Below are 144,179 nucleotides of genomic sequence, written 5' to 3'. Positions count from 1 at the left end.
TTAAATAATACCTTCCGACTAATCTTTAGATGAAGTATTGACTTGTTACAAATAATATTAGAGCCAACCCAGTCTATGATCTATAATGGACTAACAAATACTAAAGCACGGCTTCATTATACTGGTCATGGATCAACTATGGTATTTATGAATAGATGTATGAATTTGAATTCTTTGTCCGATTTTATGAATAGATGTATGATTTGGACTCTTGGTTCGATGATGACCATGCTGAAACTTACATAGAGAGAGTATTTAAGGATTCGTGCAAATGTGTATTTAATTTTACATCAGTTATTCGTTAGAAAAATCTTAAGTATTTATACAAGATCAAAAAAATTAAAAAATATTTTTCAACTATTTTTTTTTAGATGAGATTTTGAGCCGTTATATTAAGTTAATATATCCATGTAGCATTTCTTGTCGATCAGTATGGGATTACGACACAATCATGGAGTTTGAGGTCGTCAAAGAAAGAGTAAGGTGGTTGAGCTGCACGAGAGAGGAAACTCCTTGCATCCATGACATTTTTGTGATTCCTTCTATGCTTTTCCAAATTGAATAAAGAATAAGAATAATATGAAGATGTTCATAGCTTATCTGTGCATTATCCCTTGACAAAAGCAGTAGTGGAGGAAAGAGTGAGAGCAGGTCATGTTACATGGGCGGACGCTGTTTGTGTGTGTGTGTGTTGGGCCGGGGGCGCACGAATTTAGATGCAAAGAAATTCAACAGAAAATATGTTATTGATCAAAATAATTAATTTTTGATGAAAATCCAGCAGCATAACTACTATAATTTGATCTAAAATTCAATTCATAGAAGCATAAACAAAATATATCTTAAAAAAATATACAAAAAATATATATCATTAACATCTATATGTCTAATCGTAAAATCCAGAGAAATTCAGGGGTCATGGATTCACAGTCCCAAATTATGGGCCAGAAATCAAGTGAAATTGATAATTTGTAAAGATAAGATTGAGCTTTCTGCTGCTTTCTTTGATAAGGAAGTAATTTGTTGTGATAAATTCATGGAAGGTTGAAGTGGCAATTCATGGAAGTGGAGTAAAGTTTTTTCTTCTTTTTTACTTTTCTTTTATCTTAAGCAAATGAGGTACCGAAGTTGTGACGATCGTTTACACTCTAATTTCCATATATCATTTTTAATAGTCTTATTGAAAAAGTCAAGATGATCCAGTCAAAACTTTGCCCTGTTTGAGTTACTTTCAAAATTTATAAAAATTAGTGGGGCAAAAAATGCTTCAATCCACCAATAATTACGAAAGTATATGAAACCACTATATTATGATATGAATATATATTTTTTGCAATTAGACTTTGAATGCTACGATTACCATATCAATGTACATGCCTCTTTACACGTGATCCAGTCTGGTTGATGTCGAGCTATTTAGCTGCATTTCAATAATTACTCAAGTTGCATTAAGGTCAAATAGTTTTTTGGGATCTAATCTTATAACGAAATCAAATCTACAATTTAGACCCACCGGATCCAACTGGACAAATGAATAGGCTTATTGCTATTTTTAGTTGTTGATGAGACATGGGAGTGATCCAATATATTTCTTGCCTTATTAAAACAGACTTGGACACCTAATGCTTCTTTGCACAAAGCGTCGTGCTCATAGCCCAAAAGTTTAAGCTATTAGGAGGACTGGCCTAGGTTAATAAAGCAATATATCATCTTTTTTATTAGTTAATATAGGACTATAACAATCTTCCTCATCTAATCTTGGGACACATTTATCATAGTTGGCTCCTACTCAAGAGAAAAAGCCACTATGGCTCAAGTCCTAGTCCATCTTACTAGATCCTCCTCAATCTAGTATCTCTAAGTGAGGGGCCCATATAACTAGTGAAGGTGGTGATATATATTGAGTATGGTTTTGATACCACTTATCACAAATTCACAACTTAAAAACTTGAAGTCTTATTTTACATAGCTTTTGGGAGGTAGAAAGCATTTTCCTAACCCTCCAAAAAATACTTTTGGATACTATAGTAATTTTTGATAAAAAATTTTGAAATTATTTTAGCATTGCTAGAAAGCTGAATGGTGTAGTTGGAAGAAGCACCACTTCTACCAAAAAAATGCTCGTTCACAGATGTCAGGAAGATATTTTGATTCCAGTGCAATTGTCATGATAACCAAAATGCCCACATACAAATACCATAAAAAATATTAATATATAGTAATAATAATTACAATACTTTATATTAGACTATTATATTAACCGATATTAGTTATGCTGTGTTATCATATTGTATTGTCAATACTATATTTTATTATTTATTATTATATTATATTATATTATATTATTATAATAATATATTGACACATTATCATATCCTATCATATTTTATGATATTACATTATATTATACTATAATATAATATCATACTATGCAATAATACATTACTATACTATATTATATTATCTTATATCATATCATATCATATTATTATATATTATACTATATAATAATATTTTAATATATAATAATATATAATATTATACTTAGCTAAATAATATTTTTTTTTATTATCATTTTATCATATCAAAAATATTTTTTTACTTTAGTAAAAAATGTAGCTACGAAATAATAAATAATTTTTTATAAAAACTCTACCTTCAAAAACTTTATTTTCTGGAAGCTCTATTTCTAAGAGCTCTAAAAGCTCTACTACTAGCATCAATTTCAAATAGGGCTTAAAAGCTATTGAGAGGAGAATTGGTTTGGCTCATAAATCCATATGCCATCTCTTTTATTAGTGATTCGGAAAAATTATTATACAAGAGTCCTGCAACCTTTGAAGGAAACCTTCAACTAAACCCTTTCAATTCTCAAAGAATCCACACTATCATCACTCCCAACTAGGAGCTTTGCAATATGCAGTGGAGTAATAGCAATGATATTGATGTAGTTGCGTATTGCAATGCGCCTCCTTATGAATTGCATTCATTTTAACCTTATCTTTGATTTCTACACATTCACCCTAACATTAATAAAGAGGAGATGTTATATGGATTATAAATCAGTTATTGGCTCTTGACTTCTTCTTAAAATAATAATAATAACAAAATTCTACACCCCCAACATTCCAAAATGCAAACACTGACCCTGTAGCCCATCTTTGTTTGTAATTGATAATCCTTCTCCACAGCGGATGCAAGAAAGAAAAAAAATGCTTCTGAAACCAGCTGATGTATTATTGATGAAGAAAGTGTGTATAGTCAATTGCTATACATTTTTAGATTCCTGAAAATAGTTTTAATAACAATAAGCCAAAAAGAATTATGTTTTGGATACCTAGGGGAAATATCATTACAGGCTTCTCATGAGTGATCTTGTAACAATTTGGGATCTTATCGAAACAATCTATCCAGAAAGTGTTATTTGGATTCATTGGCTTTATATAAGTATCCAAAATCTTTTAAGTGAATAATCAATATGGAATTAAATACACATTTGTACGGATCCTCACATACTTTTCCATTTAAGCTCTAGCATCCTCACTAAGCTAATAGTCTAAATCCATATATCTATTCATAAACACTACGATCAATCCATAGTCAGCTTAAAAAATCTGTGCTACAGTATCTCCTAGTCTACATAGACTATAGGTTATGTTGGTTTTGATATCATTTGTAACAATCTAGGACCTCACATAAAAAGATTAGTCAGAAGATGTTATTTGAATTTCTTATGCCCACATGGGCCCTCATAGATCCAACCTTCAATTGTGGTGAAGAAGATAACTCTTTCAAGTTTGTGAGACCATTGGTTCCAAGGCGGGAATAAAAAATGTGCAGACAACAAAAGGTGCATGGCAAGAATTTACATGGGTGATAAGCCAGCTCTTTGGACCTAGAGTTTTCATTATGAGTTGGAGGAATTGGCTAGACTAGGCACTAAGGTTCCACATCCAAAGTAGGAATGTAGGAGTCCAAGTTGGTCAAAAGAAGAGGGATAGTTTACCTAGGAATTTCTTTTGCATCCAGAGGCATCTTAATTTATGATCCTATTTAACCTATCTTGCACAAAGAATAAGAAGAATATAGAGCTCCTCTTTGGATGTTTGATAGCTTATTATGTGATATCTCCGGAGGAAAGCAGGTTTTATGGAGGAGATAGCTAAAGAGAGCCACATTGAATAGAAAACTGAGGGATCATGGGATTGGCAGTAGTCCTACACAATTGTTATGCTAAATAGAATAAGAGAGGAAAAAGAGAAAATAATTGAGGAGTAGCAAAGATCAAAAGAAAACACTTTATTTACTTTTTGGTGATGATTTTGAATACAACCATAGGGGTTATTTATAAGCCCCAATAATTTGCTGCCTAAGTAAATTACTTCCAAAGTAGAAAATAAATGAAACAAAGGTAGGTTTTTACCAAATCAAGAGAATCTTTTTACACGAGGGAATTATTAAACCAAGATAATTTTCTATCAAATCAAGAGGAGAATAATACTATAGTATTTCTCCTACAAAAGAAAATTATGTTATCATGAATTAATTCCTAACACTCCCCCATAATGCTGACATCCTTGACTCTGAGCTTTTCTTGATAAAATAAGAACTTCTCTAGTAACAGTTTGGTAAAAATATCTACAAGCTGCTCCCCCATAGTACAATAAATCATTTTAATGGTACCATTGCCAATCTGCTCTATGATGAAATTGTGTCATAGTTCGATATACTTCGTGCGGCTATGATGGACTGGATTCTTTGCAATAATAATTGTTGATTGATTGTCACAAAAAATTATAGTTGGCTTCTTCAGGTCATGCTTTAAATCTGTTAGGATACGCCTCATCCAAATAGCTTGACAAGCTGCTGCAGTCACCGCCACGTACTCAACTTTTGAAGATGAAAGTGCCATCGAGTGTTGCTTTTTAGAAGATAAGTATATCGCTCTCGAACTGATATTAAAGACAAAACTTGTAGTACTTTTTTGATCATCAACTGAACCTGTCCGATCACTATTCAAATAATCAAAAAATAAAGGATCATTAGTGTTAGTGTACCACGATCTATGGTCAATGGTGCCCTTTAGTTATCTTAGAATTTTTTTTATCATACTCAAATGTACTTTGCTTAGACTTTGCATGAATCTTGATAACAATGATATTGCAAAAGATTTATCAGACCGAGTATGCCCAACATAAAGCAAACTTCCTATCAAGCTTTTGTAATAATTGCTTTCAACTTTTTCTTCTCCATCATTTATGAAAAATTTCATATTTGTGGTCATTAGATTTTGTACTTGTTTGTAATTTTTTATATTGAATTTTTGAAGCATATCACAAATATATTTTTTCTGACAGATAAAAATTTTACGGTCAACTTGTTTCACCTTAATATCAAGAAAATAACTGATCAGATAAAGATCAGTCGTCTCCAATTTTCCAATCATATTTTTTCTAAAATTATCAATTAACTGATTACTATTTCCAACATAATCAAGTCCCCAATATCAAAGTAGACTATTAGAATTTGGGTATGTTTGGTCTTCACATAAAATGTGAGTTCGTTCTAACTTCTTTGAAATTCATTTTGTATGAAGTGAGACAATTCTGCCGTACTATGCTCGAGGTGCCTACTTAAGTCCATATAGAGTGCCTTCCTTAGCTTATACACTTTTTTTTTCTTGGGTATCGTCCTCTACCCTCTCAACCACCCGACGACGGTCAATCTCGATGCCGTCTCGACACTCTTCTCCATCATCGTCAAGGATGGTCGGACTAGCATCGTCGAGGATGCCATAGCGGTGATACCCAGGTGATGGGGTGCTACGAGAGTGTCGACGCCTTCCAAAAGGTGGCCGGGGTTAGGGTTCTAGTGGATCTGGTGGACGTCGGCACGGAAGCAAGCGCGCGGGCTAGGGAGGATGCGGCATCGGTGCTGCTGAAACTGGTGATGATTGGCGGAGAGAAGGCAGTGGCGGACGTGTGGGAGATTGAGATGTTGGAGGCTGCCGTTCGGGAGCTCGCCGACGACGGTGCGAGTGCGAGGGCGAAGAGCAAGGCCGAGTCGCTGCTTAGGGTTTTAGAGACTCAGACGGTGATGATTAATTAATTTTCATTCTTTTGGGGCTCTAATCATTTGTTTATAAAATGTGGCAATGGGCTTGTACTAGCTTTAATCTAAGGCTGTAGGACTTGCTAATCTTCGTCGGACGACGAAAATGTCTGTAAATAGACACATTGAGATGATAGGTTAGAAGAAAGTTAGGTCATTTTTGCTTATTTCTTTGATTAGATAAGTTTTGAATTGTTTATCAGTTTATGTGCGTCACGTTTGCATTCATAGCCGTACAGCCTTAGTTACTTTTTGTGCAAGATTTTTGAAATGGGTCATATCAGTCAACACGAAAAGGTGAAGAAATTTTTTTGAAAAAATAAAGATCATATCTTAGAAAGTTTACGATAAAATCTCTACAAAATATAACGACTCTGATTTCAGTAATTATATCTGACATTATTTTTAAAATTTATCAATTAAAAATTTATTTTAACAATCAAGAAAGTGACTGAAAAGTATCGATTGGTATATTTCTATGGGCTGGTAGTTTAGAATTCGGTGCATTGGTTTGACTGAGATGAAGATTTTGATTCTGTGAATTGTAGTGGCTTGAGATCTTTCCCTATCTTGGGCGGTGATGTAGTTGGATACTTCCGATCTTTCTTAAGGTTGTATGCAACGGAATGATTGGTTTCTTGTGCCTGTCTTTGTATACAAAGGACTTATTGGTTTCTTGCGCTTGTTTTTATATCTTGTCTATGGGGAGTTAATTGTAGTATGAAGAGGCACGTGAACGGACCTTTTTAAAATTTGATACTATTCCAGAAAACAAAAATTAATGGTGGATGACATCATTCACGGGCCATGGATCCGCCTTGGCTTGAGATTGGATGCCTTTGTTTAAGATTGGATGCCTTTGTTTCTTTGACATCCTTGTCCTCCCATAATTGGATTTTCCGGTGTGGCTTTCTTTAGTTCAGGTGTTGCACATGGGATACGGCTCCTTTATCGTATACTTACAATCTAAAAGTTTAAATTATTGGGAGAAAGACCACTCCAAATATGCAGATTTATATAGATACATATTTAATTTTATATTAATTATTTATTGAAGAGATCTTGAATATTTATGTAGAATTAAAAAACCTAAATAATATCTTTCAATTAATCTTTTTAGATAGAATATTGAATTATTACAAATAATATTAGAGTCAATCCAGTCTATGATCTATATAGATTAGAAAATACTGCAGTACGGATTCATTGTGCTATGGGTCAATGGTGGTGTTTATGAATAGATATATGAATATGGATCCTTAGTCTGACGAGGACGTTGGAACTTACATGGGAGAGTATGTCAGGATTTATACGGATATATATTTAGTCCCATACTAATTATTCACTAAAATTTTTTTGAGTATTTATATAGGATTAAAAATTTTAAATAACACATTTCGATTAATTTTTTTGGATAAGATCCTGAGTTATTACACTAGGTTAATAAATCCGTGTAGCATTTTTTTTGCCAATCAGTGTAGGATTATGACACAATGTAGTAATCGTGGACTTTAAGGCCGTCAAAGAAAAAAATAAGTAGTTGAGCTGCATGAGAGAGGAAACTCCTTGCATCTATGTCATTTTTGCGATTGCTTCTATGCTTTTCCAAATTGAATAAAGAATAAAAACAATATGAAGATGTTCGATAGCTTATCTGTGCATCTCTTGACAAAAGCAACAGTGGAGGAGAGAGCGAGATCAGCTCATGTAGATCGGAAAACTTAGCGCAGAAAATCAAGCGAAATTGATAATTTGTAAAGATGAGATCGAGTTATCTGCTGCTTTCTTTGATAAGGAGGTAATTTGTTGTGATAAATTCATGGAAGGTTGAGGTGGCAATTCACGGAAGTGGGGCAACATTTTTTTTTTTTTTCTTTCTTTCTTTTCTTTTCTCTTAAGCAAATGGGGTATGGAAGTTCTGACGATCGTTTACATCCTAATTTTCATATATCATGTTGAATAGTCTTAATGAAAAAGTCAAGATGATCCAGTCAAAACTTTGCCTGTTTGAGTTACTTTCATAATTTATAAAAATTAGTGGGGCAAAAAATGCTTCAATCCACCAAGAATTACTATGAAAGTATATGGAACCCACTATATTATGATACGAATACATATTTTATGCAATTAGACTTTGAATGCTACGACTACTATATTGATGTACAGGCCAATGTACATATGATCCAGTCTAGTTGATGTCGAGCTATTTAGCTGCATTTCAATAATTACCCAAGTTGCATTAAGGTCAAATAGTTTTTTGGGATCTAAACTTTTACGGAAATCAAATCTACAATTTAGATCCAATTAATCCAACAGGACAAACGAATAGGATTGCTTCTATTTTTAGCTGTAGATGAGACATGGGAGTGATGCAACGCATTTCTTGCCTCATTGAAAAAGGATCGAACAGCTAAAGCTTCTTTGCACAAAGTGTCATGCTCATGGCCCAAAAGTTTAAACTATCAGGAGGACTAGCCTAGATTAATAAAGCAGCATATCATTTTTTTTATTAGTTAATATGGGATCATAACAATCTTCCTCGTCTAATCTTGGGACACATTCATCATGGTTGGCTCCTACTCCAGAGAAAAGGCCACTATTGCTCAGATCCTAGTCCACCTTACTAGATCCTCCTCAATCTGATATCCCTAAGTGAGGGGCCTACATAACTAGCAAAGGTGGTGACATATATTAAGCATGGTTTCAATACCACTTATCACAAATTCCCAACTCAGAAACTTAAAGTCTTTTTTTGCAGAGCTTTAGGGAGGTAGAAAGTATTTTTCTAACCCTCCAAAAATACTTTTGAATAGTATGATGGTGTTTGATTAAAAATTTAGGAATTATTTTAGCCTCGTTGGAAAGCTGAATGGTCTAGTTGGAAGAAGCTCCACTTCTTCCAAAAATGCTTGTTGATAGATGTCAGGAAGATATTTTGATTTTAGTGCAATTGTCATAATAACCAAAATGCCCACATATAAATATTATATAACATATTAATATATAGTGATAATAATTATAATACTTTATATTGAAATATTATATTAACCGACATCAGTTATGTATGTTATCATATTGTATTGTCAATACTATATTTTATTATTTATTACATTATCATTATTATTATATTATATTATATTATATTATATTATATTATATTATTATAATAATATATTGATATATTATCATATCATTTCATATTTTATGATATTACGTTATACTACACTATAATATAAAATTATACTATACAACAATACATTACTACACTATATTATATTATCTTATATTATATCATATCATATTCATCTTATATTATTATGCTATAATATACGATATTATATTACACTATATTATAAGAATATTATATTACATTCTAATATTATATCGTATCATATTATATTACCATATATTATACTATATAATTATTTTTTAATATATAATAATATATAATATTATATTATATTATACTCAACTATACAATACTTTTTTTTATTATTATTTTTTCATACAAAAAATACTTTCTTAGTTTAGTCAAAAATATAGTTATCAAACAATAAACAACTTTTTATAGAAAACTCTAATTCCAAAAACTCTACTTTTTGGAAGCTCTACTTTTAAGAGCTTTAAAAGCTTTACTAATAATAGTCTACTTCTAAGAGCTCTAAAAGCTCTATTACTAACAATAATCTCAAATAGAGCTTAAAAGCTATTGAGAGGAGGATTGGTCTGGGTCATAAACTCATATGCCACCTCTTTTATTAGTGGTTCGAGATAATTATTACACAAGAGTCATGCACCTCTTGAAGGAAACCTTCCACTAAACCCTTTCAATTCTCAAGTAAGAATCCACACTATCATCACTCCAAACCAAGAGCTTTGCAATCTATAGTAGAGTAATGGCAATGATTTTGGTATGGTTGCATGTTGCAATGCACCTCCTTCTAAATCGCATTCATTCTAACCTTCCCTTTGATTTCTGCACATTCACCCTAACATTAATAAAGAGGAGATGTTATATGGACTATAAATCAATTATTGGTTATTTACTTCCTCTTCAAATAATAATAATAATGAAATTCTACATCCTCAGCATTCCAAAATGCAAACATTGACCCTATAGCCCATCTTTGTTCATATATAATTGGTAATTTTTCTCAACAACGCATGCAAGAAAGAAGGAAAATGTTTCTGAAACCAGCTGATGTATTACTAATGAAGAAAGTGTGTATAGTCAATTGTTATATATTTTTGGATTCTTGAAAATAGTTTTAATAACAGTAAGCCAGAAAGAACTACGTCCTGGATAGCCAGGGGATCATGTTATTACAAACTTCTCATAGGTAATCTTGTAACAACTTAGAATCTTATTAGAAAAAGCTAGCTAAAAGGTGTTATTTAGGTTCCTTAGCCCTATATAAGTATTTAAGATATTCTGAACGAATAATTAATGTGCGACTAAATACACGTCTGCATGGATCCTCACATATTCTGAATGAATAACCAATGTGAGACTAAATACACATTCACATGGATCCTCACATATTTTTCTTACTTAAGTCCTGGTGTCCTCATCAGACTAAGAGTTTAAATCTATGTATCCATTCATCAACACCATGAAGTTCAATGAAACCATGCTACAGTATCTCCTAGTCTACATAAACTATAGATTGAGTCAGCTCTGATACTATTTGTAACAACCTAGGACCTTATCCAAAAAAACTAATCAGAAGATATTATCCCATATAGGTCCTCACAGATCTAACCTTCAATGGTGGTGAAGAAGGTAGTTCTTTCAAGTTTGTGAGGCCATTGGTTCCAAGGTGGGAAAAAAAATGAGGACAACAAAAGGTGGTAGGAATTTATATGAGCAATAAGCCAGCTCTTTGGACCTAGAGTTTTCATTATGAGTTGGAGGAATTGGCTAGATTAGGCATCAAGGTTCCACATCCAAAGTAGGAAGGTAGGAATCCAAGTTGGTCAAAAGAAGAGGGATAGTTTACCTAGGAATAATTCTTTTGCATCCAGAGACACCTTAATTTATGATCCTATTTAAGCTAACTTGCACAAAGAATAATCAGAATATGGAGCTGCTCTTTGGATGTTTGATAGCTTATTATGTGATATCTCCAGAGGAAAGCAGGTCTTATGGAGGAGATAGCTAAAGAGAGTAATGTTGAATACAAAACTGAGGGATCATGGGATTGGCAGTAGTCCTACACAATAGGAATAATAGAATCCTCTTGCAAGGTGATGTATTGTATTCTTACAAGGTGATAGATTCTAAACAAGACTGAAATGTTATCCTTCGTTATTGGGCATGGAAACAATTATGCATAGAAGGGCAACCAAAGTTGACGTATTGTACAAAGAGAATCGAATGACTACCTACCTTCGTTTGATGATATAGTGATCTTTCCATGGTAAACTATGGAAGGTTAAAGTAGCGATTCATGATAGTAGATTATGATTTTTTTCATAAATAGCAAATGAAGGGGAGAAGTTGAGGTGGTCCCTTTTAGTCTAAGTTTTCATATATCATTTTGTCTTATAAGAAGTTGTGATGATCCTGTCCAAACCTTCTCTATTTGATTTCTTTCACCTAATATATAATTTAGTTGGGCCAAAATAATCTGCACTCCAACAAGAATTACTGAACATAAATATGCAATTAGACTTTGTAGTTCCATGACTACCATATCTGCAAGATGTCTCGGGTCTCTTTAGCTGCGGTCCAGTCTAGTTGATATTAAGCTATAATTCTACAATTAGCCAAGTTAGATGAAGGTCAAATATACATTATTTTTTGATCCAAACTCAATGGCATATATATAGAAATCAAATCTAGGATTTAGATTTAATCACATACGTCAAGTGATGAGACTCTTGTTTTCCAATATTGTGGTTGGTTACTTGTAAGAGCATTGACTTTTTCTTTCTTCTTGACATGGGTACTTGCTAAATACTGATAATGTCATAATATCTGATTTTGCTACATACCTCCGTATTCTGACATGATAGTTGATACAGATTTAATTATATTGTGAAACTACACCCCTGGCATCATGGTACACTATATCATAGCGAAGTGGACGATACGGCATATTGACATGGCACATGCTGAATCGGCCTCTATATTAGACTACCAACATAGTTATAGGATGGTATATATACAGAGTTTGATACTGAGATGGTACACCTTACTTTGCATCAAATGATTAATAATCTCTGTTCGAAATCCTCTTCGCCTGCACATGCATCTCATCTTGTTACGTAGCCAAGTCCTAAAAATTTGTTTGTAATATTTTAGCCTCAAATGTGTTGATAATTTGGAACACATTTGAGCTTGCATTGATCGAATGCATACTATAGTTTCAGAAACATTATTATAGAAGAATATAACATCTCTTATGGGAAGTTTTCTAACCCCTCCCAATTCTCAAGGAAGAATCAACATTATCATCATTCCCAACTGAGAGCTTTGCAATCTTCAGCTGAGTGTTGGCAAGGATCTCAGTTCGCTTCAAATCCATCTCTCCTTTCTTTACCTTTGCTTGAGCCCACATCTTCTCCACCTCCCTCATAGCTTCCATTCTCGCTTGCTCGACCCTCAATGCCATCTTGGCAAGCCATGGAATGCTCTCCATCACCTCCCAACTTTCTTCTTCTTCTCTCTTCCTCCTCTTATTCTTTACTTTTTGTTTATCATCACAACGATCATATGGTTGCATGTTGCAATGACCCTCCTTGTGAAGCTTATTAATATACTCCTTGCCTTTGTTTTCTTCACATTCACCCTGACACAGATAAGAGGATATATTATATTGGACCATGCACCAACTGCAAAATTAATTGGGCTGATATCTTTGCCCATAGTTAGAATCTTACTCCAAAGCCAATGCAAGAAAGAAAAAAAAAAAAAATGCTTGCGAGCTGCGGTGATGCAATCATGATAAAAAAGGTATGCTATGTTTTGTTTTGATTAGAAAAAATGTATGTTACATTTAAGCTACATTTTTGGATTCCTGAAACTAGTTTCTATAGCACACGCTAGGAAGATTTGGCCTTGGACAGGCAGGAGAACAGGTCATTTTAGGCTTCTCATGTGCGAGACAACCCTCTATTTGCAATTACTAAGGTAATTCTTTAGTTAATGTTGACCCTCTATTTGCAATTACCAAGGTAATTTTTTAAGGTAATTCTTTATTTAATGTTGCCGGTTGCTTAAGAAGCAACAAAAATGGATGCTACAGCTCTACTTTAATAGTTATCTCCACGAGTATATTTATGTCAAGAGAAATTATATTTATGCACAGTACATCTGCCATTAATCATAACTATTCATTTTTACAGTAGTGTATCAAGATGTTAACTTTATAAATAGATCTGTAGGAACGAGTGGTTGTGATTGATAGTATGCACAGCCATGCAGTGCGTATAATTTAAGAAATAATTTTTCATGTTAGGGCTTAATTTGGACCAAATTGGCATTCAGGCCATGTTGCCCCCAACCTTTATTTTTATTTTATTTTATTTTGTAAAGACGCTGTAACAAGACCCTTAATTTTATATAAAGTGCATCGATCCCACTCACTAGCTAAATTAATTGGACCTAGATGAAATAGTAGTTGATTTGTTGGTCCCAGGAGTGGAGCTCCAGGCAGCCTAGGTGGGCATCTCTTGCACACAATTGGAGCTACATGTGGAGAGTATTTTCGTGGAGGATGACTCTACCACAGTCATTGGCTGGATTCGGGATGAGATGAAGTGGATGGGAGCTCACCCGTTGCTCCATGTTATCTGGGATTTCTTTGGTCACTTTTGTGCAATGACTGTTTGACATATCTATCAGGAGATGAACAATACCGTGGATTGGATAGTATTATTTACTGTCGATTACACCAGAGATTGGTCATGGCACGATGGAGATGTGTGTCCAAGGACACTTTACAATATTTTGTATGCTGATTTTCTATATTGTACTCGTACTAGAGTGGCATGATCGTTCGTTTGTATCAAAAAAAAATATAGTTGATTGTATTATTATTTTTATCATGTGACGCACCTGCCCTACCACGGCTCCCCCTTTGGACTCCGATGAGTATGATGATGGACTTAGTCTCTTCGACGGTTGGTCCACCATCACCAAAGCCATGGTTGGGGCTCAGCATTGGACTAGCCGCTCGATTCGGGCGAAGAGCGGCCATCTAGACCCGCCCATGGCAGCCAACTCAGATCGATACCGCTTCTTCATGGACTCCACCTTATTCTTGCATTGGATCGATGTCTTGGCCGGTCAGGTCGAGCTGGCCCGCATCGAGACGTGCGGACCCACATCCTCCTAGTCCTGGCTCTGGAGCTTGGCCCTATTCTGGAGCACCCATTTGGCCTCATACGCATCCAAGAGAGTCGCCACCGCCCCCTTGATCCACTCATCTCTCTTAGATCATTCCAAACTCGGTCTGACTGCCCTTAGTTGCCCCTCCTCCTTGTCAGAATCATCAACACCTATGGCAACAAATGATGGATCGTTATCATTATTATTAACTTGCTGTAATCGATCTTCCATCTCTCTCCATTCTATATATATCTCTCTCTCTCTTGAACTTGGAAACTATAGAAAGAGAGATAGGAGAAGGTTTTCGAAATGGTGGAGGCTGTGGGGAGGTTTTTAGGGTGGTGGGGAGGGAGAAGGAAAGTGTTGCAGCCTATCTCCAGTGAAGTAGTTGGCTGGGAGTCAAACTGTTGCGCCTTGATATCGAATAGCAGGAAACCTGCAAAATAAGTCCACTTATTAGAAGTTGTCCGATGAGGGATCCTCCGATGTTCAAGTTAGTCAGAGAAAGAGAATAGCCAGAGAATCAAAATGAGAGTTCAAAAGCTTATCACTAGCCAAAGAGTGCCTACCTAGTCTCCCATGACTTACCCTCTTTTATAATCAAGTAGAGCTGTTACTGTGTAACTCCCATCCCTGAATACTCAAAACATGAGAGTTATAGCATTTAGTGGACGGTTACCTTATTAACTAACATTAAGATCGAGTAATGGGCCACTTGTGGGCGACTATTGCACTCCACATCCACATGTAGTTATTGCTCATGTCGAGTAACTAGGCATCATACTTCTGATGTCGATAATCAGGTCGGTCACTAACCAGAGTAAGATGCAAGAGATCGAAAGCAAATTGAGATGAGCGTTCTGCTTACTAGCAGTTCTGGATTAAGTCGATTAGCAGATAATACTGGAGAGACAGATCGGTCATGGGCCGATGTAATGTTTAACTTACATAATAATAATCTGCTACCACGTGTCTAAGTAATGATGAGGTCGGACTTATGATGAGGTTAGTCTTCTGATAACCTCAGCATTCTGATGAGCTTGCCTCTCGATGAGATCGACTTTCTGATGACTTCGACCTTCTGATGAGGTCGGCTTTCTGATGACCTTGGCCTTCTGATGATGTCGATGAGATTGATTTTCTGATGAGCTCCACAGTTGAGCTTTACATCGATATTTCAGCTGAGGTGGTATGACCCCTTAAGGTATCGAGAAAGTAATCGACTATATGTCAAATATCACCAGCTAGTCGTAGGTTGCATGTCGAACCAAATCGGTTGGACTCCGACTAGTTTAGGTTTGTTGCCCTGAGTCGGTGGTCAAGTCTCATAGATCTTAGTCGGTTGAATATCAATTAGGTTCAGATCTGTCGATCCAAATTGGGTTGAGCCATAGTAGATCGGTCGATGCAGAGATGAGAAAGAATTGACTATAGCACTCTTGGTTGGTTGGAAGGTGAGGAAGAAGGCTAGTCGGCTAAGCGATAAGGATCCACCCCAACACTTGTCCCCCAACTCCTGAGTCTGATTATATAACCTTAATTGAGCGAAAGGAGTTAACTAATGTGTAGATCCGAGTTGCTTTTTCTGACAAACTTCATCCTCGAAAGCCATATATAGCCATCTTGTCGTTTCGGGGAGTAAGTCATCATTTTGTAGAATATCTCATTGAATTTGAAGCATAGTCATCGAATCAGAGCATAGTCGTAGATCATTCCATCGAATTGAAACATAGTCGGAGATTATTACATAGAACGTCCCATCAAGCTAGGACATAGTCAATTTTAGAGAAAATTTCTTTAATTTATTCTGGACTAATTGATCCTCAGTCAGTCGGGAGCAAGCCGACTAACTACAACTTTGTTCGCTTGGGCCTGCACGCAAACCATAGCTTATACGCTTGCATCTCTTGGGCCGTAGCTGGTACGCTTGCGGTTGTTGGATTTTACGACTCCGTTAATCGAATAATATTTCATTGGATACTAACCGATGATGCAATTGTTTGGTCGGATGTCAAGCGATCAGTTTGTTCAGTAGATTACGGAGTACTGAAACTTATTCGGCACAGAATTGTAGAATTTTTTTTTATTTATAAGACATTCTTACTGATAGTACATCCATAGATTCTTGGCATTCTAGGTTCGAAAAATTTTCGTACCATCCAAGTTCTCGATTTTGTATACCCCTGGTCGTAGAATTGTCGAGACTTTGTAAGGGCCCTTTCAATTTGGAGATAACTTTCCTTGCTCGATTGGTTTGGAGATTTTGGCTCTTCTAAGAATTAGATCTCCTACTCGAAAGATCTTGAGTTTGACTCGAGAGTTATAGTACTGAGCTATCCTTTGTTGATAGGATGTCATCTTTAGTTGAGCTTATCTCCAAATTTCATCGAGCAAGTCTAGATCAGCTCGTTGCTTGTTCAAATTGATCAGTTTGTCGTAATGCTCTACTTGAGTTGAAGGTAGATCAATTTTAACTGAGATCATAACTTCCTCGAATGCCAATTTGAAGAGAGTTTCTCTAATCGAAATCTGAAGAGTGGTTCAATAAGACCATAGGACACTGTAGAGTTTGTCAGTCCAACTTCCTTTGGCTTGACCAATTCTTATTTTTAGGCTTTATAGAATTATCCTGTTGGTCACCTCAGCTTCTTCATTGGATTGTGAAAGTTTGATCGAAATAAGTTTGTAAATAATATAATATTTCGCATAGAACTCTTCAAACTTGATATTGTAGAGTTATCGATCGTTGTCGGTGATGATTACTCGGGATAGACCAAATTGATAGATAATAGATTTCTATAGGAAGTCGGTCATCTTTCTTTCTATTATTTGTGTCAATAGTTCAGCCTCCACCCATTTGATGAAGCAGTTGATGGCTACAACGATGAACCTTCTTTATCCACTGGCAGGCAGAAAAGGATCGAGTATGTCGATTCTGTTGGAATTCGAGGTTTGATGCATGCATATGTTTCTCAAAATTTTATTTTTTAAATATCACAGTGGAGAATAACATTAAATAATTTTAATCTTAATTTTGTATGCATAAAAATATAAAATCACATGATCTATTTCATATACCGAAATTGATATATACTAAAATTCAGATTGTGATCAAATCACATATTTGTTTCACAATCCCTTTCTTCAAAACTGGATCTGAAAGATAAGAGGCTCTCTCTTAGCCACACAAGTATCCGACCTCTACGAGTATCCACTCGAAATCAACCTGAAACAGTCCTCTTTAATTTGAATTTTGGTTCTCCAAAATTCAGCCTGCTGAATTTGAACGAAGCCTGGATCGTGATTAACACTTGATCTTTCTCCTTGATCTTCTTCTTCTCCTTTTCTCTAGAGTTTCTCCTTGCTATGTACTGCTATCAGATATTAGAAATCAGTAAAAAAGAGGTACCCAAACTCTTTTGGGTATGGAACTCCTTAGGACGCGCATCCCAAGGAAGGGGTGTATAAAACACCCAACAAGAGAGAAAGGGAGAGGAAGAGAGGGCATGGGGAGAGCCTTTGGGTGTGAGGGGCTGCTCATTTTTATGCTCTAGGGACTTTAGAGGAGGTCCCTTTAAATAGACATAAGGATCGAATCCTATTTAATCTCGTAATAAAAGTCCTACTTGCATTAGGATTTCTATTAACTTAAGTTATCCAACTTACATTAGGAAGCTCATTAAGTGCCAACAATTGGAGCCCTTGCACCCATAATTAGAGACCCTAAAACACACCCAAGAAATATCTCATATGAAAACAAAAGGCCCTCTAATCAATGGACACGTCCAAATTGATCAAATCAAGGTGATGCCCCATAATAACTATCAAGGAGATTCACAAGAGACTTGCACCCTTAATTTATGTGATCCATAACCTTAGACACCCAATAATTGAAATCTCATAAATTTTAATCATGTAGGTTATTAGTAGGTAATTAAGTTAGAATTAACTTATCAAATAAATAATCTTAATGAAAAGAGAAATTGGATCCAACCGTGTGCTAGTAAGGTTACCATGAACCCAATGGATTTCTCTAAACTCAATTGATACTTCATAAACTCAATTACTTATTTCAAACCTAATCCCTTTGTTGTATGATCTTATAGGTTTAATTCTATCTGGTAGTGAGACATACAATGATCTCTATCATCGTATCATTGAAACTCTTTTCAATGGATCAGAATAATTTCACTCTAACTCAACAAAGATTGTCGATCCAGAACAACCCTAGTGAGCTTTCACAATCCACTAGTGACACTTAGCAGTATGTAGTGGCAATCCAATAGAACTGAAATGAACCTCTAGGTGTAGTTAACGTATAATTCAGTTCCTCTATCATGAGTTTCGATCAGATGGTAGGTCATGGATAAATCGTCAAACCTCAATATCGGTGATATGATAGATTCAATCAGCTCAAGTGCACATATAACTCTATGAAAACTCTTTTCCATCAATCATACTGCTATGGCTATAGACTTAAGGACTCAACCTCTTAAATCTTATAGGACTACTCCCTTCTGTTAGGATCGATATATCCCATTTTGATGCACATCCCACTCCTACAGTGGATCAACTGTCACCAACATCCACTACAAGGGCTCTTTGAGATCCATGTTGATGTATCAGTTAAACTCCAGCAGTTTCACTGCGAGCAGTGTATCATCTCAGATCAAAAGATCAGTCATACAACTGCAGCATCGAAAAAGTCACTAACGAGTGAGCAGACATCCATGTGACTTCTCGTGTTTGTCACGCTCAGTGCTAGTTGTTCTCTAACAACCACCTGCACTCTCACTCCAGTATCTTTACACTGCAGACTCGAGACCCATCTGTCCGAAGAAAGCGATCCGTATACTGATCTATCCGGATCAATCACCATCTCCATGATGATCTTATGACCAGAAGCAATTTAGGAATCAACCATCAATAACATATACCTCAAATTCTCAACTCTTTGAGAATATATATCATCATCTTGTTAATCCCTTGGATGATTCACGGACACATAGATATGAATGGTAATATAACTATCCAATAAGTACAAAATCATATCTCAGAGATATAAAATGTGTTAGCCAAGATTGGCTTTTAGGGCATACATCCAACAATCTCTCACTTGCACTAAAGTCAATCTGTCATGTACTAAGTTCTATCTTCACAAGACATGCTATAGTCTTAGGCTAGCCAAGTGATTTACCAGTGGATCATCCACATCACATGTGGAGTTTGCTCTCTGCACCTCTATATATTTCTACTCGAGATAGTCGCGTGTTCTGCTGTTCTATGTGCTTGAATATCTGGTGAGACCTAGGCTCCTTAGCAAGGACTATGGTGCCATTGTCTTTGCAGTATAGTGTCACGATATCTGATGGTATGACAATTAATTCTGCAACTAATATTACAACCAGAATGCATCCTACACATCTACAGTGTACTCAGCTTCAATTGATCGATTATTTAGAATCCTTTCAAGATATCGATATGGGAATGCATCCATGATGTAGATTTCTACCATCAACATCAGATATAAAATCTGAATTGATATATTCTCCCACTCCTAGCTTTGATCCTTCTCTGAACATGTCTTTAGTTCTTCTTAAAAGTTTAAAGATATTTTTACAGTAATTTAGCACTCACAGCCTGGATACAACTGATATCTACTTGTGATAATCATAGTATAATCAGTTCAAGTACTTTATGGCATTTGACTATGCCCGAGAGGATAGCAGACCCCTCTCTGAGATTTCTATGTGGAACACTTTCAGCATCCGATCTCTGTACTTTATCTGTGAAAACACAAGCATCAATTGCATCTATCTCTATAGATCTTTAGGATGCTCCTTTATGTCTTTCATGGAAAAATCTATATTCAACTATATTTTAACCGATGTCAGTATTGGACACTCCCACTGATCCTTTTGAAACCCATAATTGTTCATATCTGATTAAACAATTTGACTATTCGAACTTCAAAATTTTTTATAGACTTGATGATCTCCTATCACAAGAAGTAAAATTCATAGGCTATTCCATACAGAAATCTTCAGAAGATCTCTACTCAAGAAAGCTATTTCATATCCCTTTCTTGGAGCCGATGTCGTACATCGCCTCATTATAAATTCTGAGATCATCTCTATGCTCTCCATCTTTCATGAGAAACGACTTTCTCTATATCCTCTATTAAGCATACTCAAGTACCTTTTGAGAGGATTGGAGATCGTACTATGTATACGAGGTGGAGAAGGAATACACGTCTACTGGCTCATAGGTTCTTAAGGTCTCAAGGCTCGATGCTCTTCAGAGACACTCTCTTTGAGCTTAAATTTTCTCTCATTGCTTCATCTTGGTTAAACAATTTTTTGAGAAGATAGCAATAGGTCATAATCACATTGTGATCTTTTCAGAAAGTAGTATCTCAAAATCTTTTAGGATGAGCTTTATAGACCTATCCTCTAACATATCCACCTACTGTGCTAAATACAGATTGGATATTCCTGAATCTCAGAATAATCAAGATTCAATTCCCACCATGCCATATCTTATACGGTGTAGTAGGAACAGGTTTAGAGAGAACCCAATTCCATAGAAATAAAGCATATCCCTAAAGAAATATAAATCAGTGATGTTCATCATGGACCAGCCCATATCTCATATAATTTCTTGACTCTTCTTATCTCACCAAGCTGAGATTTACTAAGAGGGATCCAATATGAAATAATATCATTTTATGAGATAATCGAGAAATTTCTTTCAATGGTATTGCATCCTCGATCCGATCGAAGTACTTTCAGAAATTTTTTAATTTGTTTCTCTACTTACATCAAAATTTTTTGAATCTTTCAAAAATTTTAGATTTGTATCTCATATACAAAGTAGAGACAACTCCTTGGTTAGCACATCACATGGGCTACACACATCAAATATGTACGAAGATAAGTATCTCAGTGGTCCTTTTTCTTTTGTCTCACAAGAGTAGCTTGATCATATTTTCTCAAAGAGATGATGCACAAACTAGATTTGACTCAGCAGTCAATGAGCCCAAGCTCATATTTTTTTTAGTTTGTTAATCATTTCTTGTTCAATATGACTTAGCTATAGATTCCACATATACTTTAAATTTTATCTCAATTTTGGATCTCTCGGATCCAATGGCATTCACTGATTGCTCAATTAAGTTCACATATACATCAACATGTAAATGATAGAGACTGTCTTTAAAAACTAAATTTAAACGATGATTGTGAAGGATAGATACCCATGACCGCAACAGCAACTGTTGCCCTATAGCCAATTCAAGGGTTACTTTCTCAGCCCTCTATCTTTCCTTCAACTCTACACTAGAGTCCATAACTCAACTGGGAGAAAAAAAAATCTTAAGGACAGTATTGAGCAATTTTGACATGCCTACTCTAGGCGTATCTTTGTTTCTTTAGGCTCTTCAGGTATTTACCTTTGAACTTTTTCAAGATTTCTTTATTAGCAACACTTTGATCAATTCAGATGAGGTGCCATGATAGTCTTTCATATGATAGTTTATCACAAACTACTCATATAAAGTAATCAGGGATCGCAGGATCAAATCCATAAGTAATTCCTTGTGCATGATCATGTCGAGCTTTTTCAGACTTCTTAATATCCTTAATCATTATCAAACAACGATTATAGACTGACTGCCCATTGTGCATCACATGCACTGTGCAACTTTGATCACCTCACAATACTTATGGATGAATCAATATGTCGTTGGCAGTATACATGTACTCATGCATAGCACCTATCTTTATTGTCATTGTCCATCCAGTCGTCAAGTATAGCTCATTGACTATGGATTAGACAGGTTGTTAATATTAAAATAATCTGATAGAGAATATTGCTTAATTTTTTAAAATTAAGAATAATTTTTAAGTTTGTAAGCCAGTCTATGTACTCGATTTCGGTTAATCGATTGATATCTAGGATTCAAGCTAGAGAGTTGGAAGCTGACACAATGAACAATAGAAAGCAAAGATTTTAATTAGGTATTTGTATTTATTTTATAATTTTGCTCTAAAAACTTTTAGATGCAAAAAGAGACTCTCACTATTTTATCAGAACTCCCACACTCTTTGGGTGGAGAAACGAAAATCCTAACGTGATAATTGAGTTTCTAGTGGGTGCTACGGTCCCACTGATATCGTGCACCTCACCTAACAGTTATTGGTAACACGAATAAACACCGATGCATCGATAACTTTTTATCCAGATGCTTTTCTAAGCATATTGCAGCCACTTTATCTCCGAGTCATGTGGACTCACCTAACAGTTATTGTCCGTACTTTTTAGTTAAGTCAGACACATCGTTCACAAGTAAGTGTAAAGCCATCATTGGATCCCTCACCTAATAGTTATTGGACTCAACTCCATCTTTATTTCACAGTAACTCTTTGCTAATAGAGTGGTTGCGTGTTCCTGATACAACTGAACCACTATGATCAGTCGAGAACAATCAACACCGGTAGCACGTCTGCATATCTACAATGGTGGAAGATCTTGAACTTAATATTTTGTGAAAAGATTTGGGTTTAGATCTCATTTAATCAATCATCATATGACTGATGTAATTGGCATAGGCTAAATAAAACCACCAAGCAACCATATTTGTGACTCCATCTTTCAAATTAGTCAGGTAAGTGAAGATTAGTGGGGGTCCCTCCGTTGCTTTCTTTAAACACCAATAAATTATTCAGATAAGCAAACGAAATTAATTAAATAACCACCTTTCAATTACTTATCTTAGATATCAATTGAACAATTAATCAGAATTGGTTAGCTCAAGTGAATCAGACTCAAAACAATAAGCCAAATTAGGTCCTTAGGTTAATCGATTCTACATATAAGACTCAATCGATTTGATCAACAATAATTGTATGATCATTAACTTAATTGATCTAACTCAATTCAATATTTGATTCGGTTTAACCAATTACTTAATCGAATTAGACCCATATGTCCCAAATTAAAAATCTTAGATGTAATCCTATTACATGACCTAATTTTTGATTTTTTCATGACCAAAACTCTCATGCACAAACATAAATTTTAGATTCTAAAATCATATTTCAGATCTAAATTTTTTACATAAAAGTAAGTATTAAAATATGAAAATAATTTTTAAGTTCTAACATACAATCATATATCACTTATATGCATGTAAAATCAGATCTAAACAAAATTTTATATCTAAATATGATATTATATATCTCAGATGCTAATCATAGATTAGATTAAAATTAAATTTATGATCTAAATATGTAATCATATATCATACATATGAATCAAAATTCAGATTATAAAAAAATATAGATTTCATGCATGTATTTATTTCACATGAACTAGAACTCTTTCTAGATCAATTTTCAGATCTATGCATGCATCAACATATCAACTATATATTCTAGAATTAAATTTAAAATTAAATTTTAGATTTGAAGATCAATTTATACATCTCATATATAAAAAAAATTAATTTTAAATTTTTTTTAAAAATATGTATATTAAAATTCAGCATATGAAAATTCATGGCTCTAATACCACTATTAGAATTCGGAATTTGATGCATGCATATGTGTTTCAAAAACTTTATGTTCTAAATACCACAGTGGAGAATAAGATTAAATAATTTTAATCTTAATTTTGTATGTATAAAAATATAAAATCACATGATCTATTTCATATGCTGAATTGATATATGCTGAAATTTAGATTGTGATCAAATCACTTACTTATTTCGCAATCTCTTTCTTCAAAATTGGATCTGAAAGAGAAGAGGCTCTCTCTTAGCTTCACAAGTATCCGACCTCTATGAATATTTACTCGAGAGCAGTCTGGAACAGTTCTCTTTAATCTAAATTTTGATTCTCTAAAATTTAGCCTGCTGAATCTGAACGAAACCTGGATCGCGATCAACACTTGATCTTTCTCCTTGATCTTCTTTTTCTCCTCTTCTTTAAATTTTTTCTTTGCTATGTGCTACTATCAGATGTTAGAAACCAGCAATGAAGAGGCACTCAAACTTCTTTAGGCATGAAACTCTTTGGGACGTGTGTCCCAAGGAAGAGGTGTATAGAACACCCAAGAGGAGAGAAAGGGAGAGGAAGAGAGGGCGTGGGGAGAGCCTTTAGGTGTGAGGGGCTGCTTATTTTTATGCTCTAGAGATCTTAGAGAAGGTCCTTTTAAATAGGCATAAGGATTAAATCATATTCAATCTCATAATACAAGTCCTACTTGCATTAGGATTCTTATTAACTTAAGTTATCCAACTTACATTAAGAAGCCCATTAGGCGTCAATAATTGGAGCCCTTGCACCTATAATTAAATATCCCAAAATACACCCAAGAGATGCTCCATATGAAAATAAAAGGCCCTCTAATCAATGGATACGTCCAAATTGATCAAATCAAGGTGGTGCCCCATAATAACTATCAAGGAGATTCATAAGGGACTTGCATCCTTAATTTATGTGATCCATAACCTTAGACACCTAATAATTAAAATCTCATGAATCTTATTCATATAGGTTATTAGTAGGTAATTAAGTTAAAATTAACTTATCAAATAAGTAATCCTAACTGAAAGAGGAATTGGGTCCAATCATGTGCCAGCAAGATTACCATGAACCCAATGAATTTTTCTAAACCTAATTGATACTTCATAAGCTCAATTACTTATTCCAGACCTAATCTCTTTATTGTGTGATCTCATAGGTTCGATTCTATCTAATAGTGAGACATACAATGATCTTTATCATCGTATTATTGAAACTTTTTTCAATGGATCGGAATAATTTTACTCTAACTCAACAAAGATTGTCGATCCAGAATAATCCTAGTGAGCTCTCCCAATTCACTAGTAATACCTAACAGTATGTAGTGGCAACCCAGTAGAACTGAAATCAACCTCTAGGTATAGTTAACATGTGATTCAGTCCCTCTATCGTGAGTCCCGATCAGATGGCAGATCATGGATAAATCATCAAACCTCAATATTGATGATATGATAGATTCAATCAGCTCAAGTCTATATGTGACTCTATGAAAATTTTTTTCATCAATCACACTGCTATGACCATAGACTTAAGGACTCAGCCTCTTAAATCTCACAGGACTACTTCTTTCTGCTAGGATCGATAGATCTCATCTTGATACACACCACACTCCTACAGTGGATCAACTATCGTCAACATCCACTACAAGGGCTCCTTGAGATCCATGTTGATATGTTAGTTAAACTCCAGCACCCTCACTGCGAGCAGTAGTGTCATGTCAGATCAAAAGATAAGTTGTACAACTGTAGCATCGAGAAAGTCACTAACGAGTGAGCAGACATTCATGTGACTTTTCATGTTGGTTACGTTCAGTGCTAGTTATTCTCTAACAACCATTTGCATTCTCACTTTAGTGTCTTTACACTACAGACTCGAGATTCATTTATCCAAAGAAAGCGATCTATGCACTGATCTATTCAGATCAATCATAATCTCCATGATGATTCTTTGATCAAAAATAATTTAGGAATCAACCATCAATGACATATGTCTCAAATTCTCAATTCTTTGAGAATATGTGTCATCATCTTGTTAATCTCTTGGATGATTCATGGACACATAGACATGAATGGTAATATAACTGCCCAATAAATACAAAATCATGTTCTAGAGATATGAAATGTATCAACCAAAATTGACTTCTAGGACATACATCCAACAGACTCCCTATTGATCAAATGGCCAAGGTGCCAAAATAGTGGTGAGATGACTAGACGGGAGTCTTTGAATATTGGCAAATCTTTGACATTGGTCGCACTTCTACACTAAGTCAGCAGCATCCTTCTGCATGGCGGTCAATAATATTCTTATCGAAGAATCTTGTAGGATAGTGACTCGCCCCCAAGTGGTTGCCACAAATGCCCACGTGCACCTTCCAAAGAGCATAGTTGGCATCGGAAGGTCGAAGACACTTAAGCAGGGGCAAAGATGTCAATCTTCGATAAAGTTGATCATCGATGATCGCATACTAAGCCGTCAGTCTCTTCATTCGACGTGCCTCAGAGGGATCTGCTGTCAAGATTTTGTTAGTCAAGAATTCAACAAACGAGTCAATCCAGCTTGATTCGTGATCGACCTGGACTGGATGCACTTCTTCTCTGGAGTCAATACTTAAATTTTCAAGATGCTCAATGAAGATTCTCTCCAACTCACCGTGGCCAGATGTAGTGAGTCGGGACAAGAAATCAGGTTGAATATTCTTCGAGTGAAAAATGCGGGGATCTCAAAGCAGTCAACATTTATTTACAGAGATCTAAGCTTCTTTAAGTACCTAAGAAGAGTCAGATCTCGGGCCTCATATTCTTCTCAGGATTGGCCGACAATTAGCTAAGAGTCGGCGAACACCTTTAGGTATTTTACACTGAAATCTTTGGTGATCTTCAGTCTGACTAACAGAGCTTCATACTCAGCTTGATTGTTTGAAGCATTGAAATCAAACTGAAGAGTATATTCAATCATCATCCTATCGATATTGGTTAAGATGAGACCCACACCGCATCCTTAGGCATTTGAAGCTCCATCCATATGTAGAATCTATGTTGGCTCCAAAATTTTCTCTTGGGGTTGATCCTTGACTTGACTATCATTGGTTGGTATGCATTCGATAATAAAATCGACAAGTATTTGAGCCTTCATCGAAGATCGAGAAATATAAGAAAGATCGAACTCACTGAGTTCAACTGCCCATTTGACCATTCTTCCCAAAGTATTTGATTGTTGAAGTAGAGTTCTTAGGGGGAGATTGGTCAAGATTTTTACTGAGTGGGCCTGAAAATAAGGTCGTAGTCATCGAATAGTTGATGATATTTTCGATCTGAGAATATCTTATTTCGATCTCGTGCAATACCCGACTTATGTACTAAATGAATTTTTGCACTTTATTTTCTTCTCGAACTAGCACCGAGTTGATAGCTTCAGAAGTTGTAGCCAAATACATGAATAGTTCATTGTCGGTATTTGACTTTGTCAGAAGTAGAGGAGAGTTTAAGTACTACTTTAGGTTGTCGAAAGCCTTCTGACACTCTTTCATTCAAGTGAAGTCTTTTATTTATCTGAAGATCTTGAAGAAGGAGAGGCACCGCTCTGCAGACTTGAAGATAAATCAGCTTAAGGATGCAACATATCCTGCCAATTTTTGAATATCCCATCGAGAAGTCAGAGGCTTCATGTCGAGAATAGCCTTGATCTTCTTGGGGTTAGCCTCAATGCCTCATCTTGTCATCATGAAATCGAAAATTTTTTTCAATATGTCACCAAAGGTGCATTTAGTCGGATTCAGTTTCATCTGATGTCTCTTTAAGATGTCGAAAGTTTCTGTCGGGTCATCGATATGAAGAGAAGCTTCGTTGTTCTTCATGAGTATGTCGTCGACGTAGATTTTCATATTACGATCAATCTAGTTCTTGAAAACTTTGTTGACCAACCTCTGATATGTAGCTTCGATATTTTTAAGACCGAAAGACGTGACTTTGTAGTAGTACAGACCTTATCAGTGATAAACATAGTCTTCTCCTCATCTTTGGATTCCATCCGAATTTAATTATAGCCAGAGAAGACGTCCATAAAGTTGAATAGTTGATGGCCTGATATAGCGTCGACTAGTTGATCGATCTGAAGAAGTTAAATGCTATCCTTTGGATGGGCGTTATTCAAATTGGTATAGTCGATGCATATCCATCATTTGTCATTAGCTTTCTTGACCATCATGATGTTCGCAAGCCAATCAGGGTAGGTTGCCTCATGAATGAAGTCGGCTGTCAGTAATTTATCAACTTCTTCGTCGATGGCCTTCTGTCACTTGGGAGTGAAACTTTGTTTATTTTATCTCACCAGCTTGTGCTTGGCATCATCATTTAGTCGATGGATAATCGCATCAGGAGGGATGCCCGACATATCTAAGGTAAACCAGGCGAAGACATCTATATTCTTCTTAAAAAAGGTGACAAGCTTCTCCTGCAGTTTGCATTCATTAAAGATCCGACCTGGATAGATTTAGTTGAATCTTCATCGATGAGGGGCACTGAGATAAGTCACTTTGCGGTTCTCTCCAACTTTCTTCTTCTCTTTGATCTAGTCCCTCGTCAATGGGAAGAGCTTCGGTTGGCTTCTTTCCTTTGATAACAGTTAAATAACATTCTCGGACTAACTGTTGATCTCCCCTCATTTTACTAGTTCCTTTTCTCATTGGGAAGCGCACGAGCAAGTGGTATGTTGAGATAATTGCTCGAAGCGTATTCAGTTCGGATCATCCCAAAATAACATTGTAAGTGGAAGGTACCCGAACCATAAGAAAATTTAGTTGCACGGTCGATTGTCGAGGTGGTTGTTCGATGATAACATGGAGTTCTCTCTCCTTCTACTTTGATCAAATCCCTAGTAAACCCAATTAGAGGAATGTTGATTGGTTTAAGTTGGTTAGTAGAAAATCACATTCGAGAGAAATAATCATAGAAAATCATGTTAGCAGAGCTTCCATTATTAATAAGACATCATTTTATTATAATTAGCTATTATCATTGATACAACAATTGCATCATTATAAAGAGTTTGGACTCCTCATAGATCTTCTTCGAGAAAATGATGTCGTCATTTGCTCGCTGATGTTTGGAGGAGTTTTTCGAGTCGTTTGCCCCCCGAAATTTTGGTTCTGTCAAGATCATATTGATCACACCTGTCGTAGGTTGAGCATGAGTTTCTTTCGTGGGATGTGGCTGTGGTTGAGGATCATCGGATAGCTGCACAGGTCGGTCCTGCACGTATTTTTTGAGACATCCTTGTCTTATGAGGGCCTCTATCTCGTTCTTCAACTGGATGCATTCTTCGATATCATGACTGTGATCATGATGAAACCGACAGTAGCGCTTTAGATTGTAAGATGTTGCCTTCGACTTCATCAGCTGGGGTCATTGAAGGTAGTTCTCTCCCTCTATCTCCATAAGAATCTGCATACAAAAAGTAGTTAGAGGGGTGTAAGAATCATATTTGCCCCCAAAATTTTAGACTTCAGACTTTATCAGAAAGGTGGAGCCTCCCTCTCAGTATGGGTTCAGTTGGGCCTCGCAGAGGTTCTTTCCTTCTTGATCTTTTTCTTCTGACCTTTGTCCTTGGATTGGCATCGGTCAGTTGCACCCTCCTCGATGTGGATGTACTTTTGCATGCGCTCAAGGAGTTTAATATAGGATCGGGGAAGCATCTTGTACAGAGAGTAAGTAAACCTCAAGCTTCGCAGTCTCTGCTTTATGGCCGCAATAGCCGTCGACTCATTGAGATTCCGGACCTCTAAGATGACGGCTTTGAAATGCACCACAAAGTCTCTTCAGGATTCTCTATCTTATTGTCTGATGGAGAAAAGGTTGTCGGACATTCGTGGCATCCTTTGGTTGGTGTCGAAGTATGCCACGAAGAGTTGTTCGAACTGCTCGAATAAGTGAATACTCCCGATTGAAACCCAGAGTATCATGTTCGGGCAATTTTTTAGAGTGTGATCGGAAAAGCAATGTAAGGAAGGGCATCGGATGCCTCTTGAAGAAGTATGAGAGCTTTGTAGCTCTCAAGATGGTCGAGTGGATTGATGGAGCCGTCATATGGCTTTATATACGGTATCTTGAACCGACTAAGAATCAGTTCATCGAGGATCTATCGAGAAAAGGGCAGATGAGTGCTGATGTCAAGCTTGCCGGTGGGATCCTGATTATTTATTTGGAATTGATCTAGGTGGCGATCAAGCTCCCTTAGCTTACCATTGTATTCGTCCAACCATCGCTAAGATTCATCAAGATATTTGGAATATCCTGGGATAGAACCTTCCTTAGAAGAACTTGATTGTGATCGTGGCCTCTTTCTCTTTTGTGAGGCTCGTCGAGAGGAAGGAGATCGACAATCATCAAAAGCGGCACATGGAGCGTGTCGAGAGTCAGGATGTAGTGACCATCGGATGGGTCGATGACTTGTCCAGTGGGAATATCGAGTCGAATGGTGGGATGGAGAATGGGGCCGATGAGTGTGCTAGAAAGATGCATCATACGGTGCCGACTCCTGTAGCAAGTTGTTGCTAGTTTGCTGTGACTACTGATCATGAAGCACTGGGCTCCCCGAGGGTCGCCGGAGGTGCATCATGCCGTGATGAGCATCGAGCAGAGCTTGTGGAAGTATTTTGAACTCTCATCTTGGCCATAGTGGTTATTGGAAGAATATTCTTTTCTTCTCTTTCCTGGCATGCCAAACTATTGCAGTCTGTCTCCGATGAAGTAGTCGGTCGGGAGCCAAACTGTTGCACCTTGGTGTCGAACAATAGGAAACCTGCAAAATAAATTCACTTGTCTGAAGTTGTCCGATGGAAGACTCTCCGATGCTTAAGTTAGCCAAAGAAAGAAAACAACTAGAGAGCCAAAATGAGAGCTCAAAAGCTTATCACTAGCCAAAGAGTGCCTACATGGTCCCCCTTGACTTACCCCTTTTTATAATATAAGGAGAGCCGTTACTGTGTAACGTCCATCCCTGAATACTCAAAACGTGAGAGTTATGGCATTTAGTGGGTGATTACCTCATTAACTAACGTTAGGATCGAGTAATGGGCCGTTCGTGGACGACTATTGCACTCCACATCTGTATGTAGTTAATGCTTACGTTGAGTAATTAGACATCATGCTTTTGATGTCGATAATCAGGTCGGCCGCTAACCGGAGTAAGATGAAGAAGATCGGAAGCAAGGTGATGTGAGTGTTTCGCTTACTAGTAGTTCTGAATTAAGTCGATTATCAGATAATATCGAAAAAGTAGATCGGTCATGGGCTGATGTAACGTTTAACTCAGATAATAATAATCTACTATCACGTGTTCAGGTGATGATGAGGTTGAACTAATGATGAGGTCGATCTTTTGGTGAGCTCGGCCTTCCAATGAGGTCGACTTTTTGATGACCTCGATCTTCTGATGAGATCAATTTTCTGATGAGATTGATCTTCTGATGAGCTTTATAGTCGAGTCTTACATTGGTATTCTTGTCAATCCGAGAACTCATGAGTCCTGAGGACATCAGTTGATGTAGTATGACTCCCTAAGGCATCGAAGAAGTAGTCAACTATATGCGGAATATCACCAGCTAGTCGTAGGTTACATGTCGATCCAAATTGGTTGGACTCTGACTAGTTTAGGTTCATTGCTCTGAGTCGGTGGTCAAGTCTCGTAGATCTTAGTCGATCAAATGTCGATTAGGTTCAGACTTATCGATCCCAATCAGGTTGAACTATAATAGATCGATTGGTATAAAGATGAGAAAAAATTGACCGTAGCATTTTTGATCGGTTGGGAGGTTAGAAAAAAAATTAGTCGACTAAGAAATGAAGACCTATCCCAACAGAAAGGGGTGGGACGTCAGAAGGTGTCATCTATGGTATCGGGCTTTTTCTTTTGGGTGCAATTGTTTTTATGGGCATAAAATATTGGGCTAGTTTTGAGTGGGTTAGTGGGTGGGAGGGGAACTTTCGGCCGTTAGCGTGGAGATGAGGCCACTTTGCTGATCTCCACCAGCACCGACGACCACGACTATTAGAGGTTCCATCACGCGTTGTTGTCACCCATTGAACGGCTACACGTAGTAGCCCACTAAGAACTCGGGAGGAAGCTCTAGCTGCTCAATCGTTAGCGTCCAGTTCGCAGGGGTTATAATATTAAATAGACTTCTGTTCTACTCTACAATGCAGACTCTCTGATGCCTCTATTTGTTCTCTTGTTTCTGATTATCAGATAGGCTTCAAATTTTTTGGCTCATATGGTGTGTGTATATATAAATAGATTTAGATAAGATCGGTCGAATTTAGATTTAGATCTGATCAAATCAAAATTAGACAATAGAGATCCTTTGATTGATGGTTCAAGCCATTAGATATGATTTACTACCTCAAAACTGTTTGTACACCATAAATCATATGATTTGAAGATACATAATCTATGCATCAAATAATTAAAAAATATATTTAATTCAATTTTTTTTGGACTATTCAATTTTTTGACTATTTGATGCATAAACTAAAGATTTTCAAATCATATAATTTTTTTTGTGTGCAAATAGTTTTAAGACAGTAGATTATATTTAACGGCTTAGATCACTAATATAAGATCCTTATTATAGAGTTTTGATCTGATCAGATTTGAGTTCAAATATGATCAATTTGATTCTAACCCTTCTCTCTCTGTGTATATATCCAGAACTTTAGATACAATATTAAACTGGGCTTGGCATGTTGATAGTGCACATGAGAAGAAAGTATGGTTGGCTGGATTTTGATGAGAGGCTACATGGTTCCGGTGGATATGCCTGGTTTCCATGCAAAGACATTTGCATGAAAATTTCTTACTATATATATTTGTCTATTAACTTGTGTTATGTTGTAGGAAATATTTGATACTAAAATATATATACCTATGCCATGAAATGTTGGACTAGTCCAGGGCTTTCACATTATATGCAACATACGCCAGATCTTGCTATTTTTGGTACATTTGGTATATACAATAATCAAGAGCATTTGGTAGATGGTGATGGTCTCAATAATTATAATATATCTGATAAATAGAATATTTGCTTTAAGATATACGTAAAAAGAGAGTATATTCATAAAGAGAGTATATTCATACTCGGTCACAATTGCCAAATTTTTAGAATTCTAAGATTTTTTTTTTGTTTCTTTTATTTGGTAAGAAAAAATATGGGAGGGGAGGGGCAACCAGCATAGCAACCCTCAGTCATTTAATCGAAGCTCCAATATTTATTGAGACTTGAACCTAGATCATTTGGTTGGAAATCAAGATCCATTCTGCATGAATATCCATCGAGACTTGAACCTAGATCACTTGTATCACTTGGTTAGAAACCAAGGTCCATTCCGCATGGGCCACCACTGCAGTGGTTGATTTTCTTGTTCATATGAGATTATGTTAGATACAAGGAATACATTCAATCTGGATGGATATATAGAAAAGCATTTTCAAATCTCTTTGAGTTTTACTGGTGCATCCTCAGAAATTTGGAGCAGGTAATTATAACAATAAATCGGGTTGATCACTTTTTATCTAAGAAACAATATTTTTCCTGTTTATCTTAATAAAATAGTTTTTGGAACCCAGATCTTCATAAATCCAAATACAATTTGCCTTTTTGGAATCTAATATTCTCCTGAGTGCAAGGACCGAGCTAAACGGCGTAAACCACTAGACCAAACTTTTTAATTGAATGTTAAAACTTTTCCAGGGGTATTAATATAAAATGGTATTATAGTTATTTTATATTTGAAACAAATACTTGTTAACATTGTCAGCGACAAAGCTAACAAGAGGGATATTGCTGCAAAAATATGATAAGTTTGGGAGTAATATGATGACAATAATGACTTTCAAGTAGTAAATATGCACTATCCTATATTGCAAGGGAATACATAACAAAAATCCAAAAAATGGGAAAAAAAAGGGGGAACCGTGAGTATTACTGCTTTAGTGCATCTTTTTATGGCACAATTAACGAAATTTTTAGAGCCATCAAAATGGGCCTTAGCCCGCGGGCCGGCCTATTTAGGTCCTTAAAATAGTAGGGCTGGACCAGTGTTTTAGCAGTCCGTTTAACAAAAGGGCTTTTTAGCCCGATCCGTTTATGGCCCGGCCCGTGAAGGGCTGGTCCGTCTAGCCCCCGGACCAGTCCGTTTTTTTTTTAAAATTATTTTAAAATAACTTAACCACTTAAAGTAATTAGTAAATAACCAATTATTTTTAAAATATCCTTTTTCTCATTTCTATGCCTCATTAGTCATTACTTCCATCATTAATGTCTAATAACTCAAATCACTTTTTCCAAGCCTTAGTCCCTGTTCATCTTCCCACTACCCATCTGATCATTATTACTCTCTCCTTTCTTCAAATATCTGTGGTGGTTCTGTATTTCTGCTTCTTTAAGCCCTCAAAGGTATGTCTTATTATCTTGTCAATCTTTTTTTTTTTAATTTATTGATGTTTATAATGATTTTATGGAATGAAGTCATGCGAAGGATGCAATTTTTTTTTAGACCACCATAGATGCACACGTAAATCACAGGAAGGATGTAATTTTTTTTTTCTGTCTTTATATTTTTTTCTGGACTCACTATGGATGCACATACGAATCACAGGAAGAATACGGTTTTTTTTTCTATCTTCATGTTTTTTTCAGATTCACCGTGGATGCACACACGAATGCGAACACTGGAGGAAAGGGAGGACGCGGATGCAAAAAAAAAAAAGAGAGCAGGGGAGAGAGAGGAGGACACGGATGCTAGGGGAGAGGGAGGACAAGACACAGGGGAGAGACTATTTTATTGCCAGAACTTTTTGCTTCCCATCTGTCTTTTTTTTTAGTTCCATTACTAAACAAACAAATAGATATAGCATCAAATCTAATGGAATGACCCACTGTTGCCTCTCACCCACAGTGCCACCCACCCATCGTTGTCAAAGTTTAAATTTTATTGCTAGCTCTTTCTGATTTCCGGAGAGAGGAGCATACGGATGCATCGTGGTTGGCTCCTAAGGATACATCTGGACATGGAATACAGTGGAAAGCAAAAAAAAATTGATGGATTATGTTCTTTTTATTTTTTATTTCATGATTGATAAGAATCTGACAGAAGAAATTATAAAACTGGACGTAAGATTTCACTTTTTATTCTTGTCATAGAGCTTATTATCTTAATGTTTCTTCACGACTACTTCATACATTTTCTACCAACTCAGAGAGGGAGTCAATACTTGTTTTATAAATTATAATATCCCTATGCTGATGATGCTATCTTATTTCAAGTTGCTCCTGTATACATTCACTATCTACTATTTTACCATACTCAGTACTATCTCCAAGCTATATGTTTTTATTTTTTCTTGATTTATTCAAAAATAAACATGCTAAAATATTGATGGGTTAATCATTGGATGATTGATTATATGATACTTTAATTTGATTTTGCAGTATGGATTCTGAAAATATTGATCATAGCAAAAATATTGATGATGATGAATTAGAAATGTTGGATGCACCTAAAATTTCTCCTAGTCAACAAGAAGGCACAAATAATAATTTTGAGAAGAAATCAAGTAAAAGAGCTAGATCTACCAGCTCACAAGTATGGAATTGTTTCACTAAAATAGGTGTGAAAAATGGTAAAGAAAAGGCAACATGTAATGGGTGTGGAAAAGAGTTTGTTGTGGGTGGTGCTAATGGGACTTCTCATCTATCTCGTCACATGTCGAGTTGTAAGCTTCTACCTAAATTTTTTGATGTGGGTAAGATGATATTAGATCATACTAGAAAGTTAAAATCTAGAAAACTTGATCATAAGCGTATACGTGAAGTCATATCTATGGCTATCATTGAGAATGATCTTCCATTTTCATTTGTTGAATATAAACGGATTAGAGAACTTTACTCTTTACTTAATCCAGATGCAAAACATTATAGTAGAAATACTGCTGTGTCTGATGTGATGAAATTTTATATGGCTCAGAAGGAGAAATTGAAACAAGTCATGCATAAGAGTCCTAGTAGAATATGTTTGACCTTTGATTGTTGGATTGCTTATAGTAGTGAGGGGTATATTTGTTTGACTGCATATTTTGTTGATGAAAATTGGAAGCTAAATAGTAAAATTTTATCTTTTTGTAAAATGGAGCCTTCGCACTCTGGGGTTGAATTGGCAAGAAAGGTATTTGATTGTTTGAAAGATTGGAAAATAGATAGAAAAGTATTCTCTCTTATTTTAGACAATGCCTCTGCTAATGATAATATGCAAGATATTTTGAAGGAATAACTTGCTTTGCAAAATAGCTTGCTATGTGATGGTCAATTCTTTCATGTGAGATGTTGTGCACATATTTTGAATCTTATAGTTCAAGAGGGTTTGAAAGTGACTAGTGTGGCTTTGCACAAAATTAGAGAGAGCATCAAATATGTAAAGGCATCGGAGGCAAGAAAAATATATTTTCAAGAATGTGTTCAACAAGTTGGTGGTATTGATACTTCAATTGGTTTGCGTCTGGATATGTCTACTAGATGGAATTCTACTTATACTATGCTTGAAAGTGCAATTAAGTATCGACGTGCTTTTGCTAGTCTTCAATTGAATGATAGAAATTTTAAGTTTTATCCATCAAATGAAGAGTGGAGAAGAGGAGAAAAAATATTTCAATTCTTGCGCCTATTCTATGTGATGACCAACTTGGTTTTCGGCTCATCTTACCCAACCTCAAACTTGTATTTTATGAAAGTTTGGAAAATTGAGTATTTATTGAAAGATAATGTGAATAGTGAAGATCCAATTATTAAAGACATGGCTATTAAGATGAAAGAAAAGTTTGATAAATATTGGAGTGATTACAGTATTGTTCTTGCATTTGGGACTATTTTTGATCCACGCATGAAGTTTGATTTGCTAAATTTTTATTACTCACAACTTGAGCCCACTACTTGCCAAGAGAAGTTGCAAACCATCAAATGTAAGTTGTATATGCTTTTTGAGGAATATAAAAAAGACAAATCTTCTAGTGATCCAAGTGCATCAAGTGATTCCCAGATTCATTCTTCTAGTCTACAATCTACATATGCGCCCATTGGAGGAGGACAAGATGAGGAAATACAATTAGAAGGCTTGGATGCATTTGATGTAAGTTGAATGTATTTGATATTCTTTTTAAAAAATTCAATTGCATGATAATTTTTCTTAATTGTTCTTTTGATCAATAATTCTTTGTTGCCAATATGTTTGAAATGATGCAGGAGTATGTAACATATGTGAGCCAAAACAATTCTACAATTGGAAAGTCACAATTGGATCTATACTTGGAGGAGCCAAAACTTGAACCTAAATATTTTTCAAAATTGAATGTGCTGCAATATTGGAAAGATAATAAACATCGATTTCCTAATCTATCAAGAATGGCCTGTGGTATACTAAGCATACCAATCACTACAGTGGCTAGCGAATCAGCTTTTAGCATTGGTGCTCATGTTTTAAATAAATATAGATGCTGTCTCCTTGGTGATCATGTGCAAACTCTCATTTGCACCCGCAATTGGTTACATGGCTTTATTCATGATGGTAATATCTTTTTTTATAATTTAAGATAAGAATTTGAATTTAGTTGGATGCAAAATAGATTGTTTCTAACTATTTATTGATCTTTGTTATTTGTTACTTGTGGATTGCAGATGAAGATGATGATTCAACTACAAAAGTTGATGCAAATTTGCCAAAACAAGATTGTCAAGTTTCTAATGTTATAATTGACGAAGATGAGAATGATTATTGATTAATGAAATGTTGGCAAAAATTTTAAGAACATGGACTGAATTTCAATAGTTGGACTCAATGTTATTTGAACAATATTTATTAGTTCTTGGTTTGTTTGATTTTGTGGAGTTTAATTAGTCTGTGGTGTTTTTTCTTATGGAGAATGGAGATTATGATATTATTACAAAAATTTTGGAGTTTTTTCATGTTTACTTTTGGTGTTTTAAAATTTGATGTAGGAATTGATTTTATTTATTTATTTGATGAAGTATTATATTTGAAAGTTTTTTAATTTATTATAATTTTTTAATTTTTATAATTTTTTTAATTTTTTTGGTGAGTTATAAGCGCCGATCTGTTTAGGCCCTTCACTTATAAGGGCAAGGATTGGACCGTCTATTTGATGACCCGTTTATCAAAAAAAATTTTTTGACTCAGTCCTAATGGACCTGATTTGTGAAGGGCCGGTCCTTCATGGGTCGGGCCGATCTATTTTGACGGCTCTAGAAATTTTACCGGCTTCAATGTTGGAAAGGCTTCAGCTTGGAGGAGACATCTCCCGGGACTAGCCAGGCTTTAATTGGCGCGTATATTGGCCGGGCCATGAATTGCTGAAAGCAACTCTCGTGGATGGAACAGGAATCTTCGGCCACAACTTTTTATCCTTTTTTGGTCAGCAATTCTAACGGAATCCGATGCATTAGTGATGTATGATCGCATCTGTCCCAATTTTCATTTCCTTTACAAAATATTTGCTTTTATTTATTTTATCAGGGATGATAATTTTAACTGATTCATCGGATATATGATTCGATTCAATTCGAATGAGATGGATTTTATTTGATATGATTAAAATCTGATATAAACTCTATAAAATAAAATATTTAAAATTTATACTACAAAAAATTTAATTTTTTGTGACAAAATTTTTTTGTCGCTAAAATTCATTTTTTCATCGCTAAAAGTATTTACGACGAAATATATCATCGCTAAAAGTTTATAGAGAAAGCCTCGTAGCAAAAGATCTTAGCGACGAAAAGATTTTATTTCGTTGCAAAAAATAGTCAACCTAGACGACGAAGTAATTGCTGAATTAGCGACGAAATAATTTTGTCGCAAGATTAAATTTTCATCGCTAAAATTACAACGAAAAATAATTTCGTCATAAAAAATAATTTTTTTTTAATTTTAACGATAAAAATTAAATTTCATGACAAATATTAGCAACGAAAATAATTTCATCGCTAAATATAGTGATTAAAAAAAATATTCTCTTATTTTTTGCGATGAAACTTTTCTTTCGTCGTAATTTTTTGCGATAAAAAAAAATTTCATCGTAAAAAGTGGCGACGAAATTTTTATTTCGTCGCAAAAATGGCGACGAAAAAAATTATTTTATCGTAATAATTATGATGAAATAAATTTTCATCGTAATTTGTGCGACGAAAAAAAATTCGTTGCAATTTTTGCGATGAAAAAAAATTTCATCGTAATTTTGGCGATGAAATAATTTTTTTCATCGCAATAATGGCGACGAAATAAAATTTTATCGCAATTGTGTGAGACAAAATAAAAATTTCATCACGATAATTGCGACGAAATAAAAATTTTATCGTGATAATTGCGATGAAATAAAAAATTGGTCACAAAAATGTAATACTTTTAGCGACGAAATTATTTTTTCGTCGCAAAATTAGCAACGAAATAAAAAATTTCATCGCAATGTATAATAAAAATTTTATTTTTTGGATTCATAATTTTTTTTGCGATGAAATTAATATTTTATCGCTAAATTAAATTTTGAATAAAAATTTTAATTTTTATTTTTTTTATCAAAAAAAATCTACTCAAATACAAATTCTCAGATCAAACATATTTTACATAACAATATATTAATATAATAGAAATATTCTAATTCAAAATACCAATTTCAAGTAACAAAAAGTTTCATAATCTTCGTTGTCATATACAAAAATATAAGTCCATACATCATTTTAAATTAAAAAAAACTACAAACTAGGTATGATATGGCTCGTTGGCCTCGTTTCCTTCTCCAGGCGTCGATCTCTGACCCGATATGTGTTGCGATGGTGGTGCAGAGGCGGCATCATGTGACTGTAGAGGTGCTAACTCAGAAGCATCAATACCGAGCCGTCCCGCCATCGCAGCCACTATCCTTTCGAGCGTCTGACTACGATTCATCCAGTAACAATCTGATCTTGCATCATGCTCATGGATGTCCTAACTGTCTTTGGCACCGATGCATCATCAGACCGGCCGGATGATGAACTGCGTGATTTTTTGGACTGCATGATATGACCAGATCCTAGCTGTCGTCCAAGGACGGTATCCAAAATCGTATCATCTGTCATCAAACAAACCTGCTGCGATCTAATATCATCGTCAGATCCAACCTCCCTCGTCGCCTGCTCTCTCAATTGTAACATTTTTTCCTTCACAATAAACCAAATAAAATCATAAATTTTTTTCAAACTCTTTAAAAGTTTTCAAAATGTAGAGTAATGATACTTACATGACGCTGCCTCGCCTCCTCAGTCACGAATTCGCCACTCTTGTTTTGATAGAATTTAGCATAGGCGTCGACTCCGGATAGTCCCTATTCAAACAAAAGAAAAGAAGAAAAAAGATATCAAAATAATATAAATATTTAATAAGAAGTTACAACGTATGATTGCAAATATAGTTACATACCATCCTCTTCATTTTTTGTGCAAAAGAGGCACTTCTTTGCGTGTGAATAGAATCAATCTTACTCCTTGCGTGTGAATATAAATATTTTGACAGTATTTTGACGCAGTTCTCCAGATACACATGCATTAAAGTTATGCTATGTATCCAGAGAACATGATCGAAAATACCGATAAAATTCTGTGATGTAGAAGCACATGTGTTGCAATATTAAATTCATTCATGTGCCCAAACTGTCCACGAAGACAATTCGAGAATAGTATGCAAAGCACTAATATTTTTTTCATAAAAATAATATTGGTTTATGCACGCTATCTTCGAATGAAAATTCTAAGGCTTATAAATTTGTTATGCTACAATTAATATATTATTATTATAATTATTTTTATTTTTAAAATATTTTTAAATCATGACTAAAATTAATTATATCAAATAAATAATTATATCTAACATTATATCTAATTATTAAAATAACAAATAATTACTTCTAATGGCTAAAATTAATTGAGAAAAAAATATTATAAAAATTAAAAAAATATATAAATTAAAAAAATTATTCTCACTTTCAACTCTCCCCTTGAATCTGACAGCTGTGCAGTGATGGTGATGGCAACCGACGATGGTGGCGGTGGCCTGGCAGCGGTGGCAGCGGCGGTGGTGGCGGCGACGGCCCTATGAAACCAGACAAGTCAGGTGTAAGAGAGGGAGACAGGGAGAGTGACAGAGAAAGTGAGGGAGGGAGAGTGAGAAAGAAAATGAGTTTAGGCACTGAGAAAGAGAATGAGGGAGGGAGACAGGGGAGGGAGGGATCGACCGATGGCGGGGAGGGACGGCTCGATCGGCGGTGGGGAGGGAGGAAGAGTGAGAAAGAGAGGGAGGGACGGGAGGCGGCAGGCGATGGCGGCATGCGGGGGACGGGAGGCGGCAGGCGGCGGGACGGGAGGCTGAAGCAACGGTGATGCCGCGGAAGGGGGCAGCGTGGGCAAGGCGGAAGAGGACAGTGCCGAGCTGCTGGTCCGGCGGGTCGGAGGAGGGATCGGACAGGAGGGACGGGGAGGGAAGGAGGGAGAGGAGGTGAGAGAGGGAGAAGGAGGCGGAGAGGAGGGAGGATTCGAGGGAAGGAGGGAGGAGGAGTCGGAGAGGAAGTGGAGGGAGAGGGAGACGGCGGAGGCGAGGAGGGAGAGGACAGGCGTGAGGTCCTCTGCGGCCTACTCTTCTTCCCGGAGGTGGCGGGGAGGGAGGGCTCGACGGCGGCGGGGAGGGAGAGAGAGAGAGGATGGTGGCCGGGAGGGAGAAAGAGAGAGGATGGTGGCGGGGAGGGAGCGTACTTACCGGGAAGGATGATCGGTGACTGACGATCGGTGACTGGGGAGAGAGGACTGTTGTCGGCGACCGGGGAGGGAGAAAGAGTTTGGCGACTGCGGTGGCGTGGGCAAAGGAGAGAACGAGCGAGGTTTATTTTGAATTGGGGCAAATTTTTGCCCTATTTCAAAGTGCCCTTTTTTTTTAATTAAAAAATATTTAGCGACGAAATTAATTCGTTACGAAAAGTAAATATTTTGTCGCAAAAAAATATATTTTTTGCAACAAAAATTATTTCATCGCCAATGATAAATTTTTTGCAACGAAAATTTAATCTCATCGCAAATATAAAAAAATTATCGTAAAAATCAAATTTTTTGCAATAAAAAAAATATTTCGTCACAAAAAATCAAATTTTTTGCAACGTAATTATTTTCATCATAAAAAAAAATAATTTTTAGCAACGAAAAATTTTTTCGTCGTCAAAAAAAATAATTTTTTGCGATGAAAAAATTTTTTGTCGCTAAAGATTAATTTCTAGCAACGAATATTAAATTTTCATCGCAAAATATTCAAATTTTTTCAATAAAATAAAATTTAGCGACGAACTAGTTTCGTCGCTAAATACAAATAAAATTGATCGGAAAAGTCCTTATTTTTTGCAACGAAATATCAATTTTGTCGCAAAAAATATAATTTTTTTGCGATAAAATTTTTTTTCATCGCAGAAAAATATTTTTTTGCAACAAAAAAAATATTTCATCGCAAAAAAATTATTTTTTGTAATGAAAAAAATTTCGTCGCTAAAGATTAACTTGTAGCAACAAAAATAAAATTTTCGTTGTAAAAGATATAACTTTTTGTAACAAAATTTTTTTCATCGCAAATACCTGATTTTTGAGGACGAAATTTAAATTTCGTTGCAAAAGCTTAATTATTTGCGATGAAATAAATTTCGTCGCTAAAATTTCATCGTTAAAAATCAAATTCTTTGTAGTGAATTATTCGAATCGGATATAGATCATGATACGTCCCATCTCGAATCTAATTCGATACAATCTTAATCTAAATCAATATATCAAATTTATAATTATTTTATAATATTTGTATTATAAATTTCTTATCTAGTTTGATCCCTTTTATCTATCTAATCAGATTCCACCCACATCTCTATTTAATCCGATTTGAGATATGTATAGGATGGATATAGATATAATATTTTTAATTACAGCATAGGTACGAATATTTCCCCCTCCCCCGGCCTGTTGATATTGCTTCTTATGCATAAGATGTTATTTAGTGGTTGAGGTTTTAATTGTTAAGTTGGCACTGTGTAGATGGGCCAACTATAGCAACTGAAGCGTACATGAGCCGAAATATTTGTCGTTCATGTTTTGTATTGTAAAAGACTGTACAAACCTTAAATTGCGGTCTTTGTTCAGAGATGGATAGCTGTGACTCATCTTTGCAATATGCCATGTTTGGAACCCACTGTGACCTTCTCTTTTCTCAAGATGAATCATAGTTATTTATCTCAGAGATGGATGATATGGTGGCTATGTGGGATTGTACAGCTCTCTGGAGTGTAAAACATGCACCACCGAGGATGCAACGACACATCGTATGGACCATGAGAAAAAAAGTGATGCGCACCTCTTCCCATTACGTGTGAGCTTTGCATGTCTCTTGAGTTGGTATGTGGGTCTTGCATCAGACATGGACCATTTGGTGCACCATTTGGACGTTGATCGTGCACCACTTGGTGCATCTCATTGTATGATGCTATTCGGATTGCATTCTGATTGGGGTGACAGTATTAATGAGAAATGTGCATAGTTATTTAACGCAATAGTCCCATATGATCATTCCTATAAGAGTTCTGGTTATTCCAAAATCAAGATATGGCCATTTTTGTTGCAATGGCTAGTCATGAATCATTACATTTGCAAATCAAATTAACGGTCATTCCATGATCATGATTTCCTTGGAAGGTATAACATGCTATACATGATCTCACAAGTGATAGATTCAGAGCATTTGCAAAGGACATTCCATACTGATCAAATTTTAGGCCTACTTAGAGAGAGAGAGAGAGAGTTGAGGCTTACATTCTCGGAGCAGATCAAATAATACTCCAATTACGAAATATATCTTATATTATAATTTTTGTTTTAATATTTGAACGAATAATTTCACTTTTCTTTGGTTTGACCAGGTATTCGAATTGTTTTTTATTTGGATTTGAGTTCGATGATGAGGACAAGGAATCTTACCTAAGATTGATTTGTGACAATGATTTTGTGGAATAAGCTATGTGCTTTGTATGGCTGCATGGATGGAATTCCTAGCAAGTTTTAATATTCTCTTATTAAAGGTCACCAGCGATTTATGATAGCAAAACAGATTACTTATTTCTTAGTTATATCATCTAGAAAGTGAACCCTTGTCTCAAATTCTGAATCGGCCACTGTTTTCTACATCACCATTTGTTTCTTCTTTAGGCATCATATCAATCATGGCCCAACTACAGTAGGATTTTTAAATGGTCTAGGGCAAGTAAGTAAGACTAGCTGGGATTAAAATAAGTATATCTAAAAATTTTCAAGGTGAAAAGGCCTTGCTTAGACAACAAACTAGGATAAGTCTACATGCTCATGGTAAGGTTTGGGAAAGAAGGAGAGATTAGAAAAAACAAAATTGAGTGAAATTAATATTAATAAAGAGCATCTAAACATGAGGAGGATTCATCCTAGGTAGATGAACATTTTTTTTTATTTTTTTATTTTTTTTGGTTTTAGTGATATATAATTATGACCCTCTTGCCCTCCTCGTTTGATAGCGTATAAGTTTTGCTTTCTGTTGATGTTGACCTTCAGCTTTTTATAATTTCATTTAGGCCCATTAAGGTCCTTCCTGCTGTTTGATTTGTATAATATTGGATTACTTGTTGGGTAAATATTCAAAAAAGAAATCTATGATTAGGTTTTGTAAATTCAACCAATTACTATTTTAACATTTTTAGAATTAAGAAACAAAAAAATGGGCCCAAGACTTAGGTGTGCAAATCACTATATTAGATTTCATTTTGCCTCCTTGCATGTAGGCCATGCACTCACAACCCCAAGATACAACGAGGCCAACACAAATAATTGCTTTCCTATGCGAATGTGCAAAGGAAGCAAAGATAAACCTCCTAATCTATTTGGTGAAGAAAAAAAGAAAGTAATTATGAGAAGAATAGATTTTAGACACCCAAAAAAAAGGCCTCTCTTGGATCATAGACTACTCACTATTTGGGGTTCTTTTGGCCTCGGAGTAAAATTAAAAGAGTTATATTCTTGCCCATAGGCCATGCAACCATTCATAATCTCAAGATATAACAAGTCCTTCATAAATAATTGCATTCCATGTGCACATGCAAAGGAATCCAAAATAAACCCCCCAATCTATGTGGTGAAGAAAGAACAAAGAGTAACTACGAACAGAAAAAAAGCTTTGGAACTTAAACAAAAAGCTTATCTTTGATCATAAATATTACTCACTGCTAGCAAAAAAGGTATGCCATATATTTGTAAGACTATTGTTTTGTGTTTCTTTGGGTAGTTGGGATGATCATTTCACAAGACATCAATGCTATAACGACTCAAATTTTCATGGACAGCACTCAAGATCCCATGAGAGGAGAAACTTGCTTTTCGTCCTATTCAGTATTTGGATATATACAAGATGAATAAACCCATGGAGTGAAACAAAATAAACAATAACTTTAAATACTATATTCTTTGAACATACCATATCAATGTACCCTTAAAATTATACCTACAAAGTTTTTCTGATAAAAGTTATAGCTACAAAGTCGAGACCAATCACTAATGCCAAGTAGTCGGTCCTTGGTTAACTAAGAGCCAGCCATGGTGCTCCAAGCAGTTTAATTATCCTTGCCAGCTTGCTTTTTTAGAAACTAACAAATGAGTAAATTAACTAGTAAAAATTGATGTATGATCTCATCAATTGGCTGTTACAAATCAGTTGCTAGATTAGAAAAGTTATATGCATCTATTCATATCTTTTTTGAAGAGATTATGCATCCAATATATTGATCATTACATTCTCCGCAAAAACCATAGTTTTTCCTTAAAAGCTCTAGTGTGTCTCTAAACAATCACAATTCAAGTGTACTCTTGTCAAAGACAGTAACAACTTCCAAATGGGAATGGTGATGAGAAATGATGCTTATGCTTCTTCTAGCATTGTCTTGTGCATTATATCTTCGCTACCATTTTAGCGAAGAGGTTATGGAGGTATTTGGTTAAGGGGAGTTAAGGCCTAGAATGACAATAGAAATAAATAACTCGAATTCCAACTGTTTGATTAGAAGGAATCCTATTTTGATTTCGAAGTGGAATGAAAATATCTCAATTCTCCTAAAATCCAATCCCTATGCTCTCTTAAAATTCAAATTTTCATTCCGATTTCAATTTCAATTATGATACAGTTTTGATCACGAATTAAATACTTTGAAGGATATAACTATTCCGATTCCAGTTCCAGTTATGAATCAGATGCCTCCTATATCTTTTAAAATTCCTCACTGGGGTAACATGGATCAACACCAATCTTGAGGGCCATGAAGATCTGGCAAATTTAAACTTATCATAGATCCACATGTATGCCAAATAATCTTAAGCCTTGGATGAAGAGGGAAACAAGGCATGTTCCTAAATTTCCCTGGTACGTAATCTTGACCATAGATTTAAAAATGAAGGGCCAAAGAGGAATGAGATGGCCATGGTAACCTGTTGCAACCAATTCCCAAAAAAAATACTATAAATACCCTAAAATATCGGGCAATAATGATGTTATTTACTCCTCTGATAGAATGATATTTGGAAGCATCTAGAAAAACCCTCCAAAGGATCGAAGCCCCAAGTATGCGTTAGTCTTGCAGGCGTACCGTTGGCTTGGAACATGTCCATGTCCGTTTGGGACTCAAGAAATCTTTGTTAATCTAGAAGGTGGACGGATTTATTCTTTAACAAATTAGAGTATAAGAAACTGGAAAAGCACCAGTTTTGAATCTGACTGAAAATATATACACCTGTTAATTTCTTGAAAAGAGGCTCTTTCAAATGTAATACGATTAGAATTTCCAAGGGGAAAATGCTTATTCTCTGGTGAGTTTCTCAAGTTCGTCGTTGGATTGATTTCTTAAAAAAAAATATTTTATTCTTGAAGGTCAATACTTATTATTCTTATTATCCTTCTTGATAGTCTTAGAAAGACTTAAGTATATGAAGTTAGAATAAATTAATATTTGGCAAGATATATAACATTTGTATAAAAGAAAACAATTAGTAAGTAATAAAATAAATAAACAAGCAAATATGTAAATAGTAAAGAGATTATAAAAGTGGCTTATTAATGCAGCCATTCCATGATATTTTGGATGGTTCAAGCCTCTCATGGTGCAAAGACAAGGCTATATGAGATATAAATATACGCAATATTAACAGATCTAACATATATGTGTGAAAAATGATAAAATTCAAATTGGTAATCTTTTGCCAGTCTAGAGACTTTTAAAATTATAAAACAAGGGTAAAAATAAATAATAATGAACTTAATTCCCACAATTGCAGAATTTTTTTTCTTTTTTTTCATTAAAAATGGGAGAATTGACCACCCGGCACCATTGCAGGAGGCATGTTTTCAATGCATATTAGAACTATATACAACATGCCAATTTATAATATCTAAAGGATAGCATGTTTGGTTAGGGTAAGTTGGGCTACGGAATGAGAATAGGAATGAGAGACTCTAATTCCAGAGATATGGTTGGAGAAATTCTCATTCTTATTTTTATTCTAGAGGAAAATAGAAATATCTCCATCCTCCAAAATTTAATTTCTATTCTCTTTTAGTATTCAAATTTTATTCCGATTATAATTTTGATTCTAGTTATGAACTAAACACATCGAGGAATGTGACCATTTTGATTTTCATTCTAATCCATTCTGATTATGATTATGAATTTGATTTTAATAGTGAACCAAATACACCCCGAAAATATTCAATAAAATTGAAAGATAAAATCCACTTCTTGAAAATTTTGAGTTAGATAATTAAATTATTACTATATGATTGAAGCCAAGATGGGTTCCAAAGGATACTAAACACATTTTGATCCTCCTTATGGTTTAATTTGGATGGATTACAAGACAGCCCGGACAAAAACAATCGATGATCCGAAGAATGTCATCACTCTAAGGTGTTTGTTGGTGCGTCAAGTGTGTCGTGTAGGTGTAGTTGAACCGCAATAGGCCCAGCTTATACAAATATTTCAGCTGACCCTTTTGATTCCTCCATGAAGTATAAGACGTTAGGGGAAAAAATTCTAAAAGAACAAAACTACACCCTCTTTGTTTGGATTTAAACATCTCCATGAGTACCCGAAAGATATAAAATAGCAATAGTTATGCAGAGCATAAAAGGCAAATGCACCACATGTGTGAAATCTTTTTAACCTGAAATGCCTAATTTTGCTTCACTCTCTTATTTTCTGCAATATATGCCTTTTTATTTTGTTATCTCTCTTTGCGGGACCAAGTTTCTGGCTAGCAGCTATTATCTTTCTCAATTTATATAATTTGCAGGCAATGATTCCCTATGACGACCCAGAGTTCATTGATGATCTCACATACCTAGTCAAAAACAACATCATCCCCATGAGCCAAATCGAAGTTACTATAAGAAGGATCCTTCGGGTCAAGTGCACTATGGGTCTCTTTGAAAAACCCTATGCCGATCTTAGCTTAGCTGATAAGAATGGAAAGAAGGTTGGTCACTTTCTTATACTACCTTACTGATGTTAGAGTTTTAGAGGAAAAACTCAAAATTTTTCTTCCGTCCAAAAATCTCTAAAACTTATCTTGAGTTTAGTCTTATATTGAAGAGAGACAAAATTATCAAATGCATTTATAAACCATCTTTCTTTCTCTATCTTTACTTGGGAGGTCTTGGGGGAATGTAGATTTTATATTTCACACGTGCCAGTTCAGCTCGGTTGGACTCACATGTGTGGGATGATATTTTGAACAATTTTTTATTTTTGTTTAATTTGCTAAGTATTGAAAGATCTGTCAATCTTTTCCTTCATAAATACCAGCATGAAGTTCAGAAATTTATCATGGGATAGTGATCACATGCTTTCGGATTTTCCTCCATCTGCATTGTAATAATTTGTTGAGTATTGAAACATTTGTCAAATCCTTTCCATAATAAATATCGGTATAAAGGTCATAAATTTATCATGGGACAGTGATCACATGCTTTCGAATTTTCTTTATCTGTATTGTAATTTAATGTGCCAATCCAATCTGACTTTCGATAAATCAAAGTTTTTTTATCTCATTCTTATCATACAATTTAGATAAATCTGAAGTTTATCAAAATTATTATTTAAATATTTCTTTATTTGATAAAACTCTATCGCAGAAGGATTTTTTCAACAGCCAACTCATGAGCTACATTCAGCAGTCAAAATAGGATGAACCACAGAATAATATAAGGAAGGACAGTATGAGGAATGATAAACCAAAAATTCTATTGTTCGGTCCGATATTTGTCGATCTAATAGTTTTTTTCTTGCAGACAAACTTAATTCAGTTGCTCCCATAATAATGTTGTTCGATCACTGAAAACTATTGTTTCTAATAGGAGCACAGGGAGCTAGCCAGAGAAGCTGTGAGGAAATCACTTGTGCTGCTAAAAAATGGGAAGTTGTCTACCAACGATCCACTGTTGTCTCTTCCTAAGAAGGCAAAGAAGATTCTTGCCACCGGGAGCCATGCCGACAACTTGGGCTGTTAATGTGGAGGATGGACCATCACTTTGTAAGAACTCAGTGGGAACAATCTAACAACCGTAAACATTCAAAACACCTGAGATTTACTTTGCTTCTCACTTCTTTCAAACATAGAAGAGCATTCTAATGTTTTAAAGTCCGATCGATCTTTTTCAACAGGAATCACAATTAATCCTAAAAGGCCATTGTAGATCCCACCACCGAGGTTGTCTACTCTGAGAACCTTGAATCCGACTTCGTCAACCAAAGCCAATTTTTTTGTGCAATTGTAGCAGTCGAAGAGCAGCCATATGTGAAGACGTTCGGAGACAAATTGATGAGCCTTGAAACCAGCCCATGCACGTTGATGCCCGTACGCATGTGGGTGGAGGGGATGAGCTCGGGAAGAAGAATTTATGTAGAAAAATACTTCACAATTAGCTGGGCCAGTGCAAATGATGCAAAGCAAACAAATCTCTAGCTTTTTAATTTCGCGGTGAAGACGCATACACTTAGCAGTCATCGCTCTATTTATTCTATGCTTAGGAAACTGTTATATATGTTTAGATATATATCATGCACATTGGATTAGAGTGCTATATTTGTCTATAAATTTGACAAATTTGCTTCCCAATAGCAAAAGTGATCCATTTGAAACTCTACAATCACTACATGTCTAAGCTTCTTGTAAATATTTATGCCGAAGGTGAGATTATCTTCTTCCTCCTCCTCCTCCTCATGCTGCAGGAGAGAATTAATATAACTTGTAGCGATTTGTGGGCTGGTTGAAGTATGAATTACACAGAAGTGCAACGTGGGTATGAGAGACCTTCTTGTGTGAATGAGGCGCTTCAAAAGCCTTTTTGTTTTGAAAATATTTCGCATAAAACCATGTTATTGAACATCTAAGAATGTTGAACATGGTATATATACGACTATTTTTTTTAATGAAAATTCACACCATAGTGAAAGTAATCTAACTGCAACGGGCCAAAGTTTTCACTCTAGGCGAACAACCCTCCGGCATTGCAAAATTTGAGAGATATGAATACATGCATGCAAATGGTGCCTCCATGAGGACTATAATTGAAAAAAAGAAAAAACTTCCAAACAAAGGCAATGTGCGACGCCCAAGATCTTATGAGCACCTGTCTCCCTGTAAAAAAGCTGAGATTTGGGCAACATGAGGTAAATTTTCCTTTCCCAAATGCCCCAACAAGGGACAATATATAGCGAGCTCATTACCAAAAAAAGGAAAAAGAAAAAAAAATCTTCCTCTCATTTTCTTTTTTACTTTTTGAAACTAAACTCATGTCTGGTAGATAGGTCATGGGATCAGATGGGCTTAGCAGCATTATGAGAAATTTTGGATGAATACTCGTTTTCTAAAGTTTCGAACTAGTGTCACCTTAACTAATCCAATAAACAAGCACAAAATAGACCCCACCAAATAGTCATAATAATTAGCCAAAGGTCTACAGACAAGCGTTCTGAATTAAGAGATTACCTGATTTAAGTTTTTTTTTTTTTTTAACTTTTTTCAACCTTAATTATTGCTTATGTGGAGTCCCCCCACAAAAAAAAAAAGAAAAAAGAAAAGAAAAAAAAAGGGTAATGAAATGGGAGGAAGGAACGTGATACGGACTTCATCTTTTCTTTTAATATATCCATCTTCCACGAAATTTCTAACTTAGAGTAGTCCAACAAAAACAAAACTGGAAATATGATCCCCAAGTTGACGCTATCCTTAGATTCATTGTATCCATATCAAAGAACAAACCCATAGGACAATTAAAAAGCAAAGTAATTCCAAAAGCAACGCATCACCCACCAACACCAGCCTTGACGATGGAACACGTAGTCTCTGCCTGTTGCCACTGCTTCCCTCCCAAACTCTTAAAAAATGCCCACTTGATTGCCCAAGTACTGGCTTTTGATGTTGTCTTGGGTGCCATAAAAGACTTTAGAAATTAACGCTACCTAAACTTACCAGTTTCTAGACAGCTACACCTAGAAAGTGGCTAGTTTAAGGGAGGATGAAACTAGGATCAACCAGATGAAGTCATGAAAAGGTGCCAGCTTTTACATGTGGTGAAGAGGAACATCAAAAAGAACATTAAACTATTTTTTCTATTATTTTTAAACATTTGATCGTTTGTATTTTGTTTGTCTACAGTGTTAGGTAGGTTTGCTTTTCCCGTGGCTATGTTGCTTGTAATGAATAATATACTGATAAGAGAACTATTGGAATTGTTGGTTTATTTAAACTTTACAGTAAGACTGGAACATAGAAAACATTGCATAGTTCCTTTTGTCATGTTAGATTGGACATGAAGGTTGTTCCATTGATTAACTTGTATAGTTTTTGAATTTTTCTGGAGAAGGTCAGCCAAGGGACAACACCTATTTGCTATGCAAACAACTTGCCCTTAAAATTCATGTGGCTTCCACTTGAAATATAAAAAATGCATAAAAACCAGGTCCAATACACCTCGTTTGAGTATTTAAATCATCAGCCGAAGTGCCAAAATGATAAATAAGAAGCCAGTATTAACTTTTCAATTGTTGAATAAACATGGCAAAATCCGAGATAAAGCATATACCAAGCATTGGCACATGCCTTGTAGTGGTCCTCGATTACACAACCATGTGTTTTTTTTCACTTGCTTTGCATTTCACTTACAGAACCATGTTGGCAAGGTGTTTCTCTGGTCTTGATTGTTGATTGGACTTTAGGATAGTCTCATTTATCAAACCATGTAAGCAAGGGGCTCCTCTTGGTTTTATATTGAAATCCAAGGGGGTACGAGGTTTGTAGTTTAGCAAAGACTTTCTGGTATCCTGACCTTGGAAGAAGAACTTACTGTACCATATTAATAAACAATCAGGTCGCATAGACCTTTATATGTTCCAATACATTGCATCTCTTCATAGCTTCCATTTTTGTCTTTCTGTTCAGATCTAGGCTTGTCCACAACCATCACTCTCTCATTATTTTCTGGATTCTCAATTCACAATCCATCAGCTGCTCAGCCTCTCAAAGAATCTCCCTATCTTCACTGGCTTTTTCTTTAATGATAAATACGTGCAAAGAGAGCAAGATTAAGCATGTGAAGGATGACTTCAATGGAGGCATAGAGGAAAGAGTGGACTGATTTGGTTGGAGATATTCTCAGCTCCTTCATGAGGAAGGGTGAGATATAACAGAAGCAGCAGTTGCTGTAGGGGGAAGAGGAGGGTCGATGCCTCTCGGTGCGAAGGCAGTGCTGGTGCTGGTGGTGCTGATGGCAGTTCTTCTATTGCTGCCGCTCGTGCTGCCTCCTTTGCCGCCACCACCTCCACCACTCCTCTTGATCCCTGTTGCAATGTTGCTCCTCCTTGTCTTTCTTGCTCTCCTCCCATCCCACAACATATCAGCATCTTCTGACACCCCTCCTCATCAATGAATCAAACCCATCCATTCAAAGACTCTCCCATGCAAAATCATGTACCCACATGCTGTCAATATATATTCAGCCGCTCGGAAGAAAAATAAGAGAGTATAGAAGTAAAGAACCATTGATGGTAAGCTAATATAACATACAAAGACGGTGGAGATGTGGTCTTCTGTTTCATTTATTCCATCATTCCGCCTTCTCTTCTTATCCCATTAAATATGAATAACACAAACAGGTTGCTGCCCCCAGGAGAACTGCTCTACCCAGTGCTGGCGATTTATGCTACCTTATTGAATGCAAGGAAAGAAGGGAAAAAATAAGGAAAAAAAAAAAAAGATATGATGTGATCTCTATCCTTGGGCCAGTGATGGTGGTTGTGGTTGAGTATGTGTGGTAGGACCTGAAGGTGGAGTCCAGGAGTAGAGGAGGAGGCCAGCCACAAGTACCACCGCCCCTGTGACAAAGCCTGCCGGCAACGATGATGCCACTCCGATGTATGGCAACGGCAGTGTGAACGCATAGATGGAGAGGGGAACTGCACCAAAATCGACAACCATGTTCAGTTAATGTATTTTTCCAACTTACAGTGTATTTGGTCCTAAAGCTATAACGAAAGAAGAGGGAAATTATTGGCTTTGCGGGATTTTGTATATCTTGATCTTTTAGACTGCTCTCGCACTAGACTGGTGTGACCGTCCGTTTGTACCACAAAAAAAAGAAGAAGAGGGAAATTACAAGAAACGAGAAAGCAGCTATTTTTTGCTTACATCATTCATGCGAAAGATTGCTAACACTTTTGTCCAATTACTTGTGTGTCTAACACCAACAAGATAATGATAGAGATGGCTTATGATTCAGGTTCATGCATGTTCTTATTGTCGACAAGCTAAGAAAGAAAGTAGTTGGTACGACTAGTAGTAAGGCTTGGTTAAAACTACTCTGGGTCATGGAGGATGGCGTCCAGCACACAAATTTTGAATACCATTGGCTTAGACTCCTATTTCTTTGAAAAAGAAAAGCAGAATATAGTGGCTGCTGTCTTGACAGACCACCTCTTACAAGACAACCAAAAGCACCCAACTTTGTCCTGGACTGGGACAGGAGAGCAGCTTAGGTGACAACAAATCTTCCACATATTCCAGTGCAATACTGAAGATAAGAGCAAATGGTTAGCATAAGAGAATATAGGGTAAAGACATCCAATTCATTTGCTGTTTACTTTTCCTTTGTTGGAAGATGTCAAATACGGTACCAAAATAATGGAAGATCTCTCAATTTGGCTCCTCCAGCGACAAGAACATAACCATGCTGATTAAACAAACTCATGCAACATTAATGACATGTACTTCCATTACTGTGGTGGAAGTTGTCAGACACGTTAATCGCATGAGATGACAGCCATGAAAGGGCCTTCTCCAGATTGAAGAACAAGATACATTGTATGCTACCACTTGAGTTATAATATTTTCTTTCATTGAAGATGCTTGGATCCTGATAACCTGACTTCTGCATTAACTTGTGACATACGCTAGCATGACCTCTTCTCTAGTTTTGTTAACACTTTTTTATCCTGACTGTCAACCTCGACCTAGATTCAACACTTTGATCTTTTATTTTAGCTTCTGCCTATTTGGAATTTTGATAATAATATAATAATTCTGGACACACAAACCATTGATGACTGTTCAAATATATTGCTGGGTTTTCTCTATAGGACAGTTGCTTCAATAATACGTGTTGGGACAACCCATTTTGCTATCCCGATTTGCACTCGACGCACGATATCTCCGACTCGACAATGGCACCCGACTATGTATCGCCGACCGATGTCCGGCCGAATGGTCTAATCGGTCAAAAGAGTTGACAATTTGCCACACCGACTACCTTATCAGCATTCGACACCAACAACCTATCGCCGATTGTCTACTCAAGCCGTGACCGACTAAGACAACCCGACATTCAGTCCGTAGCGGCACCCTATCGGCATCCAGTCGGTAACGGCATCCTGTTGGCATGCCATCGACGATACCATCGACGATTCTGACATAACATTGGGATCACCGACTACCTATCGGTATCACCGACCCCCAGTCGGCTTATCAAAAACCGTCAGCACAATAAGCGCGTAACCGTTAGCTGCCCACTAAGTAGGCATTAACTGCCCACTCCACGACACCACAAAGTCGAAATAAGCTGCCCACTATAAAAAGAAGGTAAATGAACAGTGTTGGTAAGACAATTCTGAGCTGAAATCTTGTCACTTTTCATTTTCTACTTTCTGTTCGATCACTCCCCACTGACTTAAGCATCGGAAGATCCTCATTGGACACAATTTCGATCAGTGAGGACTTTATTTTGCAGGTCTTCTTCTCCGGCAACGAACGCAACAGGAGATTGACCGTAACAGATTGACGCGCTAGGTAGGATAGAGTGAAAGAATCTGATTATGGCAAAAACAAGAGCTCAAAATAACTCCACCGGCTCTTCCAGACAATCTTTCCGTCGAAAAGACCTCCCTCCACCTCCAATGGTAGAGCCCACTTCTTCGCATCCCGTTATCACTACGGACGCCCAATTTACTGCTTTAATGCAGCAGATGAAAGTGCTGACGGAGGTAGTGCACAGCCTCCAATAGTAGCAGACATAGCAGCAGCAACAACCGATGACGGAGGAGCCAGCGGTGCACAAATGCCATCCAGGCACAATCGTCGTGTTCCACGACGATCTCTCTCTCCGTCTTCGAAACGACGACCATCTCGACATTCTCACCATGTCGAGCCACCACCTTTTCGGCACTCACCGTGCTGTTTGCCACTCGCGACGGTCTTCTTCTCATTCTCGACATCATAGCATTAAGAAAGGGAAGGCACCCTCGCTCATCACCAAGTTCTTCCCCTTCAAGTTCTTCTGGGGAAAATTCGACGTCGGAAGTATCCCAACGACCGCGATTCGACGACTACGAGCGCAAGCTTAGGAAGTTCGACCGTCGACTCGCACAAATCCAAATGGATGGCCGTGGGTTCTTCGATGACCTTGGCATTCACTCGATGCCGCCCTTTACCCGACGCATGTGGTGAGTTTCAATGCTGCCATGTTGGAAGTCTACGACCTTAACTAGGATACGGCTATGGCGGCTGCTGCTTAGGGACTGCATGACTCATGCTTCACTTACTCCCTGGATAAGACGGCCCCCAAGTCATTTTTCGAGTTCTTCATTCGGGCACAGAAATACATCCGTGCCGAAGAAGTTGCTGCTACTCGACGCGACGGTGAGGGTAGAGGAGCTTCGAAGAAGAACAAGACTGAGGGAGGTTCGGGTCAAAGATGATCCAATAGGGATCCTTTTCGACGACAATCGACATCGAGATTGAGCCCAAACTATAAGTACGACAGCTATACTCCACTCGTGGCTCCTCGACCTCAAATCCTCATGGAGATCGAGAAGGAAGAATATGTGAAGAAGCCCCCATTGATGCGAGCCCCACCGCGTTCTCACAATCGGAACAAATATTGTCAGTTCCACCGCGACCACGGACACGACACCGATGACTGCAGCCAATTGAAGGATGAAATCGAGGACCTCATCCGCAGAGGGTATCTCAGGAAATATGTCCAAGGTCGACGGCCTAAAGTTGCTATAGAACGACCCTCACCACCGACTGAAGAGACTTTTAATCGACCGACTGCAGGGGTGATTAACATGATCATAGACTGATCGAAAAATTGGGGGGCAAGCATCGAAGATAAGTCATCCAATAAACAACGACATGACATTGTAATCTCCTTTTCGGAAGAAGATGCTCGAGAAGTTCAAACTCCTCATGATGATGCTGTCATTGTCTCGGCAACGATAGCTAATTATGATGTAAAAAGAATATTTATAGATAATTCTATGTCCGAGAGCATATTGCTTGAAACCCTCGAGGAGACATCCATCTTCCAAACATGAAATGCTGACAATCTATGTATTATTAGTAGATATGTCTTCGACAAATATTTGAAATGACATGTTCGACTTCCGACATCTTTGTTGAATACTCGACTATTTACAAGCTACTTATCTACAAACCCGACTCCGATCGGCAAAAGACCGACTCTAATCGGCTAACCCTAACTTTGCTCGATAAATATCGACTCCAATCAGATAACGCCGACTGATAACACCGATTTCGATCGGTTGAGCACCGACTCCAGACGTCAAAGTTAATCAGTTAATCAATTGTTTGAGTAAAGAAAGAAAAGATAAGTACTAAACACTTAGAAAAATTTGCTTTCATTATTGTGAAAAGTCAAAGGAATTACAAAAAGCGGACTCAGGTCCAAATACAAAAATCGGACTAAGCTACACCGACTCCCTTTCATCGACTCTATCGGCTGTCTCTCCAGTCGCCGTCACTGCATCGGTCTCTTGGACCCTGATAGCCAGCTCTTCTTCAGCAGTAGGCACAATTCGTGTGAATCACCAGGAGCCAACAACCGTCCGACGCATGACAACACCCGACCGGCTGAAATCAAATCAAGTCATATCTTTCAGCTATCTAATCACCTGCAACATTAAATAATTGTCTCCTTGAGGTGACACTCCAATAATAATTACACGGCCTCCGAAACGACAAAGTGGCTGACGGTCCCATTTTCAAAGAAATCATAAATACCAACAGCCAAAGTGTCAAGTCACCTTGAACCTGAAAGTGGGGGGCAACTGTTGGGGCAACCAATTCTGCTACCTCGATTTGCACTCGACGCACGATATCTTTAACTCGACAATGGCACCTGACTATGTGTCGCTGATCGATGTCCGATCGAATGGTCTAATCAATCAAAGGAGTTGACAATTTGCCATACCAATTACTTTATCAGCATTTGACACCGACAACCTATCGCCAATTGTCTACTCAAGCCGTGACCAACTAAGACAACCCGACATCTAGTCGGTAGCGACACGTTGTCAGCATGCCATTGACGATACCATCAACGACTCCGACATAACATTGGAATCACCGACTATCAGTCGGCTGCACCAACCCCCAGTCGGCTTATCAGAAACCGTCAGTGCAATAAACACGTGACTGTCAGCTGCCCACTAAGTAGGCATTAACTGCCCACTCCATAATACCACAAGGTCAAAATAAGCGGGACCCCACGTGCATAACCGCCACAGACGGTTACCGATTGCTTGTCTATAAAAAGGAGGTAAATGAACAATGTTGGTAAGGCAATTCTAGACTGAAACCCTGCCACTTTTCATTTTCTACTTCCTGTTCGACTACTCCCCACTGACTTAAGCATCGGAGGGTCCCCACCGGACACAATTCCAGTCAGTGAGGACTTTGTTTTGCAGGTGCTCTTTTCCGACAACGGACGCAACAGGGGATTAGCCACAACAATACGCATCTGATTTTTGCAACAATTATCAGGTCTGATTTGGCCACTCCTGTCCACCCTCTGTTTGGACAAGACCCAATTCTTGGTGCAGGTCCAGTTCTTGTCATGTTGGTTAAGGATTAGTTCTATTCTATTCAGCCTAGAGTTGACCTGATTAAGATTGGTCAGAACTGTTCTTGACATCCTGGTCAGGTCATAATTCAAAGTTTTCTGCTGCATTTAAGATCCTCTACAAGGAAAAAGAGTTCGACTAGAGCATAAAACATAATTGATTGCTAGCAGGAATGGTGCTTAAGAGGGCAATAACTTGCACAATAGCCATCGAACAGCAGAGTTTGTAGTGGCCCAAACTATAATCCATAAACCAAACTATGGGTAGATCAGATTTTGTCCCTGTTTTTTGAAAAGGAAAGAAGAGCCTGTTACAAGTGGGAGAAAAGGACCATCTATTTCTTGATCCAACGAAGGAGGATCAAGCAACATTGCAGATTCAACTCATTTGATGTCCACCATCCACCTTCCTAATTTGGAAATGGACCTCCTATTTTGAATTGATTCCTTGTCACATATGACTTCTGCATGGCACTGGACCGAAAGTTTGCCTAACAGACATGAAACCAACTAATCTAGAGATAATGAACAACGTGACATTAGGAGTGGCAGACTAAGCCTCTGGAAGCAAAGAGATCTTAAAGGCTAGAGATGTGGTCTTTCCGGCATTTGGTTTAAGTAGATCATCAGTCATCAGACGACTTAGATTTATGGTCCTCATTCCTGATATCTTGATCAAGCAATTTGATTCACATGATGGTCCCCAAGAGACCATGTTGCCTAATACAACGATACATGTCTTGATATTTGCAACCCAATATACATTTGCAAGGGGAGCAATGACCATCTTTAACATTAAGATGAGGAACAAATTAGAAATCCTTCACCTCTCACAACTTTGAAATCTCGGTTTAGATGACTTCAGGGTAAGGAAGAATAGGGGGGAAAAAATCAGATGGCTTCTCTCAACTCTTAAATCACATCCAACAAAGGTTTCAAAGTTTGACCATATCTTACCATATTGATCTTGTATCTCACACCATATTGATCTGTATCAACATGGTGGCATCATTTGGTGACAAATTGTGAGTAGATATAGGAAGCAGATTGTGTTTTGTATTGTAGTGGTATGTGAATGGTACAGGGGTATGCTGTGAAATTTGAAACCTTGCATCAATGAGTCATCATTTAGACCATTCATGCATTCCATGCTCATCTTCTTGTGAAACTCTCTCTCTCTCCGAGAATGATGGTGACACCACCACTCTTCCAGAATCAAATGATCTGATCAAGGAGAAGGAAGATTTCCTTCAATCCGCTCAACTCGAATCTCACAAAGAAATATAGAAGAGAGAGAATTTTCAAAAGTAGAACTCAATTCCCTTTTCTTTCTCTTTATTTTTTTAAAATTCTACATACTTTAAACTGAGGTACATAGCTCTATTTATAATAGTAAGATCCGCCTTTGCACAATTCAGGTTGGATTCTTCTTCTATCTTCTAGAAGGACATACACCATCGAACAAGTTGGGTTGGACTCCTCTTTCTAGCTCAAATAGAATTAGATCTTTAAAAAAATATGATAAATATAAAAAATAAAAAAATACTAAAATTTTACTAGAGATACATCTCAATTTCTACATTAATTTTGCTTTCTATCACTTTGCTTAATTCTTCACAGATTGGAAGATAACTTCCGATCAAAATCTTATCCGAAAAGAAAAATTTTGGTTTGACGAGCCCGTTTCGAGACCCAAACTATGAAATCTTGGTCCAGTTTAGCCCTTTTTGGGGCTAGCCCAAAGTTGTAGATTTTGAAAAGATATCTGATTTTTTTAAAAAAATCATCTTAATTGAGCATCGTATGACCAAGTTATTGCCTCATGACGTTTGGCACGCGATTCAGCATCTTGATGTGGTGGATTTTGCTCTTAGATTTTATCTAGCTATGCTCATAACGACCAATGTATTCCATATTGAGTCTTCATAGTCACGAAAGTGATCTACATCGAGTCTGATGATCCTTCTGGATATTTGTAGTGGTCAAAATGATCCATATCGAGTCGGATGATCCATCTGGATCAGAGCTCCCATTGTTTAGGAGATTTAGCTCCTGCTAAATCAGAATTGAAAATGGAGAATACTTGCTTCCCTGTCTCATGGCTGAACCACTTAACTTTGCTCGAAGATGGTTTCCAGCCTTGGTCTTCCTGGCTAGATGATAAATCTTAATCTCTAGACATAGGAGACAACTTTGCTATAGGAGCTGCTGGTCCTTGTATTGAAGATGCCATCAATCGAGACATGGCTTGAGTGAGTTAGGCAATCTTCTCTTCTAGTTGTATGAGACGTTCCTTCATCTCATCATCTATCGAGGTAGAATTAGCACCTATACTCGCCTTTTATCTTTTGATGTACTTCAAGCATAAATAGCCTTTCTCCCAACTGCTTGTATTGCTCGTGCATCACGACCTCCTAGATGTAGAGGACTGAAGCTCTGATACCAACTTCATCCAATCAGAGAGAAGGAAGATTTCCTTCAATCCGCTGTAATCGAATCTCACAAAGAAAGGTAGAAGAAGAATTTTCAAAAGTAGGGCTCGAGTCTCTTTTCTTTCTCTTTATTTTTTTATATTCCCCATATCCTAAATTGAGGTACATAGCCCCAATTTATAATAGTGAGATCTGTCCTTACACAATTTGATTGGATTCCTCTTCTTATCTTCTAGAAGGACATCTACCATTAAACAAGTTGGATTGAACTCCTCTTTTTAGCTTAAATAGAATCAGATCTCTTAAAAAAATGATAAATATAAAAAAATAAAAAAAATACTAAAATTTTATATGAGATAGATCTTGACTTCTAAATCAACTTTGCCTCTTATCGCGATGCCTAATTCTTCATGGATTGGAAGATAACTTCCAATTAAAGTCTTACCTGAAAAGAAAAATTTTGGTTTGACCAGTCCGTTTCGAGATCCAAATGATGGGATTTTGATCCAATTTAGCCCATTTAGGAACTGGCCCAAAATTGTAGATCTTGAACAAATACCCATTCTTAAAAAAAAAAGATCATCTCAATCGAGCATTGTATGATCAAGTTATCACCTTTTGAAGTTTGGTATGTGATTCAATTTTTTGATATGGTGGATCTTGCTCCTGGATTCAATTTAGCTCTACTTATAGTGTATCCGATGTGATCCACATCGAGTCCTTGTTCAGCGAAGACGATCCATATTGAGTCTAGTGATCTTCTTGGATATCCGTAGTAGTCAAAATGGTCCACATCGAGTGTGATGATCCATCTGGATCATCATATGTAGAACCTATCCTCTAGTAAAGTTTGAACGATATAATAGTGTAGAACTAATCTGCAGAGGACAGAATTTCTTCCTGGCTCCTGCCATCCACTCTGCTTGGAATTATAATTATTATTATTTCTGATGGAAAGTTAAAACATGATTCTTCTTGTCTAACTTTCATAAACCTTAAAAAAAGGCTTTAATTAAGGTTACAGTTTTTATTTTATTGGATGGATTTTAAACCTTTCTAACTAGCACATTCTTCAAGTTAAAAGGTTGGATTTACTATAAATTATAAAAGTTCTGATCTAAAATCAGTCATGCAAGGAATAAGTTTGAGCTGAAGGTAGTCTATGGATTGCTAGCAAGGATTCGGATCCTAGCAGAACACTGGGATAGGGTACCATCCCATTGTTGGGACAGGGCAGTACCGCTAGCATCCCAATCGGGACATCTTGAGACATCCTCTGTCCTAAGTGTCGGGATGGGGCCGGATGGTGGTGCGTCCCGTTCCATTAAAAAACTGGGATAGTCTCGTCCCCTGGAATTTAAAACCTTGATTGCTAGTAATCCAAAAGCTCATCAAAGGGAGTGTTCCAAATTTGATCCATTTCTTCATCAAAAGATGATTTATGTACCATTGGATTTGCTCAAATCTCATCAAAGAGAGAACAATAGGTCAAATCTATTCTATTTCTTTGTTAGAAAAATGGCCTTAGATTGCTGGATGAATCAAAAGTTTGAACAAAGGGAATTTAAATCAAGGTTTGAAATACCAAACAATTCGGCATATATTCCATGGTACACATCATATCGAGGCCTTGTTTCTGTGGAGCTTAGTTCGAATGAAATGCCCATGAACTGTATGAACTAAATATGGATTGAACAATTCAGGGTGGTTGATTGAGGTCAGTTTGCCCTGAACTGATCTCAGACTACTTCTTAAATGAGTGGTGCACTTGGATAGCACATAGGAAGTGGGTTAAAGGGTGATTCTCTCTTGTTTTCCTCCATTTGAAGGTGAAAATGAGAGGAAGACAGGACAAGCTGCTACAAGGTTTCTGCACCAGATCAAGTAATGTACAACCATTTTTTGACCTAGAAATTTATTCTAGCTAGTTTATTTCCTTTCTTATGCCTTTTTAAAATTTCTCTGAGTAATTCGATGATTAATTTGTCATTAATTGGCAAAACTAAAGAAACTTTATCAAATTGAGATAAAAACTTATTTGATCATATGATTCATGCCCTAGAGCAAGAAATCAAGGTCAAAAAGTTAACAAATTTTGGGATTTTGGATTGATCCAGAAACCTATACCAAAATTCACATAAATTCGAAAATAACATGATCAATTGATGTACATTTCAGATCCTTCAGGATGATTTTTGAATATGTTGTTGAGAAGGGACCTATCTACATTCCCACTAGAATAACTTGTTTTGGACGAAAGCTAGGTCACCATGCATTGGTTTTCCATACGCCCTGCCACATACTAATGAAATTAACTGTTTAGTTTCTAAGTTGCTTGAGATTATTTTCCCAATATATCCTTTCAATATGCACTTAACTTTTCTGATCTGCCTGCTAGTTCTTCTTTGCATACCATGCATCTATCCAAGTTCATCTTCTCATCAATAGAAATCTGTTCTTCATCTACTCCTGTATTTCTCATACATGGTAGTTATGAATATAGACCTAGCTTAGCTTATAATCTTATGATTTTACTGGTTGTATTGTCTCAACCTATGAATCTCATAGGATTTTCAGCCCAATCATCCAAATCGTGGTTCACCGAACCACCCTGAATCGGATGGTTCGAGACATGTCGAATCGTACTAGCAGCTAATTGATGCGGTTCGGACATTCGATTCGGAATGCCGGCGAAAACAGAGCTAGGGAGAAGGAAAGAGAGAAAAGATATAGAGAGAGGAGAGGAGGAAATGAGAGAGAAAGGCTAGTGGTGGCCCGCCAAGATCGTCGAATGGCTGCTGAGGCCTCCGGGACTTTGCGAGATGCAAGAAGAGAGAGAGAGATAGAGAAAGAGGAATGAAGAGAAGAGTGAGAAAAAGGCGGCGGGAGGTCGTTGAACAGCCCAAATTAGCCGCACGATCGCTGCAGGTTCGAAATAAGGATAATGCCTTGTTGCGGTCAACTCCCTATCGCTTGTCACCGGTGATAAGCACCTGCAAAATAACATCCTCACAGACCGGAATTGTGTCCGGCGGGGACCCTCCGATGCTTAAGTCAGAGTGAAAATTGATGAACAGTAGATTTGAGTGTCGAGAGTATCAGAGCTCTGGCTCAGAAGTGTCTTACCGGTGCTGTTCACTTACCCTCCTTTTATAGATGATTCTAATGTAACCATCGAGCATATGGTCCCGCTTTTTATGATGCTAAATTATCGAGTCATAATTGTGGAGTTAGTGGGTTGTTAATTCCCACTAATTACCGTGACATGTAGTCGATAACCATTCATAATGGTTATAGTATGTTGAGCAGATTAACCGACTATATGTCGGTAGTATTGATATGTCGGTGGAATGTCCGAGCGACCATCAGCTAGTAATTCTAATATGCCAATGGTCTTAGGTCGGAGGTTGTTCAAGTTGTCTGCTGTTGATCAGTAGTAGCCGAATATTAGTCGGTTCGCCGACCATTAGTCGATGTGATTTGTCTAGTCAGCCGATGCATAGTCAAAGTTGTGTGTTCGGTCGGTCGGCCTTTGTTGAGCCGAAGTCGGGGGTTGGTTGACTTGAATCGGGGGTCGATTGACTTACCCCAATAGTTGCCCTCCACTCCCAAGTCCAAGGTGTGCCACCACGTGGTTTTGTCACATTGGACAAAGGGAGTTATTTCGTGTCATATCGAACCCCGATTTGATCGTCGATTTTTTCGGAATATGAGCATCGGCTGTTTTGTCGTTTCGATGAGTATAGAACCGTCATTAGACTGTCATATTGACAGGATGATTCGGTATCGGATGTCAGTGTCAAACATCATTTCGGGAAGACGATTCGGTGTCGGACGATATGATTCTGACAAGTAGATCTTTACCACGTGTTTGAATGTCATTGGGTTGGAGCTGTTCATGCAGATAATGGTGACGTGGCTCGATCTGGAGTAGATGCATCGAACCGTCCAATCAATGGTCGGCTCAGATGTCACCATGTGTTACCATCTGGTGAGATCTTGATTTGGGTGCTTTAATTCTGGCCGTTGAGGGATCCTATATATATAGGATCGCTTTCAACCAACTTTTTACTTTTCATTTGTCTTCTTTGCTGCGGAGGCTCTGCCGAAGGATCGTCCCAGCATCTGAAGACTTCTTTTCCTTGTCTCCTTCTTTGAGTTTCAGGTTAAGTCTTTATCTTTTTGAGTCATCCGTCTTCTTTAGTTTTCTTCTGTTCGATGGCTTGGGGTTCCTCCTCTCGGGATGGTCGGTCGGAGAATCCGACTGACGACTCCCCATCGAGCCCGGAAGTGGAGGCTTCTTCACTTTCGAAATCGAACGTCGATCAGCTCTGGGAGCAATACTGCATCCCGGAGCAATTTTAGCTCTTCGCCCTTGGTGCCAATGGTCGGATGAACGCCCCTCCTTCGGATCAGGTGGCCTTTTATGTCGAAGATCTTCGGGCGGATCTTCGATTTTCGATTCTGAAGTTCGTCCGAAATATTTTGGACTACTATGGTCTTTGTCCTACCCAACTGGCACCAAATTCGATTCGGCTAATAATCAATTTTGCTCTGTTGTGTCGGTTACTGCCGACCGAACCTCGACCTTCCCTTTTAAGTGCTTCTTTGTCCTCCGACCTCATCCAAAGGCGAAGGGTTGGTGGTTCTTCAACCCTCGAAAAGGTCTTTCTTTCATTACCGATCTTCCATCGTCCATTCATAGATGAAAGAACCAGTTCTTTTTTGCTTCTTCCTCTCTTCCTTTTGGCTTTCCTTCTCGCTGGGGCGATCCAAGAATCGGCCCCAACGATAACAATCGGGTGGAGGTCGGCGATCGGAAAGACTTCCATCGGCTGAAGGATATGGCGGTCCCATCGCAGAGGAAGCTTATGACCGAACAGGCTCTCTATGATGCCGGCCTCAGTTCGGTCACTAACTTAGGTATAGTATAGTCAGTTACTTCCGACTTTATTCTTCTTTTGTTTGTTTCTGGATTGTACTGAATTTTGTGTTGATTGCAGCCATGCAGTCGAGGGTGCATGTCGAATGCCAATATTCATCAACACGCTGCGAGGAAGAGGACAGCATCCGAAGCTGGTCCTTCCCGACCATCCAAGAAGAGTCGAGCTGCTGCTTCAACGCCAAGTCGAGCTGCTGCTTCAACGCCAGTTGGGGAACCCGATGTGCCATCTGCATTGGTTCCTGAGCCGGTCCTGGTGCTGTCAGCCCCGACAGTGCTTCCCATTACACCATCTGGAGGAGCGGCGAGAGGAGCTGCCGTAGCAACGTCAGTAGCTCCACCAATTGAGGAAGTTCAGGCTGAGGTGGAGGCTGCAGCCGAACCTGAGCCATCTGCAGCTGCACTGGTTGGTCCTTCAGCAGAAATTTCTTTAGCGCAGTCGAGTTTAAGCTTCCCCTCACTTTCGAATGTGGGGCCACCGATAGAAGACTAGAGAAAGGCTCCGATGACTTCGGCAGAAGATGCAGCATCGAAGGGCCACACGGTCCACTTCAACCTTATAGTGCCCGGAGATGAGTCGGCTCTGGCCAATCCGGCATTGGCTAAGTGGCTCCTCCAAGCAACTCTTCTCCCGACCGACTGGGAGAGTTGAAGAAATCGAACGGTGGCCGATATGTTCTCGTCCTTCTACCCGATGATATTCGGGGTAAGCTTTCACATTTTTTTTTTGATCCGACTCATCTTCTGTCTACAGTTAGTCTATGACATGTCTGACCTAGAAGCTAGCTTTGTGAAGTTCGGTGACTTTCATGGGACATGGATGAATAAGGTGGCAGTCGTCGATGCTGAGAAGGCGGCTGCCCTTAAGCAACTTAAGTCAGCAGCTGAGCGGGAGGCCAAGCTTCAGTAGGAAGTCTCCCGATTGAGTGACGACTTGAAATCTTCTGGAGCCGAGCTTGAGTCAGCTCGTCAAAACATTTCGACTCTTGAGTTGCGGGTCAAGAGCAAGAAACACTCCATCCACCGATTTCGATGGGAACGAGACGGATATATTGCTGAACTTGAAGCCGAACGTAGATGACATCGGGCCAGTCTGGAAAGGTTGGCACTGGCTGAAGAGTCATCTTTCGCACGAGTCAATGTCGAGTTGGCGAAGGCAGAAGCGGAGTCGGTGAGGGAGGCATTGAATCGGGCAATCAAGGACTTCAAAAATTCAGAAGAATTCAAGAAAGAGATCCTCGAAGGTAGATTTGCCTCCTATTACGTCGGGTATGAAGATGGTCGAGATGCGGTCAAAAAATTATACTCGAACCTCGACTTGAGCAGCATCGTCCCTCTAGGGTCGGAAGACGGAGCTGTTGAAGAAGATGTAGTGCCGATCGAAGGAAGAACGTCGACAACACCAGAGGTCGTCCAAGTCTCCGAAGCTACTTTAGAGCAAAGAGATGAAGGCGGCGACTGATGATCAATGTATTTTTGTTTTTCTTCCTTTTGTAACCAAACATTTGTAATCGGACTTCGATCCAATTTTTTAATCTCTTCTTTGTAATGAATGAAAAAAATTTTCTAAGTCAAGACTTTCTTTTGCTTGTCTGATTTTGTTTGTCTGCAATGCATAGTTATTTAGCTATCGAACATCAATCGATGAATCGAGCGTTCGATAGGACTTGTAGAATCATCCGTTAGTCGTATAGTTCTTTTGACGTACTTTAAGAATTAAGATAAACGATTATAAGTCGAATACCCTGCGTCCGATGTTTAGTCAAATTTGTACGTCAAGTCGTTTGATTATCGGTGGCAAGCCAAATTTCCTTCGACTGGCCATAGCCAAGTCGGTACAATTCCAATTCGATCTTGGTCGTATTGGCATAACGTTCCGCTTAATTGGGACTATATCGGCATAATAGTCTTTTGACTATGATCGGCTTTTACAGTGGAAAGCCGAAGTATATTTAATATAGAGATATAGTCGGTACTATGACTTTTACAGTGAAAGTTGGTATGATTAACGTCGGTTTTTACCGTGAAAAATCGAGGTAAATTCTGTGTTAAAGTATAGTCGATAGTTCGACTTTTACAGTGAAAGCTGACATATGGTCGATGGTTGATAGAAATCGACCGTTCACTTGTCGATGCAAAATCGTTTCGTAGTCTATTGAGACTTGTGATTCTAAAATTCTGTATTTCATTCTGAAAAATGTATACATGGGCAATTTTATTGATGATACATCTTTAAATTGTCGGTATTCTATGTTCGGAGAATGGCTGACCCTTTAAGTGTTTCTAACCGATATGCATCTGGTCTGAGTGTTTCGGCTATTTTGTAAGGTCCTTCCCAATTCGGAGATAATTTTTCTTGATCCAAAGATTTTGAGATTTTTACTTTTCTTAGGACCAAGTCTCCTGGTCGGAAGACCTTCAGCTTGACTCTTGTATTATAGTACTGGACTATCATTTGCTGATATGCAGCCATCCGAACTTGAGCTTGCTGTCAGACTTTTGAAAGTAGATCTAAGTCGGCTTTCCGACATTCGGAGTTGCTTGGCTCACAGTATTGCTCGACCCTTGTCGATGGCAATCCGATCTCAAGTGAGATCATTGCTTTTGTCCCATAAGCCAAATTAAATGATGATTCTCCCGTCGGTATGCGAGGGGTTGTTCGGTATGCCCATAAGACCGGATATAATTCTTCTACCCAGAGGCCTTTAGCTTCATTCAGTCGGGTTTTGAGTCCATGCAGAATTGTTCGGTTGGTTACCTCCACCTCTCTGTTTGATTGTGGATGGCCGACTAAGGTGAGTCTGTGCATAATATGATATTTCGCATAGAACTCTTTGAAGTTTTGATTATCGAATTACCGACCATTGTCAGTAATGATGGTATGTGGCAAATCGAATCTACATATGATTGATTTCTGAATGAAGTCTTCCATCTGACTTTCAGTAATTTATGCCAGAGGTTCAGCTTCAACCCATTTGATGAAGTAATCGATAGCAACCACTATGAATTTTCTCTGAACAGATGTCGGAGAGAGGACCAAGTATGTCAATTTCCCACTGTGCGAAGGGCCATGGTGCAATAATCGATGTTAGCTGGCTGGCCAGTTGGTGTTGTATATTTGCATATTTCTAACATGGTTCACACCTTCGGACAAGCTCAGCTGCATCTTTCTTCATGGTGGGCCAATAGTATCCTTGTCGCAGGACTTTATAGGCTAATGATTTGCCCCTTAAGTGATTTTCATAAATTCCTTTATGGACTTCTCGAAGTGCATAGTCGGCATCTGTTGGTCCCAAACATTTTAGCAAGGGAAGAGAGAACGACCTTTTATAGAGATGACCATTCATCAGAATGTATTGAGAGGCCGTCCATCGAAGTCGTTTGGCTTCTGAGGGATCTATAGGGAGAGTCCCATCAGTCAGGTACCGAATGATCAGATCCATCCAACTCGGTTCAACAGTGAGTTGTAACACTTTATTGACTTTGTCGATACTCAACTGTTCGAGACATTCAACGAATGTCCGACCCAACGAGTTGTAGTTGCAAGCCGGGAGTGTCGGCCAGAGCATTTTCGATTCTTGAGATGTGAAAGATCTCAAAGTATTTCACGGTTGATATAAGATCCTTCACCTTCTAAAGATATTTCATCATGATAGGTTCTCCGGCTTCAAATTCACCCTTGACCAACAATCAACAGAGTCGGTGAAGACCTTCAGACTGTCGATGTCAAGTTCTTTGATGATTTTCAAGCCGGCTAAGAGCGATTCATATTCAACTTGATTATTCGATACTTTGAAGTTGAACTGAAGGACGTATTCGGTAATTATCTCTTCGGAATTTGTAAGGATGAGATCAACTCCACTCCCTTGTGCGTTAGATGCTCCATCGATATGCAGCATCCAAGCCGACCTTAAGTCGGGTTCGGGAGTCGTAGTCTGCTTTATTGTATCACCAGTTTCATCTTTTGGTTTATTATCGGGTATTGTACATTCGGCGACGAAGTCAGCTAAAACTTGCGCCTTCATGGACGATCATGGGCAGTATTGTATGTCGAATTCGCCAAACTTTATTGCCCACTTTGCCATTCGACCCGATGTATCAGGTCGATGTAAGATCACCTTCAACGGCTGATTTGTCAAAACCACAATTGGGTGTGCCTGGAAGTATGGATGAAGCTGTTGAGATAATATGATTAGAGTGTAAATCATTTTCTCCGCTCTTGAATACCTCACTTCGGCGTTGTGTAGCACCTTGCTAGTGTAGTAGATCGGTCTTTGGATTCGATTTTCATCTTCTTGGATGAGCACCAAACTGACCGCTTTAGATGAAGTCACTAAATAGAGATACAGCGTTTCTCCGACCTTTGATTTTGTGAGTAGAGGTAGAGAGGTTAGGTACTTTTTCAAGTCTTCGAAGGACTGTCGGCATTCATCTGACCATGAGAAGTCCGTCTGCCACAAAGTCTTGAAGAATGGCAAGCATCTTTCAGCTAACCTAAAAATGAATTGGCTGAGTGCGGCGATTCTTCCATTGAGTTGCTGTATCTCTTTCTTCGAGCTCGGGTGCTTCATGTCGTTGATGGTCTTTATCTTTTCGGGATTAGCTTCGATTCCTCATTGCGATACAAGAAATCCAAAAAAATTTTCGGACGTCACCCCAAATGCACACTTAGTCGGATTCAACTTCATTTGATGACGTCAAAATGTGCTAAAGACTTCCTTCAGGTCCCGAACATGCTTTGAAGTTTAAGGGCTCTTCACCAGCATGTCGTCTACATACACTTCCATATTTCGTCCGATTTGTATCTTGAAGATCTTATTGACAAGCCGTTGGTAGGTGGCTCCGATATTTTTCAGACCGAAAGATATTACTTTATAACAGTACATGTCCTTGTCGGTTACGAAGGCTGTGTGTTCCTCGTCTTCAGGCACCATCCGAATTTGATTGTATCCGACGAAGGCATCCATAAAGCTTAAAAATCGATGGCCTGAAGTGGCATCAATCGATTGGTCGATCTTCGACAGTGGGAAGCTATCTTTTGGACAAGCTTCATTCAAATCTGTATAGTTGATGCAGATTCTTTATTTCTCATTGGCCTTCCTTACCATTACTACGTTGGTGAGCCAATCGAGATAGTAGCTTCTCTGATGAAGTCTGTTGTGAGGAGCTTGTCGACCTCTTCGTCAATGATCTTTTGTCTTTCGGGGGCAAAAGATCGTTTCTTTTGTCTCACCAGCTTGACATTCGGATTGATGTTGAGTCGGTGAGTCATTACATCCGGAGGGATGCCCGACATGTCGGTGGCCGACTAAGCAAAAATATCGATATTTGCTTTTAGTAGATTTATTAGTTGCTGTAGCTCCGGATCAGACAGCTACGATCCAATTTGGACCATTTTTTTGGGGTCTTCTTTTAATAGGATGAAAACCAATTGTTCAGCTGGTTCACCCCTCTCCTGATTCTCTCTTCGGTCCAATTTGTCGACGGGCAGAGTCTTCAGGTTTATTGTTTTGTGTGGAGACTAAGAAGCAGCATCGGGCTAACTATTGGTTTCCATGCATTTCTCCGACTCCATTTCTTATCGAAAATCGAACTAATAGATGGTATGTCGAGACCACTGCTCTCAATGCATTAAGACTAGGTCGTCCGAGTATGGCATTATAGGCCGAAGAAACCCGAACAACCGTGAATGTCACAAGAACAGTACTCTACAGTAGTTTAGTTCCCGCAGTTGAGAGAAATTTTTCCTTCCACAATAACAGCATCCTCAGTGAAACCGACCAATGGCATCGAGACTCTTCTGAGTCGATCAATCGGTAGTCGCATTCGAAAAAAAAGTAAAAAAAAACATCAGTCGAATTTTCATTATCTACAAAGATTCTTTTTACATCATAATTTGCTATTGTTGTTGAAACAACAACAGCATCATCATGGAGAGTTTGAATTCTCCGAACATTCTCTTTTGAAAAAATTATTACATCATTGAGTCGTCGCCTCTCCGCCAACTCTTCTTCGAAAGTGCCCCCTAGTTTGATCGTCCGGAGATCATGTTGATCACTCCTGCAGTCGGCTGATTATTGATAGCCTCCTCAGTTTGCGGCTGAGGTCGTCAGTCAGCAGGAGGTTGAGTCGACTGATCCCTTCAGTACTTTTCGAGGTAGCCTCGTCGGATTAGGGCCTCTATCTTGTCTCTGAGTTGGATGGATTGTTTGGTATCATGACCGTGGTCACGATGGAACCGACAGTATTCCCTCCGATCACGGTTCCTTGAGGGCACCTTCAACGGTGGAGGGTGCCGTAGGTACTCTGCTCCTTCGATCTCCATGAAAATCTGCGCACGGAGAGCAGAGAGAGGAGTATAGGAGTTATACCTGCCATAGTTCGGCTTCGGACTCCATCATCAGGGTGAAGCTCGCTTATTGGAAGGTGGCCGACTTGATTTGACTAGAGCTTCACTTTTCTTTTGTTTCTTCTTCTGACCCTTATCTTCTGTCTGGCGTCGGTTAGAAGCAGCCTCGTCCGTGCGGATGTACTTATACGTGCGTTCGAGTTCAGCATAGGTCCGAGGGAGAGTTTTGTCCAAAGTAAGAGAATCTGGATCCCCTTAGACCCATTTTCATGGCCGATATAGCCATGTCCTCATTGAAGTCCCTGACCTCAAGTGTGGCCGTGTTGAAACGGGCCACAAAGTCTTTTAATGTCTCAGTCTCTCCTTATTTGACTGAGAAGAGACTGTCGGATGTTCGCGGCGGCCTTCGACTAGTGCTGAAGTGGGCCACGAAAGAATGTTCGAGCTGCTCGAAGGAATTGATGCTTCTGATTGAAGCCCGAAATACCAGATCCGAGCAGCTTTCCGAAGAGTTACCGAGAAGCCGATGCATAAGAAGATGTCGGTTGCCTCCTAGATCATCATGAGAGCTTTATAGCTCTTCAGGTGGTCGATTGGATCGGTGGAGCTGTCATATGCTTCCATCTGTGGCATCTTGAATCGAGATAGAATCAGCTCGTCCAAGATGTACTGAGAGAGGCTGGGTGGTGTGGAAGTCGTAGTCACCAGAGGACTTCCGACCTTTCACTTAAAGTCAGATAAGTTGGTGGTCAATCTCCTGAAACTTGCATTCATAGTCGTCTAACTGCCGTTGCCGAAAAACTTCGGGAGTAGAACCTCTCGATGAGCTTGAAGAAGCAGATGTCCGCAGCCGTTTCCCCTTCCTAACACTGCGAAGATGAGAAGAAGGGGGAACACCGTGAGTGGTGGGTGGCACGATGAGTGTCGAGAATGTGATCGTCCATCTAGATGAGTGTCGAGACGAGTACTCCAGGGAGGAAAAAGGTGATCGCCATGGAGGACGGTGGCTGTGCTTGGAAGGCACCGACTACGCCACCGATTGTTCCACCGACGGCTGCTGCTGCTGGATTTGCTGATGTTGGAGGCTTTTGACTGCCTTCATCAAAATGTTCATCTGCTGCACAAGTGCAGCGATCTGGACGTCTGTGGTGACTACGGAACGCGAAGAACTAGGCTCTGCTATTGGAGATGGAGAAGGATCTTTCCGACGGGAAGAGTGCCTCGCCGAATCGATTCAAAGTTGGGCTCTGATTTTCGGCATGATCGACTGCAGATTTTTCCCTACCTGACGCGCCAATCTATTGCGGCCAACTCTCTGTCGCCTGTCGCCGGTGATGAGCACCTACAAAACATCCTCACAGACCGGAGTTGTGTCCGACGGAGACCTTCTGATGCTCAAGTCAGAGTGAGAATTGATGAACAGTTGATTTGAGTGTCGAAAGTAGTAGAGCTCTGACTCAAAAGTGTCTTACCGATGCTGTTCACTTACCCTCCTTTTATAAATGATTCTGATGTAATCGTCGAGCACGTGGTCCCGCTTTTTATAGCACTAAATTATCGGGCCATAATTGTGGAGTTAGTGGGTTGTTAATTTTGACTAATTATCGTGATACGTAGTCGATAACCGTTCATAGCGGTTATAGTATGTTGAACAGATTGGCTGACTATATATCGGTAGTATTGATGTCTGTGGAATGTCCGAGCAACCATCGACTAGTAATTCTAATATGCTGACGGTCTTAGGTCGGAGGTTGTTCAAGTTGTCTGCTGTTGATCAGTAGTAGCCGAACATTAGTCGGTTTGCCGGCCATTAGTCGGTGTGATTTGTCTAGTCAGTCGATGCATAGTTGAAGTTGTATGTTCGGTCAGTTGGTCTTTGTTGAGTCGAAGTCGGGGGTTGGTTGACTTGAATCGGGGGTCGATTAACTTACTCCAACACGCCTCATTGCCAACTTCACTATTTATCATGTTTTTTAAAAAAATATGATGAATAGAGGTGTCGCCCCTATTTCAAATCTGCAGCAACAATAGGGCTGATTTAAGTCATCCGATGGCCCTTCGACTCGCTCTCCCTTCCCCTCCCTCTCTCTCCGCTCTCATTTTCTCTTACAGAGGACCGCGAAGTCTGGGAGGCCTCGATGGCCCTTCAAGGGCCTCTATGGCCCTCCGATGGCCACCGTCGGCCTTCCTTTCCTTCCCCCCTCTCCCTCCCCCTCCCCCTCCCCCTCCCCCCCTTTCTTTTCCTCCTCGGTTCATCCCTCATTTTCGTATTGATTTGGGCCCGATACGGGGGTGTACCAACTTATATCGCTAGACGTCTGGCACAGGATTTGGTTCTGAGTCAACAATCCTCAATCCAAACAGGCTCTAACTATTTTAAAAAATACTTTACATCAGCACAGAGTCGAGAGAAGTGGTTCAGAATAAGACATAATATTCCAATCGTATCGAGTCATTGATCTATAGGAGGAATGATTTTCAAGCATGGAAATGACATCCACAACAAGCATATCCATGGCCATGTCACCATTGATACATGTTTGAAGGATCTAGTTCTTTTTTGAATTACGAATCAGATACCAGAATAAATCCATAATAGGTCTTCAAACCAACATCCTTTTAAACACCCAACAAACCAAATAACTCGTCGAGGTAGGATGATTGTACTGTACTTTAAATAATCATACTAGAGCATAGTTATTATCATAAATGAGATTCAAGAACAATATTCTATTCTATTCCCTTCTAGATCTAGCAACTGCTAATTGAAGTTAAATCTATAGATCAAAGTCCTTCAAAGGATTTTACACCCCAAGGCTGAAATGTGAAGGCCCACCCGAACCCGGTCTATTTGACCATCCCGACTAGGCTTGGCCCATCTACAGCTAGCCCCACATGTGCTTTGCACGTGCTGGTTGGTAGCAAACTTCTGATGGTAGTCTGCTTTCCCCTTCGAGCACCAACGACTCTGAGCTCAAATTGGACACCTAGAGCACTAGAACCCTCAATGTCCTCTATAAATAGGACCCTTCCCCTCTATGACCCTCCATTGGCGATCATGGCCCCTCCTTTCTTGCTCTTTCTTCCTTCTCAAGAACATGGATTCCTAGCATTGTGCCCACCAAAAAACATGGTCAGAGAATGCCACCAAAGCCAAGGTAAAGCTCGGCCTTCTTCTCCCTTGCTATCTCTTCTCTCCACGACCCTAGAACACCACCACTGGCTGAGAAATTCACTTGAAATCGACTAAGGAAGACCTCCACCCAGTTTCCCTTGGCACCGGACCTCTAGTCAAGTCGTCCAGCATCCCTACCACCCTATCTGGAAGCCATGGTCGCTGATTCACGGCCAATGACCGGAAAGAAACAAGAAAAGGCTTGGATCCCCTGTTTTTTGAGTCCTTTCCCATGTTTCTCATTGGCCAGTCATCACCGTTGGTTGTCCACCACCACCCTCCACTGGCCATGCCTCGACGCTTATTGTTGGACCTTTGATTGTACTGTCACACTGACCACTGCTCCTTCCCCTATTTTGCCAAGAAAGAAGAAAAGAGAAAAAAAGAAAAGAGAGAGGAGCTATCTCCCTCCTCTCTCGTGTTTCTCTTTCTAAGAAGACCTATGTATCCCAGTATCAAGCCCCATTTTCTTGTTTTAGGGATCCGGATTGACCCCGATGAGGAGGCCCTGAACTGCCTTGGTGCCCAACCACTTTGTTAGACCGATCACACGATCAACAGCCTCCTATTTTTATTATTCAATGGAATTGAATTCATTGAATAGGAATTGATTATGCTTTTTATATTTTAAATGGGATTAGTAGATTCGCCTAGTGAACTTTGAAGTACTAGAGTGGATGAGATAAGCAGATTTTATATTCCTTATTAATTTTTCAATTATCATATTTCTTGTATGCACACGATTTGCTGTTAACGACAATATATATATATTTTTAAAAACCAGGATCAGCATATGTGATATGAAAAGTCAATTTGCTATGAAAAATGATTTCTTGAATGTTTTCAATGAAAATAGCGTGCTTATAAAATATGAATCTTAGCATGCCATTTAGTGCTTTTCTATCTATTTATATGTATCTTTTTAAGAAAAATATATAAAAGTTTTAAAGGCTTTCAGATAGCTATGTATGAATCCCTAAAATTGAGGAAGGTCGATACCAAAGCTAGCATCTATAAGAAACATGGCCCTACCAGCAGGTACAAAGTTGGCATACGAAACAAGTATTTTGTTGATTAAGAAATATAGCCCTGTCACAGGTATAAAGTGACCACAGGACAAATATCTGTGAGCAACGTTTTGAACCATAATTTGAATACATGACAAGAATAACTACAACTTTATTTGCAATCATGTTTATGAAATATCCATGATTTATGCATACACGATTAGTTTTATGAATTGCTTTGTTATATTATACTACAAAAAGCTCTATTTGTGATATCTGCTATCTTCTTTAAATGAAGCAGTATTCATGTGAAAAACTTATGCTTGATTCACTAAAGTGAATGTTTGAGTTATTGAGCTTATATCTCTTTATTTTTTCTTTTGTTTTTCCAAAAGAATAAGATTAGGAACGAAGGATGATCCGTGCTTGGAGTCCGTGCTAGCGAGCTTGGAGATTTTGTAGCAGAAATTTTAGTTCTTAAATTGATTAAGAATTTGTTGTGACTTTCTGAATTTTAAGGTTATGAGTTTTGATATTTTTATTTTGGATTTAGTCGCTCTAAATCGATATTCATTTAATTATTTAACGGATGATGCATCTGGATCTTTTATTCTATTCGATATTATGATTGTTGGTTTCATATTATCAGCCTGTTTTCCTAGGTAGCATGACTATGTTATATCCTGGATTTGGGACGTGATATGAAAAACCACCATAAGAGGTGAAAGTATGGTCTGTCGTACCATCCGATACCATCTGGTATGCGACAGATCATACTATACGGGTATGCTATTTCATACCATATTGAACTGCATACCGATACTATAATCAGGATTTGCCGTACTGGGCCGAACCACCCGATACGGGGCGTATCGAACCGAACCGACGGCCTGCCAATCCGGTTCGGGGGTTTTTATTAAAAAACCCCTCCGAACTGCACCGAACCGCCCGATTCAGTACGGTTCGGGTCCATACCGCCCAAAACCGAGCGGTATGGATTGGTACGGTCCGATTCGGCATGAACCAAACTGTACCGACAAGGCCACATGCCAAAAGGGGGAGGGGGGAGGGGAGTGGGGCCTGGGATGTTTTTTAGTGGCAGCCCAGTGCTTGAGTTCTCTAAGAGGTCTCAAAAAACTTCCGAAGGTCCCGAGAGTCTCAACGAAACCGTTGAGATGCCCAAAAAATTAGAAAAAAAGGGAAAAACTCTATCATATTGCAGCAGTGATTTGAGGAGAGGCTGATTTTTGGCCGGAAGTAAGATAATATGTTATTCTCTTAGTAAATATTTTATTATTTTTATTTTTATTGTTAAAAATAGGATAAGAATGAGGAAGTATGAAAATAAGAGAAAATCATGTCAAAATTTTATGATTTTGGTATGATTTAATTATATGTGATAGATCTTTGAAAGATCTACACAATGGCATCAAAATTATTAATTTTTGTTAATTATATATTTTTTTAAATATTTATATATATTTATTCATAAAAAAATTAATAAAAAAATAAATTTAAAGAAAAAAATCAGTTTTAGAATCATGTTTAGAATGATTCAAGCTACTTAAATCTAATCTCAATTTTTTTTTAAAATATTTGAAATTAAAAAATATTTTTATAATTATTTAAATAATAAAAAAATATTATAAAATAAAAAATATATAAAAATAGTGTTATATTTTAGTTAATTTAAAAATATTATTTGGAGCATATAACATATTTATTTTGAATTTATAAGTTTTAAAATTATTATTGAAATTATTTTAAATTTATATATAATTTTTTTAATTATCATTAAACTATTGTATTTTATTATACTTGCAGATATTTATAAGAAAAAAAATTTAGAGCATGACGTTCGTTGACTTTAATTAATCAGCTATTTTTTAACATATATTTATTTATACAAAAATTATTAAAAAATAAATAAAAAATCAGAGTTTTTTTTAAAATTAAGAATAATGTTTAGAATGATTCAAGCAATTGAAATATTTGAATCTAACTTGAGATTTTTTGAAATATTTTTTTATAAATATTTAAATAGTAAAAAATATTATCAAATAAAAAATACAAAATTAATGTTATATTACAGTTAATTCAAAATAATTATTTGAAGCACTATTTTTTTTTAATTCATAAATTTTTACTTTATATATAATATTTTTTTAATAATTATTAAACTGTCGTGTTTTGTTATACCTGTAGAAATGAGTAAGAAAGATCCAGAGCATGACATCAGTTAGGATCATGATGAGATGCTCTCGGCTCGATATTATTGGAGATACAAATGGTGCAACACAGAGTTCAAGGAAGGAGGGTTGACTAGATTGAAGCAGCACCTGGCTTGTGGTTATCCTGATGTGTCCATTTGTCGGAAATGTCCGCAAGAGGTCCGATAATTGATGAAAAAGTATTTTGCTGACTTGAAAGCAGCGAAGGAAAGGGCAAAGCAGAAAAGAGCCGAAGTAGACCGTCGAGCTACGGAGCCACCTTATCACTCTAGAGAGTCAGGAGGCTTCTGCTCCAGATGATGAGGCACAGATTGAGGCTGCCATTCAGGCGAGCTTAGCAAATCAGTACTGGCAGGAGGAGATGACCCGATATAGAAAGCGATTTGGACCATCATGCTACGAATCGGGGTCTGGATCAGCGACCGATGGGAGAGAATTCGAGTTAAGGACTACCTCAGTCAGAGAGTCCGGTGGTAGAGAGAGCAGACGCAACATATCTTCTTTGTTGGGAGCTTTTGGCAGTAGGAGATCCTCCAGAGATTCCAACAGGAGCCACCATCCATGATTTGGATCCACATGCTTTGCCCAGCAAGAATTCAAAACAGCAGAGGATTGACACTGGTGAAAAAAAGATAAGAAAGATGTGGCGAGCTATTGGATCATGGTTTCATTTCAGTCATATTCCAGCAAATGCAGCAGCCAATCCTTACTACCGATCTGCTATTTCAGTCATAGAGGCTGCCGGCCAGGATGTAGATCCACCAGAACCTAAGGACATCTATGGTTAGCTTCTTGACAGCAACAAGAAGGATCTGCAGAGATGGATTGCTTCTTACAAAAATAAATGACCTACATACAGACTGACAGTGATGTGTGATGGTTGGACCGATCCTACTAGATGGAGCATCATTAATTTTTTGACATACTATGATAGAAAAATATTTTTTCACAAATCAATTGATGCTTCAGATAAGATGCACGATGCCTTATATATCCTTAGTCTGATGGAGAAGGTGATTGATTCAGTGGGTGAGCAGCATGTCGTGCAGGTCATCACAGATAATGGACCACAATATAAGATTGCCGGAGAGTTGCTGATGGAGCAGCGATCGCAGATATACTGGACCCCGTATGCTGCATATGGCATTGATCTTATATTGATGGATATTGGGAAGATTCGTAGGGTGCAGCAGGTAGTGGAGATTGCCCAGACTATTACTAGATTTATCTACAACCACACATGGGTTTTCATTAATGCGGACGTATACCGGGAAGATCTTAAGACCGGGTATCACACGATTTGCTACCAACTACATAGCACTTGATAGTCTTCTTCAAAAGAAAGCAGCCGTACGTCAGATGTTTGTCAGTGCCGAGTGGCAGGAGAGCAGATGTGTGAGGGCCAACACTGATGGAAGTCATGTGGAGAATTTGGTGATGAGGCAGTCATTTTGGCAGCAGATTGAGAAGGTAGTGAAGGCTATTAAGCCATTATATGAGATTTTTCGCGCCGTGGACAGTGAAAGATACCTCCAGATGGGCTTCTTATATTACATGATGGAGAGGGCAAAGAAATAGATCAATGAGAATGATCCGAAGCATGCTCAAGAATTCATTAACATCATTGAGCGCCGTTGGAACTATCAGATGGGTAGAGATTTGCATCTAGTCGGTAAGCACGGATTCAAAAATATTTTAAAATATTTTTTTTTATGCTTGTAAAAGTATACTTAATCAGTCTTGAAATTTATCTGCAGCTTATTATTTGAATCTGGATTTCAGTATACCATTTTCGGGATAAATATGGACAACGAGCTTCTTGCTACTCTTCGTAATGTCATATATAAGATGATGCCCGATCCAGAAATCGCGTCGTTGTGTCTGCAAGAGGTATGCTAGTTTAAAACAGATGTGATTATTCAACTGAATTTGATCTGTACTCAACGATATATTTATAAATTTAATAAATATTTTTTTTTCAGACGAAACAGTTTAGAGAGGGATCAGACAGCTTTAGAGTCTCATCAGCTATCGTAAGCAAAAAGCAGATGAATCCAGATAAATTACATATCACTAATGAGCAGCATAGATTGATATGTAATTTTGCTTAATAATATTATAAAATTTGATATGTAATTTTACTTTTGCAGCTGAATGATGGATTCATTTTGGAATGTCAGCAAAAAATTTGAGATGTGTGACTGTCCGTATTCTCTCAGACGGTCTCTACTAGTGGCTGTGAGCACAATTGATCGACTTTCACCCTTATCCACAGTAAACAGAGAAATCGTCTGACACAAAAATACCTCAATGATCTTGCATATATTCACTACAATCTAAGGTTGAGGTTAAAATACATTCAGGAGGAAGTACAGTTGAAGTACACTGATCCGATGCTATAAGATTATGCTGACGAGGATGACGATCCGATCATCGGATGGCCTGCAGGTCAACAACAGGAGTCAGAGCTTGATGAGCCGAGGTCCCCTCCACGACCAGCCAGTATGGTAGTTAGGAAGATCAGGGTGGATCCACGGCAATGGGCAGAAAGAAATATTCCACATAAGGTTTCAACTGATCAGCCACAGCCTGAGGGGACACAAGCGACTCATTCATCACATGATTCGATATCCGATACATCTTCCCAAAGGTTCAAGCAACAGATGTATAGACGAGGTCGGCAGTCAGCAAGAAGGCATCCATCCTCCCAATCACAGGAAACTCGATCACAGAGGTACACAAAGGGGAAAAGAAAAAATAGTTGCATGTGCACCATTCTCGAGAGTAGAGCTATCTGGCTCAGATTCGGACACTAGAGAGAGTGATGATGATACAGGTAGTAGTAGCCATGAATCTGATGATCAGAGAGGAACTAGAGGATAGGAGACCACTGTTTATGAGATAGCCACAGGGTGATATTCAATTCACCGATGAGTCCTAGTTTACACATACCACACAAGATAGAGATCATGGTGGACGAGTCAGTAGAGACCATGGGGAGCCGATTTCATATAGACGACGGGCTTCTAGAGGTTGTCCAGCACATGATGCAGCTGCAGACGATCTTGCACGTGGAGTAGGATCCATGGGTGTATTTGGATCATCCTCGCATTATGGATCCTATTATCCGCAGCTACCTTATGATCCATATGGATATAGTGCATCTGAGGCATCGTCTTCTAATGGTTACTACCCTATGCAGCTTGGAGCATCATACGGATCAGATTTTGCTACCGGTATATTTGGATGGGCTCCTCCACAACCGTACCATCATCCCGAGGATACTTCTCAGAGCCAGAGTTTGAGTGAGAGATCTGAGATATCTTACAATCCAGAGAGGATATCTTATGGGATGAATATTCAAGAGTACGGTGCAGTTTGGCTAGAGGGTTGGACTGATGTTCCTCCAGATTATGTTAATGATTCAGATATCTATGAGCGTCACAGATACTCGATGAGAAATTAAATACAGAGTAGATCTTGAGGTTGGTATATCAATTATTGTGCTTTGTACTTAAACGTTTAGATACATTTTAATGCATATTTTATATATATATTTTTTAATTTTAAGATGATATAGTTGTAATATAATGTAAATAAATATATATTTAAAATTTTGGATTAAGAATCTTTGTACCGCTATCTAACTCAAAATTGAATCCAAATATATCAATAATATGTAATATAATGTAATTTTGGGGTTGTATTTATGAATTAATAACTTGAACACCCACAAAAAAAATAAAAAGAAAAAAAATTATACCGATACCGACTCGGTACGCCGAAGCATACCGTGTCGTTATGGTACGGTACCGATACCGTACCATATCGAAATGGGACCGGTATGCTGTTAGGTACCGGTACAGCGACCCTTGCTATAATAGAATGATACTGATATGGATCCGATATCAAGACGGCGAACCTTGAGTGAAAGTGACTAAAGAAACCAAAGTCTTTGGTGAATTCCATTGAGAGAGGAGGGAGCACGAAGTTAGATGAGACAGGGAGTATAATGGAAGAGATTAAGAAAGCAGAAAGAAGAACATAGGGGTTGTGTAGAAAATTAAAGATGAATTTGGAAAAGGGTGTTGATAGCCAATAAAAAAAGCATGGGAGGCCTCAGTTGCCTAGTTTCTCTCTTTTTTTTTTTAAGTTAAATTTCATAAAACTATTTTTAAAAGTAAAAAATCAATTTCTAAAAAAAGGTACAACATTTGCAATTTTGCACTTGATGCCAAGGTTTGCAATATAGGCACCGAACCATGTAATGGTACCATATTGGTACAATGCCAGTATAGGATTGGTTCAGAATACCAATAATTGGTACACCCCTTATACCAATATCGGTTCGGTACTGGTGTGGAAGGGTATGCTTGGTATGGGATAGTAAGTACCACTACTATGAACCTTGGTTGTGCATGCTCGGTATGGGATGGTAAGCACCAGTACCATGAACCTTGGCTGATGCACACATTCTATCAAAATTTGATCTACTTATGGTATGATGTAGGCATGCTCAGGTTCCACTCAAGGCTTTAAATTGTTGTAAATTTCAAATCCATCCGACAAAAAAAAATCCTCCTTTTGGGTTGATTTTTCTGTATTGTGCATGAATCCAGCATACATAGAAAACCTTGACAAATATATCTAACTTAATATTGCCATTTTTATTTCTTGAAAAAAATATAATATTTACTATTTAGACAATAAAATATGATAAACAAACAAAACTACAGTTTAGGAACCAAAAAAGGCTGTACCAAGGGTGCTGGTTGCACATCTGTGTACCCACCAGTACACTTTGTTAGCATGATCTTTGATATGGTGCATGCCATACCTAATCTTGGTTCATATAGTACCGATACTTGGTGTTTCGCACCTTGGTTTCAAAAAAGTTGATATGCCCCAATCTTATTTCCTATTATAATTGAAAAAATAGACATGGCTTGCTAGGTTCGGACATTGGTTTTGTTTGGTATTAAAATATTTTCATAATTCATAACAGTGGGGATTATTAACCATTATATTTGGTAATAATGGACAATAACAGAGATATTATGGTGTTTCTTTCTTGCTAAAATCAATGTCGACTAAATACTTTCTTTAAAGAAGTTTGTACGAAGATATGAATTATATTTTGTTCTTATAATGGCTGCTGTAAGAGACACCGATTGAATAATTGATGCTATTTTGAAACCCGTATTACAAAAAAAAGAGGGAGCAAGCAGTATTCTGGTTCATCCCTCTATTAAAATACAATTTGTGAACTCTCAGATATATTTTTGATAGGGAAAACTCTTGCTACCCCAACAACTATTAATTCAATGTCAATCACAAACAAGACGTTAGGATTTGGATGATCTAATTAGTCAGACATTTCTGGCCTTCCAAAAGATTGACCATGTCATTTACCATTATATTACCTAAACAAGAGGTGCCTTGCTTGGGTTTTGCTACAAGAGATTAGAATTCAGATGATGTAATTGGTTAGACATTTTCCGACCTTCCAAAAGATCAACCATGTCACTTACTGTTATCATTATTGAGACAACTAAAAGATGACTGGTAATTAGTTAGTGGTGAAATCATCATTCAATTGAATGTATGACTTAAAGGCTCCATCTATTAAATGGTAACCATCAACTTACTGGTTAAATACAAAAGAGAGCTGACAGTGACATGGTGGTGCATCATACCACAACCTGTAGCTGTGAAAACTGAAAAGCATAAAGAACATCATAATTCATAAATTTAGAGAGGAATACAGCGCAACTTTGCAACTAGTCATGTTTGATATTGCTAAAGTAATCATTTCCCTGAATATTTAGGGAGGTAAAAAGACAAGCATACATATAATGGACAGGAGCATATATAATACAATATAATATAATGCAATGTAGTGTAAATGAGAGATAAAGTTTAGATGATGAACCTGAAAAAGTGGAGGCAAGGCAAGAGACTACTGCTGAAGAGATCTTGAGAAGATGTAGCAATGATATATTGAATGCCATGTTAACAATGACAAACAACAGTGGTAGCACTGGTGCTCCTTCACATCCTGTTATAAGCTGATATTGTTACTACCATCTCTTTAACAATCTCATAAAGAGGTGATTATGTGATTATAAAAAAAATCTTACATTCTATTTACTGTGTGCAAGTTTTTTGGGGTTTAGTAGGGCTAAAACAGAAATAAGAATTCAAGAAAAAAATATCATGACTTACCTAATTTTTGGTTGAACCTATTAATTAATTTTCCCTTTATTCTTGGTCTATGGTGTACCAAGACAAATACTAACTAAACAATCCCAACATATGAAGGATGAACATGGAGACTATCCTGGTTTAACTCGAGCTTTTCAAGGCATCATTCATAAGTAAATGGAGCCAAAAAAATATTTATAGAGAAAAATTGATAGTTTTGAATTCTAGAAATACTCTAGGAACATTCCGTCTGCTAATTTTTGTGTAGAACTACTCTAGACTCCATGCAAGATTGCCAATCTCCGCAACTGGTTTCTCTTTCTTTATTTCGTCAATTAGATCTGATTTTCCAGTCCAAATAAGAATTTGGTGTTTCTAATAATCTCAAAAGCACTTTCTATAATAATACACATCATAAACAAGAACAAGAGAGAGAGCGGAAGAGGCAGGGGGATATACTAAAAAGTAAAAAGGCATCCCTCCTCTCTCCAATTGATATCTTACATTATACCTGCAATTCCCTTAATAAACAACTAATACTTGATTTTTTTTCTCTTATCTGATTTCTCCTTAAATTAATACCTGCAATTCCATTAATAAACAACTAATACTTGACCTTTTTCTGTTATCCAATTTCTCCTTAAATGTAATCTACAATTTCCTTTAATTATGAAAGGCTGATAATGCATATTGCAGATGTTTCACTCTACCAAGAATCTTTCCAAATAAGACCCTTCCTACATGATAGCATGTTCTTTTCTTCACTATACCATACAAAGTTACCTTTACATTCAGTTGAACTGAAAAATTATTACAAGTATTTGCTTTTTATGTACAAACAAATTCCATGATGGTTTATAATAACAAACCAAAACAATATTTATAATTTTATTTATGTACATATACTTTCGCATATCTGGGGATCATTAGTTATAGGAAAAAGATGTATCATTTAATAGTACATGCAAATTCATTGATAAGTTGGCATAAATTTATATACATCAATATTGGTGTTAAGGTAGTACATAAATAACTTATAAAGCGCATATAAGATTATCTATTTTGTGTTGCCCTAATAATTCTACCATATCAAAAAAAGTGTATAAGTATTATGAAATTGCAAGTCATGATTTATCCACCATGTGTCTTGCATGTGCCAATATATTAGTAGCTTAAAATTCATTATTACATATTAATATAAAACAATACTCTTTCTCATCTATTTATGAGAATCTTTTCATTTAGAAGTCAATAGTTTTTCCTTCCACTAAGTCAATGCAAAATGATTATCCTGAGGCTACAAGAGTGATTTACGAGATATAAAAGATATTTTTGTAGAGAACATGTATGATAAATTCAAAATTCAATATCATTCCCAACTCCTAAAGGCAATGTCTTATTGTTCCTTTGATCAAGATTTTTATGCACATCTTCTTATGAACCCATCTTTTCTTGTTCCAAACAATACATTCCCTTAAAGCTCCTAATTCTTTCCACCTCTTTCCTTATCACTCATGCACCTTCCTTCAGACCTTACTTCACAAGTTTTAAAGTTTTCCCTCTTGTTCATGGATTGGAGAATCATACCATCTGTTCTGTATCATAGAGTGCATACCATGTCTGTATAGCATGGGCACAATACGGAGACACTTACCCTTTTATCCAGCATGTTGGTCTGTCCTAGATCAAATTGGTCCACTAATACAGACCTGGCATGGACCAGCATACGACAGCATGGACCCATTTTGGTATCAGCAAGTTTCAGCATGTGCGTGGGCACATGATCAACATGGTATGTTATGTATCTTGCCAGATTATGATAGCCACGAGCACAACACTTGATATTTAGTCCTCAGTCCTGTCTTATACAATGGCGTGATGTGTCAACAGGGTCTCCTCATTGATGCTCTTTATAATGCAGCACCCTTAGAATCTTTCTCCACCTCCATTTTGAAGATGGTGTGATGCCTTTTCACATTGATACCTTAAAATGTGCCATCTGTTATTAGTGAATCTACAATTGAGACTCACAAAAATATGAAGAATTTAAAGAACATCTCATAAAGTACAATCCTTCATATATGTGTATATATGCATATTTGACTTTTTTATCATCATTTCATGACGGCACTTCCAAAATATTCAATTTATTCATCTCCATGAAGTTTGATTGCATGCAGAGAAGGTTGTGAGATCTATGTTTTCCAAATGACAGATTATCATAAGTAGAAACAGAATCCAAGCCACAATTGGGATTTTGGTCATGTAATTATTAGCTACTATCTCTAGCTCTACCCAATTATTTCTCACATGAGCTTTGCATTGAATAGCAGATGCAATAGAATTTAGTATTCATGGTATTTTAGTAAAACTTTTATTACAAGATTATAAAACTCCTGAAAAAAGGAAACTACAGAAAGCTGAATAGAAGGAACAAGTTTTTAACGATGTACCACTTGATAATGATCCTATATTTAGGAAACAGGCTGCTCCATCTTTAATGTATGTTGGCAACTGATTGAAAGGAACACCCCATAACTTTGACAAGAAAGGTAGTAAGAGACAAATGAATAGTGCCTGCATAACCAAAGATTTTATATAATGTTTACAAGATCGAAATCATAAAATAAAGATGGAGATGTTCATATGACTCAAAAACAATGAATTCACATTGATCGTAGAGTTTTTACTTGGAAAGCAGATCCAAAAGAGTTCACCACAAAAAGATCAACCGATCCTGCCTGGAGCATATAGGCATTACTTGTACTTCAGTATTTTACATACATGATTCATGCACAACCCCGTGAATAGAAAATGTAACAAGAGAATCAATTAATAATCAAACCAAGCATGACTTTCTTGAAAAAGTAGATTATGTAGTACAACTCAAAGAAATTAATGATGCAAACATACACTACCTCCAATTTCTTAGCAGCATCCAAAAATATTGTTTCCTGCATATGACAACAGTATTGTACTGCATTAGAAGAAATTTGTCTTAGAGGGGTTGAAAATCAGTTTTTAATATCTGCTTTAAGTATTAATACCTTCAACACTGTATCAGCAGCTTGAAACAAGAATGAGATTATCATCAATAGTGTCCAAAAAATTCCAGCATTTTTCAATGAATCACCAGCGCCAGATCCACTGTACAAGTTATAAACAATTCTCATATGACATACTGTCTAGTGGCACATTTATTAACTGGATAGAAGATATATCCGCAAAAAGATAATCAGATTAAAAAACAGTGATCCTAAAATTTTTGGCATATATGATTGAGAAAGAGACATCACATTTAGCCCCTGCTAATTTGTAATTATGAGTACATGAATAAAAAAAAAAAATACTAATTTGACAATGAAATTACAGGCATCATTGCAATTTATTTTTGCAATATTTGCCGAGAATTATAAAATGCATACAGCAAATATAATAATCTTTTAAGAAGTCCTTTACAGAAAATAATCTTATTTATAAAAAAAAGGTTTTAGTTGGATATTTGAGTCATTGCAAGAATCCTTTAGTTAGCTGATGAGTTGTTCATTTCTTAGTGACATTTATGTAAATTTTGGAGACAATAGACAGCTGGCCGTTGACGCGACAGCAGGCCTGCAGACTGGGTTGCTTAGTTTGAGAAGGATAGAAGGTCAGCTTTCTCGAAAGTGGTTGAGACTGTTTTAGAAATGATTTTCAGCCTATTGATTAAGAATAATATTAAGCAATGTTATCAGTGTCATAGGTTAAGATGATGATGTATATGTGAGGGTGCCAATTGGTTCAGTTAGTAAACAGAGGGTTGCATTCCAATGAATTGGGTTTGAGTCCCACCCTCACACCGAATTTGGCTGGGCTTCCTCTATTCCTCGTTCTTAAAAAGAAAAAAAGAAAAGGATGATGAATTACGTTGAACTCAAGGCCGTTAACTAGGAAGGTGACCAATGGAATATGTTGTTTGCAGAGCATACAATGTTGATTGATGAGAGGTGGAACAATCTCAATTCTCAAATAATTCTCCATTACCTCGTGCTTCATTTATGCAACCCCTACAGACCCTTTAATATGCTCAATTAGTTCATATCATATATCTATCTTGACATTTGAAATTCTGCTACATTCAACTTGTCTGTATGAACCACTCTGTTGTCCAAAGTTCCAAATATAAAGCTAATATATGCTTGTTTATCCAAAGATATTAGATTAAAATCATTAAATAAATGTTACTAGTTTAGTGGATTAATGCGTTGTAATTCTATTTCTGTATTAGTGGTTCTATTGGATGGTTCAAGGTGTATAGGTGATTATGGTTGGCTGCTAAAGGGTGGTTATTGTGTAGAGTATATAAGTATTCATATTAATTATAAAGAGTTAAGGAGATTTAAGACAATTTTTTGTTCTTCTTTTGAACAAATTAGGAGGATCAACTTCTTTGAAGAGGATCGACCCTTTTTGTCTGTTTTCTATTTTCTATTTTTATTTTAATTAGGCATATATCAAAAGCATTGCAGGCATTCTTGCCCTTCTATAAACTTTTCTACTACATGTTGATAATAAAATATCCTAGAAGCACCTTTCGGCTTCATCCAACCAGTTCTACCTCTATTACATTTGTCCTCATCTATATCACCATTGTTTCATATAATAAATACCACATAATGTTCCAATCACTCTGTAGTATTTTTTTGTCCATCAATCTTAATTTGGATGTTTTCAATAAATCTGCATTTGGCGTACTCTATTTTTGTTATGATAATTTAACAGTCTTCATATAGGCTTCTTGAATATCCAAATATTTGTAAAGTTTATAATGATCGTTCTTAAGTTAAAACAATTTTCTTCTGTACTAAGTCGCCTAGTTGGTCACTGTCATTGTGTAGCAACATACTTCAATGATTAGAGGTCTTGTCATTTGGAGTGGCTAATTAACTACGTTTCTCAATTAAAACTTCTGTACCTTGAATTCAGTGGCTATTCCTTCTTTAGCATTTTCTACCTAGTTGCTTCAAATGTCAGATCTTGAGTTAGTATTTAAGGGTTATGATAAAGGAGTGGCATAAGAAAACCTAGATAGAAGTTCTGATGAAGGTTTTGCAAAGGTTTGTCTCAATAGAAGACGTTTCCCTTGAGGACTTGAAATAATTGGTATGGCTTTTTAAATATGTTCATCAATATGGACAATAAACTAAAATGTTGAACCATAAGAAAGGAATTTGGACTTTGAAAATAATATGGAGTATAACTGAAAAGGCTTATGCAATAAATATCTATAGGTAGGATAGAAATTGAAGCATTAATAGATGATAATATGAGATACCTTGGTTCTTCGATGATTTGAGCATCTGCAGAATATGCTACAGATGGCCCTTGATGAAGAAGCTTTTAGATGTGCAAGTTAGATAGAAGATTGGAGGAGACCTAAAAGAGATGAATGAAGTGGTGAAAGGATTTGAAAGCATCACTTTTTTCTGGCTTTTCAAGGGAACAATATGATTATAAATCTGACCCCAAATTGATGAGATGACGTCTGCTGTTCAAGACTACTTCTAAGGGTAAACTGTTCAATTTTTAATAGTCGCTCCGGATAACTTCTGGCTCATTTTTGCACATTATCTCATGTATATATGAGCATATCTCTTTGATATGAAGTGTCAGTCTCTCTTAAGTGTGTATTCGTAATTACCACATCACTATGGAATGCTTTTATAAACTCATCATTCTTGTCCCATTTATGATGGCTCCATCAGAAAAGTTGCTGATGTTAAGAAAGCTTCTTTAAGAGTGAAAAAATCATAGAATATGGCTTATATCTGAAGGGTTTTGCAAGGACTCATGATTATGCTTTTATAATGAGGAAAATTCGAGGAGAATAGGCCAAGTTCAGGTGACACAACTGCATAAGTTCCAACTGAAAATTATCATGGCAATGTTTGTTTAAACTCAATCAACTTCTAATCTATTTTTCTAAAATACACATGCTGTTTTATATTTATTACCTTGCTACAGTTATTATCACACCAATGGTTACAAGAAAACAACCGAGAATTTGGTTGAATCTATATCGTCTCCCAAGAAAAATAACTGATAACAGAAGCTGCCAAACAAGAAAGGTCTGCAAAAGACATTAAAAGTTTAAAACAAATATAGATCATGCAATCTGGATTCATTTATTTTGATATTATGACTAAAGGAAAGCTGCAAAATGTATCTCGTCACCTGAGATAATATTGGAATTGATGCTCCAGAAAGAACAGCTACCTCAACAAAAAGCAAACAAATAATATCTATGAGTGAAGCTTTCACATGTTAACCATCTAAATGTAAGAACAAAAGAAAAAAAAAAAAGAAAAACCAAGACAGGAGACCTAATGTCAAAGCAATAAAGGCACCAAAACAAATGGACATTCTTGAGACAAATTGGTATGTTCTACCTGTGTGAATCACATATAGCCATTAAAGATCAGACAGAAACTGGTTCAAATAACACAGAACTCATATAGATGCTGATGAACATTGGAAAACAATTTCAGAGATACTAGCTCTAGAGCTTTCTTATTATATGTGTATAAAGTTCCAGTATCATGTGCCAAAATTATCCTAGTATACCATGGCCTATCACATTGTGCAATGCTGCTGGAAAAATATATAACCTTATCAACGCATATGCTCACATACATTTATATTTTTTCTACTTCAGAGTATGAATTTTGTCAGAAAATAGGCATGCATTGCATATTAAAACCACATATTTGACTCATCTAACTCAATTCTGCATCTAAATGATCTAGACATGCATCTTGGTGCTGGATTTCATTGCATAAATCTAAGAAATCCCTAATATCAGGATATCAACTATCTAGCTGATGAAGTTGTATTGTATCACATATTATATAATAGCACTATCTGTATGGTACAGGGCTTACAACATGTTCAATGTATGAGAATGTATTGACTCATATTGGCCTGTATTATCTAAAAATTGATATCTAGCACTAGAGGTTGACATCAACAAATAGGTTAAAATCATACAATTGATACACTGAGAAGCAGTTAGATTATTGTTATTGTAGTATACCTCCAGCTGCCATTCCTGATACTGCTGCCAGAGCCTCCAAGAGTCCTACAGCTAGATATGGAGTCTTTGGTAGAGAAAGCATCTCATTGGTAACAATGCCAGAATGATAGCGGGCATACAGGATAGAGAAGTAAACCACCACATATCTGTTAAACAAGCATGTATATATGGAAAAATTAAGATGACATCACTTGCTACAGTGGTAACCAACAAAGTTCCAGCCATTTATGTAAGAGACCAAAATTATTGAAAAGTATGGCTGTAGAACAATAATCCAATTTATAGTATTGCCTGATCAATGAAGTTGACTGTCAGAACAGTGTTAATACTCCATGCTCCAACTCCAAAGCATTGTACAAGTTAATTTTTGTGAAAAGTGATACGAACAAAGCTAATTGAATTTACAGTTGAACCCAATGAGATACAGAATGAAACAGAAGTAACAACTTTTCAGTGGTTACCAGTGAAGCAATGAATTTGATCGCTGCAAGAAACCACCCAGTATATTAAAAATTTTTAGAGAGCTAAAAATTCAGTGATAAAGCAACAAACCCCCCCCCCCCCAAAAGGAAAAAAAACTCTGGTTCAAATATGGAAAATTATCTTTACATGCTTTGTCCACTCATGAAAAACCAAATTTTCAAAGCTCTTAGGTTTTCACAGTGGAAAAGAATATTAGTGCAAATGATGCCAAAGCTGGATCAGGAACAGAGTTGTATTTTTACAATTCTACCCACCGCATGATCCATGGCTTTGATACTTAAAAGGTTAAGGATAAGCCTATTCATGCTCTTCTAGGACATACAGTCTTGTCAAAAGACACATAAGCTGGTCATAGGACAGAAATTGGCAGAATCACCAGACCAATCAGCATATATGAGAGCCTTGAGTTTTACTGAGAAGGTCAAAAAGAAATACAAGTGCAAGCAATGTTGAATGTCAAAGAATGCATAAAGAATATATAGTAAATGTAGAAAGAAGTGTTAATAGACTAGTTTACCACATTCACCCTATGAGCAGTACTGGGCCAAAAGATGGTCCCATGGAGAACAAAAATTAAGTGACCACCAAAGTTCATCAAGGAGAGGTTCATGACTACTGGAATGAATCTTAATATATCTCCAACAGTATGCCAAAAAGTGTGAGTTTAACTTGATAAGGTGATGATTAATTAAATTCAAGCTGAACTTCTACAGCAGTAAATACCTTGAATGAGTGAAGGTGACCTAGATATCACCATCCAAACCTCTTTCCATCAAATATGGGTTGGGTATAAAGCACAATCAAGTTGTGAAGGGTCCATGAAAGGATGGATCAAATTCTGTGACCTACCATCAACCTGATCTCAACCCTGTAGAAACTTTTGTCAAATTCCTCATTGTGGAAAACTCAAGCAGAAAAGGACTAGCCATCTAAGTGACAAGGCTAATTGGTGGGTAGAGAAATCTACCTTATTCATTGCAGTTAAAGGTCTTAAGCTCATGAAATCAAGAAGCAAGCCTCTAACTTTCCTGGAGATCTGAAGAGAATTGAGTCACTAGACAAAGGGAGAAGATGATAGCTTTTGATAAAGGAAGCTACATTCATCTCTGAAGCATGAATAAGCCACATAGATGGATGAAACCCACTCCACAGAGTGAAGGCAATCTCAAAAAGTAAGCCACAGAGATGATGTCACTTTAAGGGGACAATTTTGAAAATGCGCGTTACTGATGATTATTATTGTTGCTGCGAGTCTCAAAATCTAAGATGATGAGATCGGAAGAAGCCACGCTGGAGGGGCTATAGCAATCCGATCAAACAAGTCTACAAGGAACCTGCAAAACAAATCAAGGAACCGGATGGGGATCCTCCGGTTCTTGACCCTCCAATGCTTAAGTCATTTCGAGCCTTGAGAACAAGAGACGGAAAAAGTAGAATAGAGAGCAGGAGGGTTTGTGTGGAATTAGATGGTTTGTGACTTTGTGGGAGCTAAAGTCCCAGCGGCAGAGTCTCCCTTTAATTTAAGCTCTAGTTTGAGCTTGGGACTTGAGAATCGGAACTTATCTGAAGAATCCTTTGGCCTTCTATTTATAGAGGAACTGATGAGGCCGCTAGAGAGTTTGTTAAGCCGTTAGAGGAGTTTGTTAGACTGTTGGAGGCCAGCTGTAAGTGAGCTAGAGCATAACTGTATGTGTTAGCTGGAAATGAGATCATACTTAGCTGTATGTGCCAGCTGAGGATGGCTGCATGTGAGATCATGGCCAACTATGGCTTAGTTGTAGAGATTGTGGCTGGTTCTTGCAGAATGATTGCTGCTACTAATGTAATGACTCACCTCGGTAAAAGACTGAAGTGAGATCAAGTATCATATGAGACCAGACATCTCGGATATATGGAACACTTTACTTCAGATCGGTATTTATATGAGTTGAAATGAGTCAGATCGGTATTTATATGAGCTGATCATAACACTTCACCAGATCAGCCTCTGATTCAGATCGGCTTTATATGAACTCAGCCTCCAATTTAGGTCGGCTTTCTGATGGGCTCAGCCTGTTGAGATCGGCTTTAGGTTGAGCTCAGCTTCCAGATGTTCTCAACTTTCTGTTGAGGCTGGCTCTCGTTGAGGTCGGTTTTGTGGTGACCTCGACCTCAAGTTGAAGTCGATTTTATGGTGACTTCGGCCTTAAGTTAAGGTCAGCTCGATGATGAGGTGAGGTGGGATAACTCCCACAACACTTGCCCCCCACTTCTGAGTCTGAAGAAGTTGCTTCGGATGAAAGTAGTCCAAAAAATTAGTTCTCAGCTTGTTCGAGGTGACGAATTTGTACCATTTAATTTTTCAAGTGAACTGCTCGTAACCTAGAGTAGATCGAAAGATATCTTCAATCCGAAGATCGGTATTTAATAGAACTTCAAAATAACCTCGATTCGAAGATCGATAATAGAATTTCAAGTAACTTCGATCCGAAAATCAATAATAGAATTCCAAAATAAATAGAATATCAAAATAACTTCGATCCTAAGATCGATATCTATATAAGCTGAAAGATAATATCGATTCGTAGATCGGTATTTAAGAGATCTTATCTCCGTTTGTGCCTTTTGGGGCTCTACCAATCCGAAGATTGGATTTGGAGAGATCTTATCTCCATTTGTGCCCTTTGAGGCTTTACCAATTTGAAGATTGAATTTTCATAGATTGGAAGATAATGTGCAAGAATAAGTTCATCAAAGCATTTTTTATTGATAATACTTTCGAAGATTTTCAAAATTTCAAGTACAAGAAGATCGGTATTTTGCAGGATAACTTCAATCCTGAGGTCGGTATAATCTCGACCCAGAGGTAGGTACTTTGAAGAGCTGAAAAGATAATCGACCGTGAGGTCGGTATCTATGTGAACTGAAATATAACCTTGACCTTAAAGCCGATATCTAATAGAAATCCAAGATAACCTCGACCTTTAGGTCAGTATTTGATAGAATTAAAAGATAATCTCGACCTTCAGATCGATATTTTATAAAACTGAAAGATATCTCAATCTCCAGATCGGTATTTTATAGAACTGAAAGATAACCTAGACCTTCAGGTTGATATTTTATTGAATTGAAAGATAACCTCGATCCTGAGATTGGTATATTATAGAACTGAAAGATAACCTCGATCTTCAAATCGATATTTGATAGAACTGAAAGATAACCTCGACCTTTAGATCGATATTTGACAGAATATCAAGATAACTTCGACCTTGAGATCAGTATTTGATAGAACTGAATAATAACCTCGACCTTCAGATCGGTATTTAATAAAACTGAAAGATAACCTCGAACTTCAGATCGGTATTTGATAGAACTGAATGATAACCTCGACCTTCATATCGGTATTTGATAGAATATCAAGATAATTTCGACCCTGAAGTCGGTATTTGATAGAATTGAATAATAACCTCGACCTTCAGATCGATATTTTATAAAAATAAAAATTAACCTCGATCTTAAGATCGATATTTGATAGAACTGAATGATAACGTCGACCTTCAGGTCAGTATTTGACATAATATCAAGATAACTTCGATCCTGATGTCGGTATTTGATAGAATATCAAGATAACTTCGATCCTGAGGTCGGTGTTTGGGAGATCTTATCTCCATTTGTGCCTCTCGGAGCTCTATCAATCCGGAGATTAGATTTTGAGATCTTATTTTCATGCCTCTCGAGCTATACAAATCTAAAGATTGGATTTTAAGGAGATCTTATCTTCATTTGTGCCTCTCAGGGCTCTACCAATCCGGAGATTGGATTTAGGAAGATCTATAATAGAATTTCAAGATAACTTCGATCCAGAGATCAATATTTCATAGAGCTGAAGATAACCTCAACCCTAAGGTCGGTATTTTCAAGATATCTTCGACCTTCAGATTGGTATTTTATCGAGCTGAGAGATAATCCCAATCTGTAGATCGATATTCGGAAGATCTTATCTCCATTTATGCCTCTTGGGACTGTACCAATCCAGAGAATTGAATTTTGAGGAGATCTTATCTCTATGCCTCTCGGGGCTCCACCAATCCTGACGATTAGATTTTGAGATCTTATCTCTATGCCACTCAGGGCTCTACTAATCTTGAGGATTGGATTCTCAGAAGATCTTATCTCTATGCCTCTCGAATCTCTACCAATCCTGAAAATTGAATTTTGAGGAGATTTTATCTGGAGATTGGATGTCTCACCTCCTGATGAGCCTTTCTGTTGAGGTCGGCTTTTTCATGAGCTCAGCCTTCACTCTAATGAGGTCGGCTTTTCGATGAGCTAGACTTCCTGATGAGCCACTGTTGACCTTTCTATTGAGATCGACATTTTCATGAGCTTAGCCTTCACCCTTTTAATGAGGTCAGCTTTTTGATAAGCTAGGCTTCCTGATGAGCCGCTATTGAGCCTTTCTGTTGAGATCGGCTTTTTGATGAGCTCAGCCTCCTATTGAGCCTCTCTTTATTTTGGGCTTGATACTCATCATACCTTTGTTTAATTTTTGTTTTGGCTTATGTGCTTCAAGAACCCGTTGTCCTGCAAGAAAGGAATAAAATAATAAATAGGACTTTGAGAGTTTATTTCCAAGGAGGTTATGCATTCCGTTTGAAAGCCTTTGAATTCTATTGACTCCTTATTCTTTGCCTCAGCTAGGGCTTAAGCTTTGCCTTAATTTGGGCTTGCTTTTGCTTTATGTTGGCTTGATTTTGACTCTGGTTCAACTGTGATTTTAATTTCAGCTTGGCCTTATTTTTCTCCTTTGATTCTATAAGAAGAAAAAGAGAGAGAATAACAGATGGAAGCTTAATGGTTTTTTACCCAGAGTTTTTGTTAGAAAACTCGCGAGTTCTACTTAACTCCTTGTTGTCCGGCTTGGGATTGATCTGTGCCTTGAATCATTTTAATTTTGGCTGGAGATCAGGCTCTCTCCCCTCTTTTTTTTATCAATTTTGACCTGGGCTTTGGAGATGCTCATAGGCCGCCTTAATGCGTAAGTGGCATGGGGTCAATAATCAGTGACCTCGGATTAATGATGTCGATAGCAAAGCGTGAACAGGATGATCTTGCAAGTCACCTCGGATTTGTCCGAGGTCAAATTCATGTGTAAGCTTCAAGAGGGATGACATGCTCGAAGGAGGTTTGTTGAAGACAGGGCCTTCATCACTTCCGAGCTTTGGAGACACCCAAAGTCTCCTCATCATCTCAGTCTGGCAAGGTTTGACGTCGGGAGGCACGAAGGAGTGCGGGAGAATTTGGTGAGGACCGAGCTGTCAGTTTTGGCCCTGGGAGGCATGAGGTAGCTCGATAAAGCACCGACTTGATGGTGTTTGATGTCGGGAGCGAGCGGATGCGGGCAATCCTACGAGGTCTGACAAAGGGAGGCGCACATACACGAAGGAGGCTCAGCCCGATAGGAAGAGATGTACAGGAGTGCATGGAGCGCTAGATGGATTTTGACATGGGGTAATCACTGACTCGACGAAGGTTGGCGCCGTGAGGCTCGAGGGAGTGCAACAGACCCGATGACAGGCGGAGAGAGTTGACATCGGTAAATTATCGACTTATTTTTTTTCGTCGGGAGGCACAGGTACATAGTAGATCCGGCTATTACCGATCTGAGGGGGTTTTGAGGCCGGTAAAATACCGACCTGGGATGCGAGAGTGCTGGAGGTTCTGATGATGGCCGATTGGTCGGTCTCGACTCTGGGATGTGCGTGAAAACACCATAGATGCCAGTGAAGGCCGATCTTGGCTTCGGGAGGTGCGTGGAAATGCCATAGACATCAGTGAAGGTCGGTCTTGGCTCTTGGAGTGTGCAGAAATGCCATAGACGCCGATGAAGGCCGATCTTAGCTCCTGGGGTGTTTGGAGCCGAGCACGCACGCATGCGACAGACCCAGATGACTACCGATCCATCGGCCTTGACTCCAGGAGGCGTGCCGAAACGCAAGGGAACTTGTCGATCGAACGGCGCTTTGACGTCGAAAAACTCAGGGATGCTGGGATCTTGCCAATCGAACATCGCTTTGACACCGAGAAGCTCAAGGATGCCGGGAGGCATTAGGCAGAGGGGACCGACTCTCCTCCGCCCTCCAGTATTTCATCTTTTCTTTTCTTTTCTTTTTGGTTCTTTTCCTTTTTTTCCTCTTTTTTTTTCTTTTTTCAGTTTATGTGATCAAGAACCTGTTGACCTGCAAAAAAAAAATAGAATAATAGATGGGGTTTGAGAGTTTATTACCTAGAGATCATGAGTTTTGTTTGAAGGCCTTGAAAAAAGAGGAAGCTGGAAAGGACATTTTTGCCCCCAATAATGTTCTCGAGCATTGAGCCTGATCCTTTAGTTTTCTGAATTGGTGGGTGTTGTCACCTCACAGTACGTGGGGGCTGCTTCCATTAATATCATTAATTAACAATCAGAGAAAGTCGACGTGGTGTCACTCTGTTCATGGCTGCCTCCATATTCAAAAGGGTATAAAGTGACCAGATCCCAAGGAGGCTTCTTCAGAGTCATCATAACACTCATGGGGCATGGGATGAGAGGGGGGAGGCATTAATGCCTCCCATCAAATCCAAATGATCCAGAGCATATACATGGTGGTTGGTGTGGTTCAGAAGTCTTCCATCCCATGTCTCTAGTTGCTACTCTACAACACATTAAAGTGAAAGTGAAGCTGCTTCTCGCACACTTCTAGAAAAAAATGGTGAAGGCATAGAGTTGTTTTGTGCTCTCCGATTCATTATTTTTTCACAGATTTTAGGTGAGGCCCTTCCTCTATTGCCAATCTGTTACTGCGAGTCTCAAAATCTGAGATGATGAGATCAGAAGAAGCCATACTGGAGGGGCTGTAGCAATCCGATCTGGCGAGTCTTCAAGGAACCTGCAAAACAAGTCAAGGAACTTGATGGGGATCCTCTGATTCTTGATCCTTCGATGCTTAAGTCAGTTCGAGCCTCAAGAACAAGAGGTGGAAAAAATAGAATAGAGAGCAGGAGGATTTGTGTGGAATTTGATGGTTTGTGACTTTGTGGGAGCTTGAGTCCCAGCGACAAAGTCTCCCTCTAGTTTGAGCTCTAGTTTGAGCTTGGAACTTGAGAGTCAAAACTTACCTAAAGAATCTCCTGACCCTCTATTTATAGAGGGACTGATGAGACCGTTAGAGAGTTTGTTAGACCGTTAGAGGAGTTTGTTAGGCCGTTAAAGGCCAGTTGTAAGTGAGCTAGAGCATAGCTGTATGTATTAGTTGAAAATGATGTCATATTTAGCTGTAGTGCCAGCTGAAGATGGCTGTATGTGAGATTGTGGCCAGCTGTGATTTAGTTGTAGAGATTATGACAGACTCTCACAGAATGATCGCTGCTGCTAATGTAATGGCTCACCTCAATAAAAAATCGAGATGAGATCAAGTATCATATGAGACCGAACGTCTTGGATATATGGAATACTTTGCTTCAGATCGATATTTATATGAGCTGAAATGAGTCAAATCGTATTTACATGAGCTGATCATAATACTTCATCAGAAGTCAATTCAGATAGCTCAGGTCAGTGTTTAGATAAATCGGATTGAGCCAGGTCAGCATTCAGCCTCCAATTCAGATCGGCATCAACCTCCAATTTGGATCGACTTTATATGAACTCAGCTTCCAACTTAGGTCGGCTTTCTTATAAGCTCAACCTTTGGTTTAGATCTGCTTTATATGAATTTAACCTCTTGTTCAGATCGACTTTATATGAACTCAGCCTCCAATTCAGATTGGCTTTCTGATGGGCTCAACCTGTTGAGATCGGCTTTAGGTTTAGCTCAGCTTCCTGATGTTCTCAGCTTTCTGTTGAGGTCGGCTCCCGTTGAGGTCGATTTTATGGTGACCTCGGCTTCAAGTTGAAGTCAGCTTTGTGGTGACCTCGGCCATAAGTTGAGATCAGCTCTATGATGAGGTGAGGTGGGATAACCCCCACAACAATTATGTCACTGAATTAGAGAGATTGGACTACAATTCCATTAAAAAAGCAACAAGTAAGAAGCGCACACTTCAATTTATTAATGGAAAGCTGGCTGCAGGCTCCCCCAATCTTTTCCATCTATTTAAGAAAAAAGGAAAAAAACATTAACAAGAGAGAAGATGCAGAATATGCGTGGAAGGAAAAAAAACAGGGACCATGTTTGAACACAATAGTAACCTAAAGAATATGAAGACATTGTTTTAAGGGCATAGGTTTTCAAAAGGAAGCCCCAGTTCACCATTAGGATACAAATTTTCCATATTCATTTTCAAAAATAGACCATGCACAGAAAGTGACATGGTCATGCTATTGTAGGCTTCACTCAGTTTAAGTGACAAAATATTAAAGTGTTAAAAGCATTCTGATTCTATCATCAACAGTACTTAAATATTATTTCAATCAGTGGGAACCCAATTGGTACTTTAAAGTTGTTTAATACTCCAGTTTCCAAGTTATAAGTGATTTTGAATTTTATATGTTTTCTAAGAACACAATCATCACTTTGGAATGAATAACGAGAAGAGAGTTGCTTAAATACTACAAGGCCAAGAGATCAAGTTACATTTTAAGATTGTCATATGCAAAGTAATTTTCAATTTATTTGTTGGTTTGCTCTCCATTTCTTCATAGATCACAACTATAATTTACATGGTGCAATGCATGGCACCTTAAATTGATCTAGTCTTCATTTGCTTGAGAATATTACTGCCAACACTGTTCCGACCATAGAGGTTTGGCTCTGGGAAACCTCATTGACATTCATTTCAGTCGAGATGCGTCTATTTTCATTGTCCTTTTTTAAATCCTTATAGATACATCTGCTCATATTGTCGTAACATATAAATTGGTTTGACTCAAGGTTTTAGGTCCCAGCAGGATGGTGGGCATCCTAGCTATCCCATCCCATTTCTATGAGAAAACGGTATTGAGATGGATTCAAGACTCCGAAACCCATCCACATAGAGAGAGAAAAAAAAGAGAAAGGAAGGAAAGATGAAGAAAAGAAAAAAATGAAAGGAAAGAAGAAGAAAAATGAAAAAAAAAAAGGAAGAGAGAAGGAAAAGAAAGAAAAAAGGAAAAAAAGAAAAGGTAAAGGAAAAGAAAGAAAAGAAGGACGAAAGAAAAGAATGAAAAAAAGAAAGAAAATATGGAAGGGAGAAAGATGGAGGATATCTACCAGGATGTATGACCGGAATAGCCGTGGAGACAAGATAGGATAGTGGAGTGTGCCATTCCATGAAGAAATTAGGACAACTTTATCCCACGGGATTTAAAACCTTAGTTTGACTATAATCTCAAATTTGGTACAACACCCCACAAGACACGAGATGGGGAACCATCTCAAATGTCAAGACAAGACCATCCCACCATTATCCTAGTGTCCCAATTGGCACATCTTGGGACATCCCCTGCCCCAAGTGTTAGGATGGAGTGGATGGTAGCAAATCCTGTTCCATGGGCAAATTGGGACAGTCTCATCTCCATTTGACATAGTATTGAATTGTTGCAATTACCATGCCATACTATTCGTATCCTAGTGCTTTGTAGTTTTACCACATGGTACCTTCACATTCTCATATTCATGGTGTTCCTCGAGTGCCTATAAGCTTTTGGTGCCCTACCTTTTGACTCATAAAATATTGTTGTCCTCACTATTATTATAAATATTTTACCTCTTAAACTAATTGATGATGACATGGGACTCCAAAAAAACTCTCCATTTTTTATAACCCACAAATCTGTTTGGTTTAGCCCTGAATTATTGCTCAATTGTTTTGTATAATTATGATAAACTACACATTATCTTTTGGTCATGAAATTCAAAGACATCATTTTCATTTCTATTCACATTAGAATTGCATTTTGTGAATTCTAATTTTGGTTATGTTAGAGAGCATATTTAACATGTGTCATTTGATATATGTTATTCCCTTTTTTTTTTATGTTTATAGTTCTTCCATTATTGTATTTTTCTATTTCTGTACACTCCTATATATAGGAGTACAATTTCTTATTGTATTTTTTCTTACAAGACTTTTCCTCTTTAGAAAAATTCTATTTCTATACACTCCTATATATAGGAGTACAAAATCATAGAATAATATAGATCAATTCTCTCTCATTTCCTGTTTCATGGTATCAGAGCTTAGGATTCTTTGGATAAGATCCACCACCATCTCTTTTCCTATCACCTTCTCTACTCGTACATCAGCCTCTCCTCTCTCTTTCCTCTCCTTTCTCGTTCTTCTCCTTTTTGTGCTGATCTAGATCGAGGGACTTCCTCTACTGAGTGACTTTAAGGGAAAGGCGTCGCTTCTTTCTCCTTTCCTGGTCTATCGGGATCGGGTCTGCAGCTCGCCGCATAAATATGTTCTGCGGCTTGCCATTAGTTTAAGTGCTTTCTGTGCCTGCCTATATGTGGTGATTTTGGTCTACCGAATCTACCACATTGACTGCCTGCCTTCATACTAATTTGATGGCTAATACTACTCCAACGATGCCTTCAACTGTTAGATCTCTGCCTTCCTCACATCTGCAAGGTCTTACTACCATTAAACTTAATGGTAAAAACTATCTTGTATGGGCTCGAGCATTCAAGAAGTTTGTTAGTGCATATGGCAAGCTCCACATTCTGATTGATGATCCAATTCCTTCTAATGATGTAAAGTACAAAAATTGGCTCAAGGAGGACTCGTGTTTATACTTGGTTGCTGAACAGTATGAAGTCAGATGTTAGTGCTAATATAGTATTTCTAAACACTGCTAAAGAAATTTGGGATGCTCTTAAGAAGATGTATTCTCATGCCAAAAATTTATCTAGAGTATTTAAGTTGTCTCAGCAACTATTTTACCCTACGCTATATTGGTGGATCCTTAGCTGACTTCTATGCCAAGTTCAAAGGGCTCTGGGATGAGCTCAATATCTATCAGCCATTAACTATAGATGTAAGTATAATGAAGCAACAATGCGAGGAGTTCCAAGTGGTTCAGTTTTTGGCTGCCCTTACTCCTGAGTATGCTCCTATCCGTGATCAGATTCTTAGTGGTGACTCCTTGCCTTCCCTATATTCTATTTTTTCTTGTCTTCAACAAGTTCCTGCTCCACTTTCAAAATCTAAAACTTCTGTTGAATCTTCGGCACTTGTTGCTGGTAGTCATGATCGCAATTCCTCGTTCAACCGTGGTCGTGGACGTAGCCAAGGGGGAAACCATGGTCGTGGGACTAGTTCCAGTGGACGAAAATGTACTTACTGCGGCCGCACTAATCACGTAGAGAAGAAGTGCTGGGAGAAGTATGGTAAGCCCGATTGGGCTAACCAAGTTATTGCTCCAGAGTCAGAGCTGAGACTGTTGTTGCACCCACTAAAGTTGCTTCTGATATTATGACTATTTCTTGGGCGGACTTGGAGCAATTGGTCTGCCAGATGACTCAACTATCTTCTGCTTCTTCCTCGACTCCTCCCGTAGCATCCTTTGCCTCAGATAGCACTGCTCTCTTGTCTACCACTGCATATGTGCCTTCCTCTTGGATCATTGACTCAGGTGCTACATCACATATGTCAAATGACTCTAGACTGTTCATTTTATTTCCTATTTCAAAAAATCACCCTCCTATCTTTCTAGCTAATGGTAGACAATCGTCAGTATCTGATTGTGGTTCTGTATCACCTACTTCCTCTTTGTCATTTTTCTCAGTTCTTTGTGCCTAAATTTTTATTAAATCTTTTGTCAGTCAATTCTCTTACAAAATCTTTAAACTGTTCAGTCACCTTCTATCCTTCTTATTGTGTTTTTCAGGATCTCTTGATGAGGAAGAAGATTAGTAGGGGCCATGAAGGTGCTGATGGCCTATATTACCTGGATGTTCCAAGATCGAGAGCTTTTTCATCTGTGGTGAGTCCTCAGACTTAAGATTGTTGATAATCAGAATTGCTTGTACATCTTTCATGTTATAAGAGGCTCTCTATATGGAGCAATAAAGATCTAGGTACAATGAATCTATTGATCTCCTAATGATATATTTCTTTCTATTTAGGATTATACAGATTTCTCGAATCAATTACAATAGAAAACAAAACAATGATAAATATCTCCTACTCTAGATATGGAAATACATAAATTATAATCCCTGATTGGTAGACACGAATCAAGAGATATAGGGATATCAATCAACACTCCCCCTCAAGCCGGTGCGTATATGTCATATGCATCAAGCTTGTTACATATGTATGTTACCCTCAGACCCCGAAGTGATTTGGTGAAGATATCTGCTAGTTGATCGTTAGAATTCACAAACGAGATAGTGATTTCTCCAGAGATAATCTTTTCTTAGATGAAATGGCAGTCAATCTCTATATGTTTAATCCGCTCATGGAAGATTGGATTGGAAGCAATGTGCAAGGCTGCTTGATTATCACAAATGAGTTTCATAGAGCCTACCTTGCAAAACTTCAATTCTTGAAGCAGTTGTCTCAACCATATAAGTTCACATGTAGTAAGGGCCATAGCTCGATATTCTGTTTCTGCACTTGATCTGACAACCACATTCTGCTTTTTGCTTTTCCATGAGATGAGATTGCCTCGAATAAGAACACAGTACCTAGAAGTCGATCTTCTATCACTAGGGGATCATGCCCAATTTGCATCTGTATATGCAACAATGTCTTTGTGGCCTCTATTTTCATAAATCAATCCTCTTTCGGGAGAACCCTTAATATATCTCAAGATCCAAACCACTGCATCCCAATGACTGTCACAAAGAGAGTTAAGAAACTGACTTACAACACTAACAGCAAAGGATACGTCTAGTCTGGTCATGGTGAGATAATTTAATTTTCCTACTAGTCTCCGATATCTGTCTGGGTCTGAATAGGACTCCCCCTGATCTGGTAGAAGTTTCACGTTTGGATCCATAGGAGTATCGATTGGTTTACAATCTAGCATCCCAGTCTCTTCCAGAATGTCAAGGGCATACTTCCTTTGAGAGATGGCGATGCCTGTTTTTGATTAGGCTACTTCAATCCCAAGTACCGCAACCGGCCCAACTTCTTAGTTTAGAAGTGTTGAAACAAGTGCTGCTTTAGGCCTTTGATACTGTCATGATCATCACCTGTAATGACAATATCATCCACGTAGACCACAAGGTAGATGCATAGATTAGAGGATGAATGTTTATAAAATACAGAATGATGTCTCACTACAGACCATCCCAAATTGTTGTATGACTTTACTAAATCTTCCAAACCATGCCCGAAAAGACTGCTTAAGGCCATATAGCGATTTGTGTAACCTGCAAACCAAACTCGTCTCTCCTTGAGCAATAAACCTAGGTGGTTGCTCCATATAAACGTCCTCCAAGGCACCATGTAGAAAGGCATTTTTGATGTCCAACTAATATAGAGGCCAATGATTCATGGCAGCCATTGATAAGAAGAGCCGGACAGCGTCATCTTAGCAACAAGGGAGAATGTGTCTCCATAATCAAGACCAAAGATTTGAGTATAGCCCTTAGCCACAAGACGTGCTTTCAAACGATCCATCTATCCATCAGGGCCCACTTTAATAGTAAAAATCCATCAACAACCAACTGCAGATTTTTCAGGAAGGGAAGGAACAAGAGTCCATGTATTATTGGATTCCAAGGCTGTCATCTCATCAATCATCGCTTGATGTCATCCTGGATGGGAAAGTGCTTCCTGGACAGTTTTAAGAATAGAAACGGAAGACAAGACAGAAACAAAGACATAATGGGATGAAGATAAACGATGATAGCTCAAAAAATTATAAATAGAATGAGGATTACAAGTAGAGCGTAAACCTTTATGGAAAGCTATAGGCCGATCAGTGGAATGCTCAAGCAGGCCCGGGGTAGGTGGAGATGCTGGAGCAGAAAATGAATTACCTAAATATTGAGTGGGAACAGTCTCCGAAATCTCAGGTTATGGTCAATGCTGATAAGTGATAAGTGGGCATGGTGAGGAATGTATCTACTGAGCAGGCAGAGTAGGAGGTTCGAGAGAAACAAAGACTGACAGACCAAGGTAGAAAATCAGTAAGAGCTAAGAGATGGATTCAGGCTCCACCAATGAGCTGAAATAATGTGTCCTCAAAGAAGGTGACATCTGCAGACATGTAAAATCGATGAGTGGAAGGAGAATAACATCGATATCTCTTCTGAACCCGAGAGTAACCAAGAAAAATGTATTTAATAGCACAAACAGACAGTTGATCAAAATCTGGAGAAAGATCATGCACAAAACAGGTAGAACCAAAAACACAAGTGGGAACAATGTAAAGAGGGTCCTTAGAAAATAAAAGAGAATGAGGTACTTGGTTATTTAAAACAGATGATGGCATTCGATTTATCAAATAACCAGCGGTGAGGACAGCATTATCCCAAAACTTTAAGAGTGCATTAGCATGTAACAAAAGAGTACGAGCTGTCTCAATAATATGATGATATTTTTTTCTGCTATGCTATTTTGTTGTGGAGTATGTGGACAGGTGGATTGATGAATCATTCCATGAGATGTCATGAAAAAATTGGAGGGAGCAGGAAAAATACTCTTTTGCATTATCACTGTGCAAAATGCAAATAGAGTGCCCAACATAAGTTTGAATTTTATTGCAAAAATTTTGAAAAATAGTAAACAACTCTGAACGATCTTTCATTAAGAGTATCCAAGTACACCTTGAAAAATCATCAATGAAAGTAACAAAGTACCTATATTCTAAGATAGAACTGACATGATTAGGACCCCAATCATCAAAATGAACGATGTCAAAAGGAGACTGCTCGATTATTTACCTTGCTTGGAAAGGATGCCCGAACATATTTTTCAAGCTGACACGACTCACACTCCAAAGACTGCAAATGAGAGAGATAAGGGATCATCTTTCTTAGCTTATTTAGACTCAGATGACCCAGACAACGGTGAAGGAGACAAGGAGACTGTGACAGCACATATGATAGAGGATGGAGGCTAGAGATAATAAAGTCCTTGTGATTTAGATCCCACGCCAATCGTCTGTTCTATACTCCGATCCTGTATAGGAAAAGAATCAGCATTAAAGGTTATAGAGCAGTCAAGAGTGCAAATAAGTTGACTAATAAAAATTAAACTAAAGGGGCAACTTGGTATAACAAGAACAAAATTTAAGGAAAAAGAAGAGAGGTGTAGCTTAACCAATGCCAGTGGCTTTACCTTTAGAGCCATCGGCAAGGGTGATGTAATGTGGTGTCTTGGGAGATGATAATTTTGAGAAAAAAAAAAGAATTACCAGCTATGTGGTCAGAAGTATCAGAATCCAAAATCCAGGATCCACCAAACAAAGAATGAGGCAAACCGTAGAATTACCAGTATGGACAACAATAGCTGAAGATGAAGCTTGTTGGGCTGCTTTAAACTGAAGATACTCGTATTCACGATCTGATAAAATATTCTGGTTGTCACTCTCAATATCCGGTGCCTAAGATTGTATCACATTAGCTGATTTCTCTAGAAAATCATGCAAAAAATAGCACCGATCTCGAGTATGGCCCAAGCGATTACAAAAGAAACATTGAGGACGATTACCAGATCCACCTCCCCCTCTACCACCACCACGGCCTCGACCTCCACGGTCAGTCGTGTTAGAGACAGGCTGAAGATTCGGAGACTATTTGGAAACCAACTCCAAATGCTGCCTCTGAAGAAGGAACTCACAGCAAACGATCGATAAGATCCTCCACCATAGGAATATTAGGATTTGTCAGAACTTGATTTCGAATAGAGTCAAAATCTTTATGAAGATCGTGGAGAACGAACACCATATACATGTCCAGCTTATCCAGCATCTTCTGAAGGTTATCACCGATCGGTATCAACTTGATTTCTTTAATGGTGGATTGAGCTTTTGTTTAGATATGAGGGTAGGTCATGATCCGTCATTTTAAGTGTTGCCAGGTTATGGATAGAATCATACAGATGTTGAATATCATTGGAATAGATGCTCCAAGCTTTCTTTCATATGTCATAGCATGTTTTATATGAGCGAAAGTGCATTAACAGCTTTGGATCAATGGACTGCCATAACAAAGACACCAACTGATAATCAGCCTTCTTCCACTGGTCCCTCTCATCAGCATCGATATCTTCTGCCCTCTTGGTTGGATGCTCAAAGAGTCCTTGACCTAAAAATCATACATCAACAGCAGCATACCAACCCAAAAAATTTTTACCATTGAGTTTCTCTAACGTTATGGTGGGAGTGCCAGAGAAAGCAAAGGAAACAAGGCCCTTCTTCAAATCTGATGCAAAAACCATGAGAGAGATTTTATTTAACAGATCTTACGACGAGATGATGACCAAAAATTGAGGCAGAATGGCGAAAACTAAAACCGAGGCAGGAAAGTAAGGAGGGAATAGAGATAATGTTACCGGGGCTTGCCGAAAAGATACACGACAAGGAGATCTTGCTGACTAGAAGCTTTTCAATGGAGGACAGTGGGTCTACTGAATTTTGACAAAAGCTCTGATACCAACTTAAGACTACTGATAATCAGAATTGCTTGTATGTCTTTCATATTACAAGAGGCTCTATATATAAAGCAATAAAGATTTAGATACAATAAACCTATTAATCTCCTAATGATATATTTTCTAAACAGGATTTGATATATTTTTCGTTTAAAATTATACAGATTTCTCGAATCAATTACAATAGGAAACAAAAAAATGACAAATATCTCCTACTCTAGATATACAAATACATAAATTACAATCTCTGATTTGTAGACACAAATCAAGAGATATAGAGATATCAATCAACACTCAGCAATGGCATTATGAGCTTGTACATCCATCTCTCCAAAAACTGCATCAAATTGTCCCTCTTAGTCAGTCATCGATCTTGTCCAATTGTGAGCTTGTCAGCTTGGAAAACACCATAGGTCAATGTTTCCAAGGAGAGTCAACAAAACTAGTACAAGATTATTTAAGTTGGTTCACTTTGATATTTGGAGTCCTAGAGTCAAGAGTTATACTGGTCATAGATATTTTGTGAATTTATTGATGATTTTTTTAGTACCACCCGGATGTTTCTGTTAAAGAAACGATCTGAGATTTTGTCTGTCTTCAAAAATTTTCATAAGGAAATAAAGATGCAGTTTTCTACTAATATTGGTTCTATTTGCACTAACAATGCTCTTGAGTTTGTCCAACAGGAATTAAATGCATTTTGTGCCTCAAATAGGATTCAACACCAAATTTCTTGTGTGTACACCCCTCAACAAAATGGGGTAGCTGAGCGCAAAAATCGCCATCTTCTTAACATTGCTCGCCCCATTCTTTTTCATATGCATGTACCTAAAATATATTGGGAAGATGCTGTTTTGACTGCTTGCTTTCTTATTGTTAAATTAGATAGCATATTATGTTAACATATAAATCATAGTGAATATTTTCTGTATAATCCTATTTAGGATATATATCAAATCTGTATAATCTTAAACAAAAAATATATCAAATCTCGTTTAGAAAATATATTATTAGGAGATCAATAGGTTCATTGTATCTAGACCTTTATTGCTCTATAATAGAGCCTCTTGTAACATGAAGATATATAATCATTTTTACCTTTACCTATCTCTCTCTCTCCTCTCTTCCTAGTGTTTCTAACAAAGGTTCTCTCTCTAGATCCTATCTTCTACATGATATCAGAATGAAAGGAGGAGAAACCCTAGCCGCCATCCTTTGTCCTATAGCAGTCCTCACCGCCGTCCAGTCTTTGTCCGATCGGCCCCTTTGTCTTCTCTGTCCGCAACAACAGTCCTCACCACCATCTAGTCTCTATCCGATTGGCCCTCTTTGTCTTCTCTGTCCGCGATAATAGTCCTCATCGCTGTTCTATTCATCCAAAATTTTCTGCTTCCCTTGATTAGATCTCTTCAATCTAAAAGCTTTATCCGATGGCTTCTACTTCGAACATTACCGCCACATCTACCACACCCACCTTCAGGGTGAATACACATGTCCTCATTAGACCCGCTATGATCACTGCTGACAAGTTGAATGATAAAAATTATTCATTGTGGGCTGCATCTGCGGAGTTAAAGTGCAAAGGTCAGGGCATTTCTGACCATCTTACATCCTCTATTGATCAGTCTCTGTTGCTAGTCGAGACTAGTGGGAAAGAGTCGATGCTCAGATTATTGGTTTGATTTGGTAGACCATTAACTCTGACTTACTCTCTATCTTCAGACCGATCCATACATGTTATGGTACCTGGATCTACGTCCGAGAATTATACTTGAGCAATTTTACACACTTGTACGGTGTGATTGGTTCTCTTTTTCATCTCCGACAGGGAGATTGTGATATGCAGTCTTATCTAGGACGCCATCAGTCACTTGCTACTGAGTTACGTGAGCTATTACCTTTTTCTCCTAATATTCGGGTCCAGCAAGTTCAGTGGGATCGTCTGATTACTGTCTTATATCTCCATGAAATTCGTTCGGAGTTAGAAGGTGTTCGCATCCAGATCCTTAGTTCAGATCCTATATGATGTTTACTCACGTTTACTTCGGACATCCACAGGGATAAATCGTTCTGATGCAGCTTTATCCTCCGATCCTTAGTTTAGATCCTATCTGTCCTCAGGAGATTCAGGTTTTAGAGGTGGACGAGGTGGTTGTCAAGGCCGTGGTGGTAGAGGTGGTCGTGGTGGTGGTCGTCCCTGGTGCATCCACTGTAATCGTAATAGACACACTCGGGACACCTATTATACTCTTCATGGATTTCCATAGTGGACTGTGCAGACTCAGTCAGTAGAGGACAACTCAATAGTGTCTGCCCTGACTTCTGACAATGTTACGATCTCTGAAGAGGAGTATACACGATTTCTTCAGTTCCAAGCATCACAGCAAGCTTCCTCATCCATCACTGCTCTAGCACAATATGGTAATCCGACTGTCTGTCTTAGTCACTCATCAGATAACCTTGCTCCTTGGATTTTTGATTCTGGTGCCTTTGATCACATGTTTGGGCACAATTTTGTCCATATCATTGAGTCAACTTTACCGCATGTTACTTTGGCTAATGGGTCCACTACTCCAGTTCAAGGTAGGGGAACTATTTCCCTTCATCCTAATTTGCCCTTGTCTTCTGTTCTATATATTCTTGATTTTTCTGTTAATTTAATATCCATTAGCCAATTAACTAAACAATTGCATTGCTCAGTTATCTTTTCTTCTGATTCTGTGGTGGTGCAGGACTTGAAGACAGAGAGGATGATTGATTTCGATTTTGAGTCTCATGGTTTGTATCGACTGTCTGGACCATCAGTGTGTACAGTTGTTGCTACGCCTCTTCAAATTCACAGTCGGTTAGGTCATCCTCATCTCCAAAATCTCCAAAAGATGGTGTCTAGTGTATCTAGTGTCCGTAAATTAAATTGTGAGTCATGTCAGTTAGGAAAGCAGAGTCGTCCTTTTTCTAGTTGGTCAAATAAACGTACTTCAGCACCCTTAAGTCTTGTTCATTCTGATATTTGAGGATCAAATAAAATTATTTCTTCTATAAAATTTAACTATTTTATCACTTTTATTGGTGATTATTCACGCATGACTTGGATGTATTTATTATGTAATCGTTCTGAACTATTTTCAATTTTTACTGTATTTTATGCTGAAATTAAAAATCAGTTTCATCCATCCATTAAAATTTTTCAAAGTGATAATGCTTGTGAGTACTTATCTACTAATTTTCAAAACTTTATGACTACTCATGAGATTCTTCATCAGACATCTTATGCTTATACGCCTCAACAAAATAGGATAGCAGAGCGCAAAAATCATCATCTTGTTAACACAACACAAACACTTCTCATATATATGCATGTGCCTGTTCATTTTTTGAGATGTCGCTTTTCTTACTGCATGTTATCTCATAAATCATATGTCCTTACCCGTGTTGCATGATCAAATTCTCTTTTCGATTTTATTTCCTAGGGAGTCCCTGTATGTCTTACCTCCTAGAGTCTTTAGGTGCACTTGTTTTGTCCATCAATCTAATCCTATTTATGATAAGTTATCTCCGAGATCCATAAAATGTATCTTTCTCAGATATTTTCGATCCCAAAAGGGATATAAGGGCTACTTTCCTATTCTTTATCGTATCTTTATATCATCTGGCGTCACATTCTTTGAGTCCATTCCTTATTTTTCTCCTGAGTCTAAGTCTATTGTCCCTCATGAGGAGTCTGTATCTATTGGACTGCTTATATCTCTTCCCACCGATGACACATCCTCGTCATCTGTGCCCATTCCTCCTCTATCTCCATCTAGATTTGATCGACCGAATTTTCAGACATATCAGCATCGTGCACCACCTAGGATCCTTTCTACTGAGCCCATGGATTCAACACCGACACCAATCGCTTCTCTGCCAGACAGTCCTAGTACACCAGCTCCTTCTGATCTGGATGTTTCTATTGCTCTGCACAAAGGTGCTCAAATAAAACATCCCATTGATCGTTTTGTTAGTTATCTACCCTTGTCTCCCAAATATTCTACCTTTATTTTCTCGCTTCGATCTCTATTCCTCACACTATTACAAAGGCACTTGCTCATTCTGACTGGAAGCAGGCGATGGATGATGAGATGTCTGTGCTGCGTGCTTTGGATCCTTGAGACCTTATTCCACTTCCTCCAAGTCCATTGTTGGTTGTCGCTGGGTTTATACTGTTAAGTACTCTCTTGATGGGCAGGTTGACAGATTGAAGGCTCGACTGGTTGCAAAAGATTTCACTCAGATGTTTGGCCAAGATTATCTTGATACATTCTCACAAGTGGCTAAACTCACATCTGTTCGTCTTCTCCTGAGTTTAGCTATTATCTTTCACTAGCCTTTTCATCAACTGGATATTAAGAATGCATTTCTGCATGGTGATCTTCACGAAGAGATTTATATGGAGCAACCTTCTGGGTATGTTGCTGAGGGGGAGTATGTACGTCGGTTGAAGAAGTCATTATATGGCCTAAAGCAATCTCCCAGAGCCTGGTTTGGAAAGTTCAGCTCTGTTATTCTTCAGTTAGATCTTCTCAGAAGTACTTCTGATCGTTCGATTTTCTATAGGAATTCAGAGTCAGACAAGTGCATTCTTTTGATTGTCTATGTAGATGACATTATTATTACTGGTGATGATAGTGATGGCATTACTGCTCTGAAGGATTATTTACATTAGCAATTTCAGACCAAAGATCTAGGAGAGTTACGATATTTTCTTAGTATTGAGATTGCTCAGTCTCGTCAGGGTGTAGTTATGCATCAGAGGAAGTAAATTCTTGACATATTGGAGAGATATGTATGTTAGGGTCTCGTCCTGTTGATACGCCCATGGACCCTAATGTACAACTTGTTCCTGGTTAAGGGGAGCTTTTGTTAGATCCTGAAAGATATCGGAGATTAGTCGGAAAACTGAATTATCTTAAAGCCACCAGGCCACATATATCTTTTGCTGTTAATGTCGCCGGCCAGTTTCTCGACTCTCCTACTGTTTGTCATTGGGAGGCTGTTGTTCGTATTCTTAAATATCTAAAGAGTGCACCAGGCAAAGAGTTATTTTATCAGGATCATGGTCATAGCCAGGTAGTTGGCTATACGGATGCAGATTGGACAGGATCTCCCTCAGATAGACGATCTACCTCGGGTATTGTATCTTTTTTTAAGGTAATCTAATCTCATGGAAGAGCAAGAAGCAGGAAGTTATTGCTTGTTCCAATACTGAGGCGGAATATCATGCTATGGCTTTAGCCACATGTGAGCTGGTATGGTTAAAGTCTCTCTTAGGAGAGCTTGGGGTTATTCAGTCTGAGCCTATGAAGTTGTTCTGTGATAACCAGGCTGCTCTTCATATTGCCTCGGACCCTGTGTTTCATGAGCATACAAAGCACATTGAGATAGATTGTCATTTTGTTCAAGAAAAACTACAATCTAATATTATTTCTACGACTTTTGTGAGCTCTAACGATCAGCTAGCTGATATGTTTAATAAGTCATTAAGGGGACCGAGGATGAATTATATTTGTAACAAGCTGGGGCTCCATAATATTTACACTCCAGCTTGAGGGGGAGTGTTAAATTAAACAGCATATTATGTTAACATATAAATCATTGTGAATATTCCCTATAAAATTTTATTTAGGATATATATCAAATCTGTATAATCCTAAATAGAAAATATATTAAATTCTGTTTAGAAAATATATCATTAGGAGATCAATAGGTTCATTGTACCTAGACCTTTATTACTCTATATATAGAGCCTCTTGTAACATGAAACATATACAATCATTTTTACCTTTACCTCTCTCTCTCTCCTCTCTTCCTAGTGTTTCTAACAAGGGTTCTCTCTTTAGATCCTATCTTTTATACTTATTAACCGTATGCTATCTTCAGTACTGTAAGATAAAATTTTCATCCAATTTCTATATCCACATCGCTCAGTATTTCCTTTGCCTCCTCATACATTTGGATGTATAGTTTTTGTCCATGATCTTCAACCATGCTTGGACAAACTATCTCCCAGAGCTATCAAATGTCTTTTTCTTGGCTACGCCAAAAACCAGGAGTACAGATGCTTTGATCCTGTGAGTTACAAGGTATTTGTCAGTGCTGATGTCACATTCTTTGAGGAGCAACTTTATTTTTCATCTGTAGAAGAATCTTTGTCTAGTGAGTTACTGATTCCATCAACACCTATCCCTACTCCGATGTTTCCTTCTACTTCAAAAGAGCCTGCAATTATGCCTGCTACTATTTCTCCACCACCTTTGAAGGTGTACACTCGATGTCCACGAAATCAGTCCTAGCACTTTCGCCACCACCATCTTCGTCCTTGGAAAGCGGTCCAATATCTTCACCACCTGCATCAGATTTGCATCTTCCCATTGCCATACGAAAGGGTAAAATTTTTTCTACTCAACATGCTATTCTTTCGTTTTTCTTTGAATCACCTTAGTCCTGCCCTTCCACAATCTTCCTTGGCCCTTTCTTCTATTTTTATTCTCAAAAATGCAGAGGCACTATCTCATCCTGATTGGCGACACGCAATGCAAGAGAAAATGTCTGTCTTAAAGAGCAGAGGCACTTGGGAGTTGGTCTCTCCACCAGCTGATTGTGAGATTGTTGGATGTCGTTTGGTTTTCTCCATCAAGTATCTGCCCGATGGCACCATTGAAAGGCTTAAGACACGATTGATTGCAAAAGAATATTTCCAGATGTATGGTATTGATTATTTTGAGATATTCTCGTTTAAGGCACGATTAGTTGCAAAAGGATATTCTCAGACGTATGGTATTGATTATTTTGAGACTCTCTTGTGGCACGTCTTAACTCCATCCAAATTTTGATTTCTATTGCTGTCAACATGGATTGACTGCTATATCAACTTGATGCGAAAAATACCTTCCTCTATGGCGATCTTAAAGAAATGATGTATATGGAGCAACCTCCCGAGTTAGTTGCTCAGGGGGAGAGCTCTAGAATATGTTGCTTGAGGAAAGTAATATATGGCTTGAAGCAGAGTCCGAGGGCTTGGTTTCAGAAGTTTAGTTAGATTGTTTGTCAATTTGGCTTCATGGAAACTCATGTGGACCATTCGGTGTTCATTATGCGCACCTCCATTGGAGTGGTCACCTAATTGTCTATGTGGATAATATTTTTATCTTAGGCAATGACCAAGCTGGCATAGAGGCAACTAAAAGGCACTTAAAGTAATATTTTGCTACCACAGACTTGGGTCGTTTGAGGTACCTCCTTGGAATAGAGGTGGCTCGAAATCGTCAAGGACTTATACTTTCTTAGAGAAAGTATGCTCTTGATCTACTACAAGAGATAGGCATGCTTGGTGCTCGACCAGCAAATGTTTCTCTAGTCCAATCAAGAGTGCTCTGGAAAAAAGATTCTGAAGAACTATCAGATAAGACTGTATAGAATACTAGTTGGTAAGCTTATTTACTTAACAGTTATCCGATCTAATATTTTATTTGCAGTTGGTGTTGTCAGTCAGTTTATGGACAAGTCCAAGAAGTGCCATTGGGAGGCTGCATGTGGCATTCTTAGGTACATTAAGAAGGCTCCCGAACTTAGATTGTTTTACAGAAAGAATAACTATACTAATATAGTTGGTTATTCTGATACTGATTATGCTGGTTCGAAGATAGACAGACGATCAACTTCTGGTTATTGTACATTTGTTGGAGGAAATCTTGTGACTTGGAGTAAGAAGCAAGACGTGGGGGCTAGATCTAGCACAGAAGCAGAGTATCGAGTGATGGCTCATACTGCTTGCGAGTTAATCTGGGTGCGTTCCTTGATAACGAAGTTTGGATTTCAGCATGATAAACCCATTCCTATGCATTGTGATAATCAACTAGCCATTTTCATTGCTAACAACTCAGTATTTCATGAAAGGACAAAACATATAGAGATTGATTGTCACTTTATCAGAGATCAAATCACAAGAAAACAAGTATATACTCCATACACTCATTCTGAAGATGAGATGGTTGATGTGTTCACTAAGCCTTTGGGAGGTAGCAGATTCTCTCTGTTGCATGGCAAGTTGGGAATGTTGGATATCTATGCTCCCCAGCTTGAAGGGGTGTTAGAGAGCATATTTAACATGTGTCATTTGACATATGTTATTTCCTATTATTTCTTTATGTTTATAGTTTTTTCATTATTGTATTTTTTCTATTTCTGTACACTCCTATATATAGGAGTACAATCCCTTATTGTATTTTTCCTTATAAGACTTCCCTCTTTAGAAAAATCCTATTTCTGTACACTGCTATATATAGGAGTACAAAATCATGGAATAATATAGATTAATTCTCTCCCATTTTCTGTTTCAGGTTACATCAATTATAGACCATTATTCCTCTAAAGAATCTTTGACTATAACAATATTGTAATCAACACTAATAATCACCTCGTCAAATATTATAGAGAGAATAGCAATTGAAAGTATATCATCCAAAATAATATACAACACAACAATAACTAAACATTTATATCTTCAAATTGTATGTAACAAGTGTCAAAATAAAAGGGCTTGGATGAACCTAATGCATCACAGCAACTAAAATCTCATTTTCCTAACCTCATTTTACTGCATATGTCTTTCTTGATATTAGCATCCTTGAACAACGCATTGGTCTTGACATGTCCAGATAACCTTTGCTAGTATCTTGTTATGATTTTTTGTTAGAAAATATGTTCTAAAGCCAATCATCTAGATTGCAGATAATTGTGCTCCATGCATGTATATGAATTATAAATTGATAAATGTTATCTAGCAAATTCATCATAAGGAATACATCTTCCTAAAAGAACTCGTGTTATTATGAAAGCCTTAGAACTACTTCCAAAATGATAAAAGAAAAATTATCATATAGTTCTTAAATCCTGCTTGCGACCAAATGATACAATTTTTACAAGGACGATAATTGTATCGAGTTTAGATCATTGTGTGCCATATTAGTTGGTTGTCCTCTTAACCAAAACGTGTGGTGATACGTATGGCATATGGATGAAATATAGTACACTTCATTGAGCGTGACCAATTTCGGAGCACTCTGCTGTCAAGGATTGCTCTGATGGGATATGGATATAAGTGTCCCTCTAACCTGAGGCTGCCTCGGTGACTTGCAAGCAACTCACTGTACTTTGGTGTCGGACTATCTGAATTTCTAATTCGGTGACAAAAAGTTTTAGATACAGTCAAGTACTTGTGAAGTCTGAGTGTGAGTCAAGATGGGATTGACCGCTCCAAGTAAAATTGGAGATGATGCATCAATGTATTTCAATTCAGCAAAACTCTAGCCAAAGTAGTCCTAACGAGGAATCACAGGATTTTTGAGATTGAGACACAATGTGGATCACTCATCTAGGGTTGACAGTTTAACCCTAAATCGTCCTTGAGTATCGAGAGTCAAAAAGATGAATTATACGGTAACTATATCCACATAGGTTCTAGAGTGTTACTTAGAATACATTCGGCCTATCTGGACGTCGAATCCCATTGCTAGATGATTACATCGATTGGTACAGAAATTGTTCTTGTACTACCGGCTTAGGTTCGAACATATGGGATCATACACATAGAAGTATCTATCTGATCAAATGACTGATCGACAATTATGAATCGTTGAAGGATCTAATTATCAATGTAATTGATGATTAACCCTGTGCAAAGGTTGCAATAAATTATTTACTAATAGTTGATAAATTAGAGGAAGAATTAATTAACAATTTGATTGTTAATTGACTCAATTTGATTAAGCAATGGAGATTAGATCAAATCTAATTGAATTGGATTCAATTAGATTTGCTTTGGATTGATTGGTTCCAACCCTAATAGATAACAGGGCTTGTTCTAATTGATCTTAAGGATGCAAATCAAATTTTGAGTTGAATAAGGTTCAATTTAATTTGATTTAGGTTTGATTGGATCAAACCCTATTGGATAATAGGCTTGATTGGATCAAACCCTATTGAACAAAAAAAGTGCTTTCCACAGATGGGATTTTAATCTAACTAATTTCCTAATTGGATTAGGGCCTAATTGGTTTCGTAATTGGACTAGGACCTAATTAGTTTGTTTGTTATAACTAATTCCTTAGTTAGGATTGGATCCAAGAATTAGTTAGAGTTGGATCAAGAATCATGAGTCTTATTTGGAATAGGACTTAACCAACTCCTAAACCTCACATGCCTATTTATTCTCTACGCCCCACACCTTTCACCGTGAATAACCCACGCCCCAAAGAAGTGCCGCGTCCTCTCCTCTCTTTCGTGAAAGAAAGAAGGCGTCCCCCCTCTTCTTGTCGCCTAAAAAGAAGGAAGGGGGCGTCCAACTAGGCGACAAGAAGGAAGGGGGCATCCAAGAGTTGGACGCCCCAAATCCCACACGTCTAAGCCTCTTCTCTAACCCCTTTTAAAGGGATTTTTGTGAGAATTTGCTGCTGGTTCCAAGGCATCAAAGAGAGGTCCTCTTGCTGGTTTTACAGCAGAAAATTGGAGAACAAAGGTCCTTCCCAACAAGAGGAAGAGAAGGAAGAAGAAAGGTCTTCTTTTTTGTGCGCAGCCCTTGAAGAAGTTCTTTTCCCAGAATTTTTCTTTATTTTTCTTTAGTATGAAAATCAGATTGAATCTAATTTTTAACATGAGAATTTAAAGAAGAAATACCAAAAAAATCTGGTTGGATGTTTGGGGCTTCCTAGGGCTCTAGATCAAGGAGAAAAAGAGAGAAGAAAAGAGAAGAACGGTTCTTCTCTTGGGTCTTCCTTTTTGATTTTTCTAGGACATGAAAATCCATGCTATTTTCTGTATGAGAAATCAAATTAGATCTGATTTTCATTATGAAAAATCAAAAAAGAAAAGTTCTTCAAGGCATAAAGGAAAGAGAGAGATTCTCTCTTGTGCATGAGAGAATTGAGAAGAAAGAATTTTTCTCTTGATCTCTATCGTAAAGATCTGATGCGTGGATCCAGGAAGAAAAGAAGAGGATCTCCTTGTTCTTCATTTTCTTCATGTTCCTCTTAGATCAGCCAACAAAAGGTATCTTCGCGAGATAGCACTCCCGGAGCTACCGATCAGCACAAGAGCTTCGTGTGGATATCCGTAGAGGCCGGACGCGTATGCGGCTACTGAGCATCATGAAAAATCAACTATCACAGATTTCGAATGCGGTGATCTGCTATCCGTGCTCAGGTATGGAGTTTTAAACTCAATTTATAATTTAGATATGATCTAATATAATATAGATATGATCTATGTTTACTGAATTTTAGATTTCAAATTTACATACATACATATTAGTTCATGTCATAGATCCTGGGAGGTAGTTTTAAATTTGATCTATACATGTATTGTAGATTAAATTGTTTAATCTATGTATGTTCCACTACAAAATTTAAAAAATGCATGCACAAGACCGCCACGCTTCCCTTCAACTGGTATTAGAGCGAAGGTTCGTTATGAAATAAACATATATGCATGTAGAGCTGAAATCTAGATTTAGTAATACATGTGATGTGTTATGATCTGATTTTAGATATGATCTAATGTAAAAATCAGATCTGATATAATTTAGATTAAATCTAAATTTTTGTATATATGATATGTGAGTAGATTAGATGATCTGATTAGCAAGTATTTGGATTGGATTGACTATTAGGCCATTTGATCATAGGAGAAAAGGGTTTAAAGACCCTTTCTTTCTATTCGATAGAGTGCTCTTATGACGTATAGCGGTGCCATGTGATTTAATCCCATGAAAAAGAAAGTGAAAAGAAGAACTTACTTTTCTATAAAACCTTAGATGTTGAAACCCTAAGATTTGTTGTATGTGATACAAAACTTGAGTTGTATGAAAAGTAGAACATCTAATCTGTATGATTAAAATTGTTTTAATCGTAGAAAATAAAATTTGAAATCATAAAATGTTTAGATATAATCTAAAAGTTCGTTATGATTGATTTTATTTCAGTTTATACGAGAATTTTCAGATCTGAAACTATATGATACCATTGGCACGCTCTGTTTTGAACTAAGTCGACCCAGTTTCCTAATTTAGTCGGCTCAGTGCTGACTGATCCGACCCAATTGTCTCAAGCTGAACAGTAATGGTTACTGTTCATGATCAGTTAGTCAACCAAGTATCAAAATTAGTCGACCCACTAAAGTGAGCCGACTCAATTTAGGGATGAGCCGACCTAGTTTTCAGAACAAAAATTTTGCATAAAAATGATGTAAAATTATTTTACAAAATTGAAATAATTTCAATTAATAATCTTAACCCATGTTAATACTATACTTAATTAAGAATTAAGAAATGTATTTTAGATATAGAATTATGATTAAAGATCTAATGATATTGCATAAAACATGGGGTACGGATTAGCTCAAATCAGGTCCTTCTAATTGGGTTGGACCTAAGATTAGAATTAAAGACTAAATGGACTAAAAAGAGTAGTTGATCAAATATAACCAATAGTTGATTTAGATTAGGTCAAGGATACTCTAGATCAAACACAATAGTTGTAGAAGGTCGAGTCCATGTCTTTGATTAAACCAAATGGACCTTGATTGAGGCTCAGTGGTTGAGCCCGAGTCATTGGGCTGATTAGATCACTAGGTGACTCGAGTTGACCCATATTGTTAAGGTTAATCAGTATGACTGATTTAGGTGCCCTTGACCGGCTTGTCTCAGTCCTTCTCATGACTTGGTGAATTCAATGGGAGGATTTACGATTTGCCGGTTGGACCAGCTAGTCTCTAGTCCTTTACATGACTTGGTGAAGTCAGTGGGAGGATTTATGACTTGCAGGTCGACTGATTACTTCTAAAATATATTAATCAAATTCTCTAAATTATTAGGTCCATAAAATGAACTAGTAATGGGGATAACTAAATCATAGCCTCCCATTAAGGTGCATGATAATGCATCCAATATTCTAAATAGGCATTGGAGGCGCCACACGCCTGATGTCTATTGGATATTAGAATTATCATTCATCATATGACCATCTTGCTATCTCCTTCAGATCAATGGTCAGATTGGTCGAGCCACACTCGAGCCAGGCATTCGTTTGCTGGATGCTCTTAATGTAGTCATGTTAATGGTCGGACCTAATCGGATTTTTCAGTGGAGGTGCCACACGCCTACTGAAGAGATACCTGGGGCAAAATCTGATTGCTAAAAATTATTTGAAGAAATAATTGGTTAGGAACCTACCCATGGATGCACTAGGGTTGGTCGAGCCACACTCAGGCCCGAATGCAGTCTGTGTGGATTCTAGCACCTGCTAAGGAATTAAAGTAATTCTTCGAATTGGAGGTAGAGACTATCAATTTGTATAAAATAGTGAGAGAACCTTTAGACTAAAGTCTAAATCTTTAGGCTTAAAATAGTTCATATATTAATAGGTCAATTGTTCTCTTTTCAGAAATAGCTAGAAAATTATCGCTCTATTCACTGTTAGATAGTAACAACGTTATCAGACCTAACTTCGATAGCCAGTATCAGAAGTTGAATATAGTTTTTGAGCTGAATTGATCAAGAAGTCTAAGGCTAACCCAAACAGACCTAAAAGAGAAATCAGTAAATGGATGTTGGTCAAGATAGTTATATGATAACTCCTTGAAATTTCTCTATTGATAATATTACTACCTGGGTATAGGATACCGACAGTACAAGTCAGGTTTGCAAATAATTGCAAAAGACTTCAGGATAGTAGAAGATTTGAAAATGGCAAGAGACTCCTGAATGTAAGAGATGGAAGTCTGTTCCAGTCTTAACATTAAAAATCATCGAGCTTGTTTTCAATCTTGAAGATGTCATTTTAAGTGATTGTCACTACTGTCCAATCTTATTGATGGTATCAATAAGAATAATTATTGTGATATCATTGTGAATAATACTACAATAATGAATGGACAATTGAAAATGGCATAAACCCAGTACTATAGCCTGTTAGTGTAATGTACACGTCTAACTAGCACCTTAGATTAGATAATGTCACTAAAGCCAATCTTTAGCATAATTGACTTAGTCACCTTTTATTGAAAATGGTGAATAAGCCAGTGATATTCTGAGTTTGGTATATATTGATATATTTGCACTCATGAACACAAATACCAGAGGAGGGCTTACTACATTAAAATCTCTAACGACCTATCTTGGCATGGGTGCATCTTGCTTATGAAGTATAAGTCCGAATCGATTAAAATGTTCAAACGATTCCGTAATGAGGTAGAAAAATAAACTGCAAAGAGTATAAAAACTCATCGGTTAGACTGATGAAGTGAATACCTTTGTAGTAAGTTTTTTGATATGTCTTGAAGAGAATTGAATTCTCTCAATCAAGATATGCTGAATCAGTACCGCCGATCGTATTAGTCGGTCGACGGTATGATTCGGTACGATTTCATATCATAACCGACGAAGGCAAGCAAACCCAAACCAAAAGAAGAAAAATAGAAAAAGAGAGAAATAGAGAGAAGAAGAAAGAAAAAAGGGAGGAGAAAGAGCCGGTGGGCCCGCCGGACGGCCTCCGACTGGCTGTCGTGGCCGTCAGAGGCCGCAGTCCACGCGAGCGGCGCCGTGAGTGTGAAACAAGGGTGTCGCCCATGTTTCGTGAGCTTTTTTAAAAAACATAGTTTTAAGTGAAGCCGGCAAATAGTTTGCCGGCTTCATGATTTTTATCTTTTTTTTAAAAAAAATCCTGAAGTCGGCAACTGGGTTGTCGACTTCATCAGTTTAAAACCAAAAAAAACACCGAAACAAATGACGGCTTGTTTCGAAAAAGAAGGGGTTCCGCCCGCTCGACCGCCCTCAGGCCATCGGCATCGACTCACCGACCACCGGGGGCCTCGCGATGAAGGCGCCATCCGTCCGGTAAGTCCCTCTCCCCCGAGCGCTCTCTCTCTCTTTCTCGCTCTCTTGAAAGCCCTATCGGGTGATACGGGAGCTCCGCCCGCTCGACCGCCCTCAGACCGTCGGCGTCGGCTCGCCGGCCACCGAGGGCCTCGCGACAGAGGCACCATCCGTCCGGTAGGTCCCTCCCCCGAGTGCTCTCTCTTTCTCGCTCTATTAAAAGCCCTATCGGACGATACGGGGCTTAAAAGCCCTCTGACAACCGCAGTCGGCCACCACCGATCTTCGACGGCTCCCACTTCCCTCTCTCTCCTCTCTCTTTCTCAATTTTCTTCTTTTTTCCTTCCGTACTGTCGGTGTACCAAATTTATCGATTGAATCGTGCTGGTTCTCCATCGATCCGATACGATATGGGGTGTACCGGCCGATTCAACACAGTATGGGAAATCCTGCTCTCAATGGATCTCTCTTGGGACATCACTGTTTAAAAAGATGTCTGAAAAAAGAATCAAACTTTGTTAAACATGGTTCGATCCCCTGTGGGGTTTACTAGTCTGCCTGAGGTTATGTTTTAGAGACTACTTGATATGTGCTCAAAAACATTCCAAGTAAATCGATCATCAAATCTTCATATGAGATATGGATTTGGGTAATTCGATACTCTCTTATTCTAGGATTTGGGATGTCGAACTTATATGAAATATTCATAAACCGACTAGCTTCGATTTTGGTCTGATAAATATTATTTTAGGATATCTCAAAAAAATTAGGGATATTCCTTCTACCTTCTTAACGGACATAAGATGTTCGTGAATCTTAAGATATTCTTTTTGCAAAAAAAATTTCTTGATGAAGGAACTGATGCTATTAAGAACAAGATTGGTGAAGCTTGATAGGTAGAGGAACCGACACTGGCACATGAACCAATAGAACCGAAGTTGATTAGATCAAATCCAGAGCCCGATGTAAAGGCATCCTTGAGTAGATATGGTAAAGTACCGTATCAGTCGAACAGATACTTTGGTTTCTAGATTCGGGATAGAAATTTGATCTCTCATACGGATGCCATACAGAGATCTAACTTTGAGAAGTGGCTTGGAGCCATTAAATCTGAAATGAAGTCCATGAAGATCGATGATGTATGGACATTCATTGATTCACATGAAGGAGTAAGACCCATAGGGTGCAAGTGAATTTTAGATGGATAAGAGGCGCAGATGGAAAGGTGGAGATATATTAATTCTGTCTGATTGCCAAAAAATTTCATCAAAGTTATAGTGTTGACTCTGACGAGACATTTTTTCTTTAGGCAATCCTCAAGTCCATTCGGATTGAATCAAACTTCTCAAAATTGGAACATATATTTTGAATGTATGGCTTCGTTGAGAACAAAACAGAATTCTGTATGTACAATTGGGCTGATAGTTCTGTAATAGTATTCTTTATGTAGTTTGAGATGAAATTCTCTTAATTGAGAATGACATCCTTACATTACAGGGAATAAAAATTTGGTTGTCATCTCTGTTCTCCATAAAAGTTTGGAAGGTTATGAAAACCATCGTTAAGTATTTGTGAAATACTAAGGACAAGTAGCTCATTTATGGAGAATCTGACTTAAAACTTATGAAATATAGATTTCAATTTCTAGTCGGATCGAAATAACAAAAGTTGTGTCAGGTTATATTTTTATCCTAAAAGGAGCGACACGCTGGAAAAGTTTCATGCAGTATTTAGTAACCAATTTTATTTACGATACAGAGTTCTTTGCGGCATTTGATGCTAGTAAAGAAGTTATTTGGTTATGAAAGTTCATTAGCGAGCTTGGAGTGGCACCCTTCGTTGATGGTCCAATCCTTCTGTATTGACAGAAGTACTGAAGCTATAGCTCAAGCTGAAGAAGTGATGTTCCATCTGAGAACCAAACACTTTCTACATTGCAATCACCTTATCTGAAAAGATTGAGATAAAGTCGACCTTAAGAAGATTGACTGAAAAGAAAACTTGGCCGACCCATTGACTAGAGCAATCGGATCTAACGAGTTTGATGATCACAAATGAAAGATGGATATTTGATATCGATCTGATTGGCTCTAATCCAAAAGTTGTTGAAAAATGTGTCCTAAAGTCAATCATCTAGATGTAAATGATTGTACTCCATGCATGTATATGAATTATAAATTGATAAATGTTATCTAGCAAATTCATCATAAAGAATACATCTTCCTAAAAAAATTTGTGTTATGATGAAATCCTTAGAGCTACTTCCAAAATGAGTTTTGACTTTAGTCCAAAGCTCATGACAAATTTATCATATAGTTCTTAAATCATGCTCGCAATCAAATGATACAATTGTTACAAGGACGATAATTGTATCGAGTGTAGGTCATTATGTGCCATATTAGTTGGTTGTCCTCTTAATCAAAACGTGTGGTGACACGGGTATAGCATACGGATGAAATGTAGTACATTTCACTGAGCGTGACAAACTTCGGAGCACTCTACTGTCAAGGGTTGCTCTGATGGGATATGGGTATAAGTGTCCCTCTGACCTGAGGCTGCCTCGATGACTTGCAAACAACTCACTGTATTTTGATGCCGGACTATCCGAATTTCTAATTCGGTAATGGAAGATTTTTTGATACAGTCAAGTACTTGTGAAGTCTGAGTGCGAGTCAAGATGGAATTGACCGCTCCAAGTAAAATTGGAGATAATGCATCACTGTGTTTCAATTCAGCAAAACTCTGAACAGAGTCGTCCTAGCGAGGAGTCAGGATTTTTGAGGTTGAGAACAATATGGATCACTTATCTAGATTTGACAGTTTAACCCTAAGTCGTCCTTGAGCAGCGAGAGTCAAAGAGATGATTATACGATAACTATATCCACGTAAGTTCTAGAGTGTTGCTTAGCATATATTTGGTCTATTCAGACGTCAGATCCCATTGCTAGATGATTATATCGATTGGTACAGAAATTGTTCTTGTGCTACCGGCTTAGGTTCAAACCTATGGGATCACACACATAAAAATACCTGTTTGATCAAATAGCTGATCAATGATTATGAATCGTTGAAAGGTCTAATTATCAATGTGATTGATGATTAACCCTGTGCAAATATTGTAATAAATTATTTACTAATGATTAGTAAATTAGAGAAATAATTAATTAATAATTTGATTGTTAATTGGTTCAATTTCATTGAGCAATGGAGATTGGATCAAATTTAATTGAATTGGATTCAATTAGGTTTGCTTTGGATTGATTGGTTCCCACCCTAATAGATAACAGAGCTTGTTCTAATAGATCTTAGGGATGCAAATCAAATTTTAAGTTGAATAGGGTTCAATTTAATTTGATTTAGGTTTGATTGGATCAAACCCTATTAGATAATAGGTTTGATTGGATCAAGCCCTATTGAACAAAAAAAATGCTTCCCACAGATAAGGTTTTAATCTAACTAATTCTCTAATTGGATTAGGGCCTAATTGGTTTCATAATTGGGCTAGGACCTAATTAGTTAGTTTATTATAACTAATTCCTAAGTTAGTTAGGATTGGATCCAAAAATTAGTTAGAGTTTGATCAAGAATCATGAGTCCTATTTGGAATAGGACTTAACCAACTCCTAAACCCATATGCCTATTTATTCTCCACGCCCCACACCTTTCACCGTGAATAACCCATGCCCCAAAGAAGTGCCGCACCCTCTCCTCTCTTCCGTGAAAGAAAGAAGGCATCCCCCCTCTTCTTGTCCCCCCAAAGAACCAGCAGCAAATTCTCTTGGATGCCCCAAATCCCACACGTCTAAGCCTCTTCTCCAACCCCTTTTGAAGGAATTTTTGTGAGAATTTGCTGCTGGTTCCAAGGCATCAAAGAGAGGCCCTCTTGATGGTTTTACAACAGAAAATTAGAGAAGAAAGATTCTTCCCAACGAGAGGAAGAGAAGGAAGAAGAAAGGTCTTCTTTCTTGTGCACAGCCCTTAGAGAAGGAGTCCTTCCAGATTTTTTCTTTATTTTTCTCTAGTATGAAAATCAAATTGGATCTGCTTTTTAACATGAGAATTTAGAGAAAAAATACCAGAAAAATCTGGTTAGATGTTTAAGGCTTCCTAGGGCTCTAGATTGAGGAAGAAAAGGGAGAAGAAAAGAGAAGAATGGTTCTTCTCTTGGGTCTTTCTTTTGGATTTTTCTAGAGCATGGAAATCCATGTTATTTTCTGTATGAAAAATCAGATGAGATCTAATTTTCATCATGAAAAATCAGAGAAGAAAAGTTCTTCTTAAAGGCATGAAAGGAAGAGAGAGAGGTTCTCTCTTGTGTGTGAGAGAATTGAGAAGAAAGGGTCTTTTTCTTGATCTCTATCGTAGAGATCTGATGCGTGGATCCAGAAAGAAAAGGAGAGGATATCTTTGTTCTTCATCTTCTTCATGTTCCTCTTAGATCAGCCAACAAAATGTGTCTTCACGAGCTAGCACTCCCGAGACTACCGATCAGCACAAGGACTTTGTGTAGATATCCGTAGAGGCCGGACACGTGTGCGGCTACTGAGCATCATAAAGAACCAACTACCATGGATTTCGAATGCGGTGATCTACTATCCGCACTCAGGCATGGAGTTTTGAACTCAATTTATAATTTAAATATCATCTAATATAATATAGATATGATCTATGTTTGCTGAATTTTAGATTTCAGATTTACATACATGCATATTAGTTCATATCATAGATCTTGGGAGGTAGTTTTAGATTTGATCTATGCATATATTGTAGATTAAATTATTTAATCTATACATATTTCGCTGTAAAATTTTATGCATGCACAAAACCGCCACGCTTCCCTTCATTTTTTACATCAGTAAACCAGTTCTTTTATTACTTCTCAAAAGGATTCATTTCATTGAAAAAAATGCACATAAATAAAAGATTCAGGGCATCACCTTTCTTGGTTCCTTTTGTATAAGAAACATGACTACTAGTGGCTAGTTGGTATGGAACAGAATTAAAAAGGAAGTGCACAAGTTGAACAAGCTTAAACATGTTATGAGAAGTGCAACACTGAGCATATCGAACCAACTAAAGATTTGTGTTGCCTTAGTTTGTTAATCATGATCTTAACAGAAATATAGTTCATAAAAATTAACTATAGAAGAAGTGCTTCCTATCTGAAACAGAGAATTATTGGAGAGCTTTGTTGGGACATCAATGATAAGGTGAAAGTATGTTTGTCATTAAATAATTTCTCAACAGAGTGCTCAAGTGAGGAGACACAGTGCATTTCCCCCCATCTTTTGTATAATGATATTGTGGCTTGAAAGGTATCCAAAGGTCATGACCAGAAAAATTTACAGACTGATGCTCACACGAACACATTCTCGACATAAGAGGTGCAATGTACTATTCTGCTGCAGCGAAAAAGAGCTTGTAAATATTATGAATAAGGGTATGCCATGTTGTAGAGGTATTAGTAAAATGATCTTCATAAGCAAACAAGATTGTAAATTAGGCTCAAGATATTCTAGAGGGAACTGCATTAGTTAAGTTCTAACAGGTTTTACAGTGAGGACCTTTACATTAATGTAAATCAAACATTTAATGTAATTTTCTAAAGTCTCTTATAACTTTCTATTTCCCCCTTATACCTTTCTTTGTGTCTATCTCCTTATTTTCAGCCATAGATCGGTTAACCAGTACATTCAGCTTCATTTCTTACAAAGGTAATCAGCAGCACATCTAAGCCAAACTCGGTAGCTCTAGATCGCTATTAAAAAAAAATTGTCCTACGATCACCGTCATTTCAAGAAATTGGAAACTGATTAATGATAAATTATGTGCCCTCCAATAACTGACACATGTCGCGTTAGTAAATCAATTAGAACAGGTAAATTTGTAGAACAAGAAAAAGCAAGGGAAGTGAAAATTCTGCCCACAATCACAAAGTTCCACATTCAGGAAGAATGTAGACAGAGGAACAATTCGAATTAGAAGGAAAAGCAGTGGTCAAATAATTCGTCAAAAGTTTACAAAGAATCCAATTTGATAAGCATTTGCAATAAATCAAAATAAAATGTTTGCAAAGAATTCAGAAAAGCAAAAGTTAGAAACAAATCAAAATAAAAAAACATAAAATTATCGATAAGGCAACAAATTACAAGACTTACAAGGAACACAAAGATGGCACAGCCAACCACACACACAAGATCTTAATCTGCAAACCATTCTTTCAAAAATCCACTAATAATTCATGAAAAATCAACAATTCGTGAATGAACTCGGTCAAAACAGTTCAAAGGATGCAGTGAACCATCCCTTATAAATTATAATTCAAAAGAGTTTTTGAATCACATCGGCCTGATACTTCTATTTATGAATTCAATACAACACCAAAAAAATGCTCCAAATGCGTTGATGAGATAGTTTTGTAGCCATCTAAAATTGACACTCGCCACGTCAAGATCCAGCCCGATACTGGGCCCCACGTCCACGTGCGTAGCAGCTTCTTCCAGTGCCAAATAAATCAGAAACACCAAAAATAAGGCAATCTCACGCTACCACTACACACGGCACCCAAACTCACACCCACCACGAGCACGGGGATACCCGTAGCTTATTCTATCCTGCATCCCGCCCCCCTACGTCCCAAATTTAAGAAAACTCCAAAAAAAGAAAACAGAATCCTGACCGTCCATTAGCTGAGAAAAATAGAGTCAACGGAGGAGGATGGAGGGAGGAAACCCGGTACGTACCCGAACGTGGCGAGCTGAGCGAGAAAGAAAGGGTACTGCTTGAGAGGCACCAGCGCGAGCTTATACAGCACCCGGTTTCCGGTCCCCAGCAAAGCCGTCATGGCCGCCGCCGCCACCACCTCCGCCCTCCTCTTCCGCCGCCGCTCCACCTCCACATCCCCGACCCTGCCCCCCAGCGCGCATCCCCGCACCACCGATCCCCTCCTCCTCCGCGGCCGACCGTCGGCAGACCGGAGGACGACCGGATCAAGAAACCGGATCCCGCTTCTCGGGTCCAGGGATCGGAGAGCTCCACTGACTGCGATGGCATCGCGAGGCTGAGTCAAACAAGGGGAGATCGAGTGGTGATGGTGGGACCACCAGAGGCGGTGATTCGACGGCGGGGAGGGAATCTGGAGATTGGGAGCTCGCCGGAAAAAGGCGGACATCGCCACCGTCGGAGAAAGGAGAATTTTATCTCCACTTTTCTTTGTAATCTAGCTTTTTGACTTAAGAGGGAAAAAGTATCTAAAGGGAGAGGAGGGGGTGGGGGGGGCGGCTGCGGCCTGATCGAAGCCGCCCCACCTTTGGAGCGAACGGGAGAGGCGGGCTTTCGATGGTGGGGCCCGTGGGAGATGCCAGTGCGGGGAGCAGCGGACAGACTTTTCCGTTAGCGGAATAGCGACGCGTGTCAAGACACGTGACTTATGGACATTGGACCGCTGCTGATGCACATTGAAGCGGTAATTTCGCATTCAGGCGATCGAGGCGCGTGAAAGTGGTTTTTGCTGGAGCCGTGGCCGGGCCTGTTGGATTCCCCAAAAGCCTTTGTCTCGTCCTGTGATGTATGGTGGATGTCTGGGGGTGTCTTTCGGGTCGTCGATTCTGGATCCAACGACAAAATTTTGCGTATTTAGCTGTAATCCAAGCATGGTTTCGGACCTTCGAGAGCCAAACGATTCTATAACAAAAAATGCTTTATTCTAAGATAGCTTTCGACATCAGCTTTTGCAAAAGCTCAAAGCTACGTCACCCCTAAGCGGATCCTTGGTCTGGAACGAAAGGGGGAATTAATAATAGGTGGATGAGGTCTACCATGAACCTAGCATGAAATTATTACGCAAGATATCTTCTAAAGATCCGTTTGGTTGGAAATAAACTATCATAAAAAAAATAAATTTTATATTAAATTATTATATTTGATATAAAAAATTAAAAAGAAATATTTAAAAGAACTGATGGATCACATATTTATTTTTCAAAAAGAGAAGATAAAATAAATATCATAAAGAGATTGGTATTTGATAAATTTTCAAATGGTGATTGTTGGGATAATTCAATCTGCTTTTCCGATTCACAGTCGGCTGATCAGATGTCTGTCGGTTATTGACGACGAACCATCAAAACTACATCACAGAATGAATTTCGCTTCAATTACAACATATCATCTGACTTTCAATCGACCTGATAGGTACAGACCACCGATTATCAATCAGTAGGCCGACCAGCAGTCGGCTATTCTCAACTTTTCTGGCAAATACAATTCAATCATAGCAACTTAATCGACTTCATGATCGATGACCATCGGCATATCAAAGTTATCGACCGATAGTCATTCGGATTTCTACAATTATCGACATACAGTCGACACACTCAACTTACCGACGTATAGTCGGTGTACCAAAAATCGTCAATGCAGAAAGCACATAATGGCCCCATACCATGAACAGTAGTAGATATAACCGTCCATCCCACAATCATATAGTATTGAAATAAGTGGGATCCATATGTCTAACCATTACAAACAGTTACAAACAACTCGTCTATAAAAGGAGGTAAATGAACAGTATTGATAAGATACCTCTGGGCTAAAACTCCACCTCTCTGAAAATTTTATTTATTGTTTACCATTCTTCACTGACTTAAGCATAGAAGGGTCCCCATCGAACATAATTCCAGTCAGTGCGGACTTCTTTTACAGGTGTTCCTCTCTGACAATGGACGCAACAAGGGATTGGCCACAACAGATTGATGCGTCAAGAAGGGGGCGATAATAAGAAATCATAGCAAAAACTAGAGCTCAAAACAACTCCACAGGATCTGCAAGATAATCTTCCTGTCGGAAAGATCTTCCTCCTCCACCTCCAATTGCAGAGCCCAATTCTTCACGTCCTATAGTCACTACGGACGTACAAATTGCTGCTTTAATGCAGCAAATGAAAGTATTGACGGAGGTGATACACAACCTCCAACAACAACAAATGCAGCAACAGCAGCAACCACTGGCAGAGAAATTGATGATGCATTCAGTGCCATCCAGGCACAACCAACGTTCTCCACGACGATCTCTTTCTCCATCTCTAGAACGATGATCGTCTCGACATTCTCATCGTATCAAGCTACCACTTTCTCGGCATTCTCATCATATCGCTCACTATTCATGGCGATCTCCTTCTCCTTCCTGTGTACATAGCATCAAGAAGGGGAAGAGGCCACGTGCACCTTACGTTTCTCAATCCTCAAGTTCTTCAGGGGATTCTACTCTTGAATTTTTTCAGCAACGGTGGCTTGATGACTACAAGTACAAATTCAAAGAGATCGATCGCCAACTCAGCCGACTCCAAGTGGAAGGCCGAAAGTTCTCCAACGACCTCAGCTTCTACATTACTCAACCTCTCTCCCAGCATATCTTGGATGAGTCAATCCCGTCCTGATTTAAGATGCCGTAGATGGAGCCATATGACAGCTCCACCGATCTGATTGACCATCTGGAGAGTTATAAAGCTCTCATGATGATCTAGGGGGTGATCGATGCCCTTCTATATATTGATTTTTCGGCAATCATTCGGAAGGTTGCTTGAGTCTGGTGTTCTGGACTCTAATCGGAGAGCATAAATTTTTTTGAGCAGCTCGAATATTCGTTCGTGGCCCATTTCAGTACTAGCTAAAAGATACTGCGAACATCAGACAGTCTCTTCTCCATCAAGCAAGATGAGACAGAGACATTGAGAGACTTCGTAGCTCACTTTAATGTAGCCATACTTAAGATCAGAGATCTCAATGAAGATATGGCCATCTCGATCATGGAAAAAGATCTAAAGAGATCCAGATTTACTTATTCTCTGAATAAAACTCTCCCTCAGACCTATGCTGAACTTCTGAAGCATGCATATAAATATATTCGCACGGACGATGGTACTTCTAATCGGCATCAGATAGAAGAAAAAGATCAGAAAAAGAAGCAAAAGAAAAGTGGAGCTTCGGTCGAACCTAGTCGGTCGACAACCAATAAAGAAGCTTCATCCCCCCGATGGAGTCCAAGGCCGAATGATTACAACAACAGGTATGACTCCTATACTCCTCTTTTTGCTTCTCATGCGCAAATCCTAATGGAGATCGAGGGAAAAGAATACCTTTGTCATCCCCCATTGATGAAAGCACCACCAAGGAGCCACGGCAAGAAGAAGTATTATCGATTTTATTGTGATCACAGTCACGATACCGAATAATGTATTTAGCTCAGGGATGAAATAGAGGTCCTGATTCGATATAGCTACCTCAAAAAATTCTGACGAGACCATCCGACTCAACCTCCCACCGACCAACAACCTCAGCCACAACCCAAAGAAACGATCAACAATCAGCCAATGATGGGAGTTATTAACATGATCTCTGGGCGATCGAAGGATTGAAGAGCAACTTCTGAAGAAGTGTCGACAAAGAAGTGACGACTTAATAATGTAATCTCTTTTTCAGAAAATGATACTCAAAGAATACAAATTTTTCATGATGATGCTATCATCATCGAGAGAATACAAATTTTTCATGATGATGCTATCGTCGTCTCGATGACAATAGCAAATTATGACGTAAAAAAAATCTAGTTGATAATGAAAGTTTCAATAATATCTTTTTTTACTCGACTTTCTCTCGAATGTGACTACCGAAGAATCTCGATGTCATTAGTCAATTTCACTGGAGATGCAGTCACTATGAAAAAAAAAAATACTCTCCCACTAACTGTAGAAATAGATCCACAACAAAGTACCGTTCTCTTAACGTTTACAATCATCCGAGTTTCTTTGGCTTACAACGTCATACTTGGACAATTAGGACTCAATACTTTGAGAGCGGTAGTGTCAACATATCATTTATTGATCTAATTTTTTATAAAAAATAGAGTTAGAGAAATATGTGAAGACCAACAATTTGTCTGACATTGCTTTATAGTCTCTGTAAAGAACAGTCAACCTGAAGACTCTTTGTCAATTGATAAACTGGATCAGAGAGAAAATGAAGAAAAAGGTGAACCAACCAAACAACTGGTTTCTATTCCACTAAGAGAAAATAATCTTGAAAAGACGATCCAAATTAGATCGCAATTATCTGATCCAGAGCGAAAATAACTGGTGAACCTGCTAAGAGCAAATGCTAACATTTTTGCTTAGTCGGCAACTGATATACCAGAGATTCCTCCGGAAGTAATAACCCACTGGTTGAATATTGATCCCAAAGTTAGACCAGTGAGACAGAAGAAAAGATCTTTTGCTCCTAAAAGGCAAAAGATCATCGACGAAGAAGTTGATAAGCTCCTCGCAGCTATCTTCATAAGAGAAGCTAACTATCCAAATTGATTGCTAATGTAGTGATGGTAAAAAAATTAATAAAAAATAAAAAATCTACATCGACTACATCAATTTAAATGAAGCTTGTCCGAATGACAGTTTTTTTTTGCCAAAGATCGACCGACTAGTTGATATGATTTTGAGACACCGACTTTTAAGATTTATGGATGCCTTCGCAGGCTACAACCAAATTCGGATAGCATCCGAAGAAGAGGAGCATACTGCCATTATAACCGATAAAAGTATTTACTGTTACAAAGTAATGCCATTCAGTTTAAAGAATGCCATAGCAACTTACCAACTGCTAGTCAACAGACTATTCAAGACATAAATCGGATGCAATATGGAGGTCTACGTTGATGATATATTGATAAAAATTTTTAAAACATCTAATCATGTTCAAGACTTAGAAAAAATCTTCGACACACTTCGACGATACAAGATGAAATTGAATCCAACTAAGTGTACATTCGAAGTGACTGTCGAAATTTTTTTTGAATTTCTTGTATCGTAACGAGAAATCGAAGCTAATCTCAAAAAAATAAAGGCTATTATTAATATGAAGTATCCGAGCTCCAAGAAAGAGATACAGCAACTAAATGGAAGGATCACCGCACTCAGTCGATTCATTTTAAGGTCGGCAGAAAAGTGTCTATCTTTCTTTAAGATCTTGCGACAAGTGAAAGACTTTTCATGATCAGATGAGTCCCGACAATCCTTCGAAGATTTGAAAAAATATCTAGCATCTTCACCATTACTCACAAAATTAAAGGTGGGAGAAATATTATATCTCTATCTGGCAACCTCGACAGAGGTGGTCAATTCAATACTTATCCAGGAGGACGAAAATCGAATTCAATAATAAATTTATTATACCAGCAAAGTACACAATGTCGAAATATAATACTCAAGAGCAAAAAAGATGATCTACTCTCTGATCATATCAGCACAATGATTTCGACTATACTTCTAAGTACATCCAATAGTTGTCTGTCATTGTCTTGACAGATCAACTGTTGAAGGTAATTTTGTACCAACCTGATACTTTTGGTCGAATGACGAAGTGGACAATAAAACTCAGTGAGTTTGATATTTAATATCATCCACGACCATCAATGAAAGCACAAGTTTTGGCTGACTTTGTCATCGAGTGCACCATATCTGATGACAATCCTAAGGACGAACTCGATGGTAAATCAAAGCAAATTGAAACTTCTGAAGCTGACTTAGTATCGGTATGGGTTTTACATATTGATGGAGCATCCAATGCACAAAGTAGTGGAGCCGACCTCATCCTTACCAATTTCGAAGGGATCGTGACTGAGTATGCTCTTCAATTTAATTTTAAAGTCTCAAATAACTAAACCAAATATAAAGCTCTTTTAGTCAGCTTGAAGATTGTCAAAGAAATTGGTATAGACAACTTGAAGGTCTTCACTGATTCACAATTGATCACCGGACAAGTCAAGAGTGAGTTTGAAGCTCGAGACCCCATTATGATGAAGTACCTTCAGAAAGTAAAAGATCTTATATAAGTCTTAAAATATTTCGAGATCTCTCATATCCCAAAAATAGAGAATGATCGAGCTGATGCACTTTCTCGACTCGCAACTACTTCATATACCTTGCTCGATCGAACGTTCATTGAATATTTTGAACAACCGAGTATTGATAAAGTTGACGAAGTGCTACAAATTAATTATAAACCAAGTTGGATGGACCTGATCATCCAATACTTGATTGATGAAACTTTATCTGCAGATCCTTCAGAGGCCAAATGACTAAGGTGGACGGCCTCACTGTACGTTTTGATAAATGGACAACTTTACAAGAGATTGTTCTTCCTTTCCTTACTGAAGTGCTTGAAACCTACAGACGCCGAATATACACTCTAAAAAGTTCATGAAAAATTTATGAAAATCATTTAGGAGATAAATTATTGGCTTATAAAGTCTTACGACAAGAATATTATTGGCCCACCATGAAGAAAGATGTAGATAAATTTATCCGAAGATGTGAACCATGTCAAAAGTATGCCGACATACAACATCAGCCGGCTAGTCAGCTGATATCAATCATTGCACCATAGCCCTTCATGCAATGGAGAATCGATATACTCGATCCGTTTCTTCCAGTATCTAGTCAAAAAAAATTTATAGTGGTTGCCATAGATTACTTCATCAAACGGGTGGAAGTTGAACCCTTGACACAAATCACTGAAAATAAAATAAAAAATTTCATCCAGAAATCAATCATATATAGATTTGATTTACCACATACCATTATCACTGACAATGATCGACAATTTGACAATCAGAACTTCAAAAAATTTTGTATGAAATTTCATATTACGCACAAGCTCATCTCGTCGGCCATCCACAATCCAACGATGAAGCGAAAGTGACAAATTGAAAAATTCTACATGATCTTAAGACTAGATTGAATGAAGCTAAAGGTCTCTGGGTAGAAAAATTATATCCAATCTTATAAGCATATCGGACAACTCCTCGCATACCAACGAAAGAATCATCATTCAACTTGGCCTACGAAACAGAAACAGCAATCCCACTCGAGATCGGATTGCCATTAGTGAGAGTCGAACAATATAATGAGCCAAATAATTTTGAATATCAGAGAGTGGACCTAAACTTATTTTCAAAAATTTGACAGCAAGCTCAAGTTCGGATGGCAGCATATCGACAGAGAGTAGTCTGGTACTACAATGCGAAGGTCAAGCCGAAGGTCTTCCATCCAAAAGATCTGGTCTTGAGAAAGGCAGAAGTTTCAAAGCCTCTAAATCAAAAAAAATTATCTCCAAACTGAAAAGGACCTTACAAGGTGATCGGAACACTTCATCCGGATGTGTATCGACTAGAAACTCTCGATAGAGCGACTATTTCTCAAACTTGAAATATCGATTATCTGAAAATATACTATCAGTAAAGTTGTTCATATATACGACATATTTGGAATGAAATATCGAAATTCTGGATCTTCTTGAAATATTCGGTTATCTACAAAAATGACATTGGATCGATAAATAGTCGGTCAACTTGTACCGACCATATTTCAATCGATCACTATAGAAACTGACTCAAGTCGAATGACTACTCATACCGACTTGACTTTGGCTAAGTGAAACAATATGCCGACTCGACTCTGATTGAGTAGGAAGTATACCGACTTAACTCTGATCAATTGAAGGATATTCGACTTACAACTGTCTATCAAATACTTAAAAAAAAATTATCTAAAAGTTAAGTCGACTGATACGGGCTAGCAGAAAAATAATTCTACTATGACTATTGATCGATATTCAACACACCGGTTGATAATCGATAATCCGACTGATATTCAATGACATCGACAACAATGTACATCAAGATTGAAAAGGGATTTCATACTTAGAAAAAATTTACCTTTTCATTTATTAGTAAAAGGATTACAAAAATTGGACTATTATCCGATTACAAGAAAGAAAGAAAAAAAGATATTTACACTGGCACCAATCAGTTTCTTCTTCAGCTATGTCGGTAACCACCGCAGCTCCGATTTCATGGCCTTCGACAGCAGCTGATTTTGGTATAGCTTCATCAATGGTGGGAGCAGACTCTAGTGCAGCTGGTGCAACTTCTTCAGTTGGTGCAGTCTCTTTGGCAGTCTTTTCTCCCGAACCAGGGGCAACGATGCTACTCAAGTCCAAGTCTGGATACCGTCTTTTGACTACATCCCTGCCGTCTTCGTAACCGACATAGTAAGAGACATATCCACCCTCGAGGACTTCATTTTTGAAGTCTTGTGATTCTCTAAAATCTTTGATGGCCCGACTTAAAGCATCTTTCGCCGACTATGCTTCCTCCTTTGCGGAAGCTGACTCTACATCGACCAGTGCCAACCTCTCCTCAGTGATCCAATGCCGTCCCCATTCATTTTCCAACTCCTTGATGCAGCCATCATATTCCCTCCAAAGTCGGTTGATTATGTGCTTCTTGCTCTTGATCCAGGATTCTAGGGACTTGATGTTTTGTTGATCCGACTCCAATTCGGCTCTGGTCGACTCCAACTCGACCTTAGCGTGGAAAATTTCTTCTTGAAGCTCTTTCTCCTACTCAATTGCTACCCTCTCCCATTCAGTCACCGTCTGGAGCTGTTCAACGGTAGCAGCCTTCTCGGCATTTGCAGCTACAATTTTGTCCATCCACGCTCGACGAATCTCAATAATTTTTTGATACCCGCTATCTAGTGCATGCATATCATGTGCTAACTGAAAAGAAAATAAGTCAAATCATGTAAAAAAAAAAAAGAAAGAGAGAGAAGAAAAGCATCGCCAACTTATACTGAGTATCGTCGGGTAGAGGACGAAAACATCTAGGACATGGTCTGATCTTTCCTATTTTCCCTATCAGTCGGAAGAAATGAAGCCTCGATGAGCTTCTTGGTCAATTTTGGATTGGCCAAGGCTGACTCACCTACGAAAATCCGGATGTCAAAAAGCCTGGAGAAGTCTGTCGATGATCCATCATCGACAGAGACGGTCGGTGCCTTTCCCCACTCTCCGGTCGATGGTCGTTCGCTCGAAGCTGCCATGAAATTAGGAGTTGACGGTGCTTGAGACAGCATCCGCCCAGTTGAAGGTGCCCGAGGAATAGTCGGCACAGTAGTGGGCAATTTTGGTTCGGCCCCGATAGCAGACTCAGCCTAACCCCCCACCGACGAAACCACAATTGGCATCATCTCAGCTGCAACCGGCATGATGGCCATGACATCTCCATCTCTTATTGATTCTTCTCCGATCGGTGGCACATCAGCTGGAAAAAGCATTGTTGGAGCTGACAGTGCGATAATCGGCTCAGCATCGAAAACTGCTATCGATGGAATGTTGGTCTTCCGCACTGATATTGACTTCGAACCAACTCGACTCTTCTTTGTCATTCGGGATGGTCCAGCATCGATCGCTGCTCTCTTCTTAGCAGCATGCTAACGAACATCGATCGTCGAGATTCGCATCGTCGGATGCATAACTGCAATCAGAAAGCAAAAAGATTCAGTTATAGAGTTCAAAGATAAATAAAAAACAAAATGAGTGACAAAACTAAGCGATACCTAAGGAGGTCACCAGACCCAGTCCGACGTCATAGAGAGCTTACTCTGTCAGTAGCTCTCGCTATGCGGGGACTTCCATGTCCTTCAGTCAGAGAAAGTTCTCTTGATCGATAACATCGATCTGACTATTTTCATTGGGACTTATTCTCGGATCTCTCCAAGACGAAAGAAAGCCCCAGGATGAAGAAGAAGAATAAATAAAGAAAAATTGATTCTTCTACCCGTGAATGGACGAAGAAAGATCAGAAATAAAAGATAGATCCTTCCTCGTGTTAAAGAACCACCAACCTTTAGCTTTTGGGTGGGGACGAAGAACGAAGAAAGCACAAAAAAATGAAGGCCGAGTGTTGGTCGGGACCAAGCGACATAATAAAGCAAAACTAATAACCAACCGAATAGAGTTTGGAGCCAACTGAGCAAGATAGAGACAGTAATAATCAAGGAGATTCCAGACAAATTTTGGAATAAAAAAATAAAGACCACCCTAAAGGTCCTCTACATAAATTGCTACCTGATCCAGAGAAGGAGAACTCACCCGACCATCCAGATCAGGTACAAAGAGTTGAAATTACTTTGGGATACGATATTACTTCCGGAGCCGATCAACATTGGATCTAGATAAGGAAGAAACTTTCATCTCCAAATCCAAAAGAAAATCATCAACCAGATTTTTCGATCGACTATCTCGAGGAGTTTTATCTATTCTAACCTTCCCCTTATCTTTCCTACTATTAGCCATTGAAAAGGGTAGGGAAAGAAACTTAAAAAAAGAAGAAAAGAGGAAGGAAAACTTGACCTAAAACTAGGGGACGATGTGGAGATCGTGGAAATATAAAGAGGACTTCAAGAATCTTGAAGCTCTCGATACCTAAGATGAAATCCTCAGGAGAAGATGACAAATACAGAAATGGAAAATCCAAATGAAAATGATATTGTATGTATAGGGCCCGTCAACAATCGGGATAAAATTGTTCAAATCAAGATTACTCCAGATTTTGACACGTGGCAACATCAAAACCGAGCATCGATTGGACAACTCAACGCACCTATCGTCAGATCATGTCACCTCATCTCTATTCACATGAATGGCTCAGAGCTAATGACACTCGGATATGTGGTCGAAATTGACTAGTCAAAATCAAATCGATCGGATTCTTCGAATGCCAAACCATCTTCTTGAATCGATGTCATAGTTATCGAAGTGACAAAATGATTCGAGACTTTTCGTTTTTCGAAAAAATCATTAATGTCTGTAGTCGAATCGAAGCTCGAGATAGCACGTGATAACTCCCTTCTTCCAACATATCAAGCCACGTGCCAATCCACATAGCAAGCCACTTTGGACTTGGGAGTGGGGGGCAACTATTGGGATAATTCAATCTGCTTCTCCGATTCATAGTCGGCTGATCAGATATCTATCGATTATGGACGACAAACCATTAAGGCTACATCATAGAACGAATTTCGTCTCAATTACAATACATCATCTAACTTTCAATCGATTTAATAGGTACAGATCACCGACTATCAATCAGTAGACTGACCAACAATCGGCTATTCTCGACTTCCCTGGCAAATACAATTCAATCATGGCAACTTAACTGACTTCATGATCGATGACCATTGGCATATCAGAGTTACCGACTGATGATCGTTCAGATTTCTACAATTGCCGACATACAGTTGACACACTCAAATTATCGATGTATAGTCGGTATACTGAAAACCGCCAGTGCAGAAAGTGCATAATGGTCACATACCATGATCGGTAGTGGGTGTACCACAATCACATAGTATCGAAATAAGTGGGACGCACGTGCTTAACCGTTACGGTTACCAACAACTCGTCTATAAAAAAAGATAAATGAATAGCATTGGTAAGATACTTCTAGACTAATACTCTGCTTCTTTATAAACTTTATCTGCTGTTCACTACTTCTGACTGACTTAAGCATCGGAGGGTCCCCGACAGATATAATTTCGATCAGTGTGGACTTCTTTTGCAGGTATTCTTATTCGACAACAGGTGCAACAAAGGATTGGCCGCAACAGTGATAATCCATCTTGACAAAAATATCTTCAATAAAGCTGTATGTATAATCATTGAATTTGTTTGATGTCTTTCTAAATTTATTCAATAGAGAGCTTTTGTAAAAAAAATTAAAATAAAAATAATATTTTGGAAATGGCTATATAATTATAGTCATTATATTAAAACTAATGAAGATGACAATGCTATCTTGATATTTAGAAGTTATTTTATATTTCAAGATATATTTGTAAATTTTACTATATTCCCATATAGAATTACTTCCAATCAAACGTAATAATCTTTTTTCAATATCATTCTTCGAAATAATTTTTTCATCAAACTAAATATAATAAAAATTATTTTTTTCTATAATTTTTTTTTTAATTTTTAAAAATTATTAAAATATCTTATAATCTAGAACATCCCAACCAAACAGACCCTAAACTCCATTTTTTATGTGTAATAGTAACACGATTCAAAGTGATTTCATCCCAAGGCCTGTGGATCAAGTCCACCTAATAATTTCTCGAAGGAAAGTCTCATTTTAAATAATTCCTCAACATAAGGAACTGATCGGATAATAACATTTTTTTTCTTTGAATTAAAAACAATTTCTAAATTTATTTTACTTTCAAGAGATTAATTATGATATGTGTGCAAGCATATTCATGGCTACTACCAAACATTTCAGATAAATGATAAATTTTAAAAATATTTTAATAAGGATCAGAATCTAATATGTTTTTTATTAAAAATTTTAAGATTAATTTGATATTTTTGATAAGTCTAAATTTTATCATTGATTAAAAATTATTAAAAATTTTAATTTTGAAGAACATGAGAATTTACTTTGCTTATAATTAGGAAAACCCCTGGAGTCCAGCAATGTCAGATCCATTTCTAACAGACCATAACGACACGTGGTAATTAAATTATTATTTTTTTGTGGAACAGGAATTAAATATTTCACAATGCTGGATCTTCTAGCAGGACAAAGGGTCCAAAAAAAAAATCCACGAAATCTTTCTAATCTACATATCACCGAATTAGGATCCAACTTGACTTGATCATATATTAAGATACGATTCCCCATTTTGTTTACCCTAATGGACTCGGACTTGGCCCCGTTTTATGTCCAACGATTTTAGCTGATAGACAGCAAATGGTTTTACCACCTTTGTATGCCTCACATTTCTAACAAGCTAATTAATTACACTTCTGACCGAGTTATTAGTGGATACTTCTGAGGATAAGGAGGAAATTAAGCTGTCAAAATGGGAATAACTTTGAACATATTCGATCCAATCCAAATTGTAATCAAACTGAAACCCAATCTTACCCAACCCAATCTAGATCCGACCGCACCAGGACCCCGCCCCGACCAAAATTTGGATGGGCGGACAAGAACCCCCAACAAGTCTTCAATCAGGTTAGGGGGAACCCAGTCATGATGATGTGCATAGTAAGATGCACGAAATTTATCCAGTAATTAAGCTTTCAACTTTAATTATCAATATTTAAATGTGTATCTGTCAAAAGAATGGATTTCAGAGAAAAAGGCGAGGTGCAATGGAACAATCCTTGCGCTTTTGCCTTGCAAACGTAGCACAGGAAATTGCCCTGTAACTTTTTTTTTTTTCATCGAAAAACTTTTATTTTTCTTGCACGAATGCAGAACCACAGTGTGTCCGGATGACCATTCTGGTGTACCTTCATCTACCAGACTA

At 37.9% G+C, this 144,179-nt stretch overlaps 1 protein-coding gene and 2 pseudogenes across 4 annotated transcripts; 1 reads left to right on the top strand and 2 right to left on the bottom strand.

Annotated features, from left to right (window-relative positions):
* Positions 1-12,530: 12,530 nt before the first annotated feature.
* LOC105057595 (uncharacterized) lies at positions 12,531-14,677 on the bottom strand (annotated as a pseudogene).
* Positions 14,678-52,219: 37,542 nt separating this feature from the next.
* On the bottom strand, positions 52,220-131,299 carry LOC105057594 (protein CLT1, chloroplastic). Of its 4 annotated transcripts, none has more exons than XM_073248419.1 (10): positions 130,714-131,290; positions 92,035-92,180; positions 91,176-91,213; positions 90,956-91,071; positions 88,010-88,109; positions 87,881-87,939; positions 87,653-87,728; positions 87,416-87,539; positions 84,691-84,816; positions 52,220-53,661 (listed from the first exon to the last, which is right to left on the bottom strand). In XM_073248419.1, the coding sequence occupies exons 1-10, from the start codon at positions 131,139-131,141 to the stop codon at positions 53,477-53,479; spliced, it is 1,398 nt and encodes a 465-aa protein (XP_073104520.1). In that variant the 5' UTR covers positions 131,142-131,290; the 3' UTR covers positions 52,220-53,476. The 4 variants fall into 4 exon arrangements, 3 of the variants coding, with proteins under 3 accessions (XP_073104520.1, XP_010938545.1, XP_073104521.1); XM_010940243.4 differs by having other exon boundaries at positions 87,653-87,703; positions 87,881-87,916; positions 130,714-131,287; XM_073248420.1 differs by lacking the exon at positions 52,220-53,661 and adding an exon at positions 84,369-84,475 and having other exon boundaries at positions 130,714-131,296.
* LOC140853759 (uncharacterized) lies at positions 80,013-82,378 on the top strand (annotated as a pseudogene).
* Positions 131,300-144,179: the final 12,880 nt, after the last annotated feature.

Source organism: Elaeis guineensis, chromosome 14, assembly GCF_000442705.2.
Source record: "Elaeis guineensis isolate ETL-2024a chromosome 14, EG11, whole genome shotgun sequence".
Classification (NCBI taxonomy): Eukaryota; Viridiplantae; Streptophyta; class Magnoliopsida; order Arecales; family Arecaceae; genus Elaeis; species Elaeis guineensis.
The sequence above is the reverse complement of the archived record's forward strand: the minus strand, read 5'-3'. Positions and strand labels throughout refer to the sequence as shown.

Bases quoted from the DNA above. Each gene is read 5' to 3' on its own strand.
- LOC105057594 (XM_073248419.1), bottom strand. From the start codon at position 131,141: ATGTCCGCCTTTTTCCGGCGAGCTCCCAATCTCCAGATTCCCTCCCCG. The intron at 87,540-87,652 runs GTAAAAACTCTA...TTGGTTATGCAG, and splicing joins CTTTTGGATCTGCTTTCCAA to GCACTATTCATTTGTCTCTT. The intron at 53,662-84,690 runs GTTCATCATCTA...ATTTTGGTGCAG, and splicing joins CCTTGCCTCCACTTTTTCAG to TTCCCCTCTCCATCTATGCG.